At 35.6% G+C, this 121896-nt stretch overlaps 1 protein-coding gene across 1 annotated transcript; it reads right to left on the bottom strand.

The window, feature by feature from the left end:
* Positions 1-339: 339 nt before the first annotated feature.
* Positions 340-102784, bottom strand: EMC1 (ER membrane protein complex subunit 1). Its single transcript, XM_089093753.1, has 15 exons — positions 102675-102784; positions 80950-81059; positions 69796-69976; positions 66487-66633; positions 61777-62092; positions 43113-43296; positions 39066-39182; positions 37031-37212; positions 34390-34566; positions 25925-26212; positions 21603-21810; positions 16863-17060; positions 12266-12388; positions 5296-5526; positions 340-2545 (listed from the first exon to the last, which is right to left on the bottom strand). Exons 1-15 carry the CDS (start codon positions 102764-102766, stop codon positions 2385-2387), a joined length of 2715 nt encoding a protein of 904 aa, XP_088949879.1. The 5' UTR covers positions 102767-102784; the 3' UTR covers positions 340-2384.
* Between the last annotated feature and the right edge of the window lie 19112 nt (positions 102785-121896).

Here is a 121896-nt window from a genome sequence, read left to right as displayed (position 1 = left end):
ACACTAATTCTAGCCCCAACCAAAGAATAAGCGTGACCGAGACTTGAACCATTGGCCGTTCGCTTGTGATTTCAGTGTACCAACCAGGACCGTATCCAGGGGGGAGACTCCCCCTCCCCAAAATTTTTGGGCAACTCGTAAAAACGTAAAAAAGCATATCAACGATTTTTTTATGTTTTTTTGTAACAAACCTCCCCCCTCCCCTCACCACCGAACAAAAAACCTGGATACGGCCATGGTGTCACCCATTCGGCCAAGATAGACAAAATACTTTCTATCTTATTCTAATAATACTAATTTATATCGTAGGTATACGTCGAAGATTGATAAATTAAATGTCGATTTTGTTTCCTAAGTTGTCTTTTTTCTAAAATGTGAAAATGTTGATTGGAAAACTTTTTTGTTAGACATATTTTTTTTGGCTATTTCTCAGAAATAGTCTATTAAACAATAAGGACTCATTAGATACTGTCCTTTGCCTTAAAAGTGTATTCCCAAATTCCTACATTTTGGTTATGACTAGTTTAATGTAGCTATGTACGATGCCATTTAAGTACCTTGTATTTGGTTCCTAATTATGCATTGGTTCTATGTGAGTTTGACTTTTGTGTTTGGGAGATATGTCAATTACTTTTTTGACATTAAAAATACAGAAATAACTAGGGACACTGACGATAAAGATTGATGAAGATTGTCAAAGAGCAGAAATTATATTTTTAAATATTCTTTTAGGCGTGCTTTGGCCACTCAGAGTCTGTAACACGTCTACTTTATATACTAAGAGCGGGATTTATAAACTGAAATTTTTTTATTGAAACACAAAACAGCTAAACACATTGAAAACCTCTCTAAATCGAGATCAAATTTTATGTAAATTAGTGATACGTTCTTTGAAGTGGAATCTGCGAAGTTAGGTTCAGTTGCAATTTACAAATATTATGAAATAAGGGCCCCTACAGAAATTCCATAAGGCATTATGGCTTTTAAATTTGTTTTCGCTTAGGAGTGGAGCCAAAGAGCTTAAACTGTAATTTATTTATTTTCGTTAACATCAAATTCATTTGACGAGTTTGTAACTTGCCATTGCCACTTATAAACAAGGCCGTACCCAGGGGGGGGGGGGATGTGCAGGAGATATAAAATGGATAGGGGAATAATGGATATAAACACATTTTTCATGTGTTTTTGAGGTTTTTTATGTAAACCACCCCCCCCCCCCCCCCCCGAAAAAACCCTCCACGAAAAAAAAATACTGGGTACGGCCTTACTTACAAATCAATCGGGTACAAGAAACTTTAGTTAAAGAATGATTTTACAATGATGCCACTTGTGGCGTACTGAGGAGGATTAGACCAGCAAATCCTGTAGGAAACAATATTTTGTACTCAATAATTTTCTCCTTTTTGAGCTGTTACTCCCTTATATACCCTTTCACTGAGTTGAACAAGAGCTTTATCTTGGGTTACTAGAGCTTTATCTTCACTTATGAAAAAGATGGTTACAGCTTTTTGCGTTTTTTGAACATTTCTGGTCTTCCGAGGGGACGGGGGGGGGGAGGGTTGGCACTCCTATGTCTTCCCACACGGTTGCCCTTGCATGAAATAAAACCTAAGTCTCTTTCATAAAGCAAAATGGTTTAAATCTCTGAAGTATTTTCGACCCACGCCAACATATTTGCAGTAATACCATTATTGCATGAACACATAGAGAAGTCAATATTACAAAGAGTCAAGAAAAAAAAAAGAAAACACATTTTTTTTAGATAAGAATATCCAAATTAAAATAACTTTTTTTTGTTTAATTTAGTGTATTGTTGATTCATGTGGTCTCTGTGGCCAAAATTCGGCAGCCAGGGTTTCTGTCAAGGTCTAATATTTCAATGTATTTCACGTAATTTTTGCAAATATTTCACTTATTTCGCATATTTTCTATTTATTCATAATTTCAGGACCTCATATTTCATATATGTACTTTCATTATGATTTCAAAGACGTGGAAAACCCCAAAGACTCACGGGATTCTTTCTAGGAAGGAGGAGGATTTCATGCTTAATAAAACGGGCATCTTTGGGCACAACAAAAATTTAGACTTTTCTGCATTTTGGAGGCCAGGCCCCTTACCCACCTAAAAAAAAATCAAAGGGTAGTTGTGCTCAAACAGATTTTAAGGATTTTCCCTTACTCCCACCCCTTCCATGTTAAGGCATTGTCATTTCCTCTATTTTTTATATTACTTGTTTTATAGCCAAATTTTTTCAAATGGTTTTCTTTTTTTTTTATTTGGATATACACAATCTTAAAAATCATAAACATACTATCATATTTTACGCAAAATTCGACAAAGACGTCAAAGAACGCAAATAACGCATCTAGTAATTTAAATGACTATTTCCATGCTTGCCGAAGAGCTTTCTTAGCAGCAAGTTTTCTCGTTACTATCGACGATGCGATTAGTCCCAGAAGCACTGTTGATATTAACCAGTGATCAAAATCATCTTTTAAAACATCAAATGTCTTTGACGGCATAACAAGAGTGAAAAATAAATCTGAAAAGAAAAAATATCACATCAATCATTGGATGAACAAAAAAAAGCGTAATTATTTTTATAACAATCGGGTGTCTCTGAGCGAAAAAATACATATTATTAACAATTGTTTATGCTCTGACAACACTAACATTATTGGAGAAGTTTTTTTTTTATAACAATCGTGTCTCTCTGAGTTAAAAGACAAATGCTATTAATAAATGCTTGTGAAGTTATTTATCAACATTAATGGAGAAAATTGTTGATAAATTATGAACACGAAGTACAAAAAAAGTCGAACGGTAAAAATTATTATAGTAAATTTCTTCATTTAAGAAATAATTACAGACAACTCTTATATTTTACGGTTTTTTACTGTATTTTTATTCTTATTTAAAAGCTTGAAATACTGTTTTAAGTAAAAGTTTACATTTGAACATCCCATTTTTGAATTCAAAATCCAATTAATCTTCCTACGAATTTTTAGTAGTAAACTTTTTTGTCTTAACAATTTGGTTTCCACAAGCTAACAGAAAATTGTCACTAATAACTGTTTTAAAGTCATTTAACAACATTATTCTAAAAAAAAAAACTGTCGATGGATTATGAGCGCGAAATAAAAAAAATGGAAAGGTAAAAATTATCCATGCAAATTCCTTCAATTAAAAAATACGCTCGGACGACTATTAAATTTTACAAATTCGTATTGCATTTTTTACTTGTTTAATCCTTGTTTACACCTGAAGGTCTCATTTCAAATTTCCTGTCCAAAAAATCTTTCAACGAATTGTTAGTACCCAACTTTGTATTAGTAAACAATTGCGTTTCCACAATCTAACACCTACAATTGGCCAAAATTGATCGATATAAATTGCGTTAAATGTCTTACATCTCTTTTCTGTATCTTTTGATTCCATAAGACTCTATCCAACAAGAGCCCCCAAGGGCCTGCAGTCTATCAGATAAGATGAGGAAAAGATATTCGTAAAGAAGAAAAAACGAGGATATTTCCAGCCAGTAAAAATGAGAAAAATATTGCAAATATTGTGTTGCATTTAATATTAAATGCAAATATTGTGGCCGAGATCTCCGCACCCGTCTTCAGTGCAAAAATAGAAAAAAAACGTACAAAAAAACAAATATAAGAAGGCCTTTCGAGACAATAGCAGGGTCTTTATCTTTCGGTTTCAATAATATTCATTTCCCAATGTGCCTTAGCACATTTTTGTTTATTTGCAACAGGAAAGAAGACAATAAACAAACAATATTTACCAGTCACAGAGAATGAGTCATTAGAGATAAAAACCATTCTTACACACAGTGACAAAGTTACCGGCAAAACCGCTTCGGTCATGCATCATACATCATGGGTAGATTCTACATCATACATACATACGTACATCATACATCATACACAGCTAAAATTATCATCAAAAGATAAACCGTCTCAACGATTTATTAGAAACCTTTCGTAAAAGCCGTCCTAGCCGACCGGCTGGCGCTCCAGACTTGAAATCCTGAGGTCAGGGGTTCGAGTCCTGGTGTCGCGGATTATTTGGTTTGGAACGGGGTCAATTGTGTGACCCTGTAAGCTTATCCAGAGTCGACCCAGCTCTAAATAGGTACCTGAAGAAAACGTGGGGGAAAACACGTGAAGCGTCGGATGATTCGCCGCCCAACCACGCATTACACTCCCGACAGAAGGCATCAAATCAGGAGATTGGTACCTGCTCAACACAGACCATTGGCTAGCATTTTATTTTATCCTTAGCTGTCATGACCTGCTTATTTAATCCCTCCCCCCACCCCAGTCTTAAAAGACAGGAGGGGTAAGTTTGCCTGAGTTTTTTCTCGCCATCAGTACTTTCTCCAATCAAGAGAGGCGTCTTATAGTTAAATTTTTAACATTTAAAATAACACCATTCAAAACATCACTTACACTTAGCGTGTACGATTTCATTGGCTGATAAACAAATTATCCTAGGCACTACGAAACACAAAAAAGCACGGCTCGCCTGTTTTGAGGTGTCTTTCTTCTATAAGGTAATCTTAAATTATCCCCATACAAAATTCCAGGTAATACTTAGAATAAGAATAGAGAGAGAGAGAGAGAGAGAGAGAGAGAGAGAGAGAGAGAGAGAGAGAGAGAGAGAGAGAGAGAGAGAGAGAGAGAGAGAGAGAGAGAGAGAGAGAGAGAGAGAGAGAGAGAGAGAGAGAGAGAGAGAGAGAGAGAGAGAGAGAGAGAGAGAGAGAGAGAGAGAGAGAGAGAGAGAGAGAGAGAGAGAGAGAGAGAGAGAGAGAGAGAGAGAGAGAGAGAGAGAGAGAGAGAGAGAGAGAGAGAGAGAGAGAGAGAGAGAGAGAGAGAGAGAGAGAGAGAGAGAGAGAGAGAGAGAGAGAGAGAGAGAGAGAGAGAGAGAGAGAGAGAGAGAGAGAGAGAGAGAGAGAGAGAGAGAGAGAGAGAGAGAGAGAGAGAGAGAGAGAGAGAGAGAGAGAGAGAGAGAGAGAGAGAGAGAGAGAGAGAGAGAGAGAGAGAGAGAGAGAGAGAGAGAGAGAGAGAGAGAGAGAGAGAGAGAGAGAGAGAGAGAGAGAGAGAGAGAGAGAGAGAGAGAGAGAGAGAGAGAGAGAGAGAGAGAGAGAGAGAGAGAGAGAGAGAGAGAGAGAGAGAGAGAGAGAGAGAGAGAGAGAGAGAGAGAGAGAGAGAGAGAGAGAGACGGAGAGAAGGAGAGAAAAGAACGAAGAGGGGAGAAGGAAGAAATAATAAGGAGGACTACCTAAGCCGTAGACAAAGACTAGACTAGTCGATTCCAGGTCTGCTGGATCCGTACGAATCCCAGTAATAGGACCAAGTGTTTTATTGTAGTTGATAATTCCTTCAGGTGGGATTGGTAATTCAGGTACATACGGAATTAGCCCCTCTCTTGGTTCGTTAGAGTGGACTGTAGGTCTTCTTGGATCTAAGAAAGATCTGGGCATTTCTAGGATGCCTCTTGAGGGCACAGCCACTATAAAAGAAATTATGAATATTATTTCATTGTTACTTATGGCATTTCCATTTTTTAGCTATTATTTATTGAAAATAGCTGTACGATATTGAAATAAGCAAGAATTCAACTTCTACAGGACAGGCATCATTATTTGCTATTTCTCAAGTTGAGTTTAATCTACTTAACTTAGTCAAGTTACTTAGATCTGAATGAGACTCATAATGAGATTTATAAAATAAAATTGATTCTAAAAAACTTAGCTTATTTTCATTCTTCAAAGAGTGTCTTAGGTTTGGAATAAACTTCGTCCAAGCATAAACGTACTAGACAGTTTTTACCATTTCAAATTTGTCTTGTTTAAATATAAATGTTTTCACTTTTATAACTTTAATAAATCAAATAATATTAACATTTTGATTACTAACTATCAGTATATGTATATTAAACTGACAATGCATATTCATTTGTATTTTTTCAGTAAAGTGCACATTTTGTTCTGGCCTTGGGAAGCCATAGGGGTTTTGCGCCCAACTTATGTTAATTTCTGCTCGTTTTGAATTTGACTCGGTTAATTATTATAGTTTCTGTTCGTTTTGGGTTTCATTTATTTATCGATGCTGATTTATGGTAGTTTCACGCTTTATAGATTATTTGATTTTATTTTTGCTCATTTCTTATTTAATGGAGTTCTTTACTTTTCTTTGAAAAACTTATTTTAAGGAAGGAGTTTTTTAAATTAATTTCTGTTCGTTTTATATTGACATAGTCTTTCCATGGAAATAATACTTTAAATCTTTTCGTTTCTTAAGACTTTATAGTTTGGCCTGCTATTTGTATGCTGGAGAAGAATTTTCAGCAATTTTTAATAACATACACCCTTTTAAAAATCAAGATACATTTAGTAGAATGTAATATAGTTTTATGACTCCTCTATTTGACCTGAAATGAACACCTTGACATAATTCGCAAAAAAATCTGTTTACTTTCTTTGATAGCTTGGATACACTTACGCTATTTTGATTTGGTTAAATTTTAAGAGCAGAAATGGAGGGTTGGCGTGGGAGGGTGAGCGTCGGAGTGGAAGGGGGATTAGTTGCCCTCAAATCACTTTCGACTATTAAAAAGGGAATCAGTCATTTCTAATTTTAATCGAATGAGCCCCTTTCAAAGTTCCCACGACAACTCCTTCAATACGAAGTGCTCTGGTCTAAACAACAACAACAACAACAAATAATACATTATACCCACTTCGATCTTTACTATAAAAATGTCAAGGCTTCCAATCACTTTCGACTATTAAAAAGGACGCTAGGCCTTTCAATTTCCAATAGAATGACCTCTTTTGGATACGACAAGGGTTTCTAAAGACACCTTATATGCTCCAAGGGCATAACGTGCAAGCCTTAATCCAAGATATGTTAGGGTGGTTGTCATCCTCTAAGACCGAATTTCTAGAACTTTCAACTACGTTAAACAACATGGCTATCTCAAAATTTTAATTGGATGTGTTTGGGGAAATGGTGGCCGTGAAAGGGGCGGTAGCCGCTCTCCAATCACTTTCAACTATTAAAAATGGCCCTAGCCCTTCCAATCTCCAGTCAAATGAGTACTTTTGAAGTTTCTACGACAAAACTTTCAATAAAAATCTTATATGCCCCCATGACATAACTTACAACCCTTGCCTTGAGTGCTGGTTTGGGGATGTCATTCTCGAAGACCTAATTTCCAGAACTTTCTACTACGTTGAAAAAAATGGTTATCTGAAAATTATGATTGGATTTGTTTGGAGGAAAGGTGGGCGTAAGAGGGGGATTAGTTACCCTCCAATCACTTTCGATTATTACAAAGGGTACTAGCCCTCTCAATTTCGAATTGAATGAGCCTCTTTTGAAGTTTTACGAAAACTCTATTTATAAAAACCTTATATACCCCAGGGCGGAATTTACAACCTTTGCCCTGGGGGCTCTGGGGGGTTTGTTATTCTTAAATAAATAATTTGTATAACTTTCAACAGCGTTGAACAAAATGGCTATCTCTAAACTTTGCATGAAAGTGTTTTAGAAAATGGTAAGTGTAAGAGGGGGGTTAATTACTCTCCAATCACTTTAGACTATTAAAAAGGGCAATTTCAATTTCCAATCAAATGAGCCCTTTTTAAAATTTCTATAACCACTTTCAATATAAACTTTATATGCCCCCAGGGCATAACTTAGAACCCTTGCACTGAGGGCTCTGAGGGGGTTATCATCCTAAAAGACCTAATTTCAAGAATTTTCAACGACGTTGAACAAAATGGCTATCTCGAAATTTTGATTGTATGTGTTTGGGGAAATGGTGGGCTTGAGAAAGGCGTTAGTTGCTCTCCAATCACTTTCAACTAGTAAAAAAGGCACCAGCCCTTTCAATTTCCAATTGAATGAGCCCTTTTGAAGTTTCTACGCTTTCAATAAAAACCTTATACGCCCCCACGGCATAACTTACAACCCTTGCCCTGAGGGATGTGGGGGGGGGGGGTAGTCATCCTTAAAGATCTAATTTCCAAAACTTTCAACTACGTTGAATAAAATGGCTATCTAAATTATTTATTGGATGTGTTTTGAGAAAAGATGGACGTGAGAGGGGGGTTAGTTGCCTTCAAATCACTTTCGACTATTAAAAAGGGCACTAACCCTTTGAATTTCCAATCGAATGAGCCCTTTTTCAAGTTTCTAAGACAAAGATTCCAACAAAAACCTTATATTCCCCCAGGGCAAAACTTATAAGCATTACCTCGAAGACTGTGGGGGAGTGTCCTGCTTAAAGGTATAATTTCCTGAACTTTGAACTGCGTGGAACAAAATGACTATCTCGAAATCTTTATTGGATGTGTTTGGGGAAATGGTGGGCGTGGAAGGGGTGTTACTTGCTTTCCAATCACTTTCAACTATTAAAAAGGGCACTAGCCATTTCAATTTCCAATAGAATGAGCCCTTTTTGAAGTTTCTACGACAACGCGTTCTATTAAAATCTTATATGCCCCCTGGGCATAATTTACAACCCTTGCTCTGAGGGCTGTGGGGGGGGGGAGGGGGATGTCATCCTCAAAGACCTAATTTCCAGAACTTAAAACTACGTTGAATAAAATGGCTATCTTAAAGTTTTGATTAGATGTGTTTGGGAAAAAGTGGTCGCGAGTGGTGGGTTAGTTACCCTCTTATCTCTTTCGACTATTAAAAAGGACACTAGGACTTGGCACTTCGAATTGATAAGCCTTTTTTAAAGTTTCTACGACAAAACCTTCTATAAAAAACCTTATATTCCCCCAGGGCATAACTTACAACCCTTGCCCTAAGGGCTGTGGGGGACTGTCCTCAAAAACATAATTTCTATCTGTAAATTAACTACGCTCAAAATGGCTATCTCAAATTTTTGATTGGTTGTGTTTTGGGGAAATGATGGGCGTGGGGGGGGGGCGAGTTGCCCCACAGTCACTGTTGACATTTAAAAAAGGTACAAGAACTCTCAATTTTAAATCGAATGGGCCTCTTTTGAAGTTTTTACGACGACCCCGTCCAAATGAAGTGCCAGCTCAAGGAAAAAATAATAAATAGTACATTGTGCCAGCATCGTTCTTATATGCCCTCAGAGCATAACTTAAAACCCTTTCCCCGAGGGTTTTGGGGGAGTGTCCTCCTCAAAAATATTTTCTATCTGTAAATCAACTACGCTGAACAAAATGGCTTTCTCAAAATTTTGATTGGATGTGTTTCGGGGATTGATGGGCGTGGGGGGGGGGCAAGTTTCCCTTCAATCACTTCGACTATTAAAAAGGGCACTAGCCACTCCAATTTCCAATCGAATGAGCCCCTTTCGAAGTTTCTACGACAACTCCTTCGATACGAAGTGCCCGGGTATGGAGGAAAAAAAACACATTGTGCCCACATCGTTCTTTACTTTTTATTATTTTTATTTCTCATTCTCCTAATTTGAAGTTTACTTCTGGTCTTGTTCTCACTGATCTTTCTGATCACTTTCTTATTTATCTATCACTTTTTGTGCCTCAAACTGAGATTGCTGTGGATGAGCGGGGTGAGTCTTCTTTTAGAACTTTCACAGATAAAGAAATTTCTAATTTAATAAATAGTCTTCAGAGTAATGACTGGTCTAGTGTTCTTGAAGCTAATGATGTTGAATATGCAACGAGTTTATTTTTGTGTCGTATGGGAACCTGTTAGACAGGCATTTTCCTCTTAGAAAGAGGCAAAGGAATTCCAAACCCAAGTGCCCTTGGATGTCTAGAGGCATGATCAATGCTACACATATCAAGGCGTCTCTGTTGTAAAAGTAAAAAAGCTGCAAGTAAAAGTAAGACACAGGATGATCTTTTGTAGTATAAACTTTATAAAATGTACTTACTTCTTCAGTACGTGCAGTCGCGTCGAACTGATGAGTGTAAGGGGAATTTGCGAAAGGTTTGGACTGTAGTTAATGAAGCTCTTTCCCACAAGAAAATCAAACGACCCCCCCCCCCCATGTCATTACATGAAAGCTGATGGATCTATTGTGGACAAAATTCTTCAGCGAGCGCCTTCAATTCGTATTTCACCACACTTCCTTCGGTTCCTAATCCACCCCAGAGTAGATAATAGTTTTCCCTTAGCAGAAAAGCCATTTTTCCTTTCCGCATGCAGTGATACCGAAATTTCTAATATTATTTCTCACCTTTCAAGGAGTGGTTCAGTTGACGGTTTTGGTTTGAATTGTTATGTTCTTTAAAAAATTGGTCAGTTTGTTTCTAGCTCCATCTCACAAATAACTACTCTTTCTTCTGGTGTTTTCCTTATTTATTTAAAGTTGCTAATGTTGTACCTTTGTATAAAAAGGTGATTCATCTCTAATTTCAAACTATAGACCTATTTCTCTTCTTCCTGTAATCTCTAAGGTTGTTGAAAAAGTAATCGTAGACTCTCTTCATTTGTATTTAGTACTAATGCGACTGCAGGAAATTCTCTCATATATAAGCATCAGTATGGCTTTCGTCCCAGTTTTTCTACCTTGTACGCACTTTCAGATGCATCAGAGTTTGTGCGTGTTAATCTTGACAAGGGCTTGTGTGTTTTGGGTGTATTTCTTGACTTTTCAAGGGCATTTGATATGATCGTTCACTCTGTTCTTTTGTCTAAATTATCTTTATTTGGAGTGCAGGGAATCCCACTTGAATGGTTTAGGTCTTACCTCTCAGGGAGATCTCAGTATGTTTCGGCTAATGGTACTTCTTCCTCTACCTTCCCTATTTTGAAAGGTGTCCCACAAGGCTCTGTGCTTGGACAACTTTTGTTTTTAATTCATATCAATCTTGTTGATGGTCTTCATCCCCTTGTGCACCCTATTCTTTTTGCTGACGACAGTAACTTTTTCATTTCTACAGTGGACCTGCCATAGTGTCACTTCCCTAGCTCAAGGACTTCTTGATAAAGTAAAAGATTGGTGCTGGTCAAATGGTATGACTCAACAGCCGAAAAAGCGCCATTGTACACATCAGGACCCCTTATCGTATGAGAGACGTAAGGGAGCCAATCATCCTGACTTGTGGGAATGATGCTATACCGCAAGCTGCGATGGTGAAATTTCTTGGTGTGTATCTTGACTGTTTTCTTTCCTTTAAACCCAATGTAACTCATACCCGCTCCCTTGTCCTCCGCCAGTCTTCAATGTTGCACAGGGCTAACTCATTTCTTCCCCCAGATGTTATGCTTTCTCTTTATTATGCTTTTATTTTTCCTTACCTTTCTTATTGCTGTTCTGTCTGGGGTAGTGCTAATAAATCTCTTCTCTGCTAACTTCAAAGAGCCCAAAATAGGGCAGTGAAGGCTACTATTCTTCTACCTCAGTTCTACCCTTCCTCTGATCTTTATAATGATACTGGAATAGCTCCGCTGGATCGTATTGTGGGTAAAAGTTACCTTTATTTAGCGCATTCTGCTTTTTCAGGTACACTTCCACCATCACTGCAGCAATTTTTATTACGGTCAGGCTCAGGTAGGTACTCTTCTTTATAACGTAGTTCTTCACGCAGATTTATTTTACCCAAACAATCATCTACAGCTGCTCAGAGGTCTCCTGTTTTTCAATCAGTTCTACTATGGAACTCCATCCCTGCTGACGTACCTTTATTTCTTTCTGCAAAGGCAGTTTCTCGTCGGGTCTTTCCATTTTTGAATTTTTTTTTATTTTTTTTCTATCCTAGTTTATATGTCTCTCTTCTTTTAATTTAATATATTTTTTCAGATTTTAAAATCTTTTTGGATTCTGTCCCAATTTTAGTTTTTTCTTCATTTAATTTTTTTTTCAGTTATATGTTAATGTCCTTGTCTTGTTCCAGTGTTTTTTTTTGTTTTTTTTTATTTTTTTATTGTATGTGCTTTTTTTTATGTGCTTTATAAAAGTCTTTTACTTTTATTTTGTTGGCCCATTACAAGCAAAGCTTCTTAGGCGTGTAATTACTTTACGTTTTGTAATTGTTTTCTTTTAGTATTAATAAAATGAATTGAACTGAATTGAGTATGTAGACCTAGTATTTTCAGTAAAGGACTAACTATGATGTAACAATGAAAGTAAAGGATTGAGGGGATGGCAGCCCTTCTTATTTTGTATTAGGCAACTGAATATTTTCACCAGAATTCGGTAAACCATTCGGTAACTCAGAATTTTCTTTTCAATAATATGATCTTCTAATTACACTATTTCCTACATCTATTATTACCAGTGAAATAATTACCTAGAATATGTTTATTGGTAAGTCCCAGATGCGTTATTGTTTCTGTCATAGCACTTATTGCAGCCGGGAAGATATATGCTTGCACTTCTACCATTGGTTTGACGTCGTCGAAACTTGTAAAAACTACAAAAGAAACAAGACAAAAACAAAAATGAACCAAAGAAACAATAGCACTCAACATATTTAAATCCGCGCCTCCACGTCTGCGCCTCCACGCCTTTCTCTGTAAAACTTCCAACTGCAATAATTAGGCCTCTAGAAGTAGTCTCCAAAATAACTCGGATCAACGGTACATCCCCATAAAAACATTTTTCTTTGAATTCATCAAACTTTGGGTATAACTAAGAAAATGCTCCAGTACATCCCCATACTCCCCACATAGAAGAAAAGCACTCCTATCTCCCAAGCCATTCTCGTCATATGACTCCAAGCGTCCCCTACGCAGTGGCACACAATTTGGCCCACACTTACAACCAGTACTTAAGAGCTCTCTACGGTAGGTTCAGTTTCAAATGTAATTCCTCACCATACACTATTTTAATTTGGTTGTAAAAATACTCTTAATCTGGTTGTACATGTATTATCTCCAGAGAATGGTTGAAGAAGGGTGGAACCACACTTCTCCCCAAAAAGCCCACTTTGGTTAAGATTGGAGATATTTCTAGGACTAATATTAGTTTAGAAAGAAAAATACATGCAGAATATTTAATTTATGAGTTACCAATTATTTACTTATTATAATGTCGCATTTAATTTAAATGCATTTTAATACGGTCCTCATTATAAAAGTTATCCTTTAATCTCGACGCAGAAGCTTTAGTATCACTATCATGGGTTTTTAAAGGGAATGAAGGAGAGAAGAACCGGGACAGTAAAAGAGGAGGAGACACGGTACGATAAAAAAAAGTTTAGAAGGACCATGATTAAGCCCCCACTATTTAAAAAAAAATGAATGCTGTTATATAAAAGTGCCAAGATCTAGTATGGTAAAACCAAAACTGAAAGCCTGCACAGAAGCAACACAAAAGTGTGAATTTTTAGACGACTTTTCAATTTTGCCATTTCTAGAACTTTGAAAAATAAGCAAAAAAATACTCAAGGTCCTTATAAATAAGGAAAATATTAAAACAATATGACAAGGTTGTGCCAAAAAGACAAGCTTAAAAAAAACATAAAAATAGAATAAGGAAAATAACCATATTTTAAAACTGAAAATAAATGTAATAGCCACTTTTTGCTGGCATAATGTTCCCATTTCAACAAATAGCACAAAAAAGAATTACAAAACAAAAAAAAATATACTGAAATAGGTAGTATTTGGGTATTAAAACACCAGATTCCTTACGTAAAGGTAGTACTATACAAGACTTACTTAAAGGCAAAGGCAATTTCAACCATACCATAAGCGAAATTCAATCGAATATATTCTGATTGTTAACTAGTATAATACTTTGTTTTCCTACAAACTTGCAGAAAGTTTTGAAAAAAACGTTCATAACCAAATAGATGGTGCTTGAGTTTAACCAAATAGATGTACTTGAGTATTGATGTATCAGACCCTAACCGCATTTACTGTACGAGTAATACTTCAAAACAAAGATAATTTCAACCATTCTGTAAGCAAAGTAAATGGCAGAAAAGAGACAGAGTTTGAGGTAAAACCATTCAAAACCAAAAAGATTGAACTTTAGTATTAACATACCAGACTTCGTGCATAAACGTATTACCATACGAACAGTACTTCAAACAAAGAAAATTTCAACCATTTTGTGCATAATCGACCGCATGGTTGATCGAATTCCATATTTAGTAAGTGAAGTAGCACTAGCTATTTTGGATGTCTTTATTTTTGGAAGCAATTTTTTCACTGATTTGCTTTATTAGTTCGTTTTTTTGAATGGATGCATGTTTAAATGAACAATTATATAGTATATGATTAATTCCTATTAATGCTCTTTGCCTCACAACAGTCAGACTTCTTTTTTTCTTTTCTTCTTTGTATTGCGCTTTGTGTTCCATTATTAAATATAAACTAATTTTAGCTTTAAGTTCCAATTCAGAATTGGCCTTCGATCACAAAACACAATTTTAGTAACATCTTACTTTATCTAATTGTTAAACGTTTATAACAGACAACCAATCATCTAACCAGTGTTGTTATATTTAAACTATTATTACCTTTCCTAAAGCTTTTACGCTAATTTTGTTATTGTCGTTCTTTGTGTATTTGAACCTTACTCCATATTTTCTTATTTTTTTTTTAAATAATCGGTCTTCCGAACAAAATCAATTTTTCGAACAATGAATATTATCAACATTTACATTATTCAAGATAAACATACTTAACAGACTTGATTTAGGACAATCCCTTTCTGAACAAACATTGTTTAATATCTTAAAGATTAGGAATCGCACGAGGATAATAGAATGTAAGACATTTTAAGGAATTGATTTCCGAAATAATCCCTAAACGTTTCATCCACCTAATTTATTACTACTACTACTAACTACACAGCACAAAGCCAGCTAAGGTAACGTAAAGCGTAAAGCCATATTTCATTCTTGGCTATATTTTAACCACTCCGTCCTTACAGCGATATAACAACCTAGCTGTACTAATTACTATCAAATACTGAAGAGAGTTTGTCGGGGAGGCGAGTCATCTTTTCGACATCTTTTTGCTTTAACGTATCAGAATACATCATCACAGGGATCTTTACATCTTGTGGAAGGTAAAGTATTGAACAGTAAGTGAAGTTGTTTTTTTTTACGTATTTCTTACCATTTTTGTTTAGTTCACCCAATTTTAAGCTGACATTTGGTGCATAGAAGAAGCCCTCAGTATGAGCTTATTGGTAAAATCCTTTCAGATATATTCTACCAGAGCAAGATCAGTAATCATGAGGTGAGAAAGTCTAAAATACCAGTTTTAATATATATTAAAAACAATCTACAAAATATATACTGCGTGTTCACGGTTGCAACTATAACTATATTGAGAAGGACAACCGCCCCCTCAACCACCACTCATTACCCCAAACTTTAGCTAGTAACTAACTAAAAGCATTTTAGAGCGCACAAATTTAGGATAAAATTGACATGGTGTTAAAAATGAACAGAATGTAAATAGAAAACAAGCTCAAATTCAAAATAAACAGAATTAACCAATACACTCAAATAAAATAAAATAAAACAATCATTATAAAAATCTACCTTCCCCTCCGTGGAAAATCCCCCCCCCCACGCCAAATTCGTCCATAGAACGTTTCTCCCAAAATCATTTTAGAGTGCATAATTTAGGATAAAACTGATATGGTGTTAAAAATGAACAGAATATAAATAGAAAACAAGATAAAATGAGCATATGAAAGTTCACTCGTCTGTGTCTTGAATTGCTTATATGTTCATAAAAACTCTTAGATTTAACTGCCAGTCTTTCTGTTTGAGATCTATTATTAAAAATTTAGGAAACAAACATCGCAGGATCCATTTCAGATTTTATCTTATGTCGCTCATACACAGATCGCGAATGTTCTTCTAAAAATAACAACCCTGTTCGCAAACGATTATGAAAACGGGACAACAAAAGGAGAATCGATTAAGAGGATTCAGAATATATTCACAGGTTGCGTAAGCATTACAACTGAAACAATAAAAGAGAAGAGAGAAAAACGACACAAATACCATTTAAATTCAGTTTAAATTATTCTAATTTCTTACCCAAATTAAAAATATAAATGAAAAAAGCAACAGTAAAAAACATAAATGAAATCCATGCTCATAATCTATATGTACAAAGGAAGAACAATTAACATATAAGCTTACACACATATGTGGATAAATTGATAAACATCGGGGTTATTTACAATCAGAGGAATGTAAATGCCATGTTTATGACATAGTTCACAAGTGTATTATAAATAATGATATTACTTTGTGAAAAGACGTGAATAATTTTCTTTCATTGCTTATCGCTTTTCCGTACTAGCCGAGTGGTTGGCGCGATGGGACTTGCAATCCTTTGTCTGTAAGGACAGGGGTTCGAGTCCTAGCGTCATTTATTATTTGGTTTGGAATAGGGGTCTGCGGTGCGACTCTGCAAGCTCAGCCAGAGTCGATCCAGCTCCATATAGTTAACTGGAGAAATTTAGGGGGAAAATACGGGAAGCGTCGGATGATTTTTCTCTAACGACTCATTACACTCCCGCTTACTGGCAGAGAATCAGGAGATCGGTACCTGCGCTACACAGACAATTGATCAACATACCAATTTGTTTTTTTAAGTTTCTCTTATTGTTGATTAGCTGATTTAATCTTAATTTTCAATAATTGTTTATGGGTAAATACTTACACTTAAGCGAGTACAGAGGGTTACTTCAAGGAGACCGATGACAAATCGGGGGAGGGGGGATGTTGGAAGGTGAAAAACTTAAAAAGACACAAAATACAGACCAATTATATGACAAGTATGAGAAATTATGGAGAAAACCATAAAAATCGCAATTTTTTTATAAAAAGCAAGGACCCGACCCCCCCCCCCCCACTCCACGTACTTGTTTGTTTTCATTTACTATTAAAATGAAGTAAAGGTACTTACACAGTTCACTGGATCTCTCTTTGCCTTCATAAAGCTCTACTGATGTAACTTCGGTTCGCCTCATTTTTTCATTATAGAATGAGTAGACTAACCAATTTTCGGAATGCACAATATGAACTGGGCCTGTGGCCCTTTTATGGACTGTTGAGTAAACAATGTTGCCAGTTACACCGTCGACTAGAAATACTTTCACATGACCTGGCAGGGTAGGAGGAAAACTTTTAGTTGTAAGAATAAAAGTGGAAGAATTCAGAAGCCTTAATTTATTTTATTTGTATTTTCAACTCATGCATTCTGAAAACCTATTACTATTAGACTTCTGGGCACCAGTTCTTTTTATGATCGATTATGATATACTGGATGTAGCTGTCGTGCTTTAGACTGAGCATTATACCTCATATTCATTGTAAACTCAGATCTGATCAAAGGAAATTTCGTTTGCATAACACTTGCATGTTAGCATTGCATGTAGCCCCGTCCTTTTGGGCATGCGGATTCCACATCTTAGGAGGTTTGAATAAAACTTGCTGAGTCCAGATTTCTCCCTCTCTTAATTCATGTAAAGGCAGAATAGAATAGATTTTAATAATCTCCTTATTTCCCGTAGCGTCAATTGTGTGTGGGGGCGGGGAATGTGCTAAATTTTGGAAAACAGTTTTTGAACCGAAAAAAAAAAAATGAGAAAAGCCACAAATTTGCCATCTCCTAGATTTTGAAGAATATATTTTGCCCACCTTTTTATTTATATCCTTTATTTGTTATTTCGGCATTTTCTTATTTGGGGTGGAGGAGAAGCGTGCGCAGCTGTGTTGGCCTCAGGCAGCTTGGTGCTGCGGTGAGTTGTTAGTAGTAGTAGTAGTAGCAGTTTATGGCAGACACATCCGAGCCCTGCTCCCCGTTGACTACTTTAGAAAATTATTTATCATATATTTTGCCAATAAAAGATCATGTCTTGTCTTAACTAAAATTCCTTTAATTTTTACACAAGAAAAAATGCCTTTCTTATCATAGGCAGTGCAATCGCGCTGCCTAAGTAAAGAACGATGTTGGCATAATATTTTTTTTTTTTCATAACCGGGCACTTCGTATCGAAGGAATTGTCGTAGAAACTTCGAAAAGAGCTCATTCGATTGGAAATTGGAGTGGCTAGTGCCCTTTTTAATAGTCGAAAGTACTTGGAGAGCAACAATCCCCCCCAACGCCCATCAGTCCCCCAAACACATCCAATCAGAATTTTGAGGTAGCCATTTTATTCAGAGTAGTTGATTTCCAGATAGAAATTATTTTTTTGAGGAGGACACTCCCCCCACAGCCCTCAGGGCAAGGGTTGTAAGTTATACCCTGGGGCCATATAAGGTTTTTATAGAAGGCGTTGTCGTAGAAACTTCAAAAGGCCTCATTCGATTGGAAATTCAAAGAGCTAGTACGTTTTTAATAGTCGAAAGTGATTGGAGGGCAACTAACCCCCCTTTCACGCCCACCTTTTCCCAGAACACATCTAATTAAAATTTTTAGATAGCCAGTTTATTCAACGTAGTTTTATGTTCTGTAAATTAGGTTTTTGAGGATGGTAACCCCCTCACAGTCCTCAGGGTAGGGAATGTAAATTACGCTCTGGCTGTATATAAGGTTTTTTTAGAAGACGTTTTCGTAGAAACTTCAAAAAGGGCTCATTCGATTAGAAATTGAAATGGCTAGTGCCCTTTTTAATAGTCGAAAGTAATTGAAGGGTAACTACCCCCCTTCCACGCCCAACATTTCCCTAAATACATCCAAACAAAATTTTGAGATAGCCATTTTGTTCCACGCAGTTTAAAGTTCAGGAAATTATACCTTTGAGCAGGACACTCTCCCCACAGTCTTCAGGTCAAGGGTAAAAGTTATGCCCTGGGGGCATATAAGTTTTTATTGAAAATCTTTGTCGTAGAAACTTGAAAAAGGGCTCATTTGATTGGAAATTCAAAGGCTTAGTGCCCTGTTTAATAGTCGAAAGTGATTTGAGGGCAACTAACCCCCTCTTTTGCCCACCTTTTCCCCAAACACATCCAATTAAAATTTTTAGATAGCCATCTTGTTCAGCGTTGTTTATTTCCAGATAGAAATTAAGTTTTTGAGGAGGACACTCCCCCACAGCCCTCAGGGCGAAGGTTGTGAGTTATGCCCTAGGGGAATATAAGGTTTTATAGAACGCGTTGTCGTAGAAACTTCAAAAAGGGCTCATTCGATTGGAAATTCAAAGGGCTAGCGCCCTTTTTAATAGTCGAAAGTGATTTGGCCAAATAACCCCCCTCTCACGCCCACCTTTTCTCCAAACACATCAAATCAAAATTTGTAGATAGACATTTTATTCAACGTAGTTGAAAGTTTTGGAAATTAGGTCTTTAATAATGACAATACACCCCCCCCCCCAAAAAAAAAACCTTCAGGGCAAGGGTTGTAAGTTATGTCCTGGAAGCAAGTAAGGTTTTTATAGAAAGCGATGTTGTAAAAACATCAAAAAGGGCTCATTCAATTGAAAATTGAAAGGGATAGTGCCCTTTTAATAATCGAAAGTGATTGAAGGGCAACTAACCCCCCTCTCATGCCCTCCATTTCCCAAACATATCCAATCAAAATTTGAGATATTCATGTTGTTCAACGTAGTCGAGAGTTCTGGAAATTAGGTCTTTTAGTATGATAACCCCTCAGAGCCCTCAGTGCAAGGGTTGTAAGTTATGCCCTGGAGGCACATAACGTTTATATAGAAATTTCTTGTAAACATTTTAAAAAGGGCTCATTTGTTCGGAAATTGAAATGGCCCTTTTTAATACTCGAAAGTGGGTGGAGAGTAATTGACCCCCTCTCACGCCCACCATTTCCCCAAACACATTCAATAAAATTCTAGAGACAGCCATTTTGTTCAACGTAGTTGAAAGTTCTAGAAATTATTTATTTAAGGATGACAAACCCCCAGAGTCCCCAGGGCAAAGGTTGTAAGTTAAGATTAAATAAAATGCACTGTGTTAATGTTAATTCTCAATAAGGTATCACAGCAGTATCCCAAGAAAAACTAAGGGTATTACATTCAAACTTTCAGGGCTACTTCTGCTCTTAAAATATAACCGAATCAAAATAGCGTTAGTGTGTGCAAGCTATAAAAGAAAGTTAACAGATTTTTTTTTGCGAATGGTATCAAGTTTACTATTTGAGGTCATCTAGAGGAGGTATGAAACTAAATTAAACAGTACTATTTGTGTCCATATTTTTAAAAGGGTGTATGTTAACATAATTTGCACTTTACTGAAAAAAATACAAATGGAATGTGCATTGTCAGTTTAATATACATATACTGATATTTGTTAATCAAAATGTTAATATTATTTGATTTAATAAAGTTATAAAAGTAAAAACATTTATATTTAGTAGAGTGAAAATTATGTAAGGCATAGGGGTTTTGAACCCTACTCACGTTAATTTCTGCTCGTTTTGAGTTTGAATCGGTTATTTATTGTAATTTCTGTTCGTTTTGGGTTTTATTTATATATCAATGCTGATTTTTGGTAGCTTTACGCTTGGTGGATTATTTGATTTTATTTTGGCTCATTTTTGGTCTTATGGAGCTCTTTACTTTTCTTTGAAAATAATTTTTTTGTGGAAAATGTGTTTTTAATTAATTCTATATCATAAAGCCAGCGAAGGTGTGAAAAGCCATAGAATGGAAAACCATTTTTATAATCTTAACGTTTAAAATTCGTGCTTCTGACAACAACTCAATATACTTCAAATGCTTAGTAAAGTAAGTTTAACATTAATGATTGCGAGCAAGCTTTCTAAATTTAGCTTAACATTCTGAATATAATTTGAAATATGCATAGAACAAGAACAAAAAATCAGTTAACCCTCCTAACCAATTTACACGAGTTTAGACATACAAACCTAAACAATCATTTTTAAAATCATCTATTATATATTCTATTTACTATAGAAACCACTCAAGACAGCCCGGAATTTAAGTATAAGTTAAAACGGCAGTCTAAAAGCGCAATAATATTCCATAAAGATAACGAAAGTATTTTTTTAGCATCGGTCAGAAGGCACCTTACCCTCTTTTCAAATAACTCAGCGGCTTGGGTATTTAATCATAATTTAACTTTAAAAGCTTCTTTTCGTGTAGATGTAGATGGTCTCTTTTTAATATTATATGTTGTTGGCTATTGTTCTCTTTTTTTGGTTGCTGCTTATATTGTATTTTTTTTATCCCCCTTCTATACCTGGCCTTGGAGCCTTTCGAGGGAAATAAGAGTATTATAATTTCAATTTGTATTTATTGGAGAATAAAAATTTTAACTCTGAACCTAGGCTCAGTTTATGTTTTGTCAAGGTTGACATCCGGTGTCAATCGGGGTTTTCTTAAATGATGGGTAGGTACGGAGTTTATTTTTTCAGTCTTCGTAATTTAAAAAAAAAATGTTACTTTCAATTAAAAAAACTACGCTATTTTTATTCTTTAATCTTATATTTAAACTAATTGCTTGTGCTTGATTTCTGTGTCCTACCTAGTCATTTTCATAAAAAGTACTAATTTTAATGAATTTACTCTTTAAGATGTATTGCAATCTCCAAGTAGTTGTACTTACTCCACGTAGCGACGATAATGTTTTACAGACAGTGAGAAATGTTTAATTTACAAAAACTAGAAAAAAGTAGGCTAGAGCTAAACGATATTCCAGAAACAATCCTGTAAAAAACTAACTAACTCACTTTTATGAACAGGATGTTTGCCTTCAACAACAACGGCAAAAAGGTTAGGATTTAGGTACTTATATAAAACGTTTCTATCTGCTAGTGGACGTCCTGGCGAATGAACATTCTCTTCGGGTCTTTTCTGGACTAGCGCTGAAAGGTGTTCACTGGAGGGCATGTCAGAGTCGCAGAGGTTCAAGCTCCATGCCATGGTTGCAGAAATACCCTTAAAAAGAAAGTGAACATTACTTAACAAGCACTGCCGTAGCCATAATAGAAAAAAACTTGAGTATTTCCCCCTTATCAAACCCACGACAGTGTAAATTATTATGTGCATCAAAGCTATTCGAAAAGTGCATTGGCAACTTGAAGGCAGTCATTTTCAGGAATTTTTCGGAATCAGAGGCCCCTCCATATGAGCCCGCTCCTAAACCGATTCACAGCTATGCCCGAGTAATAAAATAAGTTTATTGGGGTTAATGTTAAGCTTGACACGGCTTTGCAAAAGATTTTTTCCTCTGTTTCAACAGGTAGAAAACTGCATTAATAAATAAATATATACAAAATTAAGTGAAAAAAAAAACTTACACAATTTATGGCATCTAATTTTTAACGTTGATTAGACATATGATTTGGAATCCAACGGTAAGAAGCTACTCTTTATAGAAGATATTCGGAAATCTGTTTTCATATGGATTCAGATTGTTTTAGAGGAGCGGGGAGGATAGTGGGTTCCACCATAGAAAACCTCTTTTTCTATTAACTATGTAGTCAAAATATTTTAATTTTTGGCATTATCAGGGAAGCCTAATCGATCCGAATCCTCCTCCTGGCTCCACGACTTATTTTTAATGCAAATCCTTGAAAGTTACTTTCTGAGTATTAAAACCAAGCACAAAGGCACCTAGGTTTAAGATAGTTGTAGACACTCCTTCTCTAGCTCATTCTATACAATGCTTTACTCTTTACTCCCCTTTAGTTTTCATTTCCATTAAATTTTTCTTTTAAAACCTCTTTGCACCCCACTCTAGGACGCCTCAATTTTCGTTTTGTTCCAGCTGGATTACCAAAAAGCACAGTTTTTTACAACCCATCCGCCTCAGCCTTCATCCGTGAGACCTCAGTTAATCACCCTAACAATTCTTACAGTAGAGGTGCAGTCAGTGGGATTGAACTATATTTTTGTACAGCTTCTTTCTTAATGCACGGAACAATCCGCCTCCTAAAGATGGCACCCTTTTTCTGCTGTCAAGTAGGACGCTTCTCAACAAGTTTCGGCGCACCTGAGAATATCAGTCTCGTAGCTTCCACTATTCTAATCACTTTAATAAGCCTGTCTGGTTTACTAAATAACAATGAAACTTCCACGAAAGCATTCCTATCTGCTTAATAATATGCAGTAACAGTAACTGGAGGGAAGAGGGGGATATGTGCTCCCCTAGATTTGTTCCTCCTCCCCCTCCTCTTGGATTTTGAACAACACCTTTTTTCGATATATTCATAGAAGTGCCTTCTTTTTTTCGGCATTTTCATAGAAGCGCCTTCTTTTTTGAAGTATTTTCGTTGAAAAAAAAATGCCCTTACCGGATTAAAAAAAAAACAAAAAACATTCTGGCCCCAATCCCACTCATAATTTTCGCGAATTGACGCCACAGGTCGTATACCTTTCCACAATTTAAAAACTTAGGAAAAAGAAGTCTGATGACTCAGGTACTTCCGAGTGACAGTCCAGTCAATATACCCTTTCCCTTTCCAAAAACCTTCCTCCTTTCTTCTTTCTTCTCTTCTTTCTCAAAACTCCTTAAAACTTCTGAAACCTTTAAAAAAAAAAAAAATACGAAGCTGAAACAAAAATTGGTACATTCTCATTATATGGGCATTTCTAAAAAGTCAAGTTTGGTTAATGCTAATGAAATAAAATAAAATAGGATGTATATATAATAGTTTAGAAACAAATTTGGGCTATATATTTGCACATTAGGGCGGGTACGTTAAAGCATTGCATATATTAAATACGTAACCTAACCTAACCTAAGTACCTTTTTCTCCCCCTAAACCCCCAAAAACAACAGTTTTAAATATTGTAAATTCAATGAAAAACCACGCTCTTCGGTCAATTTAGATAACAATTACCCACTTTACGAGTCTCCATCACTGCATTCATTCGACTGTCTATAGCCGCGGTGCCCATATAATGGGAAAGTACCCAATAATTACATCATTAAAGCAACCATTGTCAAAAACCCACCCTCAACTAGAAGTTTACAGTCCCCAGCTAAAATGATAAGGAAAATCAAATTTTTCCATGGGTAAAACTGTATCTCTTTTTCTTCGTTTTTATACCAATGGTTTTTAACTAGTCCAGAATAAGTTTGAAAGCAGTTAAAATTCTATGAAAAAAAATCGTAACCATATTCCTTGTACGAAGGATATTAATTTTGCGTATGACTCCCGGTAAATAATTCATAACCATGGTGGGTATATCCTTCCTGGATATACCTATCAGCGCCAGCCCGGAGATATTCTTCAAATACAGTAGGGCAAGTCCGTGTGCAAAATTTCCAAGAAAGGACGGACAAGAAGCTTCAAAATTCAAAAATAAGTTCAACAGTTTTTTAACGAATTCAAAAATTTTGCACTTTATGCGTTTCGGTCACCCTTTTACACCCCTAGGTATCCAAATTATTTAATGTAATTCTAATTTAAATTATTACACTTCGTGAGTTTTAGCCACCCTTTACACCACCCTCCCCCCCCCCAGGTATCCAGATTAAGAAATGTGATTTTTGATGAACTAAGCAATCTATATGTAGATATTCCCATGTAGCCAAATTGAGAGTTATATGATACTGACCTTATTAGAGGTATGGCATCAATTTTGTATATTTTGTCACAACAAAGTTAAAAAAGCTTTGTAAACCGGTTGCAATATTTTATGGAGACTTTTGAAAGGAGTTGGGCTCTTTTGAGAATATAAAATCAGCACTATATTTGCCAAGTTCAATTTATATTAGTTTTTTCTATGATCCACTGGAAATATTTCTAATTAATGCTTGTTGACTATACCCAGCAATAGCAGCTGCAATATATTTTTCCAACTTTTTATGGAAGGCCTATAGAAACTTTCCAAAAGAAAGGACCGAAAGCTTGAAAAAAAAATTCTAAAGTTCCGCAACGTGTTCGGAAACTGAAAAAGTTTTACGCTTCATGTGTTTTTACAAACCCCACCCCTCCTCCCCATACTTGGAAACGTAATTTTCGAAACATCAAACATCGTATTGAACTTCGTACATCTGTTGAACTTTATATTATTCTTACTTTATTAGGGGTATGACATCGACTCTGGATTTTGTCACAGCAAAATAAAAAAAAAGCTTTGTCAAGAGGTTGTGATAATTTTTGAAAGGTTTTGAAAGTAGTTCGTCTCTTTTGAGAAATAAAAATCATCATCATACATACCAAGTACGGTTCATATTGATTCTGTTTCAAAACCAATGCTTCCTGACTATACCCAGTAACATTATTGTTAATATAAATGGAGATTCTGCGTGATTTTTTATTTTCTACGCGGCCAAAGCCATCGCGGCCTCTAGAATATGATTCTCCGATGTCTAAATACAGTACACTGTATCCATATGTTCAAATACATTGAAACATTGTATATGAATAGGAAAACAGAAATATTACTATTTAAAATCACCGAAAACAAAGCTCCCGGTAGCACTTGCCACCAAATTGCAAATTAACACAGGAAATGATTCATAATAATGAATGAATTTCAGTGCAGCATAGACAATGATTATAATCAATGCTTCTTGACCAAACCCACTAACGGCAGCCACAATATGTATTTTTCAAACGCATTAGGACAGCCCCGTAGAACCTTCACAGAAGAGACAACCAGAAGCTTTAGAAGAATCCCAAAAGGCTCCACAATGTATTCCAAAAAATAAAAAATGTTGTACTTCATACGTTTTGGTCACATTTTTAGACCCCCCCCCCCCTTTACAATTAAGAAATGCAATTTTCAACATACCAAACATCCTACTAAACATATTTGATATCTCAATGTACCATAATAGCGTAGATCTCTTGAACAGGTTGTAATAATTTTCAGAGAATTTTGAAAGAAGTTGGGCTTCTTTGAAAGATAAAAATTATCCTCACGTGTGATGGATTTTTTTTTTTTTCAAAATAAATGCTTCTTGACTATACCAACCAATAGGAGCCGCAATATAAAAAAAAACAGCTCTCGGTACACCAAACCATCGTACTAAACATATTTGACATTTTCATGTACCCAAATACCATGCATCTCTTGAACTTTATAGAATTCTTACCTTATTAGGGACATGAAAAGCTTTGTATCCAACTACATTACAGTCCTCGCTCTGTCCTACTGTCAAATACAAAGGCTTCGTCAACTTTACAGACTCTTCAAGTTGAGGGTAAATGTAAAATTCGTTATTTTCATCGAGCAGTAAAAGAGGTTTAATAAATTGCGTATTTTCCTCTGCATTCTGCAATTGCTGAATCATTTTTACTTTACTTGCTAATTGAATTGTTTCTTCCGTATAGGGTACACCCGTAATTGGGTTAAAGCTGAAAACAGCGGCTTTCCCAGTATTCTGAAAAAAATGAATGAAGAGCTATAGAGTCAATGTACCAAGGATAGAAAATTAAACATATTTTTTGCTCCCCTAGGCTTACCTTAGGTAAAAGAGTGATTTTCCAAGGTTTTACTTTCGACTGTTTCAAAATTATCAAGTTTTTAAGTTGCTATCACATTTTCTTCAGTGTTGCCACAATGAACCACGAAAAAAGGGAGAAATTAATTCGTTGAATTCGACAGTACTTTTCGTTGTAGAAATTCAAAAAACAACACTCTCTGCATTCCTAAAGGCAACCACACCTTCAGAAGAAATATATACTTTCTTAAGCTGTTTGGTACCATATGTTTTTGCTGATTTTTTGCCCGTGTCCCTTTTTTTAACTTGGCGCACACTACTACTAAGAACTGCATATCGGGTGGCTCGAAGTGGGTGAGGGGGTGGCTAACCCCTTAGTTTTTGCGAAGTCGTATAAATCGCTTATTTAGACCTCATTGAAGTCCCAAGTGCTCAATTCTGTGACAGTCTAAGTTGTATTTCCTTCTCCTGGAAATACTTTTGCATTTTCAAACTTCTTGGTAAAGAAATGGCTGATTTTGACAAAACTCAGCTTCAATTGTAAAAAACAAATACCAAATTTGCTTTTAAATAGAATAGAGTCGCTTTATTTTATATATAATAGAATAGAGTCGTTTTTCAATAGAGTCGTTTAAATTAAACCAGGTTTAAAGAGACTGCACTGGTAGCAACTCGTGCCTTAAAAACATACTTATGTCTGAGCATAATTTGTTTTTGTCTGGTCGTTAAGTTCTAGCCCCACTTTTTCTGAAGTCATTTAAGTCGTCTATTTTGGCCTTATCCAGTTCCCAGGAGCTCAATTCAGTCAGAGACAGTCTATGTTGCATTTTCCTTCTCCTGAAGACTTTTGGGATTTCCCGACTTCTCAGTAGAGAAATGGCTTAGCCTTGCTTAGCTTCAGTCGTAGATACCGAAAACTGAATTTGCATGTAATTAGAATTGAACTGTGTCTTTTTATCGTCTAATTCTTCTTTTAAATAATCTCGAATCTAAACAGAGTTGTTTAAATAACCAGGTTTAAAAGGACTGGACTAGTAGCCTAGAAACTGGCCTTAAAAATCTGTTTATGCTCGCATATTGTCGCATTGTCGGTCAAACTTTGACTACGAATGGAAAAAAAGGCAAGAAATTTCAAAATAAATTGGAAAGAATTCAAACAGAAGGAGCCCCAGGAGACCCTTTCAAAGCAAGTGCATCCTAGGACAGGAGTGCTTTTGAAAACTCTGTGATAGCTCATTCAAGTCGGGAGGTTAGTTTTTGCCTGGGGCAAAGGTAATGAGCAACGTAAAAACTTCAAACGAAGAGAAATCAGATTAAAAGTCATTCCAAATGTGTGCCTCCGGCTCTTTACGGTAATTTTAATGTCATGCCATCGATCAACACGTATTCCGAGAAGGAGTCAAATATTGGGCTTCCGATCAAAGACCCAACAAAGTATTTTTTACATGTTTTACCAAGCTCGAATACATTATATCATTAGTTGTTGGTTCCAATGACATTGTTAAGACTGTCTGGGAACATTTTACGTTGAATGCTAGAGATATTTTGGTGGAAATACAATGTACATCATCTTCTGTGTTTGAGCTATGTAAAGAGTTAACAATCACTTTCACTGAAAAACTTCTTAATATTTCAACAATTAGTGGAGTTGTTGTCGAAAGTTGCAGTGAAGATTTTGAAAGTATTATTCGCAAGGGTCCGGGAATAAGGAAGCCAATCTCTAGCGAAAACCAAAGAAAGTACCTTATTTCATGTGGTCTTAATCAGTCAAAGCCGAGAGTCTCCCAGTTGATCCTTCAATATAAAAAATGAACAATGGTGGTATGAGGATGGTATGGATGGTACCAGATGGTACGGATGGTATGAGGATTACCAGTTTTTAGAATAAAATGTCGAGAAAGATGCTGCCTTCTTCGTCCTATGTTTGCTTTTCTCTTGTGTTCCCAGGAGCAACCAATTCAAAAAAACTTGAGTGGAAGCCCGTCTGCGGTAATGGTACGAAATGAAGAGCAAAGAAAAGGCGAAGAAAGGAAAAATGGCAAGTCACTTCTCTTCCGAGTCACAAAAAGCAGCTTTAGTCTCTTTTTGTCATTTCGTCAATACCAGCTTTCATGGGGATTTCTTACTTAATAAAACCACCCGAACTAATGTTTTGCAGCAAGTAAAACGTTAAGAGACATACAGAAAAATTGTGAAATGTTTTTTCGACGCTCTTGATACCCGATATAGACCATACAAATTTACCTATTTACCCACAATTCCTCAGAACGAGTTCATTGACTGTCTTTCAGCAGAAGGCAGGAAGAAGATCCTCGACGAAGTTTTGGATGCAAAATTTTATTTTGTGATACGATACCTGATGCTTCATATTCTGATAAGCTAGCAGGCGTAATTCGCGATACCAGCTCGGAAGAGGCACCTAGAAAGAGACATTAGTGATGCTAATGACGAAACCAGGCAGAGTATGAAAGAAAATATAATAGGAACATTGTCAAAGAGAGGAATTCTTCTGGATAAACTAGTTTCCCAGTCGTATGACTATGCATGTGCAATGTCTGGTCAATCTAATGGAGCCTAGCAGGACATTACTAAACGTCTTGATCGTCGTGTACCCAATATCCCCTGAGAGGCCCATAGACTAAACATTATTACAGAACATGGTGGCAATTCATCTCTTCGGATAGTTTAGCTTTTCAACATCCTTGACAAAACGTACGTGTTCTTCTCTTCATCTACAAAGCACTTTGCCACCCTTAAAGGAAAACTCCAACTGAGAACAAGTTTAATCTCCAAAACTTATCACGGATTCGGTACACTGCAAGGGGTGAAACCATACAAGAAGTAGTTACTTAGTTTGAAGCACTGTATATAAATATAATACAGTATGATCTTTCCCTATCTCAACCATTATACAAACCCGGACCGATATGCAAGTGCTCCATTTAAACAACTATAAACATACTTTAAACAACTATAAACATAAGCGACATTCGATTTTTTAAGGGTAGACAAGTCAGATTTCTCTTGAACCCGAAACTTGGCTTCAACATTGTACACTGATCCGCTAATGACAGATTAAATGGGAGAAGCGGTTTGTACATACCGAGGATGTACTGCCAAAAATCACTGACCCGTGATCTTACTGTTATATTATTTATATACAGTGGTTTGAAGCAATAGTTTCATCCATTTCCGAAACAAAACAGATAAAGAACAACGATGTGAAGTCGAAGGCACTAGCTAGCGGCCTTCGGAAAAGATTGTAAACTTCGATTTTATCGCTTGCCTCATCTTTATGAAAAAATCATGTACAAGATTACGAGAGCAGCAGAAAAACATGAACAAGAGGAGATGAACATCATCGACGCAATCGAGATGCTTTGAACAAGAGCAGATCAACATCATCGACGCAATCGAGAAACTTTTCGAAAGAATATCGGAGAACGAAATAAGCAATTTCATTGACAGTGCAAAAGGGTTTGCCAGAATGAGAGAATCAGAATCAGTTCAATGAAAACAGCTGTCATAGACACATTAGAAAAAAATGCACTAAAACGTGCTATTTTTTACAGGAAAAACACTTCACTACATGAAAATCACTTCGCTACATCTTATTAAAAGCACTTGTAAAGAAAGGAACAAAGGAGTTACTGAGTTTGTTTGTGCGGCATGAGACGGGCATAAGCTAACACTTGCTTCTGGTATTTGCGCGGACAGGCATTTCAGGTGGTAATAGTGTCCGATGTACAGGACTAGACAATAGAAACTGGCCAAAACAAAGCATCAGCTGAAAACGGCGATCACGAAGGCTTGCTATTTCAAGTGACTTAAGAGCGGAGCTGTAATCTACATATTTGTCACAAAGAATGACCTTTACAGATCGTTTCTGGATCCCCTCCAAATAACCACTTAAATAATCTATGCGATTAACTAGCGGGCCCCAGACGGGACACACATGTTCAAGGATGGGTCGAACAAAAGTGAGGTACGCCGTTTTCAGTTGATATATGGGAAAACCTAGGTGGCGCATCGCCACTAGTGTCAGCATAGCAGAATGTCCCTTCTTTACCAGCTCTTGTACGTGAATAGAATACGAACAGTCCACACTAAAGGTGACGCCCAAGATAGTCGCACACGAAGCAGAAGGGAACAAAGTCTCGGGGCAGGTAAAATCACTTTTAAGTGGGTTAAACCTCAAAACCTTTGATTTATCCTCGTTAATTTGAAGAGTGTTAGCAGTATACTGTGATTTAAACTGATGGAAAAAGTTGGGTCAAACTTGGCTACAGCTTGCGAATCCTTTACGTGGTATTTAAGAAGCGCAGACAAATCATCGACGAATTTAAAACTATCTTCGAAGCCAGAAAGGACGTACTTGATAACAGCCAGAAAAAGAACAGCTGCTAATTTGGTACCGTGTGGGGCACCACGTGTAATTTCCACTCATTCCGATTCAATATCACCGGGACAAAGGACGCACACTTTTTGATACATGTGACGTAAGAAATCAGCTACTAATAGGAGTATGTGCTTACGGACCCCCTTGACTTGACTTGAGATTGGACCATCTGTCTTGGCTTTTCTCTGTCTACAATTACCCAGCCCAGTCTTGATGCAACCTATGCAACCTATTGCCCAAAATACTTGATAACTTCAATTCAAAGGGGCGGCAAGAGGGTGCTTAATCAAATCAAATGCCTTTCGGTAGTCTACCACAAGTAAATCGACAAAAGCGCTTACTAACTCCCACCATTCAACTACTAGGTGATAAAGCCGTATTAAATAAACAGATGTGCTGCATCCCTTCAAGGGGTCATTCAAGGTATTGGAAGAGGTCAAGTGACGGTGAAATTTGCGTAAGAAGTTCACGACATATAAAAGATTCTGCAACTTTAGCAAAGTTCAATGTGATTGAAATAGGTCTTAACTTATTACATGTCTTAGGTCCTTTAACTTTGGGTATCACGCGAACATAGGCTCGCTTCCAAGCATCGGGAAAGGTTTGTTCACTGAAGCACTGATTGATGATCGATGCCAATGGCTTGGCTAAAAAACAAAGCATATTCGCCAACAAGTTTGACCGGCAACTCACCATGGTAGGAAGAACAGTTTGGTTTTAGTTCTTTTAAGTTCTTTATAAACAGCAAATTCAGTAAACTGTTTTATTTTGTCAGTTTCACAATCGACTGAGAGATTGACCAGTTCGGCCTCCGTAATTGAGGGGTAGGTGGTACAAATACCAGCAAAGAACTCGTTCACGTCTGAAGCTCTCGTAAGAGACCCGTCAGGCTTGGGTATTTTTAGCTCACTGTTAACTGACTCTGTTTTCTGTTTATCTATGGAATGCCATTTCCAACAGCTACTTTGGAGAAGGGATACTACCTTTTCCTGAACATAATTTTTTCCCTTGAAACGATTGACGGCCAAGATTCAATTTCTAAGTTTCACCGCCGCGGCTATTTGTCCGGAACTGTGCAGCTTGCACCTCATCTTGATCATTTGTTTGAGATCACTTGTGATCCATGGCTTATCGGACTCACATACCACTACAACTTTAGTGGGAAAAAACTTGTGAAACATCTCTAACAGAAGAAAGTTAAACTGCTGAACTGTACTATTCAGGTTACGAACACAGGTCGTAAAAGCAGTAAGCCCCGATCCACAGACCGAAATCGCAGATTGATTGAGGGTTAAGCGGACGAATAGTCACTTTGGTTTTCTTTGACTTCTATTGGTTATTTTTGGCTTGCCGGAGGATTACATAATGATCTGAACTCTGGAGAGGACACCGAGGGGAGTAATAATTGTCACTCACGCTCGTAAAAATTAGGTCTAGTGTACTGCCACTCTGGTGCGTAGCAATGGTAACTACCTGCTTCAGATCAAGGACACTAGATACCCATTGTCTGTTTGTCTGGTTAAAATCGCCAGCTATTATGAAGCCAGCAATGAGAGAAGTCGATCCAGAAGCAGATCTCGTCAGAAATCATCGTCGGTGACTTGGGCCCTCTCGTTTTGACAGCCGAGATCAATGTCAAGCGAGACCTCAAGGTATCAGTTCCATAGACAACATTTTATATTCCTGCTCGAAGGGTTTACTAAAATGATGGGAGATAATCTCAGAGCTTGCCTTATAAATTTTCAGCCATTTTGATCCTAACTTTAACCTCCTTTAAAAAAAACGATTTCAGTTGCAGGTAATGAGCTAGCAACAACGTTTTATTCCAAACCAAGAAAGACATCCATATTGTACTGCTTTTCAAGCAGAGCTGTTTCTGTTTCAGTTTTGCCACGGCGCTACTTGCTTCAGAGAAGTCGTAGGTGAAAGAAATTGCCGGCAACACCAGCTTAAGCAAGCCAATTGCCTTTGTAAATTGGCTGCAACAGCACCTGCTGCAGTTGTTGCTGCCAAAAGAACATTTAGCAAGCTCAAGTTTATTAGTTAGAACTGCCTATTAGTTAGGACTTGACTATTAGTTAGAACTATTAGTCAAGTTTATTTAGTTAGAACTGCCATGGTTGATTTTTGACTAGATTCCTTATGTTGTTAACGAATGAGAAAGGCCCCAGCGATGCCATTGACTTAAACAATATTGTCCAATGGTGGCCCACTTTAAAGAACAGGCCACTACAAACATAGCTGTCTTTAGTTATGCATGATGTATTCCGTTTTAACTTCTTATTTGTCTCCGTAAATAAGTATAAATGATAGAAGGTTAATTATAATCAATTTTCACGAGTCATATTATATGACCTAGGAATCCTTTAAATGGTGGGATCTCAATCCTCCCCCCTGGCCTTGGTCCTTCGAGCCACCCCTGTCTGCTTACGGAAGTATTTTTCATTAAAAATTAAATTAGCCATAGCCATTGCTCCTAATTTTTTCAGACATATATGGTTGTGTTCGTTTCCATTGAACCAACTCAAAAATCAGATTGATTTTCACTGTCCTAAGACAAGTGTTAGATAGACAAAATTGTATTGCTTACTTTCTTCAGTTACATAAAAGAGCAAATAAAAGAAGTTACTACAACGTTCTGTAACTACCCCTTTGAAGTTTCACAAAAAAACTGACTTACCAGAAAGTGAATGTTGAACAATTGTGGCAATACAGAATAAAAGCGAAAAAAGCTATAAATATTTCTTACAGAAGATTCGGAAAATCACTCAATACCCTAACATGTATTTGTGTTGCAAGGTAAGGGGTGCAAATTACAAAAGGGGAGGGGGGAAGCAGTTTTCCATTAAATAAGCATATTGGTAATAAATAAAGAACATTAAATGTTTTAATAGGTTGTAATACCTTCGTAAAAATGAAAAGTTCATAGTTTTTTATTGGTTCGAGGACAAAGGTAGGCATAAGCACAGAGGTCTAGGCCTCAAAGTGAAGTTTTTAATTGTCTTCCCACGATGTAGGGGAAGGTATTGCTCCCCTTCTCCCTCTTTGGTCACGTCCATATTTTGTTCACTTCCTTGTTTTATTTCCCCGGCTGTTGTACAACATCCAAAATAGATATTTTTGCCCAGAAATAACTTTCAATTTTACGATTAACACGAGACTCCAATCACCGAATTATCAAGCAAAAACCATTGTGACCTTGGGGATGTTACTAAAAAATATCTGATTAAAAAGCTACTTCAAAGGTGTTTTGACTTTATTAATTAAAAGAAGAAAAAGAAGAAAATAAAGGGGTTCTAAGATACCTCTTTCGCGCCCTCTCACATTTTTACTTACCTTTTCAATCATTCTCCAATCGACATTATTATTTTTGACACACTAATTTCGAAGTAAATACACATATATATATATATATATATATATATATATATATATATATATATATATATATATATATATATATATATATATATCCATTATAAAGCACAAACTGCAAAATTAATAGAGTAAAGAGGAGAAGAAGAAAAAAACACTTCTAAAAAAAAAAAAAACCAGCAACATATCCAAAGAAAAAAAAAAGAAAAAGCCCGAAATAAGGACACTCAAAAATTTCCAGTACACGTCCAGTTCAACTATTACCCACTTCTTATCTATTCTGGACAGCAGCCAATAACCAACGTCACAAAAACGAAGAAAAGAGGAAGGGGGATACTATTACCTTATCCCTTCCAACGATGGCAACACGAGCTGTAAGAGGATGATGGGCAGAACCACGGAGAACGAACATAGGATATTCATTATTCCTCTTATCACGAATTTGCTTGGTCACTGGCTCAAAGTCCGCCAAATAGCGATTCCATACCATCTTTCCACTCAATGAATCAATGCCAAATAGCTATAAAGAGAAAAAGCATACTATTATAGCAATAATTGTACTGAAAAACTATTAAGCAATACCTAAACATTCATCAAAAGATGAAATTAATATCAGCCCTTAAATGATATGGCCACAAAGTGACTTGACAGGTGGGTTGGGTTGGAATCTATCCATAGATTTATTATCAGTATAGATAAATTACCCAATTACCGAAGAATTACCGAAGGTAAGCACATACATTGGTGATGTTAACTTCGGACAGATAGAGCCAGGTTGTCGGGTTACTATTATATAACCAACCCTTATATTTGAAAGTTTTTACAGTTAAATGAGGTATGGACATACCTTCTTCGTTCAATTTACAAAAAGGATAAGAAACTCCAGTCCACTTCTGCACCTGATACCTAGAGCATGAGATAAAAATAGTTCAGCGGAATAAAAAAAAAAAAAAAAAAAAAAAAAAAAAAAAAAAAAAAATACAAACCCGAATTTTAAAAACAAATCTGGAGCCACGCCAACGGATATTTACTATGTTGACTTAGTTTAAAACCAAATTACATTCTGCTGCCGCATCTAGTCCGGTCTTGTGTTACAGGTTTTAAGCAGTTTGGTTTTAAGGCTCGTCATGGTTGTGCAACGGTGCATAGATTAATGAAAAACATTTTCAGGCGAGTAACCGAGACAAAGACAACTCTCTACATCTGTAGTGTTGATATAGCTGCAGCATTTGATTCAGTTCTGCACCCACAGTTTCTTCTGACTATTCTAGAGAATGGGGTAATCCCAGCATAGTTAAGGTCCTGTATTTTTGGTATAGTAATAGCGTTATTCATGTTTGTACCGGTATAATGGAACGTGAAGGAAGATCTGTACCTATTCTTACAGAAGAAATACACATCAAAAAAGGAATCAGGCAAGGATCAGCAATTAGCCCGGTTTTATTTAATGCGGCAATTTACAGCGCTACTAAACATATCCTTGGTAGCTACTTCTTTGATGGTGTAGATTTGAGTTTAATATCGTATGCGGATAACCTCCTTCTACTAAGTTCTTCACTGTCGCTTTTAAAAGATAATCTTGAGCTGCTGGTTAATCTTTACATAGTTATTGGTCCCCGTGTTAATATCTCTAAGACAGAATTTGTAGTATTTAACGGTACAGATAGCGCGAGAACTCTTCTTTCGGTTTGCGATGGCCTGCAGTCGCTCGATCAGAGACAATTAAGTATCTCGGAATTCAGTACGGATCTGACATTAGATTGCTGTGTGGCCTGGTTTCGTCCTGGGCATATCAAGGCATGAGCAAAGGGTACTCTGATGAAAAGCAGTAGCTCTGGAAAATACTGTGAGCAAAAGGATTCTGGTGAGACTTTTTAACGCAATGGTAACACCGCATTTTCTTTACATTTCCCCTTTATTTGATCTGCTTACACAGTCCGAAAAACAACAACTTCATACTAAATGCTGCAAAATATCTGTTAGGAATCGTGCCCTGGACGTCCAATACCTTCTTATGCCAAAGGTTCGGAATTATTGATCCTACCGCAAAATGCGAAAAAATTGAAATCCGTGCTCGTGCCAAAACCCTGACGCACCTTTATTTCTCTTCGCTGACACGGCTTATGCATGATTTTGCTTAAATTTGTGTGTGTAATGTAGTTGTGTGAAGTGATCTCTTTTTTTTCTTTTTTTTCTTTTGATTATTTACTCCGCTACCTTCTTTTGTTCTGTAGTGGGTATAAACAAAATATTATTATTCTGAACATTGCTTTGATTTAACCATAGATGTCATGGTTATTAGACTAGTTAAGGTTATAAAATCATACCACCCTTGATTTGGTTGGTCTTCTAAGCACGTTTCAAAATGGCTACGAAAGTCGTCTTTGCTATAACTAGGGCCTACGGCTTCAACCTAAATATATAAGGCATACGTAGTCAGGCTTGCCCCCCCCCCCCCCGTCCATAATCAAACCAGTTAGAAAATACAAACAATTATAATTTTTTCAATTATTTAAACACTAAAATAAACTTGAGGTAATTTAACCCCACCCTCCCTCTTCCATTCCGGTGACATTAGCTCACTCTCACCCCCGAATTAAACTCCTGGATAAAATAATGGTAAGCTACTACCAACAGAGAAATAAACTACATAAATATGGTGCAGATAAAATCACGAAGCATTCACAAAAGTTCTCTAAACCGCAGGATAGGATCCCTGCAAAAAAATTTGGAATATTAACGACTTCTTAGAGCGAATTAAAGACAATGTCTTAAATAATTGAGTTACTATGCACCTTGGAATGTGCCATAAAAATATGATATGAAACTTTTCCTGGTATGGTTTAAAATATGAACAAACACATAAAGATGTAAGTTAGACGTATTCTACATAACTAAAACTGATCCTGGGAGCAAAGTAATTCTTCTGACTTTTCAGGGGAATTGTATAACCCCTGGATAAAGGTCTGGTCGCGCTTACTTACCTTATTTGCTTCCGTGGCAACAACAACCATTTTATGGAAACCAAACTTATCCCGGACCAAGCCTCTGTCTTCAACCCCGGCAACAGTTGTCGTCTTGCGCCCAAGTAGAACCTCTTTAAAAATCAGAAATATCTGATAGGATTCTGAGATAATTCTTCTTCCCATCCTGGATAGAATGCCATCTACAATTAAAATAAGGCGAGCTAAGAGCACCAAAAACTACATTATGTTTAATTCATTACAAGGCTAAGCCTGTTGCACAGTTTCTCAACCTGTAAAAATAGGCATGAAGAAAATGGTTTCGTGTTCACACTATAACGAAAAGACATTTGAAGTCAAAATAGGATGTGTTATAAAGGTAAGTGTATTTTTGAACTAGAGGTACCCATTCAAATATGGTCAATGTAATTGTGTGAACTGTTATGTATATCTAGGCTGGTTTGGTCGTTTTGTTATCTCTTTTTGTTTTTTTCGTACTCCACACTGTCACATTCTTATGTTTCTATTGGGTAATAAACAATTATTATTATTATCATTAAAGTGAAATTGAATGTTACAAATGTATTTATTCTAAGAGACAGTAAAGGAAAACAAGAAAAAGGACATTTGTGTTAATTTAGTAAGTTGTTATAAAAGTAGAAATGATTTACACGTATGCAAAACTGGAACGAAGAATAGGCTTCACACAAACTAAATTAATTTTCTACTTGTATTTAGCAGGCTTTTCCGCTTGAAAGCAGATATTCTACTTCAAAAATATTCAGATGTAAAAAGAAAACAAATAAAAAAGAATGGGAGAAACTAAATATACTTATTAACTAATTAAATTTATTAATTAATTCAATAAATTATAAATATAATTAGATAAAAAAAATTCTTTCTCGTAGAGGGGTTGGGCCTAGTAGTAACCCATTATACTTGTCTAACACAATTTATATTTTTCTTGAAACATCAATAAGACACAGCCAGTGAAATGGTAGCCGGCTGGTAACAGGTATATTGCCTTACAGGTAACAGGTAACAGGTAAATGGTAGCTGGTAACAGGTAACTAATTGCCTTAGTTACCAGAATAGAACTGCTCCTGCTCTTCTCAATATTTATTAATCCTGCTAAACGCATGAGGCGCTCAAGTCAGCTATTTTCATTTTACTATTAGAAGACAGGAAAGAGTATACACGGGGTAAGGGTAATCGGTTTCAACCCCCTTCCGAAATATCTCTCTCACTCGTAAATTTATTGTAAAAATACAGGTAAAAAACAACTATTACTGTTAAAAAGCCCATAAGTATTTCTCCAACTCGTCAATTGGTCTTTAAAATCCACGTAAAAAAAAAACTTGCTGAAGAGCGTTAAACAAAGTCCATGGGAAATAAACATCTCCTTCTTCATTCTTTTGGTAGTTCCCCCTCCCTCCGAACAAAAATTTTAGATACTGCCCTGTTAGGAGATAAGAAGTTTCGGTTAGTAAACAATATTAACGTTCAAACATATGAATCAGCGAGGCTAAGATTAACAAGATAAATATATCACAAAAGAATTCGTTACATATTGCCTTGTCAATGTGTGTTATTTTATATTTTTCTGGAATTTAATTCTAGAATCCTGAGCATTGCATCCTTCAAGCATCACCGCACTCACACGATAGAGTTTATATAGGAAACTTAACGTTTAGGCTTATACTCCATAACACATACTGGCAATTTCAGCGATCTAGACAACATATTTATTTGGAAATAAAAGTGGCCTCCTTGAAATGCTAAGTAAACTTGTTGAACAAGGAGACGTTACAAAACTAAGAATAAATACACAATAATAATTTCTAAAATATACACAATTTAAATAAAATTAAACAATTTCAGTAACTGATCGTGTTTCAACAATGCCGGCCAAAAATTAATAATCCAGTAATGAAATACAAATACGAAAATAAGTTTTTTAGTCTCGAAATTTATTTTCCCAAATAACAATTCTTGTGTTTTAATATTAACAAAACTCATTTATAATGAGAAGTAGCTAAAAGGGAAAAAAGGCTACCTTTACTATTGTCAAATTCCTCTTCAATCGCTGCTTCTCTTTCAGAAACAGGTAGATCAACCATGTGGGCAGATACAACCGAAGCCAAACCCTCCTCTCGTGTCCACCAAACATCTCCTATAAAAAAAAAACAATCGTGGATACAACTAAAGCAGCACAACACTTATGTTTCCCTCAAGACATCGATGCAAACGCTGAGAGAAAGGGGCCAATTCTTGTCATTTCAACAAGACTTCTATTATCTGCAAGTTGGTATGTAAAGGTGTACCCCATATATATGTATACATATACCTATTGAATTGAATTTTATTAATAACCCGTCTTACAATCAACGAAAAAAAACGCAGCACAAACCAGAAAACCGTCAACACAGGGTCACTATCAACACATGGAAACTACACACACGAAACTATTTGGGAAGGTGGACCAACTCATGGGGCGAAGACCATAGTTTTTCCTCATAAGGCAGAGTGGCCCCTTTAACCGCACCAGAGGCTCAGCAATATCATGCTTAGCAACGATATGGCAATTTCTAACGAAAGGTGGTACTTGTGGCACATACCGTGCATACAAAAAAATACTGTCCTCATATCTTTCTTATTACGGGCACTCAAAATCTTTCAAGCGGAGTTACAAAAACAATAGGCGAGACAGGGCAATTGTACTATAAAGACGAATTTTGGGGCTAGAATTTCCACGGCTAGTAACAACTGTAACATATGCAATAAGTACTTTTTTCGAAACATGTTAGAACCAAACTCCGAGTCTCTCGAAGAGTAAGATCAATCGGTAGGCCAATGTACATTATATGATTAGGTGTTATATCAATTACATCCTCCTTTCGGTGTTATTTAATTACCTCATCTGGGTAATTGAACAACAAAACAGCTGGCTCATCTATATTAAACTACAAACACAGCCGCATTAAAATTGGCAAATTAAAACTAGCTACATATATATATTCAGTAGAGAAACAGTCTTGTTTCCCTCGGGAAACAAGAAACCCTTAAATATTCTATACAAATAGGAAAATGAGATATCTAACCAATTAAATTTCGGCAAGCACTTGCCCACTCCTCCGAACCATCTTGAAAACTTTTCTAATGACACTGATGAGCTCCCCCTCCTCTCCATCTTTGTACCGTAAGGCGTGTGAACACAATTTTTAATGTTACATACAAAAATTATCTACAACAAGAGGGACACTATCTCCTTCCCCTCAGCACTGAAATTACAGGCATAGTCCAAAAATGTTCCCAGAATAAGAGAGGGATTAGAGATTAATTCCTGTCCCTTTCCCAAGCCTGCTTCTATAATTATTTGAATACCCACGAATAGTTGGAAATTTACGGGAATGAAAAAAGTCACTACCAGACTCCTTAGGAACAAATGCTCCATCGCGCGGCATCACTGTCTCTGAAACTGCGAAGCTTAATATAGTTTTTCAATAATGTTAAATCGATTGAATATCTCAGAACTGTCAATCCGTTGAAGCTTGGCCTCTTTTGAACAAAATTGTAGTTATGTGTCACGAAAAGACAGAAGACGCCACTTTACTGTGGTGCAATCTTTATGGCTACTTAAAAAAGACTCTAGAAATTATAATTTCCGTTGGAATGAGCCATCTTCCGATCTTCTAGGACTATTGATTTTACAAAAGAAATCGTTTGGAAAAAAAAGTGCTCAGTTCCCCAACATTTGGATCTCACTAAAATAAGGTTTTCAGTTCGAAGGGGATCTAAAATCGGATGCCAAAATAAGGTGATTTTTTTTTCAAAGTTTCGGTTACAATTAGCCCCGGTCGCCCCTGCTTGAGATTCGTTACTGCGAATTGTTTGATCAAAAACGACCCTTGATCTTATTCCTACCACCACTGAACCCTTACTAAGCAACGAACGGTTAGGCACAGAAGGGGTGCTGCTATTCTCACCACTTTTTGTACTGCAAACCAGAAGAAGCTTTTCAGGACAACATTCTTACATGCCCTTCGGATGTCCGTGTACAGTTCATTTCTGTTTTATATGATGGTAAAAAAAAACACTCGTTATCTAAACAAAATTGCTCGACTGCTAAAATTCTCCTTAAATAATCTTCTTCACAAATTCTGCTAAAAACAGCGTATATAAGTGTAAAAAATGGCTTACAAGCTACAAATATAAAATGTTGATACAGCTTGAACACACTAGGAATCATGAAATGAATTTGCTTTACTATGGATTTTATAAATTAACAAATGAAATTAGCAAATTAAGCATAAATCAACTTGCGAATTCAACTGAATATGCTTACTACCACTACATGCAAGACAGGATTTGCTATCATTTGCATCGTATGTTTTGGCTACGTTAGTTCAGAACTGTTTTATCCCATTTTTGCAAAATTGTATACTATACCCCACATCAAGAAACTAAGCACAATGCATTGGTTGTTCTGATGGCAATTCTAAGTTTTCAACGTAAGCCATCTGAAGTTAAGTTACGTGTTTTTTTTTTCTTGCTTGCAGAAATAGCTTCGAAGGGAAGTTTTTGGCAGTAAAAAAAATCAAGTCTTGAACCATAATGTCTTTTGAATGACCGTCAATTTTATTCGTAATTATTTTGGTCTATTTGCATGCGAATTTATTCAATTTCGATGAGTATATACAATTTTTTTTGTTCACATGGTTATTTTTAAACTCTGTAAAAAACATTTGGATTAAAAATGGTTTCTAATCCTGCCAAATACTATACTTTTTTTCATTTAAAATTAAGTGGGTAGTGCATCAGGGGCTGGCAAAAAATCAATTTATAGTGGAAATCAGTTAAACAAATTTCAAGAATAGCTCTCTATAGTTATGTTTCTGCCGTCCACTCACTTCTTGCTTCCCTCTTTTCAACTTTATTCCTTGAGCATGGTTATATACTCGTTTTAAATATACCATCTGATGCAGATAGTTTGGGTTTCAGGCGAGTTAAACAAAACTTAGGCTAATTTTGACTTGATACAAGGTTGTGAATTAAATTTCTGAACATGTCGGAGCTGAAGTTAGGTTTTTTCTCAGAGAGGGGGGGGTCTAGACTTTGTCGCCCCCTGCCGCACCATCAATGCTGTAAATGTTACAATTTTGCATAAGTATATTACAATTTTAGCTTGTTTTGCCGCCCCGCCTTGCCACCCGGGGCACTTGCTCTCTCTAGCCCCCACCCCCTAGATCCAGCCTGAACTTAGTTCTTATATTAGCCCCTTAGAGACAAAAAAGATTAAGTTCACTTTTTGGCAGCTTTTTAAAGTTTCAGCGTCAAAGCACTAGATTATCCGACATGGAGAGCGTTTACTCGGAAAAAAAAATCAGAAGAAAAGCCAGGAGTAGGCAGGAGTTTGATATCACTCCAACACCAAGCCGTCCTAGCCGAGTGGATTGGTGCGCTGGATTTAAGATTCTTTGTCCGAGTGGGCGAGGCTTCGAGTCCTGGAGTGTCCAGTTATTTGGTTTGGAACGGGGGTCAGTGGCGTGACTCTGTAAGCTCAGCCAAAGTCGACCCAGCTCTAAATGGGTACCTGAAGAAATCTGGGGAGGGTAAGCAGGAAGGGTGTGCGGAAGCACCCCAACCCCTCATTGCACTTCCTGGCTGAAGGGCCAAGAAACGGAGATCAGCACCGCCGGTAGGGTCTCTCTAGTTAGGCTTAAACTCTAGTTGGGCCAGTGAGGCAAAACACAAATTATGGTCCTGGATAGTGTTACCCCTTTTGATTTTTATGCTATGAAATACCATTGCTAGCCGACTGAAAAATGCAAAATATATAAGTTATGTGAAGCAAGTTTTATGACACCCTGTTTTTCGACAGCCTGGCAAAAACTAGATTTATAAATTAATTTATAAACAAATAACAAATAATTAATGAATAAATAATAACATATAAGAATATAAACGACGTAATATAAATAAAATTATAAAATATGATACAATTTATAATATGTTATAAAAATACATATTATGTAAATAATAAATACAAAAATTAACAAATAAAAATAATAATAAATTAATTAATTTGCAATTAATATTTTACCTTTCACAGTTCCAAAATAAACGGAATGGTCTTTTAATGACAAAAGGTAACGGCAGTTAACTATTTCACCATTAGCATTCTTTGTTATCCAAGGGAAAATATGAGACGGAGACGCTTTAGATACTAGACGTCGTTCCATAACTTTACCACCAGACTTCAAATCGATTAAGCTGATCTGAATGTCCTAAAAGGACAAAAGAAAAACTATATCATAGGCAGCGCTAAAGAGCAATGTGGGGACAATGTATTATTTTTTTTTTTTTTTTTAGACCAGGGCACTTTTTATCGAAAAAGTTGTCGTAGAAACTTCGAAAAGGGCTCATTTGATTGAAAATTGGAAGGGTTTGTGCCCTTTTTAATAGTTGAAGTAATTGGAGGGCAAATAACACCCCTCCCACTCCCATCCTTTCCCCAATCACACCCAATCAAAAGCCATTTTGAGATAGCCATTTTGTTCAACGTAGTTGAAAGATCCGGAAATTATGTCTTTGAGGATGACAACCCCCCCCCCCCCCAAAGAGCCCTTAGGGCAAGGGTTGTAAGTTATGCCCTGGGAGCATATAATGTTTTCATAGAAAGGAAGATCGTATAAACTTCGGAAGGGGCTCATTGGATTGCTAATTTAGATGTTTTAGTGCGCATTTTGAGATTCAGAGTGATGGGGGTGGATACCCCCCCCCCTAAATCTCGTCTTTTCCCAAAAAAATCTGATAGAAATTTTTAGATGACTATTTGTTATCGTAGAAACTTCAAAGAAGGCTCATTCGATTGGAAATTGAAAGGCTAGGGCGATCGTATAGAATAGAATAGAAAGGGTGATCGTATAAACTTCGGAGAAGACTCATTGGATTGGTAATTAGAAGTTCTACTGTTCTTTTTAAGATTCAGAGTGATCGGAGGGTGGATACACCCCCCCCAAACCTCGTATTTCCCGAAATGCATCTGATACAAATTATGAGATGGCCATTTGTTGTCGTAGAAACTTCGAAAAGAGCTCACTCGATTAAAAATTGAAAGGGCTAGTGCCCTTTTTAATAGTCGAAAGTGATTGGAGGGCAACTAACCCCTCCTCCCACGCCCACCATTTCCCCAAACACATCAAATCAAAATTTTGAAATAACCATTTTGTTCAACGTAATTAAAAGGTCCGGAAAATATGTCTTTGAGGATGAAAACCCCCCCCCCCCCAGAAACCTCAAGACAAGGGTTGTAAGTTATGCCCTGGGGGCATATAAGGTAGGCTATATTTAGAAAGGGTGATTGTATAAACTTCAGAGGGGGCTCATGGGATTGGTAATCAGAAGTCCTAGTGACCTATAAGATTCAGAGTGATCACAGGGTGGATATCCCCCCCCCCCGACAACTTGTATTTTCTTAAAATACATCTAATAGAAATTTTGAGATGGCCATTTGTTGTCGTAGAAACTTCGAAAAAGGCTCATTCGTATAGAATAGAATAGAAAGAAAAGAATAGAATAGAATAGAAAGGGTGATCGTTTAAACTTCGGAGAAGGCTCATTGGATCGGTAATCAAACGTTCTAGCGTTCTTTTTAAGATTCAGAGTGATCGGAGGGTGGATACCCCCCCCCCCTACCTCGTATTTTTCCGAAATGCATGCGATAGAAATTTTGAGATAGCCATTTTTTGTCATAGAATCGTCGAAAATATCTCATTCGATAAAAAATTTAAAAAGTTAATGCCTATTTTAACATTCAAAAGCGATTGGAGGGCAAATAACCCCTCCTCCCATGCCCACCATTTCCCCAAACACATCCAATCACAATTTGAGATAGCCATTTTGTTCAATGTAATTGAAAGGTCCGTAAATTATGTCTTTAAGGATGACAACCCCCCACAGCCCTCAGAGCAAGGGTTATAAGTTATACCCTGGGGGCATATAAGGTATATATAGAAAGGGTGATTGTAAAAACTCTGGAATGGGCTCATTTGATTGGAAATCAGATTTTTCAGTGCCTTTTAAAGATTCAGAGCAATAGGAGGGTGGATATGCCCCCCCCCCCGCCCTACACCTCGTATTTCCCGAAATACATCTGATACAAAAAAATTTTTGATGGCCTTTTGTTGTAGAAAATTCGGAAAAAAGCTCATTAAATTGAAAATTGAAAGGGCTAGTCCTCTTTTTAATAGTCGAAAGTGATGGGAGGGCAACTAACCCCCTCCCATGCCCATCATTTCCCCAAACACATCCAATCAATATTTTGAGATAGCCATTTTGTTTAACGTAGATGAAAGGTCCGAAAATTATTTCTTTAAGGATGACAACCCCCCCCCCCCCCCCCCAAGAGCCCTCGGGGCAAGGGTTCCTGAAATTCATCTGATAGAAATTTTGAGATGGCTATTTATTGTCGTAGGAAATTCAAAAAAAAAGCTCATTTGATTGGAAATTGAAAGGCCTAGTGCTCTTTTTAATAGTCGAAAGTGATGGGAGGGCAACTAACCCCATCCCACGCCCACCATTTCCCCAAACACATCCAATAAATTTTGTGAGATAGCCATTTCGTTTACCGTAGTTGAAAGGTCATAAACATATGTCTTTGAGGATGACAACCCCCCCCCCCCAGACCCCTCAGGGCAAGGGTTGTAAGTTATGCCCAGGGGACGTATAAGGTATATATAGAAAGGGTGATCGTATAAACTTCAGAGAAGGCTCATTGGAATGGTAATCAGACGTTCTAGACTCCTTTTTAAGATTCGGAGTGATCGGAGGGTGGATGTCCCCCCCCCCACCTCGTATTTTTCCGATATGCATCTGATACAGATTATGAAATGGCCATTTGTTGTCGTAGAAACTTCGAAAAGAGCTCACTCGATTAAAAATTGAAAGGGCTAGTGCCCTTTTTAATAGTCGAAAGTGATTGGAGGGCAACTAACCCCTCCTCCCACGCCCACCATTTCCCCAAACACATCCAATCACAATTTGAGATAGCCATTTTGTTCAATGTAATTGAAAGGTCCGTAAAATATGTCTTTAAGGATGACAACCCCCCACAGCCCTCTGGGCAAGGATTGTAAGTTATGCCCTGGGGGCATATAAGGCATATAGAAAGGGTGATCGTAAAAACTCCGGAACGGGCTCATTTGATTGGAAATTAGATGTTTCAGTGCCCTTTTAAAGATTCAGAGCAATCGGAGGGTGGATACGCCCCCCCCCCCACGTTACACCTCGTATTTCCCGAAATATATTTGATAAAAAAAAAATTGATGGCCATTTGTTGTAGAAAATTCGAAAAAAAGCTCATTCAATTGGAAATTGAAAGGGCTAGTGCTCTTTTTAATAGTCGAAAGTGATGGGAGGGCAACTTACCCCCTCCGATGCCCATCATTTCCCCAAACACATCCAATCAATATTTTGAGATAGCCATTTTGTTTAACGTAGATGAAAGGTCCGAAAATTATTTATTTAAGGATGACACCCCCCCCCCAAGAGCCCTCGGGGCAAGGGTTCCTGAAATTCATCTGATAGAAATTTTGAGATGGCTAATTTTGAGATGGCTATTTATTGTCGTAGAAAATTCAAAAAAAGCTCATTCGATTGGAAATTGAAGGGGCTAGTACTCTTTTTAATAGTCGAAAGTGATGGGAGGGCAACTAACCCCATCCCACACCCACCATTTCCGCAAACACATCCAATCAATATTTTGAGATAGCCATTTTGTTAAACGTAGTTGAAAGGTCCGGAAAATATGTCTTTGAGGATAATAACCCCCCCCCTACATCCCTCAGGGCAAGGGTTTTAATTTATGCCCTGGGGGCATATAAGGTATATATATAGAATTGGTGATCGTATAAATTTCTAAGGGGGCTCATTGGATTGGTAATCAGAAGTTATATTGTCCTTTTAAGTTTCAGAATGATCGGAGGGTGGATACCCTCCACACCTCGTATTTTCCCAAATGCTTCAGATACAAATTCTGAGATGGCCATTTATTGTCTTACAAACTTCGAAAAGAGCTCATTCGATTGGAAATTGAAAGGGCTACTGCCCTTTTTAATAGTCAAAAGTGATTGGAGGGCAACTAACCCCCCTCCCAATCCCGCCATCTGCAAACAAATCCAATCAAAATTTCGAGAGGAAAGGTCTGGAAACTATGTCTTTGAGGATGACAACCCCCCAGAGCCCTCAGGGCAAGGGTTGTAAGTTATACCCTGGGGGCATATAAGGAGCATATAGAAAAGGTGATTTTATAAAATTTGGAGGGGACTCATTGGATTGGTAATCAGAAGTTTTGACCTAATTTTTGCTCATTCTTGACTTAATGGAGCTCTTTACTTTTCTTTGAAAACCTTGTGTTGTGGAAAAAGTTTTTTAAATTAATATATAGATAAAAATCGAATGCATGTCTGTCTGTTAGTCTGTACATTTAAAACTCGTATAAAACCACTTCAAATGCAGCAAAATAAAGCACTGCGTATCCTGAAAACTTTCATCCCCTCCCCAATATCCCTACCATCAATATCGCCAATATTACCAGTGGAATTATTATTATCTTTTCATGGATTGATGTTTTGTGTTAAGTATTTTGCTAAAATTCTACCGAAAATTTTTTATGCCATGGAACTATTTAACCAATGTGAGCATCATTATGGAACGTGGGGATCTTCTAAGTATGTTGAACCCCTAGCGTGCGGTGAAAGGTCAAGATTCTCACTCATACACTGCATGAACAAACCTTGGACTGTGCATAGTTTGGGTATTAATCTCGGTCTTTCTATTAGTATACTGCGGGGGCCTCTAAAAACTCTTTTACTAACCCTTTGATCATTTTATTTTTTTTTAATTTATATATATTTTTTTTTAATTCAGCTATGGTCTTCCCGCTGACTCATTCTTTTGGTAAGTTTTCTCCACGGCTTCACTTCACTATTTTTGGTGTTTTGTTTTAGTTCGTTCTCCATTTGGCTGCTGGCTTAGGATGATGCTTGGTAAGTCATACATTTTTCTGTTTTTTTTTTTTTTTATTTATTTACAAAAGAGTGTGATTATGTACAAATAAATTTATATATTATGTTTTTTTTTTTTTTTTTTGTTGTTTTGTTATTGGTTGCCTGGTAATACGAGCTAGAATCTCAGCCGGGCATACCCATATTGTAGTTGCATTTAGTTTGCAAATAAAAGAACCTGAACCTGAACCTTTATGCAACCAGAACCGGAAACTTAATGGAGCTCTTTACTTTTCTTTGAAAAACTTGTCTTGCGGAAAAGGTTTTTAAATTAATATATAGGTCAAAATCGAATGCATGTCTGTCTGTTTGTCTGTTCTTTATGCATTATGACACCCTTCATTCGATCGTCAAAAAAGAACTTTCAAGGAGCTGTACTCTTACAAAGGTTTTAGATATATAAAAAAAAAACCATGGCCCTCTTAATACTTTTCACGCTGGTGAAATTAGAAACCCCTCAACATAAATAGTTGGCAGTTCTTGCCAAAAGAATAATTCGCATTTTCTAAATATTCAGTTAACGGATCAGTTAATTATGAATTGCGTCATCTAAAACTCACTCTGAATTTGTAAAATTACTTTTTCCAGTATACTATCTGGGAAAATTTGCCAAGGGTATAATTCCACGGGGGGATGGGGGAATTTCCAAATTGAAATGAATTTGATTCGCATATACCGCTTACGTAATCGAAATAATAATTAAATAATTTATACAAATATAGGGTAAAGATCAATTTTATTTAGCCTCGGATGGAAAAAAAATGTTTTGAAAAAAAAATCGATATTCATACTTGTTGATTCAATGCATTAATGTGCTTTTCTATTTACAGCCTCGATACTCGAATGAAGGAGAATTGTCAGACGGAACTTTTCGTGGGGGGGGGGAATTACTGGGGGGAGAAGGGTCCACAGGGGGAATTTTTCAAACACTTTTAAATTAAAAAATATAACCGTTATTTATGCGCGGGGGGGGATTTTCCGCTGGGAGGGGGGATTTTCCGAGGCGCTATTTTCCTTAGAGGGGGTGTTTTCCTTCAATTTCATTTCTTATAAGATTACAGCAATACTCGACGCGTAAGCTATTATTACAATAATTATACAGTTAAATATTCCTATGTTTATATTATATGTGATACATTGTACATTTATACTGTACTATTAAATTATTTCTATGTACTATCTATAATAAATTGTATATTTATAATATACACAATAGGATAATTTAAATTCCAAAAATCTTGCTGACATAATATATCCAGTTACAACAGTGATATTATGGAAAGAAAATATTTTTCTAACTATCATGACCAAAAAAATTGGCAAAACCTGACTTGATAAGAGGCTTTCTCAAAAAACAAAAGTTAAGTGCATTAGAGAATTAGCACAAAGAGGATTATCTCAAATTATTTGAGAATGTTTGATGATGCTATGAGATCGCCAAACATTGATTTTGAAACGATTGAAAAAACATGAAATTGAGTAAAATTACAGTTTAGACTCAGGCTAAAAGATATCAACTTGTTCCTAAAGCTTTCGAACCAGGCAAATGAAATTTTCCGAAATGAATAAGCCTTTGGTCTTAAAAATATGTTTTTTTTTATCTCCATCACTCCTCCACTTTTGAGGCTTAAAAAATTGTAAATATTTGTCAGTCTTGATTTAATAAAGAGAAATTGGCTTTCCTTGGACTGTAGATCTCGACAAAGTGGTTCCAGGGATTCCAATTGGATTTCAAGTCAAATTTGAATTCTGTTCCAAGTTAGAAACCCCTTTTAGATAGATTCTTTTATGCCTTATAAGTAGGGAAGAAATGGAGATTTGAGGTTGGAAACAGCTTTCAAGATCCATATTTTGGTTGTAGATCCATTCGTGAAGATTTGAATCACTTAACAGAAAAATTTACCAAGTTTATAAAAGGACAGCTCCTTGAGGACGGGGTTTGAGAATATTTGAGATTAAATTCAAATATTGGAGAACAATTATTTGCGAATAAATTCACTTATTCTCATCATAGATAATAAATCACAACTTACGGTGTCAAACTTCACTTGAAGGTCAATATCCGCTTTTTCTTATTAGCAGGCTTTGGGGCTTGTAAGGGTACATCAAAGATACTGTCCGGGGAGGGGGGGGGGGGTAGTTGTTTCAGGGTAAAGGTTGAAAAAGTTTTAAAACGCATCAAATATTTGTTTATTTGCCTTTTTGTTATGTTTTTTTTAGTTGGAAAAGAACTTCAGGGGGAGGGTTTCAACCCTGAACCCTCCCCTCCCCCTTGGATACGGTTTTAACTTTTTCTTTTCTGAAACTCAACGATTTCTGCTCAGCGATAAAGTTTATCACCCTCCTATCTCATTTTCTAAAATTATAGTTCTCATACCAGTGTCACAGCTTCCCATGTGGGTTATAGGGACAATACTTCCCTAAAATCAGTTTTCTAATACTAAAGAAATTATTCTTAAATTAATCAATTAATAAATATTAATACAATCATTAAATTTGAAGAAGATACAGGATAGTTTCCACAGCCATAACTGACTGGAAGTTCAAAATAAATAATCGACAGGTAAAATAATCCCCTCCCTCTCTTTCCTCCTTCCCCTCCCTTTTAAAACTCATTGTGTAAAGCTTATTTTACAAATTCTGGACATTCTATTTGTAGAGTCTACTTTCTAATAAATTCTTTAAAAACTTTCATTCCCTAAATTACCCAAAAAAATAATAAGCCATCTCAATAGTCTCCCCTTTCCTTGTTTATTTATACAATTTCTGTCATTTCTCCCTTCTTGCGTTTTTATTAACCGGTTTAATTTGTTAATAAATTTTAAGAGTTTTCATTGTTTCATTTTTGACATGTTAAGTTATGTTTCTTTCTTGTTTTTTGTTTCTTTTTTTACCGGTATTATCATATTTGTTTTGTTTTTTTTTGTTTTTTTTTTTTGCTGTAACTGTTTTTAAGTTTGAGTGTGAAATGTGAAATCGGCCTACATGGGGTTGGATTAGTCATTTTCTGAAAATGAATCTTATTTAAGGTAAAGTCAGACACACTTCACTAAGATTCATTGAAACGAACCAGTCATAGATATTTACACACTCAAAATTTAGGCACAGCATGTCCCCAATTCTGAACGTATCTATGAAGCTTTATTTTAAAATGGGCCATTTCAAAAGTTTAAGACCTAATTTTTGTGATTAGTGACTTCAAAAACCTTTAAAACCCCAAATCTGATGGACTTACAGCCGTATATACAAATTCTTTTACTAAAACTAGATGGACATAAATCGCCGGAATCTTTTAGCGTCGGGAAGAAGAAACCGGGTTCCAAAAAAAAGGTAGAAATCGATCGTCTATATAATTGTCAAACCCGAAAGTTTCTATACTTTCGGTAATAAAAAAGTTTTTACTCAACCTGGTAAAATAATAAATATTGATTCGTAAGAACTGATATTCTAAAGTCAGATAATTGATATTTTAAAGTCAGAACTGGACTTATTAGGAGTTTCAGAAACTCATATCCAAGGGGTAGAAAATATGAAATAAGGCGATATAGAATTTATTTGAGAATTATTCATGATGAACAAGGGAATTCCTAAGTCTTGTTTAGGTTGGGAAAGTATTAGTAATAGGAGGCTAGTGGCTCATTTTATGACTAAAATGTGGTGGGTATCAGTCATAGTAGTATTTACTCCGGTATAACCAAGTAATGGAGATAGTAGTGACTCATGAATTTTACTTACAGCTACAGGAATAAATAGACAGGGTCTCAGGTAGAAATATGGCATTTTATTAGGAGATTTCAATGCCCAGGTCGGTAGAAATAGGGATAGATGGTATCCTAGCCTAGGTAAATTTGGTGTTGGAAAAGAAAACAGTAATGGCAACAAACTATTGCAAGTTTGTAGGTATAATAATCTAGTTATAACCAATAAAGAATTTGGTCGTAAAATAGTCCATAAGTTAAAATGGTGTTCACATGACACTCAGACAGCTAACCTTATCATGTTACTGTAAACCGAAGACTGAATGAATCGATGCAAGATACTAGGGTATATAGGAGTGCTGTTTATTGATGTTAAAAGTGATCACCATCTAGTAGTGTCAATGGTTAATCTAAAGCTGAAATTAAAGAAGGATAGCTACCTTCTGGGAAGTTATGACGTTGATAGACTCCAGAATGTGAATCTGAGAGAACCTTCCCACGAGCAATTGAATACTAGAGTGGAGAGTTTAAAATTCAACAATGTAAAAGATGGATGGAATAGCTTTAGGAAAATACTTTTTGAAGTCACTGATGGTGTCCTAGGTAAGAAAGTTAGAAACACATCTAGGAATGATAGTAAAAATGCTTTATGGTTAAGACAGGAGGAGGGGCTTGTACAAGAATTATTTGAGAGATAGATCATACAAAAATAAGAAGAACGCAAAGAAAGTAGAAAAAAGATTAAAACATGAATAAAGGAGGAGTGAAGTGGAGGCCGTGGATAAAATTGTTGAAGATCTGGAAGATGCAGCCATACTGCAAAACAGTAAAATACTGTACTGGCATGTTATTAAATTGAGAGGGAGTAGTCAATCTGGACTTGTCCCAGTTAAAGATAGGTATGGGGCTACAATTAGCGATTAGGAAAGAGTCAAAGAGAAATGGGCAGAACATTTTGAGAATGTGCTAAACTGTGACAGAGTTATAGGAAAAGATACAGAAAAGAATGAAAAGGTTTGTGACACTTTGAATGTGAAGGAAGATTCATTTTCTGAGGAAGAATTAGAGACAGTACTAGAACGATTAAAAAATAATAAGGCCCCAGGCGCTAATAGTGTGGTAAATGAGTTTTTGTTTAAATATGGAGGTAATGAAGTTAGAAATAACTTTCTGAAGACTACAAATATGATTTTTGAAAAAGGGGAAGAACCTAGCGATTTCAGAAAAACTCTAACTAAATCCTTCTATAAGAAAGGTGATAAGAGTGAGCGTGGTAATTATAGATGCATTGGTCTAGTTTCAGTAGGAACTAAATTACTTAGTATATGATTACTATTATGTACTTAGTATATGCAGTAGATAAAGTTTTACGAGAAGAACAGAGTGGTTGTACGAAGGGTAGAGGATGCATCGACCAAATTATCACTCTTTGATTAATGATTGAGATGTGCCTGAGTCATCAAACCCTTTACTCTTCAGTTCTATAGATTATGAGCAAGATTTGATTCAGCTGCTGTCCTATCCTTGTATTTTATAAATGTACGAGAATATTATTGCTGCGCTTAAGGTAGGAAATGAGGTTAGTAGCTGGTTCGCATTAAACAAGGAGTTTAGCAAGGTTGCGTGTCCTATCCATATTTATAGATCATTCAGATGGACTTTGTCCTAAGGAGCAGATCAAAGACAATGGGGGAACACGAAATCAATGGAAAAAAAACTCTCATAGACTTAGATTATGATGATGATTTAAGCATTCTAGACGAAAACGTTAGCAAAATGAAGGAATTTTTAGAGGTTTAAGTTCAGGGTACAAGAATATGTTTAAAAATTGATATTAGGAGGACTAAGTCGCTAAGACTAGGAATAAGTGAAGGTGGAAAGGTGATGTTGGATAACGAGAAGATCGAGCAAGTGGATAGCTTTACTTACCTAGGTAGCATTATTAATAAACATAGTGGGTGCAGTGAAGATGCCATAAGTAGAATAACCAAGGACCAGGGTGTATTTTTACAGTAGAAAACAGTTTGAAAAGATAATAAGATAAGTCTGCGCACCAAGAATAGAATATTGGAAGCAACAGTCATGACAGTGGTCATCTATGGTTTTAAAGCGTAGGCACTCCGAAAAATGGAAAAGGATTGTTTTGGGTACCCGACTGACTGACCGTATCTCAAACAGTAGGCTGTATGAAAAATATGGGTCAATCCCATTTTCAAGGGCTATAATGAGAGGAAGATTGAGATGGCTAGGACACATTCTACAGATGAAGCATGATAGATTGCCCATGGTCGTCCTTGTTGGGTAACCGTCACGGGCCAAACAAAAAGCAGGTCGCCCCGAATAGGGTACGAGGATGTCGTAAGGAAAAATTAAAGGGAAATAAGAACTTATTGGAAGGTTGTAACGAGGGAGGCTTTGAATAGATAGGGATGGAGGAGGAGCGTGCGTAGCTGTGTTGGCCTCAGGTGGTTTGGTGCTACGGTGAGTTGTTATTAGTTATAGTAGTAGACAATATCAGATCATTGGTATTCTATAACTGATAGATGTCATGATAACTGATACCCATCTCATTTTCTAATTCCAAAGTTTTTATAAACAATGCCAAACATACATAAGCGGGTTATAGGAAGAGTACTTGTCAAAAATCAGCCATCTAAGATTCATTTACACTCAACCTGATAAAATGATAGATATTGGTTCATGATAATTGATAAATGATAACGCAAATGATAATGATAAATAAATATTAACAAATGATGATTTACTGGAAGTGCAACTCATGGGCACACACTGTTTTTTAACATATTTTACGGATCATGTTACCGAAAAAAAAAATCATTTGGTCGTTGAAATCAAACATAAACCTGCCAGGACACGCATTTATATATTTGGAATGAAGGTAGAGGCCATAGCAACAATAAAGACGATTTTCTAAAAATTCTAAAATGTGCTTAGAAGGCCAACCAATTCAGAGGTGGCACAATAATAAACATATAGTATAACGTAACAACAAACATCAAGCTATAGGCTGAAAGATAGAATTCAAATTGAGTCATTTAGGCAAATATCAGTTCTAAGGAAGAAAATATTAAAATTATGTATTGACCTGTGATGGTGGAATAGAAATTTTTTTATTATTATTATTTTTTTTTTTTTTTATATTTGTTAACCATGTTGGGATAGCCTTCCATGCCCCACTTGTCCAGCGTTTGTTTTCTTTATGTTTGTTATGTTTTTTGTTTTTTTCTTTAACCAGGTTTTTTTTTCTTTCTCTCTTTTGTTATGATGAGGAAATGTTTTTTTGTTTTGTTTTGTTTTTTTTGTTTTTTTTTTTATTATTATTAATACCCAATTTTACGAGCTTTGCTCTCTGTTGGGGGTATATGTTTTTTTATTTATGTTGATTTATTCAAATAAAATCTTCTTCTTCTTAAAAAAAAAAAAAAAAAAGCTTATAATAAATATGACAAACTACATTGCAAAGTAACTGTTTTTGCTCCTCTAAAATTGTAAGAACAAAATAAACTTTATTCTGATTGTTCTAATTTGAAATTTACCGCCTAACTTGACCAATATGCTTGACAAACAATGATTTCAACTGTGGGTCTTTTTCAGGGGCGTATTTTGCTATGGGGCAGAGGGGAAACTGCCCCTCCCAGACCTTTTTTAATCATAGCACAATCATAGCAAAAAACATACAAGAAGTGATAATATAAATGAATAGATAGACCTTAAAGCGAATAATGCCTCGATTGAATAAGAAAATCAAGCTTAAAACGAAAACAAATATTTTACTATTTAAGTATAAATTAAACTTGAACAAACCAGAAATTAAATAAACGATCAATGCGAACAAACATACAATATATATTAATGTAAATTAATAAATAAATTTTAAAACGAGTGAAACTTAAATTGAATATGCAAATCAAGTGTGAATCGAATGAAAATAACTACAAACAAGAGTTAGGTATCGCCTCACTGCAGAAGCCTAAAACCTTCTGCGTCATTGGCGCCTTACTGAAAACTATATCAGTCTTGAACAGTCTTGGAAAGTATAAACAAAATCAAATTGAATATTAGATATAAAATGATATTACTTGTTGAAAGATCCGTCAGGTCAAGATTTTTTTTTACTGTAATTTTTATTTTCATTTTCAATGCTGTAAGAACTGGAAAAGGATAAATTTGTAATATACCAGTAATTCGTTTTCAGTGAAGCGCCAATGGCGTAGAATGCTTTAGGTTTTTACAGTTAAAGAAGGGGGCAGTATCCAAATTTTGTTTGTAGTGAAACTATATTTGTCTTGACCAATCTTGGAAAGAACTGAGAAATTAAACTGAATATTTGATGTGTTTTTCAAAATTTTACTATAATTTTAATATTTATTTTCAATATTAAGTACAAAAGAAAACATTTGTAATATAATTCGTTTTCAGTAAAGCGCCAATGACGAAGTAGGTTCTATGCTTCTGCAGTGAGGCAATACCCATACTCTTGTTTGTAGTTATTTTCATTCTATTCAAACTTGATTTGCATATTCAATTTAAGTTTCACTCGTTTTAAAATTTATTTATTCGTTTACATTAATATATATTGTATGTTTGTTCGCATTGATTGTTTATTTAATTTCTGTTCGTTTTAAGCTACATTTATACTTTAATAGCAAAATATTTTTTTTTCGTTTTAAGCTTGATTTTCGTATTCAATCTAAGCATTACTCGCTTTAAGATCTATTTATTCATTTATATTATTACTTGTTGTATGTTTTTTGCTATGATTGTTTATTTAATTTCTGTTCGTTTTGGGTTTCATTTATTCTTTAATAGTAATTTCTGGTCGTTTTGAGTTTGAATTTTAACAGGTATTTGTATCTCCTGAGCTTAAGTTCAAAATGGCCTTTACTTTTCTTTGAAAAACTTATTTTTCGGAATGTTTTCTTTAATTAATTTTTGTTCGTTTTTTATTGCAAAAAGTTTCAAGTTTTTATGACATGGGGGGGGGTGTTGCTTATTGTCCGATTATTCTTGACTTTAGAGAACGGATCTAGAACTTTCAATTTAAATCTAATGAGGCTTTTATCAAAGTCTATACGATTACCTCTTTGATAAAAACCTTATATATGAACAATAGACAGCTTGCATAACTTGTGGACAGTGATTGACAACAATGAATGGATTGAAAAAAATAGCTCCAATAAGAGGGCTTAGACAATTTCTCTTGCTGACACATAGGGATCACGACTATTTGGAATTGACCTTAATAGGATTATTTGTGCCAAAGCAATTTTGCATCTATCACATATTTTGTATTTTAACCATATAATTGTATAATTATAATAGATTTACTATGTGTTATTCCAATACAAAACTTTACCTTATTAAAGTCTTTGGGGTGGGGGTGGCGGACTTGGCATAAAGAAGAAAACTTTGGCGTAGACAGTAGGAGAGGGAGAGGGTGAGGTTGGAGACTCATCCAATACGGAGTGAAACTTCACTTATCTCATCCGTTCCCGATTTAGGAGATCAGACAGACTCATTGGGCTGTAGAATGTTGGACCGTTTGAGTACACAAAAGTACTTTATATTTTCAGTTATTGCAGGATTGATTTCATAGATTGTGGAATGGTGAGCCCCCTGGGCCATCATTTGGGTGAGCTCATAATATGCAATTTTGATTAATTGTTCCGTGTACTGTGCATATATTATTCTATATATGTTATTTTGAGTTATACTTGTATCGCATTGCGTTCATTTTTAAGCCTTGAGATAAAAACTGAAACCTTAGCGTAGACAGTGGTGGGGGGAAGTCACATGCATAATTGAGCATCCACAGAAAAAAGTAATACAACTGAAAATAATCTGTCTTTTGAAAATGTCTTTTTTCAAAAGACACGAACAAAATCGTCTAAAGGAACCTGAAGTGCTATCTCTGACATTTCCGTTGATTCTTTTTTTCCCGTTACTTTCAGACGTAAAATTTAGAATATTATCGAATGGGTTTAGTCGTCCCCTCCCTGAATAATTCACATTTGGAAAACCCACCCCTGGGAAATTCCTACCCCCTCAAAGAACATTTTCTTTTCCTGCTGATAATTCCCCTGCGTTAAATTCCATCCAGCAGAAATTTATTTATTAATTTACATTAACATCAGCACTAAATTTATTTATTAATTTACGTTAATATGTTTTGTATGCTTGCTTGCATTGATTATTCATTTAATGATTGTCTGATTATCTATATGCCCCCAGGGCACAACTTGCAGAACGTATCCCCAGGCCCTAGTGGGCTGTATCGACACGGGAGTTTTTTGTTATCAGAAGTTTGATCTATTTATTAAAAAAATGTCTATCTCAAAATTTTTATCTGATGCATTTAGGGCGTGGAGGAGGGGGGGGGGCTAGTTGCCCTCCAATCTCTTTTGACTCTTAAAAAGTGAACAAGAACTTTCAATTTCCAATCAAATGAGCCCTTTCTAAAGTTTATACGAGCATCCCTTCCATAAGAAATAATATGAAGGATTCTGAGAATCCTTAAATTACAACCCTTGCCCTGAGGGCTGTGCAGGAGTTGTCATCCTCAAAGACCTAGTTTCCAGTACTTAAAACTACGTTTAATAAAATGGCTGTCTCAAAATCTTGATTGAATGTGTATGGGGAAAAAGTGAGCATGAGAGGGGGGTTAGTTCTCCTCAAAGCATTTTCGATTATAAAAAAGAGCACTAGCCCTTTGAACTTCCAACCTAATGAGCCCTTTTTCAAGTTTCTACTACAACGCCTTCTTTAAAAACTTTATATGCCCCCAGTGTATAAATTAAAACCCTTGCCTTGAGGGTTGTGGGGGAGTTTCCTCCTCAAAAACATATTTTCTATCCGAAAATCAACTACGCTTAACAAAATGCCTATCTCAAAATTTTGATTGGATGTGTTTGGGAGAATGATGGGCGTGGGGGGGAAGGCTAGTTGCCCTTCAATAACTTTTGACTATTAAAAAGGGCACTAGATCTTTGAATTTCTAATCGAATGAGCCTGTTTTGAAGTTTCTACGACAACGCCTTCTATAAAAACCTTATATGCCCCCAGGGCATAACTTAAAACCCTTGCCCTAAGGGTCGTGGGGGAGTGTCCTGCTCAAAAACATATTTTCTATTTGGAAATCAACTACGCTGAACAAAATGGCTATCTCAAAATTTTGATTGGATGTGTTTGGGGGACTTATGGGCGTGGGGGGGGGGGGGGGGGACTAGTTGCCCAACAATCACTTTTGACTATTAAAAAAGGGAATAGCCGTTTGAATTTCTAATCGAATGAGTCTTTTTTGAAGTTTCTACGACAACTCTTTCTATAAAAACTTTATATGCCCCCTGGGCATAACTTAAAACTCTTGCCCTGAGGGTTGTGGGGGAGTGCCCTCCTCAAAAACACATGTTCTATGTGGAAATCAACTACGCTGAACAAAATGGTTATCTAAAAATTTTGTGTGGATGTGTTATGGGAAATAATGGGCCCGGGGGGGGGCTAGTTGCCCGCCAATCACTTTCGACTATTAAAAAGGGCACTAGCCGTTTGAATTTCTAATCGAAAGAGCCTTTTCTGAAGTTTCTACGACAACACCTTCTATAAAAACCTTATATGCCCCCAGGGCATAACTTAAAACCCTGGGCTGTAGGGGAGTGTCCTCCTCAAAAACATATATTATATGAGGGAATCAAATCTGATGACCGAAATGGTTTTCTAAAAATTTCTTCTGAATATGTTTGGGGAACTGATGGGCGTGGAGGGGGGGCTAGTTGCCCTCCAATCACTTTCGACTATTAAAAAGGGCACTAGCCCTTTGAATTTCTAATTGAATGAGCCTGTTTTGAAGTTTCTACGACAACACCTTCTATTAAAACCTTATATGGCTCCAGTGCATAACTTAAAACTCTTGCCCTGAGTGTTGTGGGGGAGTGTCCTTCTCAAAAACATATGTTATATCTGGAAATCAATTACGCTGAACAAAATGGCTATTTCAATATTTTGATTGGATGTGTTTGGAGAAATGATGGGCGTGGGGGGGCTAGTTGCCCTCCAATCAATATCGACTGTTAAAAATGGCAATAGCCCTATGAAATGCCAACCGAATGAGCATTTTTTGAAGCTCCTACCACCACGCCTTCTATAAAACCTTATATGCCCCCAGGGCATAACTTAAAACCCTTGCCCTGAGGGTTGTGGGGAAGTGTCCTCCTCAAAAATATATTTTCTATCTGCAAATCAGCTACGCTGAACAAAATGGCTATCTCAAAAATTTGAATGGATGTGTTTTGGGGAATGATGGACGTGGGGGGGCTAGTTGCCTTCCAATCATTTTTTACCCTTAAAAAGGGAACTAGAACTCTCGATTTCCAATCGAATGAGTTCCCTTTGAATTTTCTACGACGACCCATTTCATATGAAGTGCCTCTAGGAAAAAATAAATAAATAATTATAAAACATTGGAGCCGTGTGGCCGTTACTATAGGCAACGCTATAGCGTTGCCTCTGATTACCCAAAATAGCGGATGCTTAAAATCTCTTTCTAAATGTTCTTTCTACTCTGTATTTTCTTACAACACAAAAATGAACATATGTCATTGGAAACGCTGGCATGGATAACTTACTTTTATTAGTTATAGTTACATTACTACAACTACTACTAACAACTCACTACAACACTAAACCACCTGAAGCTAACACAGCTACGCACACTCCTCCTCTATCCGAATCTATTCAAAGCCTCTCTTTTTACACCATCTCAAGCAGTTCCAATTTCCATTAAACCCTTCCTTACGACATCCTCTCACCTCACTTGGGGACGACCTGCTTTTCCTTTGGCCTTAGATGGATGGCAAAAAAAAAAAAATATTTGGCCGTCTTTCATCCTTCATCCCCAGAACGGGTCCTAGCTATCTCAACCTTTATCTCATTATAGCCCTAAAAAAGGGGATAGAACCACTTTTTTCGCACAGTTTACTGTTTGAAATACGGTTAGTCCGACAGGTACCCAAAAGAATCTGTAGACAATTGCTCTGGAAAATCTTTAACAAATTCTCATAAGTCTTTTGAAGTGCTCACGTTTCAGAACCATACTTGACCACTGTCATCACTGTAGCTTCCAATACTGTAGACTTCTTCCTATTCTTCCATGCTTTACTCAACTATGAAAAAAACACCCTGGACCTTGTTTATTCTACTTCAAGCAATTCACCATCTTTACTAACAATACTACCTACGTAAGTGAAGCTATCCACTTGATCGATTTTCCCGTTGCCCAAACTCACCTCTTCACCTTAACTTATTCACAGTCTAAGCTACTTAGTCTTCTTAACACTAATTTTCAAACCAATTCTGGCACCCTGAACTCTCAAAATCTCCAGCAGACCATTCATTTTGCTAAGATCTTCATTCAGGACACTTAAATCTTCAGCATAATCTATGTCTAGAATTGATTACATTAATATATGGATTAATTATATTCGTCTTTCCGCAGAACAAAAGAACACCAATTTAACAAAGAAATCCTGTTGACATTCACAAGGTCGTTATTTTACTTTATTCATGTAATTTATGGTTATCTATTTTGTTTACTTTATACATTTATTGCTTCCATATTTTATGGGGTATCCCTGTGCTTAGGTATATTTTATTACATATTCTTTATCTGACTATATGTTATGTTGGAAATGAGCAACATCTAGTTTTATTTATTCTCTACCTAGGCACCTCTAGGAAGAATCATGGCAGCAGTGATGGGTGACAATGTAGTATTCTGACCAAAGCCGTATCCAGGTAGGGGGTACCAGGTTTGATCCCTCTTCCCCGAATTTTTTGTCCCGACTCACAAAAACGTAAAAAATTGAATAAAACAAATTTTTGATGTGTCTTTTACAGTCTTTTTTAGCCCCCCCTCCTGGAAAAAAATTCTGAATACGCCCTTGATCCTGACGAAAGAAAAAAGGACTAGAAAAAGGAAAAAACTAACTTCTCTTTCTTGACAGGCTACTAGGAGAAACTTAATACTGTCTGCTTCGGTTCCACCCCAGACACAGTTTTCACTGCCAACTGATAAAACCATTTCACCTTCTTCATGAAAAATGACAAGCTTCTTTCCTGTGAAGACGGCTGCATTCAGAATTCCAGTAACAGCTTCTGTCGTTATTGATGCAAAGTCGTTTTCACGAAAACCTAAATTCAGCAATGATTTTGTCTTCAAGATACTAAAATCATCCAATGAAAGTACAGTGACTGTTCCGTCGTTCCTTCCCACACATATAACAGACTCACTTGACAGACAACATCTAAATAAAAAAAGAAGCATATATTATTTAGTATATAACAGCACAACTTACTTTTTCGCTTGGAAAACGTGATAATCTAAACCTAATTATACCTTTTCCTTCTCTATTTTTGTAAGACTTTGACATGCCGAGGACAGTGAAAATGAAATATGATTGTTTAAATAGATATATACAAAATTTTATATATTTTAAAAACAAGACAAAATCTAGATTTAACCTTTAGCTAAAAAGACATCCATATGCAGTTATGCCGCTTTTGGTGGCAGCGGATGTCAAATTTAAAAAAAGAAACGAGGTGACTATCAGCAAAAATAAGCTAAAATTATTTGGAACCAAACAGCTAGAAAATGTAGCTTCCCAATAAAAGTGTAGTTTTCTTTAAGAATCAAGTGATTCTTAATGTGTTAATTTGTTTTCAAATTTAAATAATTAGTTTTGCTAATTTATTTTCACAGTCTAACGAAGCAGCACTGACAAATACGGTTCTTCCCTTAAAGTTTTATAATTTTGAAACAAACAAAAAAATACTTTTTAAATCGGGGCTCTCGGGTAAAAGTATTTCTAAAAAAAGGTAAAGGGAGCCAAATAAAATTTTTATGTTATGTCCTTTGCGCGTTAAACGTTACTACGTTCAACAACTACGAAACTCAGCAAAATTGCGGCAAAAATCAGCGAGGAATAAACTGATTTTTTTTAACCAAACAGCTAAAGAAAGCGCAGCTTTCCTTAGAAGGTGTAATTGTCTTTGAGAATCAACAGATTTTTAATGTTTGAGTTTTTATGGACTAAAAAAGTTGTCAAATTTAACAAATTACTTTGGCATATTCATTTTAATGGTTCAACGTAGCAAAACTGACGAGAACCCGGTACTTCCATGTAAATCTCAGGATTTTGAAATATCCAAAAGAAAAATCTTGGAAAATCGGGGTTTTAGGGTATAAAGAGACCTAATCTGGATAAAGATGGCGAAAAAGATATGTTGATACCCTTTGTATTTTAAATTATATTACTGCATTTAGTAGCTTTGTATATGTGAGTCCCTAGGTTCAAGATTGTCAATTTTCATTGACATCGAACAGTTTCCGTTCAGTATAAAAGGCATATAACTAAAACAAAATTATAAATATACATTAATTATTATTATAAACAAAATTATTAATATCAATTATTAACAACATTTTACTAATACCACTGCTTCTATACATTGCCCAGGATCAGCAACCTCAACAGAAATTCAGCGGTGGATAAAATAAAACCGTAAAAAATTGGCCTTATAAAAATTTATATTTAGAATTTATAAATTTATAATTGGCCGTATAAAAATTTATATTTGGAATGGGTTATCCAACTTAAACTAAGTTTGATACAATCTGTACGCATTTAGCCGGGCATTAAAGTATTTGTCAAAGATATAAAATAATTAGGAAGGAGGTGGGGGGGAGGGAACACAACCCAGCGGTAACTAAATTGGATACAAATTTTATCACGATTAGCGGTACCTTTACTTTCTGCAAGACTAGCGCAGAGGTTTTCAAATTTTTTATAGCCAATATTTTAGCTTCCTTTAAGCTTATTGCCTTTTAATTTACTTCTAAATTTCCAAGAGCAAAAAAAAGCGTATTTTATAGTTTGATACTTTCATACAGATGGAAAAAATGCTTTAAACTATTTACAAAAATGAGTCGGAACTGAGTGTCAGAACTTACATTAGAAGTATAGTTAAACTTCTTTGAGCCAAAACTTGTGCTCATCAATGTGAGTTCAAATTGTTGACTACCGGAATTTTATATCCAAACATCATGACATTTCATCACTCTTTCTTCGTTCATTGTTTAATCCTTCCACAGAAACTAACAATAATACATACATACCTGCTTATAGAAGGGAGCGTGACTTCCCCTAAATCATCCTAAAGGAGAAAAACATTCAAAAAAGAAAAAGTTCGAGAAAAAATTGTGCCGTAAAGCGTATATTTGATTCACCATTTCGACCCACTTCTAGGAAATAATCGTCTGACGTCCACTATCCCCTCCCCCCTGCAAGGGCCAGATCGATTTACATCATGAATATATGAATATATATAATATATATAATAATATATATAATATATATAATATATATAATATATATAATAATATAATATATGAATACATGAATATATAAAAGAAAACAAAAGAAAAAAGATATAAAACAAATATATAACAAATATAAAACAAATATAAAACAAATATAAAGTTTAGATACCGAAGCAAATGCAAATAAGGTTCACTCAATATTGTGTAAACATGAGAAATTTTATATTCATACAACACAGAAAATTTTATTATATGAAAATTTTATTTTTATATGAAAATTTTATTATATTATATTTTACAATATAATTTTATTATATTTATTCAGTATAGTCCTGAGTAAAATGTAGGAAAAGTTCAGAAACTTTTATGTCTACCGCTGCAAATTATTCGTTCGATTTCTCCATCACAATTCTCCTCAGTAAAATGTAGGAAAAGTTCAGAAACTTTTATGTCTACCGCTGCAAATTACTCGTTCGATTTCTACATCACAAAATAAACTTTGAAAATCCAAAATAAATGATAATTCTGATTTTTTTTTTTTTTTTTTTTTTGCAAATAAGTAAAGAGATAACAGAAACGCAAAAAGCTATACAGATTCGCGGACAAACAGGGATGAGAGAAATCTTGGCATAACTCATATTTGTTAAAAAGCGATTGCGCAAAATCGACAAAAAAAAATAAAAAGAATTGATAGTAAAAGAGAAACAACAGAAAAAGACGAAGAAAGAAAAGATAATCTTAAATTAAAACATTCTAAAATATCTTTTGCAAAAGAAGAATTCAGAAAGGAAATAATTGCATCCTTTATTGTCATTACAACAAAGGGGGTGAACCCTAACATGATTGTCCAGCACCAAGAAAAAACTGCTAAAAACCAACACTGGATCAACAGAACGTTAGGTGGGTAAGTTCGCAATTAAAAAGTTCAAATTTCTAACCCGACACACATTGAGTCCTATAAAAAGATCATTCCAAAACGAGAAAATATTTTGAAGACATGTTATGAATCAGGGAGCTTGTCAGAAAGTATAACCAGCCTATAGGGATCCCTGCCTTATCTCCAGCAGGAAAAAGACCCCCCGAGACTATCCTGGCTCAAAAAAGGTCTATACCATCAATCACTTTATTCACTGTCTGAAAACCAAACCCGTGTTTTTTTTTTTTCTTATTTTCTTTTTTTAGTTTTTAGTTGTTGTTTTTTTTTTGTTTTTTTTTTGTCGCACGTCAAAAAACAAACATCATCCGCAGCATAATTTGAAAACAAGCGAATTTATATTATAATAGGCAAATGAAATGGATTAACATTGAAATTCACAACATTAAAGTAATAAGTCAAGATGCTTCTTATAGAGGGGCGGGTGGAGGAATCAATTCAATACTGTTTTAGATTAGTCTTTTATTACTCTTTGACCTTGTAACTTGTGAAATTTTGACACCTTGCTCTTTCCCGACATTTGTTGCTTGAATCTAAGTTTTTCTTAAAAGTGTTAATGAGATTAAAAGAAGTTTCAATTTTAGATTCACTTGGATTAGATGAACTGAAACATTTTAGAGGATTTTCTTGGATTAGAAGTATTTTTTCAAAGGATTGTTTTGTCCTTGTCTTTATTTTTACTTTTAACAATTCAGTATTTCTTTTCTTTTGATAATCCTTTTCCTGTCGAGAAGATTTACAGATATGAAGTAAAAATATTCGGACAACTGTTGCATGTCCGTTTACTCTATTTACCCAAACTTCTTTCTGTTTTACGTTTTGTTTTCTATTTGGCTTGAAATTGACAGGCAGTGTTCTCAATAGAATTATTCTAATACGAAGGTAGTCACAAAAGTTATTAGCCTTGATTATAGATAATAAAGTTGGTATCTCTAATCTTTTCTGTATGAAAGCATGCATGTAAAATTCAAGCTAGGATTAAAATTATACCATTTGAAACGTTTATAAATGTATTAGTTTCTCTCATAATAGAAAAAAAAACATCAGAAGTGATAATAAGCAACGAACACCAGTTAAAAATAGTTTATTAATTCTAAGTAATTTTAAGTAATTAATTTTGATATTCAAACCAATCAACCAAACTTTCCAATTAATAAACAAAATCTATAATAAAACATTAATTACCGTCACGTTCGGGCGAATACTCACAGTAATTTTAATTTTAGCATTAATGCAATAGATACTTAAGAGGGAGTGGCGGAAGGTATCAGAATTTTTTTCAGGAGGCAAGAAACGCGAAATCAAGCTCAAATTCTCACGGGGAACTAATTCTCCCCTTCCCTATGTACAGGTATGATTAACCGTATGCAGGTTCAACTTCTTACCTACTGGTCTCAGGTACGTCAACGAAAGTTCGATCCTCTTTTTTGTCATCTTCAAGAGATATTACAGTCAAATGAAGCTGCTTATTATCTTGTTGGTTTAAACTCAGAAGAGAGTCATCATTTGTGGCCCATTGACAGCCATCCTTGCTAAAATGAGTAAAACTGTGTACAATGATTTTAATTTAAAAATTTTAGTTGTAGTCAGGCTTCATCTCTATCACATTCAAAGAAAGAATCCTCGCCTCAATCAAAGAACGTGGGGCATGAGACCATGCCCCATGGCATGGAACATCATCTACCTGGCTCTGCCTACATGCCCTGTCTACCTGGCTCTGTGTTCCATGGAACATTCTGTGGAATAACATGGCTCTGTCTGCCTGGCTCTGTCTACATGCCCCGTAGATTATAAGCCTGTAAGAGACAAAATACATTTCGCGCATCATGAATTACTTGTGAAGCCGATTGGAAACGAAATTTAAGGCCCCATTTTTGTGCATCCTCAATATTTTAATCTTTTGGTCTTGAATTGTCAAAATACTCAATGTCAAGCAACTAGGCTGAACACAACTATTAGTCCTAGCTGATCTGATAAAAATGGTTGGTTCTATTTTTAGATGGAACACAATTTTTCTTTAGTTTTCTTTCTGCACATAAGGGTCCTTTTGACCCAATAGCATTTTTTAGTGAGCCAATATTTAGAGGACAAAATTATTTTGTAATCTTATCTATTCCCCCCAAAAATACTGCAAGTCCCCTAGCTCTGTCTGATGTTCTAAACATCCACCGTGGATGTTCAGAATGATGTTCGATTAATGTTCATGACATCAGACCATCACTCAATCAAAGACCCACTTTCTGATGTTCGGAACACCGGAAAGTGGGGCATGGGACCGCTTTGAATCTTGAGCCATAAGTTTAAATATCTTCCCAAGATTCAAGTTGAAACAATACACGACATGCCTACCTTTTTGCCAAAAAGTTCGCACTGTGATAAAATGAGTAAAATTCTGTATAAAGATTTTAGTAAAACATTGCACAAAAATGTTTGCTGTGTCTTGTTTCATCTCCATCTCATTCATGTAAAAAACAGTCGTTTCAATCAAAGAACATAAGACATCAGAGAGAATAGTGGGGGCATGGGCTAGATTTCATCATTACACAGTCATTAAGATTAAAAATTCTAGCAAGATCCTAGTTCAAACAAGATGCAGCATGAAACCTTTCTACTAAAAAGTCCGCAATGATAGGAGCAGGGGAGGTTAGGACCCGTAGGGACTAATTAGGACCGTAGGACCCGTATTAATAATTACCGGTCAATTGGAATGCTTTCATCCTTGCACAATGTTTTAGAAAAGAATTTTCCAGAAAAAAAGAAGTGTAACTTATTTAGATTACAAAATAGCCAGCTTAGATTTAGGAAAGACGTTCTACTGAGCAATCAGTTGCAGCCCTCGTACTTGAAACGAGTGACTTCTCAGATTACATAATGGTATGAGTGCAGTACATAAAAAGGCATTCAGACATCGAGCCACTCTATTTTGTTTGAGGAAATAAATAATCCTAATTCCAGAGAAGATATTCGAATCTAATTGTGTAGTGTCTACATAATCGTAGAATACAAGTAGACGCTGAAATCCTTCTGTCATAGCTTAATTCCCAGTGTGAGAGAGGTGCCCCCAAGGATTGGTGTTAGAACCGTTATACCTCTTAATACATAGAGGATCTCCCAAATTGTTTAGCTCTGTAGAATATCTTATCAGTTATGTTTACAGTTGACATAGTTTATCGCTAGCCCATGTCCTTCATTTCTGACAAAGAATTTAGAGGCTGCAACAGGTTTGGATAGTCAATGGTTTTACTGTAATCTTTTAGTCCCAAATTTTTGCCGAGAAAAAATTGGTAGACGTAGGCAGAGAATTGACAAAGTTATCGAAATTATTTCGGCGATAAAATATCGAAAATTATCTTGACGAACTAGTAAATTATAATAAAAGAAGGTAACAGGGGTCAGAAATATACATATTTAGAAATTACTCCTAATGTATTTCTGTAGCCATTCTGTTCTTCAGCGTATAAAACTTGCACGGTTGTTAAAGTCGAATACAACATCTCTTATCTTTTTGTTTATTAAAACTGTTTATAAATTCATTAATAAAATGATATCTCAAATATTGCCCCAATTAATCGTCTAATTATATGTCCAATTCACTTTAAACCTCTTCCAATACCACAAGAAAAAATAAGCCATAAGAAAATGCGTTACTTCCCGCCCTAAATTACTCCAAAATCTTTCCTAAACATTTACTCCATTTCCATTTCTTAGTATTTTAAGCCTTAGTGGTCTTAAACAATTACAGTTATCACTATGTTTATGTGATTTTCAGGTCCCAATAAATTATCTATATGAACTAGATTCTTACTGTCTCGCTCGCTGGCTCTTTTTGAAATCCAGAGTTTCATAGTTTTCACAGTTTAGTTTAAAAACAGTTTAGCCTTCATAGCAGTTTAGTTTAAATTGAACACCAAATTTAAATGTTTCAGATATGAAAACTTTCTGTCTTATTGTAAGCAGTTTGTGCCAATCCTCTTTTTTCATTCTTTGACTAGTTTTTCCTACATAATTTATTACTATTTCAGCATCATCCTCTCAAAATGTAAAAGTCTTTCGTCTGATAATGAACAGTATTTACTACTATCTTTTTCCCGTGCTGTACTAGTACTAAAACATCGTCTGGGAAGATGAAAACTGTTGGAAATATCAAAAAATTTTGGTGAAAACATTGAAAACTTTTTGTCAGATTGTATGTATTTGTGCTGCTGCCCATTTTTATAGCATATCCACCCTTTAGCAGTACTACAGCGTAATACTTTCAAATATGAAAACCTTCGCTCCATTATTGATAATTATCAATAGCTGTTCATATTTAAAATTATATAAAATGGATATTTAAATTGCAAAATATATTCATCTTTTTCATGATTTACTGGTGCTAAAACACTAGATTTTCAAATGTATACTTTTCGTCTGAGAGCGCTACAACATCACATTTTCAAATGTAAAAACCATTTGTCCAATTACGGGTAACCCATTTTTTCTCCCCTTCACTAACTCTCCTGTACTTGCAGTGCAGCAAGTGTAAAAGCAGTGCAAAAGAATTACTAGAGGAAAAGCAGATAGTGCAAAATCAAGACTCGTTTCGCCAGTACAGATTTTATGCTTATTTTACGCTGTTTTACTCCTTTCTACTAATAAAATAAAAGTAAAAAGAAACAAATAGGGCTCGAAAAATAGAAAAAAATTAAGCCTACCTGACTAATGGATTGTTGTATTTTCTTTCCCTTAATAAAAATCCTCTAGTGGCATCAAATTCTCTGACAGCAAACTGGTTACAAGTACCGGATACAATTATGGCCCTATTTTCTAAGAGCTTTAAGAATATAATTTGGCCTTTGTCCCCACTTTCTAACACATGTCTGATTTTATGTGAGCCTAAAAGAAAAAACATTATGATGCCTACTTTGATGATAACTTAGCTAGGTCTGCTCTACCCCGCACATAAAAAGTGATACTTATGTAGGCATACTAAGTCACTCGATAAAATTCACTAAGATATGGTTAAGAAAATGACCTGTCCATTAGCTAGATCAAAACACAAAATACAAAAAGCTTTATCATAGAAAGAAAAGAGCGAATTTATAACTTAAAACAAGCAGAAACTAGTCATTATAAGCTGTCAGACCTAAAACAAGCAACAGCTAATCTTAGTGAAAAAATAAAACTTAAAGCAAACAGAACTCAATGGACATTGAAGCAAAACTTAAAACGAATATAAATTACAAGCAACCACAAGGTAGCTTGTTTCTGGAAACTTAAAGATCTCAATATAGGGTTTCTGATAATTTTTGAATGATAGCCTATCTCACAATCTGGTTTGTTGGCAATTTGGGTGTATTTGGGCCATAATTTTGAGAATGGCATTGGTTGTGGCGGTATTTACCATTGCACTTCCTGGCTGAAGGGCAACGAAACGGAGATAAGCACCGTCGGTTTGGAACCTTAAGGGTCTAGTGCCGTCGAACTTTATTATACTTATCATTTTCGTCAGTTAGAATGGCACTAGAACTCAACATGTTCTTTTTGATTAGCAATCTTCCAATTTCCGAGAAGGCATTAAAGCATGGCGTGAGGAGATGTGAAGCGGAGGCTATGGATTGAATGGAATAACGGAGAATCTGGAAGATGCAGCTAGATGGCATAATATCTACAAGATATTACGGCTGCTGTTACTATTACCACGAACAACTCAACGCAGCAACAAGCATCCTAAGGCGGACAAACCAGCACACGCTTCTTCTCCAACCCAATCAATTCAATACTCTTTACTCTTTTCTATGATCTAGCGCTTAGTGAAAATGTTATTACTTCTTTGAAATTTTCTAAAAATATATAGGAAAACCGAATGACCTACTTGACATAAGACTCCTGTCGCATGGGTGGCAGCGTAGATAGCATCACAACTTCACTCCCTCAGGTGTACCGACCTGCTGCTATGAGGGGGCTTGGTCAAAGGCAATGTCGAGCATATTTAGGAACCTCTTTAGGTTGTCCTTTCTCCTGGTCCGAGGGGTGCCCCTTGGGTACGACCAACCATGAGATATGGGGTCAAAGTCGTACGTAATTCAAGGATTTGGGCAATCTAAGTGGAGAATAGCACTTGTGAGTAAGGGCAAGGACCCTTTTGCTACTCACAAAATCGTCCCAGCGAAGCCCTTTAATTCGACTTAGCAGTTTCGTCTGACAGGCGTCCATTATACTTAGGATGGTGGATTTGAGGTGGCCATGTCTCAGCAACGTAGAGAGGACTGAGCTCACGGATGAATTATATATGTACATTTTCATGCACCAAGAAATAAAGGATACTCTCCAGACAACATTGAGCCTTCCAACGACAGAAGAAGCTTTCGCAATTTGGCTTCCCAGTTCCACATTCACGGAGTCATCACGGAGACCACATTCAATCAAAATCACGGAGCTAAGATATGTGAAGTTAATGACAACTTCAACATGGGTTCCACAAACTGTAATGAAATCTGGGGGCGTAATCGGGCCTGGTGGAAAAACGAATGTGTATCTACAATTCGATTCTTGCAAGATAAATTGCCAAAATGAAAGGTTTTTGGAAACAGTTAAAGCATGCCACCGATCTACCAGGCGTAAATGCATTATTCTGTCCAAAGGGCACAAGTGAAATTGCGTGTGGACCTTGAACTTTAATTGACTATAGTTGAACTGTAGTCAGCTTCCTGCACTTTAGCTCTAGGGTACAGCTACTAGAAAATGTTTACTTGGAAATTCGACATTGCTCCAGTTGCTCTTTTTTTCTTTTTTCTTTTTCTAGTTCTTAGCCGGGCGGAGCTAGTCTGTGATCACAGTTGAAGGATATCAGAAGTTTTTTTTTTGAAGAAACCTATTTGGATATAATAGAGGGGAATCTCAAAACTGTTATTTCCGTTTTGTTTTTAAATCATAGGCAGCAAAATAGCCCTGCCTAAGCAAAGAGTGAAGTGGGCAGAATCTATTATTTATCTAATTTTTTTCACAAGGCACTTCGTATGGTAGGAGTTACCGTAGAAACTTCGGAAGTTTCTATAACCAGTCCTTCTGATAACCAGCATGCAAATAGATTTGTTTTTTTAATTTATTTTAACATCCTCTCACCATTCTTTGAAATTCTTACCTTGAAAAAGTATGTGGGAGGGGGGCTAATTGCCCTCCAATCCCTATTGAGCCTTAAAAAGGGCACTAGAACTTTCAATTTCCAATCAAATTAGCCCTTCTTGTTCTCTCCTTTTTTCGAAAACAAGGCAGTTTTCAGAATTTTGCATTTGGCCTCACATAGTTCAAATACAGTTAACTTCTTGTATTTTCAAACAGTTCGTGGTAACGAACTGCAAGTAAGGAGCGATCCGCGGCTCAATAGTAACCGAAACTCTAAAATACGGAATTTTCATACCAATAGATGCATCAAAAGAATCGGATTTTTGTGCTGACTTCAAATATGTAAGTTTGATCAAGTTTAATATTACCCATCAAAAGTTACGAGGCTGAGAAAAACTGCCTTATTTTGAAAAAAGGGGAAAACATCCCCTAAAAGTCATAGAATCTTAACGAAAATCACACCATCAAATTGTGCGCGATAGAGAACCCTACTATAGAAGTTCAAGCACCTATCTGCAAAAATGTGGAATTTTGTATTTTTGCCAGAAGAAAGATCATAGATGCGTGTTTATTTGTTTGTTGTTTTTTTTTGTCCCAGGAGTGATCGTATCGACCCAGTGGTCCTAGAATATTGCGAGAATTTGCACTGGAATTAAAATTTCCAGTGCCCTTTTAAGGGACCATAAAATTGGAGGGCAACTAGGCCCCCTCCCACGCTCATTTTTCCCCGAAGTCACCAGATCAAAATTTTGAGATGGCCAATTTGTTCAGCATAGGCAAAAAATATAATAACTATGTCCTTGAGGATGACTTAATCCCCCACAGTCCCCGGGGGAAGGGCTGCAAGTTATGAACTTTGCCTATTGTTTACATATAGTATTGGTTATCGGGAAGTATACAGACGTTTTCAGGGGGGAATTCTTGTTGGTGGGGGAGTCGGGGTGAGGGGGTTACGTGGGAGGATCCTTCCATGGAGGAATTTCTCATGGGGAAGGGAAGTTTTCCATGAAGGGGGCGCCGAATTTCTCAGCACTATTTAAAAAACGATCAGAAATTAAATGAAAAAAACAAGTTTTTTCAACTGAAAGTAAGGAGCAACATTAAAACTTAAAACGAACAGAAATGATTGCGTATATGAGGGGGTTTGCCCCCTCGTCAATACCTCGCTCTTTACGGTAACGTTTTTTAGTACTTTCAAAAGAGCTATTTATTCTTATTAAAGGGCTTTTGAGATTCAGAGGAACAAAAAATTATTATAAATTGAACATTAAAGAATTGGAACAAAATTCGAACTAAAGGAATTCGAAATTAAAGAGTCAAATTTTAAACCTGCATTAATTCAAAAACGTTCAGAAATTAAATTTAAAAAAAAAAAATTTTTTTAACGGAAAGTAAGAAACAACACTAAAACTTAAAACAAACAGAAATTATTCCGTATTTGAAAGGGGCTGTCCCCTCCTCAACGCCCCGCTCTTTACGCTAAAGTTTGACTCTTTGTCACAACTCTACTTTTTAAAACAATAAAAAATTTTAACGTAAAGAGCGGGGTGTTGAGGAGGGGACAGCCCCTTTCATATACGGAATGATTTCTGTTCATTCTAAGTTTTAATGTCGCTCCTTACTTTCAGTTAAAAAAATCTTTTTTTTATTTAATCCCTATACAGGCACAGCTACAAGGAGCATTTTATTCTAGAAATTTGACATTATTCTAGTTAACTTTTTAAACCTTAGGAAGGTAAAACTAGCCTGTAGTTGCGGTCGAAAGATATTATATACTTTTTGAAAGTCAGTACATTTGGCAAATGATGGAAGAGAGTCTCAAAAATAATATCCCTGTTTCTTTTTAAGTGTCATTAAAGTGTTCCATGGCGAAACAGCAATGTTTTGCCAGATTTATATATGTATTAATTCTGAGTGTTCATTGTTGTTGAAACCATCAACTGAACTCTAGTCAAAACTACTATATACCAAACAATAGCCATCATGGAAGGTGCAGCAGAAGTATAAGCTGATATTTGATTTGCAGACCCTGCTGCTATCAATGCATTTATTTAATCATGCTCACTCAATTATCCATTCCTCAATTTCTAGATCCAAAAATGTCCAAACGCCTGGTGCAAAATCACCTATCTTAATTCTTGAAAAAGGAATATTGTGATCCTGGGACTATATCCAAACTGTGCTGTACAACTGTCAAAACAGCTACAAAGCATCAAAGCGCTACTTCTACTGTGCTTGCATATAGAAGCAACAATACTGCTGGGACTGTTATTTCAAGCGAAGCTTGTGGTCTATGGCCCTTTCTGTCACCTTTTTTGCACTGCTGATTCAAGCAATAAAATACTTACAAATTGTGATCAGCTAATGATGATAATTTTTCTCCTGGCAAGCAAAGAGGGAAGATAATGTACCCTAAGGCTTGCATCAATTATTGTATTGCAATGTGTGCTAGTTATACAAGCAAACACATTCCTGACGACCTTGAGTACTTCCTCAAGGAAGTACTCAAGCGCTAGTCAAGTGAATGTCATGTATATTCTAATTTGAAAGCCTAAGGTGTTCTTAGGACCGTTTTCTCAGTGCGTTCAAGTGCTTTCAACTTCTCATCGCTGTCTTATTGTCTGGTCTGGCAGTATATTCATGCTTGGGTAGTTTATTTTTTATACTTTTCTGTGAAATGCACAGCTGCACAATTATCTGACCTGGCTATTAGATGTGGGGTGGGTAGTTTGGCTACAAAAGAACTTCATGTGAGTTGAAGATAAAATAAAAACCACTTACTGACTGAGAGTCCTCAATGTTTGCCTGTACCCAAGACAGTATTTGCCTGATTTCATAACAAGGGCAAAATGAGGAAAAAACAATGATTATTAGCTATGCTGCTAAAAGATAAAAAATTATTGAAGAGTTAAAGGAAATTCAGGTTTCTTGAAGAAATAGAATCCTCTGAACAGAGCTATGCTGAAATTGGTTCAATAATATCTTGTGCAATGAAAATTGTTGACCAGGTGACCCTTTTGATACCTCTATGACATAATATCATCTTTATGACATAAATAAAATGATTTGCACCACCATACATCCACTCAAGCCTTGTGGGAAAATATCAGAGAAGGCTTTAACCCAATTTTGACTCCGCTGCTATAATTTTCTGGTTGAATTGGTTAGATATATGGGACGAACGACCATCCATATGAACCCTACATCAAAGGCAGTTGATTTGGCTGCCTTAGAGGTAGTCTAAGTGCAACTTAGGTTGCCACTTAATACAATTAAGTTGTACTTACTTGCAATCACCTCACTTTGCTCACTTAAGTAGATGCTCCTCTTCTGATAACCAGCATGCAAATAGATTTGTTTTTTTAATTTATTTTAACATCCTCTCACCATTCTTTGAAATTCTTACCTTGAAAAAGTATGTGGGAGGGGGGCTAATTGCCCTCCAATCCCTATTGACCCTTAAAAAGGGCACTAGAACTTTCAATTTCCAATCAAATTAGCCCTTCTTGTTCTCTCCTTTTTTCGAAAACAAGGCAATTTTCGGAATTTTGCATTTGGCCTCACATAGTTCAAATACAGTTAACTTCTTGTATTTTCAAACAGTTCGTGGTAACGAACTGTAAGTAAGGAGCGATCCGCGGCTCAATAGTAACCGAAACTCTAAAATACGGAATTTTCATACCAATAGATGCATCAAAAGAATCGGATTTTTGTGCTGACTTCAAATATGTAAGTTTGATCAAGTTTAATATTACCCATCAAAAGTTACGAGGCTGAGAAAAACTGCCTTATTTTCGAAAAAAGGGAAAACATCCCCTAAAAGTCATAGAATCTTAACGAAAATCACACCATCAAATTGTGCGCGATAGAGAACCCTACTATAGAAGTTCAAGCTCCTATCTGCAAAAATGTGGAATTTTGTATTTTTTGCCAGAAGAAAGATCATAGATGCGTGTTTATTTGTTTTTTTTTTGTCCCAGGAGTGATCGTATCGACCCAGTGGTCCTAGAATATTGCGGGAATTTGCACTTGAATTAAAAGTTCCAGTGCCCTTTTAAGGGACCATAAAATTGGAGGGCAACTAGGCCCCCTCCCACGCTCATTTTTCCCCGAAGTCACCAGATCAAAATTTTGAGATGGCCAATTTGTTCAGCATAGGCAAAAAATATAATAACTATGTCCTTGAGGATGACTTAATCCCCCACAGTCCCCGGGGGAAGGGCTGCAAGTTATGAACTTTGCCTATTGTTTACATATAGTATTGGTTATCGGGAAGTATACAGACGTTTTCAGGGGGAATTCTTGTTGGTGGGGGAGTCGGGGTGAGGGGGTTACGTGGGAGGATCCTTCCACGGAGGAATTTCTCATGGGGAAGGGAAGTTTTCCATGAAGGGGGCGCCGAATTTCTCAGCACTATTTAAAAAACGATCAGAAATTAAATGAAAAAAACAAGTTTTTTCAACTGAAAGTAAGGAGCAACAATAAAACTTAAAACGAACAGAAATGATTGCGTATATGAGGGGGTTTGCCCCCTCGTCAATACCTCGCTCTTTACGGTAACGTTTTTTAGTACTTTCAAAAGAGCTATTTATTCTTATTAAAGGGCTTTTGAGATTCAGAGGAACAAAAAATTATTATAAATTGAACATTAAAGAATTGGAACAAAATTCGAACTAAAGGAATTCGAAATTAAAGAGTCAAATTTTAAACCTGCATTAATTCAAAAACGTTCAGAAATTAAATTTAAAAAAAAACAATTTTTTTAACGGAAAGTAAGAAACAACACTAAAACTTAAAACAAACAGAAATTATTCCGTATTTGAAAGGGGCTGTCCCCTCCTCATTGCCCCGCTGTTTACGCTAAATTTTGACTCTTTTTGACAGCTCTACTTTTTCAAACAACAAAAAAATTTAACGTAAAGAGCGGGGTGTTGAGGAGGGGACAGCCCCTTTCATATACGGAATGATTTCTGTTCATTCTAAGTTTTAATGTCGCTCCTTACTTTTAGTTAAAAAAATCTTTTTTTTATTTAATCCCTATACAGGCACAGCTACAAGGAGCATTTTATTCTAGAAATTTGACATTATTCTAGTTAACTTTTTAAACCTTAGGAAGGTAAAACTAGCCTGTAGTTGCGGTCGAAAGATATTATATACTTTTTGAAAGTCAGTACATTTGGCAAATGATGGAAGAGAGTCTCAAAAATAATATCCCTGTTTCTTTTTAAGTGTCATTAAAGTGTTCCATGGCGAAACAGCAATGTTTTGCCAGATTTATATATGTATTAATTCTGAGTGTTCATTGTTGTTGAAACCATCAACTGAACTCTAGTCAAAACTACTATATACCAAACAATAGCCATCATGGAAGGTGCAGCAGAAGTATAAGCTGATATTTGATTTGCAGACCCTGCTGCTATCAATGCATTTATTTAATCATGCTCACTCAATTATCCATTCCTCAATTTCTAGATCCAAAAATGTCCAAACGCCTGGTGCAAAATCACCTATCTTAATTCTTGAAAAAGGAATATTGTGATCCTGGGACTATATCCAAACTGTGCTGTACAACTGTCAAAACAGCTACAAAGCATCAAAGCGCTACTTCTACTGTGCTTGCATATAGAAGCAACAATACTGCTGGGACTGGTATTTCAAGCGAAGCTTATGGTCTATGGCCCTTTCTGTCACCTTTTTTGCACTGCTGATTCAAGCAATAAAATACTTACAACTTGTGATCAGCTGCTGATGATAATTTTTCTCCTGGCAAGCAAAGAGGGAAGATAATGTACCCTAAGGCTTGCATCAATTATTGTATTGCAATGTGTGCTAGTTATACAAGCAAACACATTCCGGACGACCTTGAGTACTTCCTCGAGGAAGTACTCAAGCGCTAGTCAAGTGAATGTCATGTATATTCTAATTTGAAAGCCTAAGGTGTTTTTAGGACCGTTTTCTCAGTGCGTTCAAGTGCTTTCAACTTATCATCGCTGTCTTATTGTCTGGTCTGGCAGTATATTCATGCTTGGGTAGTTTATTTTTTATACTTTTCTGTGAACTGCACAGCTGCACAATTATCTGACCTGGCTATTAGATGTGGGGTGGGTAGTTTGGCTACAAAAGAACTTCATGTGAGTTGAAGATAAAATAAAAACCACTTACTGACTGAGAGTCCTCAATGTTTGCCTGTACCCAAGACAGTATTTGCCTGATTTCATAACAAGGGCAAAATGAGGAAAAAACAATGATTATTAGCTATGCTGCTAAAAGATAAAAAATTATTGAAGAGTTAAAGGAAATTCAGGTTTCTTGAAGAAATAGAATCCTCTGAACAGAGCTATGCTGAAATTGGTTCAATAATATCTTGTGCAATGAAAATTGTTGACCAGGTGACCCTTTTGATACCTCTATGACATAATATCATCTTTATGACATAAATAAAATGATTTGCACCACCATACATCCACTCAAGCCTTGTGGGAAAATATCAGAGAAGGCTTTAACCCAATTTTGACTCCGCTGCTATAATTTTCTGGTTGAATTGGTTAGATATATGGGACGAACGACCATCCATATGAACCCTACATCAAAGGCAGTTGATTTGGCTGCCTTAGAGGTAGTCTAAGTGCAACTTAGGTTGCCACTTAATACAACTAAGTTGTACTTACTTGCAATCACCTCACTTTGCTCACTTAAGTGGATGCTCCTCTTGACTTTTAATACAAATAAAATCTACAGTTGAACAGATAAAAAAATGTTTTACATATCCAATCATATATGTTAGTGCAGAAACTTGATGTTTAGTTTGCAATCTCTCTGTGGGTCTTGAGAAGGATTTTCTGAAGATTGAGAACGTTATTGGACAGTCCAAACGTTTTGAGCCATTCAGTTTTATACCCGACTTGAATGCACTGTCATACTTTAGTGCTTCAGCAGAAGGACAGTTTTCAATATTATTGGTCATCAAAAGTGAACTTAGGAACAAAGAGATCATTGTTGATAAAATAAAAATAATAAAAGAAGATAAAGAGGAATGACAAAAAGCAGCAGCACAACACAGCAGTTAAAGCAGGTCTGATGAGCAGGTTCCTGAGTTTGAAAATTAAGTTGTGATGCTTGAGATATTGTTTTAGGAAGTTATTGAGTTTCCAATCCAATATCCAATTACACATTCCAGCAATTAATCGGTCAACAATTCAACAAATTAATTTTTTTGTCTTCCGATCATTAGCGCCTCTGTTGATGTTAAAATTATTTCAATCATCATAAAACTGATAAAAGAATTTTAAAGGAGAAAAAAAGCAAAAAACGAGGTGACATTAGAAGTACCTTTTAGTCTGATATTGAAAACTACCAAGAGCCATGCTCCAGGAAACCCCTGTGCTGTGATGGGTTTTCAGTAGTAATAGCATATAAATTAGATTCTTTTGATGCATAACTTACTTTAAGTTTAGATTTTTTTAGTGTTCATGTGAAGACGTGGAGCTTCTCTCTATAGGGATCAATAATCCACAAAAAAACGACGAATTTTGTAATATTACAAGAACTGAAAGCTCTCTTACAAAAAAAAAACATGTTTTTACCAACTGGTCAAAAAATGTTTTATTTGAAAGCTTCATTTGAATCCTACGACCTCTAATACTCTATAATTGGTCAATCTGCACCTATGATCTCAGACCTTTTTAGAAAGTTCTTTTTTTGAAAGATATCTACCTAAAGAAGGAGACGCTTGAAAACCGATTTTGTTTGGCGCAATTTGTCTATCTGCAACTGACTTCACAGAGGTATTCCTCTGGGAGGTCTAACTGACAAGGGTTGCTGCTTACTTACCATTTATTACCATGATATTTTGCCAAACCTATGTTGTCTCAGGAGAACAGTCCTTCCCTTGAAGATTCTGCCCTAGATATATTCACTTCCAGATGTATATAGGACATCTACTTCAAATGCCTTAATTTTGATATCATTTTATAACTAACTACATAATTAATCTTTGTTTCAGTTCAGACAAGTAAATTGTATCTACAGGGAATTGAAGATGATACAGTACCATATTTGTCAGATTTGTTGCTGCTTTCTTTTTTTTCTGCATGAAGAAGGCATTAGTTAAAAAAGGGACAAGTATCCTGCTTAAAGTTCACATCCATTCTTATGGTGCAGAGGGAGTGTTGTTGTATTTCAACAAGATAATAAAAGCCTAAAATGGATATTTTTAGATTAAAATTATGAGTATAACAAACCTGGACTTATATTATATTTGGACTGAGAAATAGGACTGTCATATCTGATAATTTTTAGAATAGGAGGGGTTAAAAACACAATAAGGATGGAGGTTGAAAATATAAAAATTTTGTTCTTCAAACAAATGTTTGTACCCCAATTTCTGCGAAGCTATGTATGATATTTAATTTCTAAAAATATATTTAATTTATCTTTTTTTAATATAAACAAATTGTTTTCAGCTAAATAATTGTTATACACTTTGAAATAACTGAGTATTCAAAAAACAATCTAATCCCGGAATGCCTTATTTTGTCCTTGTTTATTGTTTAACCCCTTTTTAAGGTGTTTTCCCTTTTGGTTAGCACTTAATGATGCATTCTTTCAAATGTTAAGGATAATGCCTTCAAAGAGCAACTAGAGAATTACTGCAAAATCTTTTTTCAACACTTGAACTCTCAAGTATCATTCCAGGGTTAAACTAATTTTATTATATTTTTTTTAAAAAAGGTTTCCCTACTTACCTGTTTTATAATCTAATAAACTAAAAACATTTTTTGCAGTTCCAATGGCTACTATTTTTCCATTTGTAGTATAATCAGCATGTTCAATATGACCCAAAAACTTCAGACTCCTAGAAAAAACACACTAACTAGAACAAATGGCTAAAGAGTGAACAAATTTAGTTCCAAATTAATTTCAGTTGATCAAATGATTGTATTTTCATACTATATTCTTGGCTATGATGTATAAAAGTCTGTATCTATGGCACCTTACCTTTGCTGCAATAAATATAAAATGTATGAGTTCATTTATTAATTACAATCTTTATTTAACACTAGCATTTCTCAAAGATTTACAAATTCCATTTGTTTTAATGGAGTAAATTTAAGAAATATGTCTGGGTAGTCAGGGTATAGGTATAGCTCGGGTACAAATAGGGTCTATAGGGTATAGCCAGGGTACAAATGTGACCCAAAACCTAGGCAATCCAGCACTACAGAATGATCTAGTCATTTTGCTTGTGATAAATAAAATAATCTAAGTATATTAAAATAAGGGGTGGTTAACAAAGGGGCTAAGGGACTGATATTCCATTTCTAATTTGTCTTGCCCCCTGCAGTTCATTTGCAGGATTGTAAGTACTTTCCTCTATAAAATAGTAATATTAATACATATCTGAAAAAAGTGGTACCCTCTAGGGCAGCATTTTCCAAACTGGAAGGCACACCTCCTTAGGGAGGCATGGACTAGTCTTTGGGGCCACATGAATATTAGCTTGGATTGACAAAATGTGCCTGTGCAACTAATACAATACATGACATATAGGTACATCTTAACTACTATGTTGCTGATGCTAGACATTCCTGTAGCAAACATTATGGCTCAGAAATATAACTGCCCAGCAGAGACTGTATTGTCTAGAAAAAATACAATACTGCATAGACAATGCAATACAATTGTTTGTACAGAGACTCTACGCACATGCCATTAACTCTCCAAACCCGACAATATTAACATCAGTTTAACTTAGCAGTATTAGGTTGTGGATAAAAATGGATAAGTTCTTGAATGGCTATAAGAGAAAATCCTCTAAACCTTAGAAGAATCTAAAGTTGAAAATACAATCCATCTTCTTGATCATTCAGATTTACAAGTGTTGTTACACTGATAATGTAGGAAAACCTACGTGTTTGTTTTGTTTGAAAGTTTTTGCTAATGATAGTGTCAAAACGGAAAAATTAAATTATGCATTCTTAATATGTTAACAAGTTGCCAGAATTTTCAAAGAAAATTGGATGAGTACATTAAACAAAATCAAATGTTCCAAAAATAGCTTTTACTCCATCTTTAACATTGCTAGTATCATACTTAGTATCTTAGAGGATTGCAAAGTGTAAAAAACTGACAATAGGAGAAACATCACCTTTACCAGAAGCTATTGATATGGTCAAAACAATTTTTGGCAAGTCAATAAGATTTGCAATGTTTGGCAAATCTTATTGGTAAGAGTGATATACAGCTATAGAAATACAGCTCCATCAAAAGACTATGACTAATAGATTTATTAAAAGGGTTTTCAAAGATTACAATTCCATCTGGAGGGAACTGAAAATGGTGAATTGGAGTGAGCTTTTGCAGGGATCAGTAGAGGAGCAATGAAAAAATTTCAAATTAACTTTAGTTAGAATCCAAGATAACAATTCTTCTGTATCACAGGCAGCGTGATAGCGCTTCCTAAGTAAAGAAAAATGGGGGTACAGTGTATTATTTTTTTTTTTCTTCTTTCTCCATACCGGGGCACTTTGTATCAAAGGAGTTGTTGTAGAAACTTCGAAAAGGGCTCATTCGATTGGAAATTGGAGTGGCTAGTGCCCTTTTAATAGTCGAAAGCGATTGGAGGGCAACTAGGCCCCCCTCCCCAACTCCCATCATTCCCCCAAAACACATCCAATCAAAATTTTGAGATAGCCATTTTGTTCAGCGTAGTTGATTTCCAGATGGAAAACGTGTTTTTGAGGAGGACACTCGCCCACAACCCTTGGAGCAAGGGTTTTAAGTTTTGCCCTGAGGGCTTATAAGAAAGATGTTGGCACAATGTATCATTTTTTTTTCTTTAGAGCAGGGCACTTCATATGGAAGGGGTCGTCGTAGAAACTTCAAAAGGGGCTCATTCGAGAGTCCTAGAGCCCTTTTTAATAGTCGAAAGTGATTGGAGGGCAACTAGCCCCCCCCCCAGCCCATCATTCCCCCAAACACATCCAATCAAAATTTTGAGATAACCATTTTGTTAAACGGAGTTGATTTGCAGATAGAAAATATGTTTCTGAGTAGGACACTCCCCCACAATCCTCAGGGCAAGGGTTTTAAGTTATGCCCTGGGGGCATATAAGGTTTTTATAGAAGGCATTGTGGTAGAAACTTCAAAACAGGCTCATTCGATTGAAAATTCAAAGGGCTAGTGCCCTTTTTAATAGTCGAAAGTGATTGGAGGGAAAATAGCCCCAAACACGTCCAATCGAAATTTTGAGATAGCCATTTTGTTCGTCGTAGTTGATTCCAGATAGAAATTATGTTTTTGAGGAGGACACTCCCCCACAGCCCTCAGGACAAGGGTTTTAAGTTATGCACTGGGGGCATATAAGGTTTTTATAGAAGATGTTGTCGTAGAAACTTCAAAACAGGCTCACTCGATTGGAAATTCAAAGGGCTAGTGCCCTTTTTTATAGTCGAAAGTGATTGGAGGGCGCATAGCCCCCCCCCCACGCCCATCATTTCCCCAAACAGATCAAATCAAAATTTTGAGAAAGCCATTTTTTTCAGCAAAGTTTGATTTCCAGATAGAAAAAATGTTTTTGAGGAGGACACTCCCCCAGAACCCTCGGGGCAAGGGTTTTAAGTTATGCCCAGGGGGCATATAAGGTTTTTATAGAAGGCGTTTTAGAAACTTAAAAAAAAGCTCATTCGATTGGAAATTCAAAGGGCTAGTGCCCTTTTTAAAAGTCGAAAGTGATTGGAGGGGAACTTGCCCCCCCCACGCCCATCATTACCCCAAACACATACAATATAAATTTTTAGATGGCCTTTTCGTTAAGCGTAGTTGATTTCCAGATAGAAAATATTTTTTTGTGGAGGACACTCCCCCACAACCCTCAGGGCAAGGGTTATAAGTTATGCCCTGGGGGCAAATAAGGTTTTTATTGGAATCTTTCTTGTATAAAGTTTTTATTAAAAGCGTTATTGTAGAAACTTTAAAAGGGCTCATTCAATTGGAAATTGAAAGGGCTAGTACCTTTTTTAATTGTTGAAAATGATTGGATAGCGACTAACGCCCCTCTCACGCCCACCATTTTCCAAAACACATCCAATCAAAATTTTGAGATATACATTTTGTTCAACGTAGTTGAACGTTCTGGATGATAACCCCCTCAGAGCCCTCAGTGCAAGGGTTGTAAGTTATGCCCTGGGGGTATATAAGGTTTATATAGAAAGCTGTTGTATAAATCATAGGCAGCACGATCGCGCTGCCTAAGTAAAGAACAGGGACACTCGAGAACAAGACAAGAAACGGGGACTAAGTAAAGGGGAGGACACTCCCTCACAACCCTCAGGGCAAGGGTTTTAAGCTATGCCCTGGGGGCACATAAGCAATGTTGGCACATTGTATTATTTACTGTTTTTTTCCTTTAGAGCAGGGCACTTTGTATGAAAGAAGTTGTCGTAGAAACTTTGAAAAGGGCTCATTCAATTGGAAATTGGAGTGGCTTGGGCCCTTTTTAATAGTCAAAAGTGATTGGAAGGCGACTAACACCCCTTCCATACCCACCATTTCCCGAAACACATCCAATCAAAATTTTGAGATACCCATTTTGTTCAGCGTAGTTGATATCCAATCGGAAGGTATGTTTTTGAGGAGGACACTCCCTAATAACCCTCAGGGAAGGGGTTGTAAGTTATTCCCTGGGGGCAAATAAGGTTTTTTTTATATGGAGAACGCTGTTGTAAAAACTTCTAAAAGGGCTCATTTGATTAAAAACTAAAAGGACTAGAGCCGTATTAAATAGTCGAAAAGTGATTAGAGAGCAAGTTCCCCGCCTCTCACGCCCACCTTCTCCCCACACATATCTAATCAAAACTTTGAGATAGCCATTTTATTCAGTTCGGGAAAATAGGTATTTGAGGATGACAACCCCCCCCCCCACAGCCCTCAGGGCAAGGGTTGTTTATTATGCCCAGGGGCCATATAAGGTTTTTATAGAACACATTGTCGTAGAAACTTCAAAAAGGGCTCATTTGATTGGAAATTGAAATGGCTAGTGCCCTTTTTAATTGTCGAAAGTGATTGGAAAGCAACTAACACCCCTTTTACGCTCACCATTTCCCCAAACACATCCAATAAAGATTTTGAGATAGCCATTTTGTTCCAAGCAGTTTAAAGTTCAGGAAATTATACCTTTGAGCAGTACACTCCCACCACAGTCTTCAGGGCAAGGGTTATCAGTTATGCCCTGGGGGCATATAAGGTTTTTAGTGAAATCTTTGTCGTAGAAGCTTGAAAAGGGCTCATTCCATTGGAAATTCAAAGGGTTAGTGCCCTTTTTAATAGTCGAAAGTGATTTGAGGGCAACTAACCCCCCTCTCACGCCCATCTTTTCCCCAAACACATCCAATCAATATTTTAGATAGCCATTTTATTCAACGTAGTTGATAGTTTTGAAAATTAGGTCTGAGGATGACAACCCCCCCCCCCCAGCCCTCAGGGCAAGGGTTGTATTTTATGCCCAGGGGGGCATATAAGGTTTTTATATAACGCGTCGTTGTAAAAACTTCAAAAAGGCCTCATTCGATTGGAAATTGAAATGACTAGTGCCCTTTTTAATTGTCGAAAGTGATTAAAAAGCAACTAACACCCTTTCCACGTCAACCATTTCCCCAAACACATCCAATAAAGATTTTGAGATAGCCATTTTGTTCCACGCAGTTTAAAGTTCAGGAAATTATACCTTTGAGCAGGACAATCCCTCCACAGTCTTCAGGGCAAGGGTTATAAGTTTTGCCCTGGGGGCAAATAAAGTTCATGTTGAAATCTTTGTCGTTTAAACTTGAAAAAGAGCTCAATCGACTTGAAATTCATTGGGTTACTGCCCTTTTAAATATTCGAAAGTGATTTGAGGGCAACTAACCCCCCTCTCACGCCCATGTTTTCCCAAAACACATCCAATCAGTATTTTAGATATTGATTTTATTCAACGTAGTTTTAAGTTCTGGAAATTAGGTCTTTGAGGATGACAACCCCCCCCCCCACACCCCTCAGAAAAAGGGTTGTAAATTATGCCCAGGGGGCATATAAGGTTTTTACATAACGCGTTGTCGTAGAAACTTCAAAAAGGGCTCATTTGATTGGAAATTGAAATGGCTAGTGCCCTTTTTAATTGTTGAAAGTGATGGGAAAGCAAATAACACCTCTTTCACACCCACCATTTCCCCAAACACCTCCAATAAAGATTTTGAGATAGCCATTTTGTTCCACGCAGTTTAAAGTTCAGGAAATTATATCTTTGAGCAGTACACTCCCCCCAAGGGTTATAAGTTATGCCATGGGGGCATATAAAGTTTTTATTGAAATCTTTGTCGTAGAAACTTGAAAAAGGGCTCATTCCATTGGATATTCAAAGAGCTCGTACCCTTTTTAATAGTCAAAAGTTAGTTGACGGCAACTAACACCCCTCTGACTCTCTTCTTATCTGCATACACATCCCATACACATTTTACATAGTCATTTATTGAACACAGTTGGGTGTTTCAAAAATTACGTCTTTAAGATTGACAACCCCTCCCCCCCCACCGCCCACCGAGCCCAGGGCGGTAGTTATGCCCTGGGGCATATTAGGTTTTTATTGAAAGCGTAGAAACTTAAAAAGGGCTCATTCAATTGGAAATTGAAAGGGCTAGAGCCTTTTCAATAGTTGAAAGTGATTGGAGAGCAACTAACGCTCCTCTCACGCCCACCATTTTCCCAAACACATCCAATCAAAATTTTGAGATATCCATTTTGTTCAATGTAGTTGAAAGTTCTTGAAATTAGGTCTTTTAGGATGATAATCCCCCTCCGAGCCCTTTTTAATAGTTGAAATTAGCAGAAATTAACATAAATTGGGCTCAAAAGCCCAATGCCTTCCCAAGGCCAGAACAAAATTTGCACTTTACTGAAAAAATTCAAATGACTGCGCTTTGTCAGTTTAATATACACATACTTATATTTAGAAATCAAAATATTGAAATCATTTGATTTATTAAAGTTATAAAAATTAAAACATTTACATTTTTTTCAGTAAAGTGCAAATTTTGTTCTGGCCTTGGGAAGGCATAGGGGTTTTGCACCCAACTTATGTTAATTTCTGCTCGTTTTGAGTTTGACTTGCTTATTTATTGTAATTTCTGTTCGTTTTGGGTTTCATTTGTTTATTGATGCTGATTTGTGGTAGTTTCACGCTTGGTAGATTATTTGATTTTATTTTGGCTCATTTTTTGTTTAATGGAGTTCTTTACTTTTCTTTGAAAAACTTATTTTGTGGAAAACGTTTTTTTAATTAATATTACAGGAGAAAGCCAAAGACTCTTCCATACTTGATGAAGGAAATTAAGAAGCAGGTCAATAAAAAAAAGAGATCAAAAGGAAAAACTACAAAGCAACTGGCAGTCCAGACCAGTACAAGAAATTCAAAAGAGATAGGTTGAGAAATCTAACCAAGAAACATTATCAGCACCATTAAGCCACACTAGCCACAGAATGCAAGCATAACCCAAAGAAATTTTGGCAATATGTGCCATGTAAAAGCCCCGGTAGGAGATCAATATCTAAACTAACTGCTTCAGGAGCTGAACTAACAGATGTAAAAGAAAAAGCAGATGAACTGAGCCGCCAGTATATGTCTGTTTTCAGTAGCATATCAGATACATACCTACCCAATGTTGACCCTACACAAATCCACCATCCAATTGAGCCAATTAAGATGCATAGTTCAAATATCCTCAAACAACTTAAATTGCTAGATGTCAACAAATCAGTTGGGCCAGATAGGTCCATGTCTTCTAAAAGAAGTTGCTGATGACATTGCCAAGCCATTCTCCCAATTATTCAAAGTCTCCCTATGTACAAAGGAAGTGCCAGCAGATTGGAAAACAGCACTTGTCACCCCTTTGTTCAAAAAGCAAAATAAAGCCGGTGCAGAAAACTACCATCCCACAAGCATAACTTCTGCTGTTGCTAAAATCCTGCACAGAATGCTAAATGACTCTGTCATGAAGAACCTCAAGCTTAATGGGATACTATCGCCCATCCAACATAGTTTTCAACCAACAAAGTCTGTAGAAACAAATCTGCTGGAGACATATGCTGTTATAACAGGCCTGATTGATCAGGGCTTACCTGTGAATGTCTTGTTGCTTGACCTTGCAAAAGCATTTGACAAAGTTCCACATCCACACTTAAACAAAAAACTTATCTCAAGTGGAATTAAATACAGACCTGGTGAACTGGATCTCAGTATTTCTTACTGCTCAAACGGAGAAACGGAGGCTTTTTGCTACTAAAGGAGGTTCGATCCTCTTTGAGAGATATGGATTCGCCAGTGGTACACTACATGCTATGGTCTTGGGACCTATCCTGTTCAACATCTATATAAATAATGTTTGCCAATTAGCTAGAAATCATATCTCTCTAACTCTCTATGCTGACAACTCAAAATTGATTGGTGTAGTCAATCATGATTCACTATTAGCAGATCTTGACCGTGTTCAAAAATGGGCAACAACATGACACATGAGCTTTAATATTGAAAAGCCTAGTGTTATTCATTTTGGCAAGTCCGACCCAGGTTTTAAGTATACTATGGTCAATCCAGCTATAAACAACATCCAAGAACTGTAAAGTGTGGATGAAGAAAGGGATCTTGGAATCATTGTTGGCAACCAGTGTAAATTCCATTCGAACTGCAAGAAGACTGCATCTCATGCAAACTTTGTCCTAGCACTCTTAAAGGAAACTATATCCAGTAGGTCTCCCTGTGTTTTGGTCAAAACGATTTGTCAAATGATTTTTAACTATAATTTAATACTTAAAAAACTTGACAGGGAGAGTAATTGGAAACCGGTTTGTAGTTGCAAGCAATTTTTACTGTATGTGGATCAAACTTACAAACATGTTGTAATGGGGAATTTGCCCATTATAAAGTATCTTGATCTTCAAAATATAATGAAAATGGGGGTTAAATTCCGTCTTTCCTACCACATAAAGCCAGCAGGTATTCTTAGGGGATTAAAGAATGATTTAAATTTATTTATTGATAAATGGTGCAAGAAGGAGAAAATTACTAAAGAAAGTTTTCAGAATTGGATGAACTTGATTTTGACTAGTGCACAAAATAGCATATATAGAATTAATCCAAATAATTCTAAGAAGAATTCAATATTTTATAATGCAAATATGAAACAAGCAATAGCTAATATACAGAATGAATTTGTAATTGTACCAGTTGATAAAGCTAGCAATAATTTTGCCATAATTTGTCAGAAAATCTACTGTGATATTTTATCAAAAGAGTTATAAACAACAAATACATACGAAAAGGCTCATATAGAGGAGAATAGTTTAATTGAAAATATAGAAGAAAGAATTTTGAAAAAATTCAATATTAAAACTAATGATAATGATAAAATTTTCCTTTCTTATATTGGACAGTGAAATTTTATAAAAATCCACCAAAACCCCGTTTTATTGCTGGGGCAGCAAGGTGTCCAACCAGAATTGCGGCCACTGACATATCTTTAATTTTAGGAGAAATTAGAAATAAATTTAAAGCATATTGTTCCGGAATTAAAAATTTTTTTAACTTTAATCCATATTGGAGTATTAATAATTCATTACAAGTGATAGATTCTTTGGCTATTGTTTCAGCTAAAAGAGTCGATTCATTTGATTTTACTACTCTGTATACAAACCTGTCACTTAATTTAGTATTTAAAAAATTGAAAATCATCATTAAGATATCTTTTCTTTTGTCTAATATTGGATTTTTGAAAATTGATACTTTTAATAAAAAAGCCCGATGGACGAATTTCTTTAGAAGTACTATTAGTTCTAGATGTTATAGCTTGGATATGGTATGCGATTTATTGGAATTTGTTCTGTTCAATACTTTTATAAGATTTGATGGTAATTTATATAAACCAATTGTTGCCATTCCTCTGGGTGGGAATGCTAGTCTATTTATAGTGGACTTGTTTTTAAGTCAATTAGAATATGAATATATGATAAGTAAAATAGCCCAAGCAATGTAAAATATAACCTTTCAAATAATAAAAGATACCTGGACAATCTCTTAGTAATAAATTTTGCGGAGTTTATTGAGATTTCAAAAAACATTCATCCACAAGAGTTAATTCTGGATCCTAGCTATGGGACAGGACACTCTGACCATTTCTTAGATTTAAATATTAATATTTCAGATAATAATAAATTAATTTTTAAAATATATAATAAAACAGAAGATTTTAATTTTGAAGTAATTAATTTTCCATTCCTTGAAAGTAATATACATTCAAATATTACTTATTTGGGTTATTATTCCCAATTATTTAGGTATGCAAGAATTTTCAGTAATTACACAGATTTTTAAAAATAGATGTAAAAAGCTTAGCCAAAAACTGATCTTAAGCGGTTTTTCTGCCAATAAAATTGGTTGGCAATTTAAAAAATTTAGTTTTCTGTATCATGAACTTTAAATATACAAAAAATTATAAAGAAATACTGAATGATATTTTAATATAATTTCTCTTTCACTTTTCTTTTTTGGAATTTTGAATTTGTACATTGTTTTCAAACCAGCTTGAAGGACTTTAAATCTACAATTGGTTCCAGATACCAATAAAACACTTTATTTTATAGCTCACATCTGGACCAGTTTTTATTTGTTCCAGAATTGTCTTTGCTTTCATTGACCTATGGGATGTCACTAAGGAAAGAACCAATCTCATTTTGTTTGTATTTTTCGAATAGTTTTAATAGTATGCATGTATTTCACAAGTTTTACCTAATATAGGGATACCATAAAGATCTTATGGTAGAGGCTCCACTGTGCCGGGTAAAGAATGTAAAGCCTCGAAACCCGTTAAGGCAAGTGGTATTTCTTCTGATGAGCCTAATGAAAGGTATTACTTGGAAATATTTTGCTAGATTTAAGGTGCTTTTGCTTGTAAATTTACAACGACTTACATTTATTGATGACAACTTTGCACGGATTTGGACATTTTGATTTGGTTGATGGGTTGGTTATACTGTTTTGTCCTAGGTAATTGGATAGATGAGTAAGGTTAAAACCTTGTTCAAGTGCACATTTATCTCAATTATTGGATTAGGATGACAGTCCTTTTCTTCATCTTCTCTCTCTTGCTCTCCTTTTTTTTCTTGCCAAGCAATTACCTCTAAAACATTTTATGACAAATAAGCTTATTTCACAAGACCCCCCCCCCCAATTCATTTGCCAATCTCTCAAAATACTATAGGGGACATTCAAAGAAGCTGTTCAGACCATCTGTCAAAACTCACCACTGACAACAGTTTTTCTCCTGTTGTGTAGTAAACCTTAAATTACCTTAAATTACCTTAAATCGCATCTTCTAGCGACTAAGGTTGCAGGAACCTGTAGATGTCGCCAGGTAGTATTGACAGGAGTTCGTTGCACAATTCATTAGTGGATCATCACATCCTACACGTATACAGGACAATTGAATATCACACACTAATAGACCCTAGTGGTGGATGCAGGCTCATCCCACTGCGTCCTCCATGGCTTGTTCCTCCAGTCATGGTCAACGCCAGTCTTGAAGCTGTTAACTGAAGCTGCGGAAGCAGTTGAATCGCTCAGTGAATTCCACAACGGAACAACGCGATTGGTGAAGAAGTTGTATTTCTCACGCTTTCTGCTGAATCTTTGGCGGAGTTTTATGGGGTTACCTCGCGCTCTGCTAGACTGGTCCTGTTCGAGAATGGGCTTGATAACACTGCTGTTCATCAACTTATATGCCAAAATTACGTCCCCCCTTTGTCTACGGTAGGTCAGAGTTTGCAAATCAAGCTTTTCTAGGCGTTGCTCATATGGGATTTGTTGGTTGGCAAATGGGAGCCTAGTAGCTCTTCTCTGGACTTTTTCAAGCAACTCTGCATCGCATTTAAAGTGGGGGTTTGCAACTGCCATCTCAAACTCAAGATGAGGGCGGACAAGGGCTGTGTAAAGCTTCTTAATGACCCTGGGGTGGCGACTAGTCACTGATCGCTTGATTAGGCCTAGGATCTTGTTTGCCTTTGCGGCTTGAGTTCGGCAGTGACTATGGAACTTCAGCTTATTATCTATGATTACCCCGAGATCACGTTCTTCCTCTGCGCTTTGGATGGGTGTTATAGCACCAGTAGAGTCCAACATATGGTAGCTATGGCAAGGGTTGTTCAGTCCAAGATGTAAAACTTTACATTTGCTTGGGTTAAACTCTAGTGTCCAAGTTGAGGCCCATTGGCAGAGGTTTGTTAAGTCTTGTTGCAGGGCATTGCAGTCTTCGTCAGAAGCGGCAGGTCCAAAGAGTTTGGAATCGTCTGCATATAATTCCAGCAGATTCTGGACAACCTCAGGAGCATCGTTAATGTAGAGGTTGAATAAAGTCGGGCCCAACTTAGTTCCCTGTGGCACACCACTTTTGACATTTACTGGTGCCGAGTACACGAGGTTTCCGTTGTGGTCGTAGACTGCAGCAATCTGGATTCTATCAGACAGAAAGCTATGGATCCACTGGGCTACGTCTACATCAATGTGATATGCTGACAGTTTAATCATCAGGTACCGGTGGGACATTTTATCGAAGGCTTTTGCCTGGTCCAGTAGGAACACGTCTACAGGGGATCCCGATTCGATAACCTCAGTGATTGATTCATAAGCTTGGATCAGGTTCGTTTCAATGGACATTCCTTTTCTAAAGCCATGTTGGCCGCTGTAAAGGAGACCATTCCTTGTCATGTGAGCTATAACGGCATCATTGACAATTCCTTCAATCAGCTTAGCAACGACTGAGGTAAGGCTTATGGGCCGGTAGTTCTCTGGCTGGCTTCTGGAACCTTTCTTAAATATTGGAGTTATTGTTGCTGTACGCCAATCAGGTGGTAGTTTCTTTGTCTTCAAAGACAGATTATACAAGGAGCAGAGCGGTTCGGTGACTATATCAGAGATTTCTTTGAGCAGCCTGGGATGGATGCCGTCTGGTCCTTTGGCTTTGTTAGGGTCCAGCTTTGATAGTCTTTTCTTAACCTCTTCAGTCGTGATGATGAGTTTCGGCATAAGATGTTCGATATGTCTGGGGTCAGGACATGAGGGTTCAGCTGATGAGTCTGAGGAGAAGTTCGAAGCGAAGGTAGTGTTAAGCAAGTTTGCTATAGCTTCTGGGTCTTCCAACTTTTTCCCTTCAGCGTTGAATAAGAATGGTATTGATCGCCTGTTCTTATCTTTCTTGGACACATACCTCCAAAATCGTTTAGGGTTTTCCTTTATACTAAAGGCTATCTTCTCCTCATATTCTGCCATAAAATGCCTAGTTAGATGTCTCAACTTATTCCTGGCTCTGGCATAATGCTCCCAGTGTCATGTGCATACACACTTCTTGTACTTCGAAAGTGCCTTTTTCTTCCTGTTCATGGCTCTTTTAATGGGTCGATCTATGTGAGGCAGTGTTCTAGGTGCCTTGACAAAAGACGTTGAAGTACAAAGCTGCTCAACATGGAGGACGGCGTTCTTGAAATTTAGCCAGGCTTGCTCTATATCATCACTGTTAGTCACTTGATCCCATGCAACCGCCTGTAGTATTTCCCTGACCCTGCTGTAGTCGGTATACGTTCGTTTGGTGCAGTTGTTTGGTGGTTGACTTATTAGCAAGTCATGGGAAATACAGAGGTGATCGCTAGCGCCAATGGGGGGCAGGTAATCAGTATTCACTAGCAGTCCTGGGTTGTTAGTGATTGTCAAGTCTAGTAGAGATGGTATCTGGTTGTTTTTGTAACGGGTTGGCTGATCAATTAATTGGTACAGATTATTGTTGCCTAAATATTCCACAAACGGGTTAGTTGCAGTTGAACTTTGATGGTAACCTGCTCCATCCACCCACAAAATATCAGGCATATTTAGATCTCCAATTAAAATAAAATCTTGGTTACAATGCTTAGATGCATGATCAGCTAATTGAGTAAGAGCCCCATAAGAGGCAGCGGCATCTGGGCTGCTTGGGCTAAAACCACTGGATTAGTCTGTCAAATAAAACAGTCTCAGCACTAAATAATGAAGTGTTCAAGAAGTCACTGGATGTTGAATGGAATGGGGTTCCCTGGGAGTACCAGCAGGATGCATTTGATTTTTAATCATTCACATCATCAAGTATGGAGCATGTAACAGATCATGATGGATCTTAATTTGCTCTGAAGTCAAATTAAGGTAAAACAGTTGCAGCAAATACCCATTGCTAATAACACTATTGGCAGAAGAATCAATGATATTTCTGATGATCTTTGTGATCTATTAACATCTGAACCTGTTTAGGGTCATTGGGGAATCCCCCTGAGTGGAAAATATTTCCCTGAACCCCCCCCCCCCCAGGAGTTTCTCCCACAGAAAATTTCTTCTGGTGATAATTCCCCATGGAAAATCCCCCAACCACATAAAAATCCCCCAGAGAATTCCAACTCTGCTGAAAATTTACCCAGGACAATTCCTGAAAAGCATCACCACATGTAAAATGGGGTTGCCAAGAAGAAGATAAGACAAATAAAACAAGTTTTGTATACAAATTCTGGCAAATTTCCCCTGGAAAGTTCACCCCAGGAAACTTCTATCCCAATGAGAAATTCTCCCTGTAGAAAATCCATCCTCAGAAAATCCCACCTCCTCATAAATGTATGTATACTTCCCTTTAACAAATACTATATGTAAACCATGGGAAAATTTCATACCTTGCAGCCCTTCCTCTGGTGGTTCAAGGGGGGTTTATCACCTCTAAAGACAGTTATTGTACCTGTCAACTATACTTAACAAAAAGACTCTCAAATTTTTCATCAGACAACTTTGGGGGAAAAGGGGCATGAGCAGGGACTAGTTGCCATCCAGTTTTTTTAGTCATTTAAAAATGGTACTAGAACTTTTAATTTCTATTCAAATGAGCTCTCTAGCAATATTTTAGGACCACTGGTTCAATATAGTCACCTCTGGGGAAAAATTACTAAATAAACATACATCCATGATCTTTCTTCTGGCAAAAAATACAAAAAATTGAAATTTTTTTCAGATAGGGGCTTAGAACCTCTTCAGTGGGGTTCTCTTATATTCTGAATTTGATGGTGTGATTTTCATTAAGATTCTCTGACTTTTAGGGGTGTTTCCCCCCTTTTCTGGAAATCTTGCAAATTTTCTCAGGCTTGTAGCTTCGATGGGTAACACTAAACTTAATCAATCTTATATTTTTGGAATCAACAAAATAAGCCGATTCTTTTGATATATATATATATATATATATATATATATATATATATATATATATATATATATATATATATATATATATATATATATATATATATATATATATATATATATATATATATATATATATATATATATATATATATACACACACACACATATATATATATATATATATATATATATATATATATATATATATATATATATATATATATATATATATATATATATATATATTTATATATATATATATATATATATATATATATATATATATATATATATATATATATATATATATATATATATATATATATCAAGGGAGGCACACTTGTGCCTCTATAAAGAGGCGACCCACCACAATGTTAAGCGATTTCAGGTCCTAGAGGTCGCAGAGAGACGGCGGTAATCGCATTTTGTAGCCCAAGCTCAAACTAAGAAACTTGCAAAATTTCATCCTCCTCCGACTTTATCTTCATGGGGTAAAATGGGCCGGAAGTTTGGACCCTCCCATCACAGCCCCCCCTTTAACGTTGTCCGATTGGGCTGAAATTTATAGGGTGAGCTTTCCGCGGGCCCGGGAGCGTATCCTCGAAATTTCAGCTTAATCCGATCACTACTTCCCTGTTTTAAAAAACCAAATATAGCCACTTAAAATTCATCATTTCTTTTTTTTTCTTAGCCACGCCTACAGGCCACAGTTGGCACCGGATCCGGTTGAATGAGGACTCATTTGAAGCAGAATTCGACCTGTTATGGCCTTTTGATATTTTCAGACCGAAAAAATTATCCCCCAAATTTACATTTACGAAAAACCTTGTTTTCCTATATTAGCCCATGTTAATTTTTCCCACCACAACCCCCCTTTAACGTTGTCTGATCGGGCTGAAATTTAGAGAATAAGCTTTCCTGGGGCCTGGGAGCTTATCCTCGAAATTTCAGCTCAATCTGATCACTCCTTCCCTGTTTTCCAAAAACCAAATATCAAGTTTTGCTTGCGTCAAAAAGATTCATCACCTCACTAAAAAACAATTTCAATTATGTCTCTTTAGTGTAGCGGTGAGAGTTCTGGGTGTCAGGCGGAAAACCCGAGTTCGATTCAACGATAGATCAAATTATTTATATACTGAATTTAAATTTAAAAAAAAAATTCAGTTTCTTTTTTAAATTATTTGAAAAAAATTATGTTTTCTAAAGAGTTAAAAAAAATGAGTTACAAGGTCGACCCTTAAAACACCCTGTCGAGAAAGAAAAGAATAATACACAATCATCTAACAGTTAGTCAAGCAATAATAAGTAATAAACTGTACAAAAACGTGCAGAAATTATTTGAAAAAAACTACGTTTTCTAAAGAGTTAAAGAGGCTGAGTTACAAGGTCGAACCTTAAAACGTACAGGGATTAGGAGGCACAGTTGGGGGGCTGCCGCCCCCAAACCCCGCTTTCGCAGCCTTTAAATAAAAAAAAAGTTTTTTAAACTGAAAGTAAGGAGCGACATTAAATCTTAAAACGAACAGAAATTATTCCGTATATGAAAGAGGCTGTGCCCTCCTCAACGCCTCGCTCTTTACGCTAAAGTTTGACTTTCTCACAACTCTTTTTTTAAACAATAAAAACTATAGCGTAAAGAGCGAGGCGTGGAGGAGGGCACAGCCTCTTTCATATACGGAATAATTTCTGTTCGTTTTAAGATTTAATGTCGCTCCTTACTTTCAGTTTAAAAAACTTTTTTTTTATTTAAAGGCTGCGAAAGCGGGGGTTTGGGGGCGGCAGCCCCCAACTGTGCCTCCTAATCCCTGTACGTTTTAAGGTTCGACCTTGTAACTCAGCCTCTTTAACTCTTTAGAAAACGTAGTTTTTTTCAAATAATATATATATATATATATATATATATATATATATATATATATATATATATATATATATATATATATATATATATATATTTATATATATATATATATATATATATATATATATATATATATATATATATATATATATATATATATATATATATATATATATATATATATATATATATATATATATATATACAGGAGCTGTATCCAGGATTTTTGTTCAGGGGGGGTTTTACTAATTTTTTACTTTTTTTGGGGGGGGGGGGGGTTACTAATTTTTGACTCAGTTTTCGACTAATTTTACTGATTTTTACCTAGGTTTTACTAATTTTCGAGTCGGTAAAAAATTTCGGGGGGGGGTTCAAACCGGGTAACCCCCCCCCCCTGGATACGGCCTTGATATATATATATATATATATATATATATATATATATATATATATATATATATATATTATATATATATATATATATATATATATATATAAACTGTTCATAACCAAAAACTGTTTGATAAGATCTTTAAAATGAATTTGCAAATGAAAAAGTTAATATATTTGGAAAGATCATAAAAAAGGCATTAAGTAGTGCATTCACCTTGTCTTTATGTTTGCAATTAAATCATCTCAAAATTTACCAATTCATAAAACAATGTCACTTTAAGAACCAAAAATTGAATTTACAATGGTAGCCATTAGGCTAGCATATTTGAAAAAAGCATTGTCTTAATTTAGTGGTTGGCCCCTCCAGACAAAACAGAGTAAAATTTTGAAAACTACTTTTAAAATTCTAAATGTTACTTAGTCTATATCATTTCTAAAAGCACCTTACCTTTAATACCTTAAATTGCAGCTTGGAGTGAAATTAGGGATTTTCATCCTTGTAATGCTCTGTTATGACTTCTATGGGTTGTTTGCTAAATTTTAGCTGAGGACTCGGCAGCTTCCCAGTTGTACAGGAACTCTTGCTGTAGCCATTCTTTGTCAAGATTTTTCTTGAATGTACCTGTTGAATCAGCAGCCACTGTATTTTCAGTGAGTATATTCCACAAGTTTGTTACTTGTTGGGTGAAAAAAAGGGCTTCTTTCTTGGACTAAGGAGCAATGCTTGAAGATCTTTTTGGAATGAACTCTAGTTGCAGAATGTTCTGGGGGAGGGGAAAGGAGACAAGGCAGAACATTCTTGGAAATAATTCTGTGGGTCATTATCATGTCACCATGTTTCCTCCTGTATGCAAGAGTAGGAAGTTTCAAGTGATGTAAATACTCTTTGTATGGCATTTGTTTGAGGCATTTGATCATTTTGGTTGCTCTTTGTTGAACTCTTTCTAGAATTTCTTTGTCCTTCTTGAAATAGGGCAATGCCAGGGACATTCCAACCTCTAGGCGTGGGCAAACTAGCACCTTGTAGAGCTTCATAAACACACTTGGGCATCTGCTAGAGATAGTTCACATTCCTTAACTTTAAACCCCCCCTCCACATGGTCAAATATATAGCCTACCCTGAATTGTATATTGTCAGTTGGGTATAAAAAGGTTATATCTCCATCTTTTGGTAAAACAAGTCAGTTGGCCCATCAGATTCTTTGTTCAAAAAGGTGTAACTCATTCTCATGAGAAAAATTCTAGCTTGACTTGAAGGGTCACTTAGTGACCAAAATTAGAACAACATATCCAAATCAGCCATCTTGACACGATTCAAAAATTTATATCTGGAGATGTGTTGTTTTGAATGGTAAAAAGAATTCTACATGTGGAACTACAGCTTTTTTAAATGATATCACTTTGACATTTTTCTAGCAGGAGCTCATGATTCAATCCCTGAAGGTTGGTGTTCTGCATACATTTTGTTAGTAGCTTTGTGCTCCTCTGTTAAAGTAGCAAATTAACCAGGAAAAGCATTCAGTACTGACATTCTTAAATGTTAATATTTGCCTTTTTCAAGCTGAAAGTATGGGGTAAAATTAAGTATATAGTCATCATACCTACAGTTTCATGTTGAATGAATATTGAATTGTCAAGTTTATAGATAAATTGAAGGCCTTAATTGTGAGTTTTATCACAGGTGGTAAGTAGAAAATGGTGAAGCATGAAGGAGTTAAACTGAAGCCAATATGTGCCTCAATTGAAAAGTTTCACTGTAGTTTAATGGATTTTGGATGACTGCCACAAAAATATTTATGTGTCTGGCCTTGTTGCTGTGAGCAGTGCAAAACAAGGTCAAAGCCAGGAAGACAGTTCAAGAAGAAAACTAACCTTTGAGTAAAGTTTGAAAGACCAGTCTAGAGCAACTTTCTTTTTTTGTAAGAAAACTTTTCTAAATATGTATTCACTTGGAGAGAAACATGTCTACAACTGGATAAAAAAGGCACAGGCAGCACATGGTACCCACAGATTCCCACATCTTTATCTGACAGTTCAGGGAAGGTATGGTGGAAATCAGAAGCTCAGCAGCTCTGACAAAGAGTACCTTGGTGCATTCCTTGACAGCCTGTCAAAACTGCCCAGTCCCTACTGCAGGGTAAATACTTCAAAACTATATAGTGAACCCTGCTTTAACTCAAAATCAGAAGTTTATGCATTCTACAAGAAAAGTTGCATCACTGAAAAGCAGAAACCACTAAGTGCAAGGCTATTTGATGACACATTTTATCAAAAAAATATCTTGATATTTTCACCCAAGAAGGATTGTTATGATACTTGTGTTGCACACAACAAAGGAAACATTACCAACTAAGCATGGAAGGAACATATTGCATTGAAAAACAAAGCACATGATGCAAAGAATGTAGAGAAGACTACAGCTGGTGATGTTATTGGTGTCTATATGCAAGACCAGCAGACTTTGCTATAGCTTCCAAAGAGCAGTACAGGAATGATGTACAACTGGAGTAAACACAACATGCACAACTTTACATTCTATGATCTAGGGATACAAAGCAGCTATTGCTATATCTGGAATTAAAATCAAGGTGAAACAACTAGCTCTGATTTTAGAGTTACTATTATGGGTTTCATAGAAGAAGAGATTCAGATAGGAAAGTAGGTTCTTATCTTGTGTTTTGATGGTTGGTTACCAAAATTGGAACTGCACCCTCTCTACTATATTTGACAGTATAAATGACCCTGGCAATGCTTACTGTCAAATATTAAGTTATTATTATCCAAAAGTGTTTGATTGTGGAACACATGCAGATGGAATGCAACTTTATGCACACCTGTATAGAAAGGAAAATCTGGAAGGAGTTGTACCTCCTATACAAGGCTGTGAACCAAATCAAGAGAGTCCAGCAAAGCAGACTATATGACTGCAAGGTCTTTAATCATAAATTTTGTTTTAGACACAGAAGAAAAGCCAGCAATTCTGAGGTTTAAGACCTAAGGCATTTGTTATCATAGTGGAAACATCAAATACATATTAACTTTGACCAGGAATGGCATGCTCTTCCCTGGAGAGTCAGTTGAGTGGAGCTCTATGTTGTGGAACTTCACAACAGATGAGTGGAACTCCATGGTTCTATGCCTATACAATGACAAAATGCAGCTGAATCTACTTGAGAAGAAGCACACCCTTGAATTATGCCACATTCTGCCTCTTGTGCCATGGTTTTACTATGAGCACATAGATGGCAAAGAAGCCAAGTAAATGTGACAATTGTTTTTTCTTCTTTTTTAAAATAGGCCTATTCTTAAGGAATTTATAAGCAAAACAAACAATTTTTTACAATAATTCAAACAGTTCAAAACAACCTGTCTCCTTGTTTTCTAGATTCACAAGTATCTCACTTTTCAGACTGAATTTTTGCTTTTGATTGGCTCAGTATTAACAGTTTCATTCTGGATGGGCCAATCACTATAATAGTAGTAAGAACATTAAAATGCACATTGAGAGACATGTTCACCATAAAGCTAGCAAATTAGGCAAATAGGTCTATAAATAGGCTAGGCTATACCAAATTTACAAAGGAAATCATTATATTTGCAAAGAGCATAAAATATCCCTGGAGAATCAAATGGTATAGTTTTTCATCTGATGGTAAAGTTCTACCAAATCATATTATTGACTTATGCATAAAGTGAATATACCACTTGATGCCTTTTTTTATGCTGATTACAAATATAGTAATCATTTCTATTAGAAATTAATTTTAGCCCCCCCCCCCCTATATATGCCAATTCAGGGTATATATTTCTACAACCTAACCTAACCATGAATTGGCATATATAGGAGGGGGCTGAAATTCATTTCTAATAGAAGTGATTATTATATTCATAATCAGCATAAAAAAAAGGCATCAAATGGTGTATTCACTTTATTCCTAACTCAATAATATGATTTGGTAGAACTTTACCATAATCATTTCTATTGGAAATGAATTTCAGCCCCCCCCCCTATATAGGGTAAAAAACCAGTATCCAATTGAGCAAAATTATGTAAAACTAAAACCCTCACATCTTGTTACCACAGAGGAATTGAGAAGGATTGGGTATATTAATGAATAGCTAAAAGTCTAAGCTATGCACCAATATGGTTATTATTCAGATTATTTAAGATCAACCACTTGAAACTACTGGTTTATTTACTTACCTACAGGGACCTCTTTTTGGAAATACCAATTATCTTATTTTGATGTATAGGCTAGGCTATATCCTTTTAGTGTTTCACTTTTATTCATATAGGCTAGCCTATGAACAGAAAGCTGATTTTCTTTTGATTCTAGAAATATAACTTTTATTGCTTTATATTTATTCTATAAATCACAAATATTTAAATATAATTTTTCTTTTCAATTGGTATTCAAAACAGAGACCACATTTTCAATTTATGGTGACAAATCATTGGTGAAAATTTGACCAAGAAGACAGGGTTCTTGTTACTGCCCTCATATTGCTTCATGTTGTAGTAAAAAGGGGAGGTCCAAAAACCCATTGCTATTTTTCCGGAATGCCAAAGAAAAGTGGTCTTTCCCAAAAAGAGGTCTTTTACCCTATGCCAATTCAGGGTTAGGTTGTAGAAATATATACCCTGAATTGGCATATATAGGGGGGGGGGGCTGAAATTCATTTCCAATAGAAATGATTAGCCTACTATATTCGTAATCAGCATAAAAAGGCATCAAGTGGTATATTCACTTTATGTGTAAGTCAATAATATGATTTGGTAGAAATTTACCCATCTGATTTCTGTCTTAGTCTAAGCCAACAACATAAATTTACCATGGGATATCCATTTTTTTACCAACAATGGTCTAGTTAGCATCTAGAAGTCTAGGCCTACATTACAAATAGGCTATTATAATCATAGCAACATTTTTACCAGTCAGATTTTCCAATTTGGTCTTCATACAACGAGGAGACAGGACTGAGAATAGATATACATATGAGAGTAGAAACTGCAAAATAAAGCATTTTCTAAAAGTCTGCTACTTCTTTATTAAAATTGATGCAAGATTGCCGAAACTAACCATCAATTTTTAAGGTAACTTTTCATAAAACAGCTCATTAAATACGCCAAAAACAAACAAAAAAACTGATGACAAAATCAAAAACGCAAAAAATCATTGTAAACATTTTTGGAAGAATTTTTTTTAAGTTTCTTAATTGAATTTTACTGATCTACAGCATACAAATTTTTTTCAGTTTTAGGTTAATTTTGTTGAAGAATATTGTTTCTGGACGAATACTTTGACAATTATAGGCTGGGTATAAAAGTTCAAAGCTGTTCGGGTGCTGTGAGTTGGTTTGGGTTTCCCGCTTCGTCATAATTTCCCATTTTCGCCCTTATCCCCGATAAGGAAATCTTGCTTAAGTAGCGCCACAGTGGACCTTTTACAAGTTGTCCAAACGATAACTATGACTGTTAAAAGCTCTTCAGGTTGACCTTCAGGAGTGATGCCACTCTAGGAAATTGTAGCCGAGAAATCGACACTGCATTTGCACTGAATTCTAATGAATGGATAATTCTTCTGGGTTTGGTCTGTTTTGGCAGGCTTTTCTGAACTGGAAAAAACTTTTCCTAAAAAATTTGTCTACTATGGGTTACAGCCAATGGTAGCATAATATTTGTAGGCATGAATATGTGATGACTCTGAAGTGATTGGCTTCAGATTGTCTGTGTGGGATCTTAACTCTCCTTAATAGAAGAGCATCGCCAAGCGTGAAAAATTATGTTGTAACCAAGAGGGGCTCAGGATTGCACAAAGTCTCCATTCAACTGGAGGTCCTAGGGATTTCTTGCTATGTGGTTCTAAGCCGGCTTAAGCATTTCGTCTAGACTTGACAAAATGAGTTATATCCCAGCCTGTACTGTTTCTGAGACTATTGTTTTTCCTGAGGCTATAACATTTTCGGGGATTTAAAGAACACGAAATTGATACCTTCGAATGTTACAACGCTAAAAAACAATCATATTATCGACATTCTGACTCACAAATGCGGACGCTTCGTACTTGGTTTATGAGGATTTTCAGAAACTCATATCTCAGGGGTGGGAAACGTGAAATTAGGTGATACAGAACTTATTCACTCAGGCAGGAAGGATGGGGTACGGAGGCAAGGAGAAGGGCCCATGATGAATAAGTAAACTCCTAAGTCTTGTTTAGGGTTGGGAAGGTAGTAACTAGTCGCTCATTTTACGACTAAAAAGTGCAACATATCAGTGATAGGAGTATAGGTCTTTGTAGAACCAACTGATTGAGATACTAGTGACTGAGGTGAATTTTACTTACGGTTATATAAATAAATTGACAGGGTCCCAGGTCGAAATATGGTATTTTTATAAGGAGATTTTAGTGCCCAGGTCGGTAGAAATAGGAATAGATGGCATCCTAGCCTAAGTAAATTTAGTGTAGCAAAAGAAAACATTAATGGCTTCAGACTGCCGCATTTTTGTAGGTATAACTAATACAGTATTTGGTTATAAAATGGCCCAAAAGCTAGCACGGTATTCAAATGATGGTAAGACAGCTAACCTTATTGATAATGTCATTGCAAACCGAAGACTGGCAGCATCGATGCCAGATATTAGGGTATATAGGAGTGCTGCTATTGATGTTAAAAGTAAAGATCACCATCTACCAGTGTCTAGGGTTAATTTAAAGCTGAAATTTAGGATGGGAAACTATCTTCCAGGAAGCTATAATGTTGGTAGACTCCAGGATGAGAATTTGAGAGAAAATTTCCAAGGACATTTGAATACTAAACTGGAGAGTTAAAAATTTGACAACGTAGAGGATGGATGAAGTAATTTGGAGAAATAGTCTGTGAGGTCCCTGGTGGTTTCTCAGAAAAGAAAGTTGGAAACACAGCTATGAATATCAGTGAAAATGCTTTATTTTTAAAAGATAGGAGGTGGGGCTTGTACAAGAACTACTTGACTGATAGATCATATGACAATAAGAGGAAAGGAGGAGTGAAATGGAAGACATGAATAAAATTGCCGAAGACCTGGAAGATGCAGCAAGACGGCATAATAGTAAAATATCGTAGTGGCTTGTTAATTAATTGAGAAGAAATGGTCAATGCGGACTTATCCCAGGTTAAAGATAAGAACTTGACAACATTTAGTGGTAAGGAAAGATTTAAAGAGCTAAAAGTTCGGTGTTAAAGGGATATGGGAGAGCACGGAATAAAATGGGAAAGTAAAAATCTCCTTGACTTCAATTATGCTGATGATTTGAGCGTCCTAGCTGGAAATGCTAGCAAAATAAATGAATATTTGGAAGTTTTTTTAGTTCAGGGTGTAAGAATAGGTTTTAAAACTAATGTTAAGAAGACTAACTTTGGGCTCCCACATATACAATTATTCGTATGAAAATAGGATTATTCCGGCAGATATGCAATAATCGCAGCTGTGGTTGAATTTTCGGTAAAATCTATTTGATTTTCCAAAATATCGTACAAGTTCATGAATCTCAACTTGTCAGATAATCTGGACCAATAAATCGCATCAAATCAAAAGGTTGGACAATATCAAAATAGGCATTGAGAAACTGATTTGTTTGTTAGAAATTATACAAAACTATTCTCCAAAGCTGATAAAGACCGCAAGAATTATGTGTTTGCAATGAAAGCATGGGATAAAATCTCAAAAGAAGCAGGAATTGAAGGTTACGATTAGTAGGCCAATTTAGATGGTCAGGCCTAATTCGGGAAAATACAGGCCAGTTTGTTTCTTATCCTTACTGACCAGTTGGTCAATAAAGACTGGCCACCATTGGGCTTTCAAGGTACTAGCCTAGCAGTAAAATATTTAGACTAGCATGGGGTAGTCTAAATATCACAATCACATTCGATTGTATATTAAAATTTCAAGTTCAATTTTGAAGAATCTAAGGTAATCAGAGGATAATAAGCCTCTCCCTCTTAACTGCCCTTCTTCCTCCCCCCCCCCCGTAATTTCATACGATCAAAATTATAAAAAAAATTGTTTGTTCAAAATAGTCAAAGGACAAATAACCATGGCTTTAACCAACAGCAGCAGCAGGCACCAACAGGCAAATAGCCAACAGCAGCTCCTGGAACAAGGGCAGTAAGTTAAGCTAGTTACTCAATGTTAACACATAAGGTTTCTATGGAAAATATTTTTGTGTGAACTTTTTTTTTGGGGGGGGGAGAGGATGGTCATTCGATTGGAAGTCAAAAGTTTTAGTACACTGTTTAAGAGTTAAAAGTGATCGAAGGCCTTCCACCTCCATTCTCTTTTTTCCCCAAATATATCCGATTGATAATTTTGAGATGACCAAAGCTATTAAAAACAGTTCAAGGGAAAAATAACTATGCCTCCATGTTAGCCGATGGTACAAGGGCTGTAAGTTTTACAAGTTGCCTATTGTTAACATACAAGGTGTTTTTTTTTATCGAGAAAAGAGGGCATGTTTGATCCTGTAAATAAAAAAAAAGCACAGACCATTAAGGTCAACCCTTAAGGAAATGTCAAGAAGAATGCCAAATACAATCAAAAACATTTTTTTCCCTCATTGATTGTGAAAAGGAAAACCAGCGACATTTACAATGGCTGATGGTATCAGCCGTCACATCGTTCGGAAAATTTTTAGGAGCATCTTCAATTAAATCAAGAGGTACTATGTGCATCAAGTTTTACAAAACGACGTATCTGCAATGTGTCGAGAACAGCTGAGGGTGTAAACCTGAGGATATGAAGTTTAAATTTTCAGGGCATGTTGAAGGATGGTTGCACGGTGGTTCAGTTGCATGGTGGTTTTGGTTGCACGGTGGCTCAGTTGCATGAGGGTTCAGTTACACGGGGATTCAGTTAAATTGGTTTGAATTGCACGGAGGGTTTAGTTGCACGAGGGTTTAATTAAACGGGGATCAGTTGCTCGGTGGTTCAATTACAGGAGGTTTTAGTTGCACGGGGGTTCGGTTATACAGGGTTTCAGTTACAGTGATTCTGTTGCTTGTGGTTCAGTTACACGGTGGTTCAGTTACCGTTCACAATAGTCAAAAAACATACGACAATACCTCCAGGGTGGATACAACCCCCAAGAGTCCAGGGGCAATGGTTGTAAGTTATGTGCCTTTGGCATATATGGTTGTTATGAAACTGGTGGTCGTATAAACTTTGGACGGGGCTCATTTGATCGGAAGCTGGAAGTTCTTGTGCCCTTTCTAAGATTCAAAAGTGAATAGAGGGCAGCCAGCCCCTTTCCTATGCCAATCATTGCTGAAAGGTCCATCAATTATGTCTTCGGGGATGTCAACCTCCCCACAGTCCTCGGGGAAAGGGCTGAAAGTTAGACATTTCGGTCATTGTTTAGATATAGTATATGTTATTGAGAAAGGTATGCATGTTTGAACTTCACTTTCATAAAAGTCGACGGAAATTCAGATGAGCCTTTCAGAGAACGTTGAGAGGGGTACTGAACTAAATCAAAATACGTTACATGTACATGGGTTGTCAACAGAGGAGAATTCAGAGATTACTAAATTAAATGATTTGGGACTTCCAGGATATGATCAGGGGTATGATCAATAGACCAAAATGACAATATTTACACGCTACTACTACTACAACTACCACCACTACTAATGCTACCACTATAACTACTACTACCACACTACTACATTTACAATACTAAGAGGAAATTTGAACTAAACCAAATGACCGTAGACAATGTGCATGACAATGTGCATGCAAATTGTCAAAAGACCGTATCTCAAGAACAGATTTGGGTATTAAATTGGTACTTTCAGAGAATAATTGAAGGGGGAAGATCATTTGGCAAAATGGCAATATGCGCACGCTACTGCTAATACTACTACCACTGCTACATTTACTACTATTAATACTTCTTCAACTACAAAATTAAAAGTTCAAATAGGGATAAAATCCTTTTAATAGATAGTAACTTTCACAAACACTGATAAATTTCACAAAAATACTAGATATTTCGGTCACATATGCAGTGACCGTCATCAGTAGTAAAAATACTGATGTTTTAAGTTTTACTACTGATGGCGGTCACTGCATATGTGACCGAAATAACCAGTATTTTTATGAAATTTATCACTGTCTATTAAAAGGATTTTATCCCTATTTAAACTTTTGATTATCATCATGGAAAGGCAATGTGGTCTCCGAAATTATCTTTTTCAACTACTATTTCTATTACAACTACTTGTAAGGCCAAGAGCATAAAGATGGAAATTTCAATAAGTATATAAATATTTAGGTTATCAAAAGGACATATCAGCAATGTCATAGCAACGGCTAATTTTATTAAAATGAAACTTCCAGGACTTGATGATACGGATGTTCAACTGATCAAAAAGCAATGCGTTAGTACTGCTGCTATTACTATTAATACTACTACATACTAATACTACTACTGTGACTACTATTATAACTATGCCTAAGCGTCTGAAACTGAAATTTTCAGGGAATTTCAAGGGGGGAAATGAACTGAATCACAACGCTCCATCTGTATGCTGGTTGTCAAAAGGCGTATCAGCAACATTTTAGGAACAGTTTGGTGTATGAAGTTAAGAACTAACAGAGCTTGTTGTGTGGGATATTAAACTAATCAAAAGACAATATTTGCATCCTAATACTACTGCTTTTACTCATACTACTACCATTGCTACTATTATTACTAGTTCTACAATTACTACTGCCAATTAAGCTAATGCAACTACTGTCATTCATTCCTGCTTCTACTTCTACTACTCCTACAGCTATTACTGCTGGTATTACTACTACTGCTACTAAATCTAAAGGAATTAAGGCGAAAATTTTCGGAAATATTGAAATTACATTAAAGTAAATCGAAAGACACTATGTCCACACAGGTTCTCAAGAGGACGTATCAGAAATACTTTAGGAACGATTTGTAAGGTTCCCCTTACTAACAGGGCTAATAAATTTGGTAGCGTGATACAAACTGAGGCGTTGGGTAAGAAATTGGTACTCAGAATTCAGTGACAACTGATTTTTATTACAAAAGAAGATAAAAAGGAAAATATTCTAATTCTGATTATGTTGAATCTTTCTAAACCTCTTCTAGGTCTAAGGTCTAATGATCTACTTGTTCAATCCACCAATGTTTACCGAAAAGAAAAAGATTAAGTTAATTCTAGGCTATCAAATGTTTCTACTTAAAAAGGTTACACTTGAACAGCTAGTCAAGGCTTGAGTTGTGTGTTATTAAAATCCTTTAGTTCAAACTATTTTTGAGCTAAGCTAAGAATAACCGTACTTGATTTTAATTCAATTTTCATTAACCTAAACCAAGAGATTCTCTTATTATTTCTTGAAAAGGGCTGTGTATTCCTTGGACCTTTATTAAGCTTTAACTTTAGCAGGGAAACTTAATTTAAAATATCTGGACATAAAGGTTTGGAAATTCTTAAGCTGACAATATTATTCCCTTTTCCCCCCACCTACCTGTATATACATTAAGGTCACCTTTGTATAAACATGCAGCACGGGTTTAACGAAATGCGTTTACTCTCATCTATTTTTCTTGGATGGTGCTACTACTATATTTTTACCAATGTGCATTTGTCACCATTCGCGCAAAGTTTCAATTTTCCTGTGGTATTACTTGACCGAATAAGAAAGAGGTCATAAGGGAAAATATTATCCCTAAAGAGTGGGGTAACTAACGCTAACTTTAACTCTTCTCAAACAGAGTTCATAATTCTTTACTGCCTTTCAACCTGGCAGTACATATATACAAAGACATCAGATTGTCTTAATTTATTTAAGGTTTTGACAGCTCCCATCTTGGCCCCCCGAAAAAAAGGACTTGAATGCAGGAAACGGATGACTCCATTCCCTAGTTTTTTTTTAGAAAATTATCTTAAATTGATGTCTCTTTTTTTTTCTTGTCATACATATCCAATGTATACAAACAGCTATTCAAGGGAACCAGGTAGAGATCTTCTAACGCTTACTTAAAAAATGGGACTTCCTTTCTGTCCTAAATTCAAAACTTCCGGTTCTGAGCTCGACCCAAAATACCATATCTTGGAAATTTTCCGTTATTCTGCTTACTTTAGAAGCAATTTTAGCAATCTGCTTGCTTTTTTTACTTCAATTTATAGCCTGGGAGACTCCAATCCAGGTTCATGATCATGAATACTCTGTGAGTATATGCATATGTAGCCTATGTACGTTGGGATACAACCCTTTTTCATATCCCTATGGATGCAAACCTCTTTTGTTTCCTTAAGAGGTAGACGCAACCCTTTCTTGCATCCTTAAGAGGTGGCAGCAACCTATTTTTGTATCCTTGAGACGTGTCCTCTTAACCTCCCTTTGAAGTACATGACTCCCTGTCATGACATGTCCGTGACTTCTAGTCACACTAGGTCTACTCGTAACGGTTAATCTATGTCTACAAAACTAAAGAATCTGTGCCTGTGCCTTCGGATGGTTCCCCAACCTTTGCTTGGAGGCCGCAATGTTTTCGGCAAAAATTGCCCAAAAAATCTTGTTGTCGTTGGTTTATAGGTGCTGGGGCTAAACAATATCTTGCTTTGTGTCCTTTTCCACCACAGCGGATACAGGTTGGAGGTTTTTCACATTCCGAATGTCTATGTGGACCCCCGCAAGTCCAGCATTTTATGCGAGCATTTTTTCTTTTACTAAATTTATACCTGGAATAATTATCCCTAGTTAGTCCTGACATATCTTTCTTTCTACAGTTCAAACATTTCTTTGGGTTATTTTTATAATTTCCTATGTTTTGAAATTCTACTCTGGAGTTGTCTCTTTGTTCTCCAGGGGTAGCCTTGTCTCCCGAGTCAACCACCGTTGCTCCCAAATACATTTCTAAGGAGTCCGAATATATTAAATCGACCGATTAAAATCTCTTTTCCAGCTTTAATAATTCATCTTTGTCGTCTGTTGCTTTAGTTTATTTATGAAATTTCCTTCCAATTAATGGGAGCATACCACTTTTAAAAATACTAACAGTTATGTCATCTGCCCTTATACATGTCAGTTTTTGCATACTCTAGAGCCTTTCTACTAATTCGGGAGTAAAATTGATGTACCAACTCAGATGGTCTTTGTTTCTCGGAAAGCAGTTCTTGTAGTTTTTGTGCGGCTGGTTTTTCATGTAAAAAGGCTTCTTTTAAAAGTTTTTCTAAATGGTCTAAATCTTTTATTTTAGGAATATCTAAGCTCGTTGCGAATCTTTGTATTTCTCCTCGAGTATAACAAAGAGCCTGATTTATCATAGCAATATCATCTTTCCCTAAACTTCTTTGTATTTGTTTAAAGGTGGGAATCCATGAATGGATTTCATTTGGGTATGTCAGTAACGGAATGAGAGGCGCTTGCTCCACAAGTAGGTTTTGAAGCCTACTTGTGACTGTGGCATCTCTATATTGCCCTTCTACAGAGTTTATTCTAGACTGTGCTTGTTGTAAGTAGAAAGCTATCTTATACTCCGAACAGCACACCAAATATGGGCATAGAATACAGACCTCACACCAAATATGGGCATAGAATACGGACAGCACACCAAATATGGGCATAGAGTCATTAGGGAGAACACGTGGTTAATGGGGTCAATGACCTAAATTTCCAAGTGTGTCAACAACAACAACATCGACCTTGACATTCGTTGAGAGCATGCACCTACAACAACAACAACATCGACCTTGGAACACCTGTGCTGTCGACCTCAATTCACCTATTGTGAATCAATAATTCCCCTTACAAACAACAAATTAATTTCCCTTTCTTGACAGATCAATCAATCAATGACATCATCTGTCAGACTTTAAAAATTTTCGCCTAGAAACATTTCTCCGGGAATAGATCCAAGTCATTAATGTCTTTGCCTCGGGAACAGTTCTACTGGTCGAACTCCAAAAGATATTAATAACCAAAGGCCATGGAAACAGTTCTCCAAGAAACATCTTAGCGATGAATTGTTTTAGCGCGGGAATCAGGTTTCTTATTAATTTGAAATGCGTTAGTGCAGAGATGCCAATAACAAAGGAATACGGTGAATTTACGTTTAGGGATTATTTGGGCGAAACCGTTTTAGACAGGCTATGGAATTATTTCGGCGAAACAGATAGAGACATTTTAAAAGAAGATTTTGGAAGAGATTTTAGAAGAGAATTTAATGGTGAAACTCTGTGGTCGTTATAATACACAAGTTTCATTTGAACAGTGTTGTGAGGTCCTCTAACCCAACCCCAAAGGGTTCCAATCCTCCTACCCCAACCCCGAAGGAAGCCCCCGGTCCTCAAAGGCCACCCGGGCTCCCAAAGAGCCAACCGGCCCCTAAGGGTCCCCCGGGCCACCAAAGGTCCTCCCCCGGTCCCCAAAGGTCCACTGGGCTCCCAAAGGCCCTCCCCCGGTCCCCAAAGGTCCCCGGACCCCCAAAGGCCATCCCCGGGCCCCCCAAAGGTCCATCGAGCTCCCAAAGGACCAACGGGGTCCCAAAGGCCCTAAACCGGTCCCCAAATGTCCCCCAGGCCACCAACTGTCCCCCGGACCCCAAAGGCCCTCCCCCGGCCCCCAAAGGGCCAACCGGCTCCCAAAGAACCAATCGGTCCTCAAGTGTCCCCCAGACTCTCAAAGGCCCCCCTGCGCCCCAAAGGCCCTACCCCCGCCCCCAAACGTCCCCCGGACCAGAGAAGCGCCGCCGGGATGCGCTGTGGGCCAGGAAAGCGCCGCAGGATGTGCCGCAGGGATGCGCCGCAAAAAAAGTAAACTAAAAAGTAAAAATTTCGAAATGTTATCCCCCAAACTTCCTCCTCAGACCCCCAAAGGCCCTCCCCTGGTCCTCAAAGGTCCCTCGGGCTCCCAAAGGGCCAACCGGCCCCCCAAGGGTCCCCCAAGGGTCCCCCAAACACCCGCCCTGGGCCCCCCAAAGTGCCCCCGCTCCATTTTTTTTAGTACCTTGTTATGGGTTTATTATATCTTTTCTGAAAAATTACCATTAATAATTTAATTACTAAACCAACTTTACAACCTCAAAGAGTCCTCTCCCCAAACCGTAAATACTTTCTTGAATTTTTTAAAATGGTATTTTTATAACTTTTTTACTTATATTAAAATAACATGAAATATGCTTACGGCTCTACCAATCGTACTCTGTGCTTGTTCATGGACACGACGCGGCTTTTCCACTGGTAATCTATGGCAGGTTATCGACACTAACGAGTTTATTGCATGCATTAAATCAGTATTTTTTACGCAGTGGAAGGATCAACACACAATTCATATCTGTAAAAAGTGAAGATGAATTATTCAACGAAAGTATGTGCACATGAAAAAATCATTGTCGTGTTGAACGCTGACAAGGAGAAATACCTGAACTATGAAACGAGTGCAAGCGGTAACACTATTGGAAATGTATGCATGTGTTGTCATGACAGCGAGAAGTTAGATTTCTTTGGACTATCGAAATCATTAAAAATTGCTCAAGGTGGATATGCGAGAGTGAGATCACCAGAGATGATAGTGCTAAAGGAGAATGCCAACTTAAAAATAATTGTCGATGATCGGGGACAACTTCTAGCTAATGGTTCTGGTAGCACGATACCTATTGATAGATCCTATTCCCATCATTCTAGTATTACTATTCAAATGAAAGCAAAGAAGAAAAGAAAGGCCTACTGCTGCACTAGTATAATATATCATATCATGTCTACCTGCCAGAACTGCTATCTATGCAAAAATAATGTGAGAATAGACAGTGAAATCGCAGGCAGAATAAAAAGGACATTAGCAGACAATATCATCAATGAATATAAAGATGAATTGACGGAAAGTGAAGCGCAAGTGTACTAATAATGTATAATAATGTATTTAACATATTTTTATATCAATATTCTACATGTCCTTATTTCATTAAAAATATCTTATACATTATTTTGTTAATTGTTCACTATTTTTAGTGTATGCTAGAACGTCAAACTTTCAGAATATCTATTAAAAAGGTCAGAGATGTAAGAAAAAGAATTTTAGAGATAATGATACTACTAGCAGGCTCAATGTTTCATAGAAGATAGAAAAGTTCAAGATCTCTTCTGAATTTTACCAAAGAACACAATTCAATTCTAATTTCACCAGAGAAAATAAAAATCTTGCACTTAAGTTCTTTATTTCACAAAGACATAAAGAATTTAAAGTTCACTTCTAAATTCTTCCGTAGAAGATAGGAAAAGTTATACTATGATAGTGATTATTTTCCATGGAGATAAAAAGTTTCACTTTAATTCTAAATTTTCTTAAATTCAATTCCGACCTTTCTCAAAGAGTCAAATTTAAAGTTCTATTCCAAATATTTTCCCCGGAACAAGAAAAGTCCCAAGACATAAAAAATTTAAAGTTCACTTCTAAATTTTTCCGTAGAAGATAGGAAAAGTTATACTATGATTGTGATTATTTTCGATGAAGATAAAAAATTTCACTTTCATTTTAAATTTTCTTAAATTCAGTTCTGACCATTCTCAAAGAGATGAAAAAATTTAAAGTTCTATTCCATATATTTCCCCGGAAGAAGAAAAGTTCCACTTCGATTCTGCATCTTATCAATGAAAATGAAATAAGTTATTGATCAATTCTATTTTCCCAAAATAATATAAAATTTACCACTTCAATTCAGATTTTTCTCAAAGAGATGAAAAAATTTAAAATATTGTTCCAAATTTTTCTTAGAAGATAGAAAAGATCAAGTTCTAATTTGAATTTTACCAAATAACACAATTCAATTCTAATTTCTCCAGAGGAAATAAAAAGCTCCCACTTCAGTTTCAAGTTTACCAAGAAATAAAAAAATTTAAAGTTCAGTTCTAAATTTTTCCTTAGAAGATAGGAATAGTTATACTTTGATTGTGATTATTTTCTATGAAGATAAAAAGTTTCACTTTAATTCTAAATTTTCTTAAATTCACTTCCGAGCTTTCTCAAAGAGATGAAAAAATTTAAAGTTCGGTTCAACATATTTTCTCGGAAGAAGAAAAGTTAAACTTCAATTCTGAATTTTCTCATTGAAAATGAAATAAGTTATTGATCAGTTCTATTTTCACAAAATAATATAAAATTTTCCACTTCAATTCAGATTTTTCTCAAAGAGATGAAAAATTTAAAATACTATTCCAAATTTTTCATAGAAGATATAAAAGTTCAAGTTCTCTTCTGAATTTTACCAACGAACACAATTCAATTCTAATTTCTCCAGAGAAAATAGAAAGCTTCCACTTCAGTTTAAGTTCACCAACACATAAAAAATTTAAATATCTGTTATAAATTTTTCTGTAGAAAATATGAAAAGATAAACTATGCTAGTGATTATTTTCCATGAAGAGAAAAAGTTTGACGTTAATTCTAAATTTTCCTAAATTCTGTTCAGACTTTTCACAAAGAGATGAAAAAATATTTAATTTATGATCCAAATTTTTCATAGAATATTGGAAAAGTTATACTGTGATCGTGAATATTCAAGTTCTCTTCTGAATTTTACCAAAGAACACACTTCAATTCTAATTTCTTCAGAGAAAACAAAAATCTTCCACTTCACTTCATTATTTCACAAAGACATAAAGATATTTAAAGTTCAATTCTAATTTTTCGGTGGAAGATGGAAAAAGTAATACCATACTTGTGAATATTTTCACGGAAGATAAAAAGTTCTAGTTCAATTTAAAATTTTCTCAACGAAGTCAAGGAAAGTTCAAGTTTTCTTCTGAATTTTCTCAATGAAAAAGAAATTAGTCATTGATCATTTCTATTTTTTTCCAAATAATATAAAAATTTTCCACTTTAGTTCAGATCTGTCTCGAAGAGATGAAAAATTTAAATACTGTTCCAAATGTTTCACAGAAGATAAAAAGTTCAAGTTCTCTTCGGAATTTTAGCAAAGAACACACTTCAATTCTAATTTCTCCAGAGAAAATAAAAATCTTCCACTTCAGTTCTTTATTTCACAAAGACATAAAGAAATTTAAAGTTCAATTCTAATTTTTCGGTGGAAGATAGAAAAAGTAATAGCATACTTGTGAATATTTTCCTGGAAGATAAAAAGTTCTAGTTCAATTTAAAATTTTTTCAACGAAGTGAAGAAAAGTTCAAGTTCTCTTCTGAACTTTACCAAAGAACACACTTCAATTCTAATTTTTCCAGAGAAAACAAAAATCTTCCACTTCACTTCTTTATTTCACAAAGACATAAAGAAATTTAAAGTACAATTCTAAATTTTTCGGTGGAACTAAGAAAAAGTAATAACAGACATTTGACTATTTTCATAGAAGATAATAAGTTCTAGTTCAATTTTAAATTTACTCAATGAAGTCAAGGATAGTTCAAGTTCTTTTCTGAACTTTACCAAAGAACACACTTCAATTCTAATTTCTCCAGAGAAAACAAAAATCTTCCACTTCAGTTCTTTATTTCACAAAGACATACAGAAATTTAAAGTTCAATTCTAAATTTTTCGGTGGGAGATAGAAAAATTAATACCATACTTGTGATTATTTTCACGGAAGATAAAAAGTTCTAGTCCAATTTTAAATTTTCTCAATGAAGTGAAGAAAAGTTCATGTTCTTTACTGAATTTTACCAAAGAACACAATTCTAATTTCTACAGAGAAAATAAAAATCTTCCACTTAAGTTCTTTATTTCACAAAGACATAATGAAATTTAAAGTTCAATTCAAAATTTTTCGGTGGAAGATAGAAAAAGTTATACCATACTTGTGAATATTTTCCCGGAAGATAAAAAGTTCTAGTTCAACTTAAAATTTTCTCAACGAAGTGAAGAAAAGTTCAAGTTCTCTTCTGAATTTTACTAAAGAACACAATTAATTTCTAATTTCACCAGAGAAAATAAAAATCTTCAACTTCAGTTATTTATTTCACAAAAGACATAAAGAAATTTAAAGTTCAATTCTAAATTTTTCAGTGGAAGATTGAAAAAGTAATATCATACTTGTGAATATTTTCACGGAAGATAAAAAGTTCTAGTTCAATTTAAAATTTTCTCAACGAAGTGAAGAAAAGTTCAAGTTCTCTTCTGAACTTTACCAAAGAACAAACTACAATTCTAATTTCTCCAGAAAAAATAAAAATCTTCCACTTCAGTTTTAAGTTCCCAATGAAATAAAGAAATTTAAAGTTCTATTCTAAATTTTTAGATGGAAGATAGAAAAAGTAACACTATGACAGTGATTGTTTTCCATGAAGATCAAAAGTTTCACTTTATTTATAATTTTTCTTAAATTCAATACTGATTTTTCTCAAAGAGATGAAAAATTTAAAGTACATTTCTAAATTTTTCTCTAGAAGATAGGAAAAGTTATACTACGATTGTGATTATTTTTCAGTGAATATAAAAAGTTTCACTTTAATTCTAATTTTCTTAATTTCACTTTCCGATTTTTTGCAAAAAGATAAAAAATTTAAAATTCTCTTCCAAATTTTTCATAGAAGATAGAAAAAGTTATACATTGATTTGAACATTAGACATGAAGATAAGGACCATCAATTTAATTATGAGTTTTCTCGAAGAAGTGAAAGATATTCAATCTCTCTTCTGAATTTTCTTAAAGTAGTAAAAAAAGTTAGATCAATTCTGAATTTGAAAAATGTAAATGAAAAAAAGCTTTCACTTCAGTTATTAAGTCCTCAAAGACATAAAAAATTCAATGTTCTCTTCTGAATTTTAACAAAGAACATAATTCAATTCTAATTTCTTAAGAGAAAATAAAAAGCTTACACGTCAGTTTTAAGTTTACCAAGACATAAAAAATTTAAAGTTCAGTTCTAAATTTTTCTATAGAAGATAAGAAAAGTTATACTATGATTTTGATTATTTTCATGAAGATAAACAGTTTCACTTTAATTCTAAATTTTCTTAAATTCAATTCCGACCTTTCTCGAAGAGATGAAAAAATTTAAAGTTCTGTTCCAAATATATTTTCGGAAGAAGAAAAGTTCAATTTTGATTCTGAATTTTCTCAATGAAAATTAAATAAGTTATTCATCAATTACATTTTCCTAATATAATATAAAATTTACCCCTTAAAGTAATATTTTTATAAAATAGATTAAAAAATTTAAAATATTTTTTAAAATTTTTCATATAATAGATTAAAATTTATACTTTGATTGTGAATATTCTTCATGAAGATATGGAGCTCCACTTTAATTCTGAGTTTTCTCGAAGAAGTGCAAACTGTACAAGTTCTCTTCTGAATTTTCTTAGAGAAGAGAAAAAAGTTAGCTCAATTCTGAAATTTACCATTGAAAATGAAAAAGCTTCCATTTCAGTTCCTAATTTCTCAAAGACATAAAAAATTTAAAGTTCAATTCTAAATTTTTCCATAGAATATAGGAATGGTGATACTATGTTAGTGACTATTTACGATGAAGATAAAAAGTTTCACTTTATTTATCATTTTTCTTAAATTCAGTTCATTCATCTAACCACCAAAAACACTAGGTTAGGTTAGGTATAAATAAATATTAATAAATAATTAGAAACATTTCTCAATGTTTAAGTTAGGTTAGTTAAACTTATCACGAGCGCTCATGATAAGATAACCTAACCTAACTTAAACATGGTAAAAATATTAAATTAGGTTAGGTTAGGCTAGATTAAGTTAGGTTAGGTTAAGTTAGGTTAGGTTTGGTTAGCCTACGTACGCGCGCGTACGTAGGCTAACCTAACCTAACCTAACGTAACCTAACCTAACTTAATCTAGCCTAACCTAACCTAATTTAATCTTTTTACTATGTTTAAGTTAGGTTAGGTTAGCTTATCATGAGCGCTCGTGATAAGTTTACCTAACCTAACCTAACTTAAACGTGGAGAAATGTTTCTAATTATTTATTAATATTTATTTATACCTAACCTAACCTATTGTTTTTGGTGGTTAGATGAATGAACTGAATTTAAGAAAAATTAGAAATAAAGTGAAACTTTTATCTTCATGGTAAATAGTCACAATCATAGTATAGCCATTCCTATCTTCTATGGAAAAATTTAGAATTGAACTTTAAATTTTTTATGTCTTTGAGAAATTAGGAACTGAAATGGAAGCTTTTCATTTTCAATGGTAAATTTCAGAATTGAGCTAACTTTTTTCTCTTCTCTAAGAAAATTCAGAAGAGAACTTGTACATTTTGCACTTCTTCGAGAAAACTCAGAATTAAAGTGGAGTTCCATATCTTCATGAAGAATATTCACAATCAAAGTATAACTTTTCATATCTTCTATGAAAAATTTGGAACAATGTTTTAAATTTTTTCATCTCTTTGAGAAAAATCTGAATTGAAGTTGAAAATTTTATATTATTTTAGGAAAATGGAATTGAGCAATAACTTATTTAATTTTCATTGATAAAATTTAGAATCGAAATTGAAATTTTCTTCTTACTTAAAAATATTTGGAGCATAACTTTAAATTTTTTCATCTCTTTGAAAAAGGTCGGAATTGAATTTAAGAAAATTTAGAATTAAAGTGAAACTTTTATCTTCATGAAAATAATCAAAATCATAGTATAACTTTTCTTATCTTCTATGGAAAAATTTAGAACTGAACTTTAAATTTTTATGTCTTGGTGAACTTAAAACTGACGTGGAAGCTTTTTATTTTCTCTGGAGAAATTAGAATTGAATTAGGTTCTTTGGTAAAATTCAGAAGAGAACTTTGAATTTTTTATTTCTTTGAGGAATTAAGAACTGAAGTGGAAGCTTTTTTCATTTTCATTGGTAAAATTCAGAATTGAGATAACTTTTTTACTTCTTTAAGAAAATTCATAAGAGAACTTGAACATTTTGCACTTCTTCGAGAAAACTCAGAATTAAAGTGATGGTCCTTATCTTCATGACGAATATTCAAATCAATGTATAACTTTTTCTATCTTCTATGAAAAATTTGGAACAGAAATTTAAATTTTTTATCTCTTTGCAAAAAATCGGAAAGTGAACTTAAGAAAATTAGAATTAAAGTGAAACTTTTTATCTTCACTGAAAAATAATCACAATCGTAGTATAACTTTTCCTATCTTCTAGAGAAAAATTTAGAAATGAACTTTAAATTTTTCATCTCTTTGAGAAAAATCAGAACTGAATTTAAGAAAAATTATAAATAAAGTGAAACTTTTAATCTTCATGGAAAACAATCACTGTCATAGTATTACTTTTTCTATCTTCCATCTAAAAATTTAGAATGGAACTTTAAATTTCTTTATTTCATTGGGGAACTTAAAAATGAAGTGGAAGATTTTTATTTTTTCCGGAGAGATTAGAATTGAAGTGTGTTCTTTGGTAAAGTTCAGAAGAGAACTTGAACTTTTCTTCACTTCGTTGAGAAAATTTTAAATTGGACAAGAACTTTTATCTTCCGTGAAAATATTCACAAGTATTATATTACTTTTTCTATCTTCCATATAAAAATATATAATTTAACTTTAAATTTATTTATGTATTTTTTTAAAAAAATAACTTAAGTGTAAGATTTTTATTTTCTCTAGTGAAATTAGAAATGAATTTTGTTCTTTAGTAAAATTCAGAAGAGAAATTGAACTTTTCTTCACTTCGTTGAGAAAATTTTAAGTTGAACTAGAACTTTTTATCTTCCACAAAAATATTCGCAAGTATGTTATTACTTTTTCTATATTAAAGCGACGGATTTAGAATTAAACTTTAAATTTCATTATGTCTATGTGAAATAAAAAACTTTAGAGGGCGATTTTTATATTCTCTGTAGAAATTAGAATTGAATTGTGTTCTTTGGTAAAATTCAGTAAAGAACATGAACTTTTCTTCACTTCTTTGAGAAAATTTTAAATTGAACTAGAACTTTTTATCTTCCGTGAAAATAATCACAAGTATGGTATTACTTTTTCTATCTTCCACCGAAAAATTAGAATTGAACTTTAAATTTCTTTATGTTTTTGTGAAATAAAGAATTGAAGTGGAAGACTTTTGTTTTCTCTGGAGAAATTAGAATTGAAGTGTGTTCTTTGGTAAAGTTCAGAAGAGAACTTGAACTTTACTTAACTTCGTTGAGAAAATTTTAAATTGAACTAGAACTTTTTATCTTCCGTGAAAATATTCACAAGTATGGTATTACTTTTTCTATCTTCCACCGAAAAATTAGAATTGAACTTTAAATTTCTTGATGTCTTTGTGAAATAAAGAACTGAAGTGGAAGATTTTTGTTTTCTCTGGAGAAATTAGAATTGAAGTGTGTTCTTTGGTAAACTTCAGAAGAGAACTTGAACTTTTCTTCACTGCGTTGATAAAATTTTAAATTGAGCTAGAACTTTTTATCTTCCAGGAAAATATTCACAAGTATGCTATTACTTTTTCTATCTTCCACCGAAAAATTAGAATTGAACTTTAAATTTCTTTATGTCTTTGTGAAATAAAGAACTGAAGTGGAAGATTTCTATTTTCTCTGGAGAAATTAAAATTGAAGTGTGTTCTTTGCTAAAATTCCGAAGAGAACTTGAACTTTTTTTTCTTCTGTGAAAAATTTGGAACAGTATTTAAATTTTTCATCTCTTCGAGACAGATCTGAACTAAAGTGGAAAATTTTTATATTATTTGGAAAAAAATAGAAATGATCAATGACTAATTTCTTTTTCATTGAGAGAGTTCAGAAGAGAACTTGAACTTTCCTTGACTTCGTTGAGAAAATTTTAAATTGAACTAGAACTTTTTATCTTCCGTGAAAATATTCACAAGTATGGTATTACTTTTTCCATCTTCCACCGAAAAATTAGAATTGAACTTTAAATTTCTTTATGTCTTTGTGAAATAATGAAGTGAAGTGGAAGATTTTTGTTTTCTCTGGAGAAATTAGAATTGAAGTGTGTTCTGTGGTAAAATTCAGAAGAGAACTTGAATATTCACGATCAAAGTATAACTTTTCCAATATTCTATGAAAAATTTGGAACAGAACTTTAAATTTTTGCATCTCTATGTGAAAAGTCTGAACTGAATTTAAGAAAATTTAGAATTAACGTTAAACTTTTTATCTTCATGGAAAATAATCACTAACATAGTATATCTTTTCCTATTTTCTACAGAAAAATTT

This window comes from Artemia sp. Qi Xiang Cuo, chromosome 8 (genome assembly GCF_049724085.1).
Source record: "Artemia sp. Qi Xiang Cuo chromosome 8, ASM4972408v1, whole genome shotgun sequence".
NCBI classification, from domain to species: domain Eukaryota; kingdom Metazoa; phylum Arthropoda; class Branchiopoda; order Anostraca; family Artemiidae; genus Artemia; species Artemia sp. Qi Xiang Cuo.
The sequence above is the reverse complement of the archived record's forward strand: the minus strand, read 5'-3'. Positions and strand labels throughout refer to the sequence as shown.

What these genes read in the sequence shown, in the direction of transcription:
- EMC1 (XM_089093753.1), bottom strand. Translation starts at nt 102,766, where the DNA reads ATGCTTTATTTTGCAGTTTCTACTCTCATATGTATATCTATTCTCAGT. An exon ending in TTTATTAGATTATAAAACAG is followed by an intron (nt 69,977 to 80,949) that starts GTAAGTAGGGAA and finishes TTTTTCTTTTAG; the next exon opens with GCTCACATAAAATCAGACAT. An exon ending in TACAACAATCCATTAGTCAG is followed by an intron (nt 66,634 to 69,795) that starts GTAGGCTTAATT and finishes TACTCATTTTAG; the next exon opens with CAAGGATGGCTGTCAATGGG.